Source organism: Rhinolophus sinicus, linkage group LG02 (assembly GCF_036562045.2).
Source record: "Rhinolophus sinicus isolate RSC01 linkage group LG02, ASM3656204v1, whole genome shotgun sequence".
Classification (NCBI taxonomy): domain Eukaryota; kingdom Metazoa; phylum Chordata; class Mammalia; order Chiroptera; family Rhinolophidae; genus Rhinolophus; species Rhinolophus sinicus.
This window is the reverse complement of record NC_133752.1, coordinates 114,507,976-114,651,125: the sequence shown is the minus strand read 5'-3', so window position 1 is coordinate 114,651,125 and position 143,150 is coordinate 114,507,976. Positions and strand designations below refer to the sequence as shown.

Below are 143,150 nucleotides of genomic sequence, written 5' to 3'. Positions count from 1 at the left end.
ATTGTCTTACCAGCTTCATACTGGGAAACATTTATAAATTAATGATATTCTAAAATAAAATTACTGGCTACCAGATGGTAGCCCTCTGAAAACAGAAGATAAGGGGAGAGAAGTCATAAAGAGGACTCTGAAGTTTATAGCTTTAGCAAATGAGTGCTTGGTAGTGCCCATAATCCAGGGAGAGAATAAAGAGGAAATAATTAGGTTAACTAAGGATATGTTTCATTTGAAAGGTCTCTGCAAGATCACATATGAGGTCTGACAATTATGTTCGCAAACTCATCCTAGGAAAAGTGCTACATACCTCATTACTGAATATCACTAGGGTCACCTTTGAAGTACTCCCCTTTGGAAGCTATACACCAACACCAGTGCCTAGTCCACACTTCAAAGCAATTTTGGAACTCTTTTTCTGAAATGGCCATCAGAGCTGTCATCGTATTACCCTTGATGTCCTGAATATCATCAAAATGTCTTCCTTTCAATATTTCCTTTATCTTTGGTAAGTAGGGAGGGTGTTCCAATACAGTTATTTGTTTACTGGCTAAAGACTCCCTCACAGACAGTGCCATGTGAGCTGGTGCATTGTCGTGATGCAAGAACCACGAATTGTTGGCGAAAAGTTCAGATAGTCTAACTTTTTCACGTAGTCTTGTCAGCATTTCCAAATAGTAAACTTGGTTAACTGTTTGTCCAGTTAGTACAAATTCATAATGAATAATCCCTCTGATATCAAAAAAGGTTAGAAACATGATTGAAACAAGTTCGTAAACTTAATTGTCAGACCTTGGTGTGTCCAGTAAGAAAAGTGGAAATTTGGCTCCGAAGCTTTGGGGAGAGATCAAGGGCAGAAAATTTTCTTGGAGGAAACGAGTAAAGTTTTTGAGAGTAAAAGCGTGTTGTAATTAAACATAGCAATGGAATATTCAAGTATGGACAATTTCCGTTTATAATGTCTTAAATCATATCGGTGGAAAATGGTGATTCAATCATTCACAATGTCTGTCTTTCCTTTCCCTTAGTATAAAACCTCCAGCCAGACAGTAAATATTTCATAATGGATTTCTTTTATTTATCATAATGCGGACCCTTTTGGAGGAAAACTTCTGCCTTTATATTTTATCACTAAAATTTCTGCTCATTCTATGCTCACTTGGAGGTAAAATATTCTCAAGAGATTAAACTAGCCTTACTAAATCAGTTATAAATATATGTGTAATTGCAAAAGATTCATTCATTTGACCAGAAATAGGGTTGATAGTAATGACTGAGAAAACATATTTGTAGATTATGAGCACGAGTTGGAGGGAAAAATGGAAATAAATATTTTGTAAGCACCTTCTATGAACCAGCCAGTGTTAGGCATTGTATATATGTGATTTCTTTGGTCTTCATAACCACCCTGTGATGCTTTTATCATCACCCCATTTCACAGATAAGGAAACTGAGGGTCAGAAGGTTAAGTGGTATTTACTCTGAATCAGGATGTAGTCTTTTCTTTTCAGTGTTTTAATCACAGTTCTTTATGCTATAGTTTTAGAGGTTAGTACAGATAACCTATAAATAGTTTTCTTATTGCATATATATATATATATATATATATATCACCTAGTGTCCTTTTTGATCTCCTGGATTGGTTGCCTCTATATTTATCATTGTTCTGAAGTTTATACATGACAAAGATACAAGTGTTCCAAGGCAGTAATGTTTCACTCTTGGTGCTCAGCCAGGAATGGGAATATAAAATGGGATGACCCAGAAAGAAATCATAACGTAAGATTGCTGAGTAAGAAAACTTTCAGGTATAACTCACTTTAAAGATTATTAGTCTTTCACATCAATAATCAAGAGACTTAAACCTCTCCCACCATAGGAACAGAAGAGAAAGAATTATACTGCAGAATTAGAAAGCATCATAAAACCTCATGCATAATTAAGAGTATAAATTAGGAAGAGCCAATGGTGTAGTCAATACAACAGATAAAGAGTTAACTTTGGGAAACACCAGAGTAATAAAATTATTTGCAATTTATCCATCAGCCCTAAGTACCTATAAAAGAAAGGAATTGGAAAATAGATGAATATAGATTGCAGAACAGGGCAACAAAAGAAGAGGAGAGCTGAGACCAGAACCAAAACACTGTTTGCTTGTTTTTTAACCACATCTGGTTATGAGTTTCATCAGTGACCTAGCAAGGAAGTCTTGGCCATTATCATCAGAACTAGAATAGACACAATTTTTATACAGCCCACACTTATCCATGTAACTGAATTTTATAAGACTTTAAACTCAATTCTTCAAGTATTATCTGACAGATGATGATTTAAAGCACTACCTTATTTACCATCTGTCACCTGCCAGCCAACAGGTCAGTTTCCATTTCATTTAAGCATTCCAGTGAGACTTTAAATAATTCAACGTGGAACTATCAGTTTGAAGGAAAATTGTAAAAAGCACTTAGGAAAAGATACTCTTCACTTGCAGGCAACTAAAGGTTAGTTTAATAGCTTTGAGAGAAGGATACTTGTCTTATATAAAATTTGTTGAAAAAAATCAGTTTATAACAGATGAAAAAGCACCACAATATTTTTAAATTTTTCTGGAATCAACTTCTGCTTCCAGCTATGATAGAACCAGGATTGGATTTGCTTTCCTACCAAAAACAGCTGTAAAACTGAAAAAAAATATGTGAGACAACTATTTTCAGGCAATGGGAAGCAAAAGACTGTGATCCCTGAGAGAAGAGAAACATAAAGTGAGTGCTACATGTATGCCATCACTTTACTGGGGGACAATTTCACAATCATGGCATAAGATGGTGAACCCCAAGCAGAGCATGATAGTCCCACTGTGCTGGGGAGTCAGAGAGCAGAGTTTGGGAGTTATTAAAGCACCTGGAAATTTCAGTGCAGGGCATCAAAGTTGAAGGAGCTTCATAGAAAGAAGGATCACAGAAGTTTTTCTGGGGATTCACTCCAGATTCTCAGACAAGGGATAGGATGAAAGGGCTCAGGGAGAAACTCCACGAAGTCTAGCTTAGAGCTACTGTTACAGGTTTGAGGACATAACAGAGACATTAGAGGTCACACAGTCTTGGGGGACACAGGAGTGCCAGTTGAATCATAATTCAGAAATTTACACTGAGCATTCAGAAATTTATTCTGCTAAGACACCAGGAAGATTACTACTTAAGAGTAACAAACATGCCCTAGGATAAGGGCCCCTTTAAAACTACTCTAGTGAAACCTCAAAGCAACTTTCAATAGCACCAAAATGAGTTGCCAGTATATTAACATCCAGAGCAAAACTCAGCACTCTTTAAAGACAACATAAGCCAGCTGTTTTACAAGGATTCATTCACAGTGTTAAGGATATAACCACAAATTACTGGACATGTGAAGAGGCAGAAAAATGTGACCCATAAACAAGAAAATTGGTCAATAGAAACTGACCAGAAAATGACCCACATGTGGTAATTAAAAAACAACAACCTTAAAGTGGCTGTTATAAAAATGTCCAAGCAGAAGGTCCAGTCAAGATGGTAAGGCAGGTAATTGCTGTGCTCATCTCCTCCCATGATCACATCAAAATTAAAGCTACATTACAGAGAAATCAACCTGGAGAACCATCTGAAGACTAGCTGAACAGAACTTCTATAACTAAGGATATAAAGAAGAAGCCATACCAAAACTGGCAGGAGGGGTGGAGACGCAAATAGACTACTGTCGCTCCCATGTATGATGGTTAAAAATCAAGAGGGAATATCTCAGTTGCAGAGGTCCCCACTGTGGAACAAGGAGCCCCAGACTCACACAGGGCTCTTGAGCCCAGGGATCCAGTACCAAGAAGAGTAGTTCCCACAACAGCTGGCTGTGAAAACCAGAGGCAATTCTATCCCTTCCGTATGAGACGGAGGGCTGCTGGAAATACAGACATCCTCTTAAAGGGCTTGTACACAGATTCACTCATTCACAGGCACTCACACTGAGTTTCAGCAAAGGGACAGAAGCTCAAAAGACACCAGAGACACACAGGGAAAAAACTGAATTGTGTGGCTCCAGGGTGAGGGCCGCCATTGTCCCTGTGTTGAACCCTCCCCCGCCAAGCTGGCAGAGGAAGGCGAGCACCAGAACTGAATATGCATTCACCTGGTGACTCCCAGAGAGCCCTCTTCACCCAACTCTTACAATGCCCTTGTGTCTTTCAGTGGTTATGCTTCACAGGCAGACTCAGCCCACACTGCAAGATTTTCTAAAACCCCTCCAAGGTCCGCAGGCCCCAGACAAGTGATGACTGGCCTCAGTGTGCCCTGTTCCTTCCACCAGGCCCAGTGCAGGTGGAAGCCAGGCTCAAGTGGCAATGTGGCCTCTACCAATGAGCCTCTGGGCCCAGCACAGACAGCTGCCAACTGCAGATTGCATAGCTCCTACCAGGTGACTCCAGGCTAGAGACAGACAGCAGTTGAACTGGGCCTGTACCTGAACCCCTTCCAAGAGACTTCAGAACCAACACACCAGTTGGCCAGTGCCAGACCACTACAGAGCCACACCCAACTAGCTCCATGAACTGCACACCCAAAGGATGGTCTTGGGAGATACCAGAGCCAACAGAGGCAAATACTGCTCCATGGGGTCAGCTCCCACTGTGGTTGTGGGCAATCCTCACAGCCAGTCAGCCTGAGGATCAACCCCAACAACTGACAAGCAAACAGCAATCAAGGCTTAACTACAACAGGAAGGTACACACAGTCCACACAAGGGACACTCCTGGAGCACCTGGCTCAGGTGACCATGGAGACTGTGCCACTGGGCTCCACAGAACACCAACTACTTAAGTCCACCCTGCCAAGACTAGGCGATGTAGCAGATCTATCTAATATGTAAAACAAACACAGAGAGGTAGCCAAAATGAGGAGACAAAGAAACATGTCCCAAATGAAAGAACAGGAGAAAACTCCAGAAAAAGAACTAAATGAAATGGAAGCAATCTACGAGATACAGAGTTCAAAACACTGGTTGTTAATATGCTCAATGAATTTAGCGGAAGAATAGATTAACTCAATAAGAACTTAAACAAAGAAATTGTAAACATTTTTAAAAGGACATAAAAACCATACCAAAAAAAGTCAGAAATTAAGAATACAATAGCTGAAATGAAGAATACATCAAATGAAATCACCAGCAGATTAAATGAAGCAGAGGATTGAATTAGTGATTTGGAAGAAAAAATAGCAGAAAACACCCAATTGGAACAGCAAAAACATCCAAAAAATGAGGATAGTTTAAGAGACCTCTGGGACAACATCAAGTATAACAACATTTGCATTGTAGGGGTACCAAAAGAGAAAAGAGAGAGCAAGGGATGGAAAATGTACCAGATGAAATAATGACTGAGAAGATTCTTAACTTGGTGAAAGAAATAGACACACGAGTTGAGAAAGCACAGAGAGTTCCAAACAAGAGGAACCCAAAGAGGCCCACACCAAGACATGTCATAATGAAAATGCCAAAGGTTAAAGACAAAGAGAGAATCTTAAAAGCAGCAAGAGAAAAGCAATTAGTTACCTACAAGGGAGCTCCCATAAGACTGTCAGCTGATTTCTCAACAGAAACTGTACAGGCCAAAAGGTATTAGCAGAAAACATTCAAAGTGATGAAAAGCAAGGACCTACAACCAAGACTACTCTACCCAGCAAGGCTATCCTTTAAAATTGAAGGCAAGATCAAGAGCTTCCCAGACAAGAAAGAGGTAAAGGAGTTCATCACCACCAAACCAACATTATAAGAAATGTTAAAGGGACTTCTTTAAGAAGAAGGGGGGAAAACAAGAATATAAATGTTTATAATAAAATGGCAGTAACTACAAACCTACTAATAATCACTTTAAATGTAAATGGGTTAAATGCTCCAATCAAAACATATAGGGTGGCTGAATGGATAAGAAAACAATAAAACAAGACCCACGCACATTGTGTCTACACAAGAATTATTTCAAATTGAAATACACATGCAGACTGAAAGTAAAGAGATAGAAAAAGATATTTCATGCAAAGGAAAATTAAAAAAAAAAAAAAAACTGGGGTAGTGACACTTATACCAGACCACATAGACTTTAAAATAAAGGCTATAACAAGAGACAAAGAAGGATACTATATAATGATAAAGGGATCAATACAGCAAGAGATTATAACCCTTGTAAACATTTACACTCTCAATGTAAGAGCATCTAAATTCATAGAGCAAATGTTGATGGACATAAAGGGAGAGATCGACAGTAATACAGTTACAGTAGGGGACTCTAACACCCCATTGACATCAATGGATAGATCATCCAGACAAAAATCAACAAGGAAACAGCATACTTAAATGACACATTAGACCAGATGGACTTAATTGATATTTTTAGAGCATTTCACCCCAAAGCAGCAGAATATATATATATTCTTCCCAAACAGACACAGAACATTTTCCAGGATAGAACACATGTTAGGTCACAAAATAAGTCTCCATAAATTTAAGATTGAAATCATATCAAGCATTTTTTTCCAATCACAATAGTGTGAAACTAGAAATCAATTCCAAGAAGAAAAGGAAAACACTCAAATACATGGAGGCTAAGTAACATGCTACTAAACAATGAATGGGTTAACAACAGATCAAGAAAGAAATCAAAAGATACCTTAAGACACATGAAAATGAAAACACTACTCAAAATCCATGGGACACAGCGAAGGCAGTTCTGAGAAGGAAATTCATAGCAATGCAGGCCTACCTCAAGAAGCAACAAAAATCTCTAAGACCAAGGTCAATAAGTTTAGTACCTCTGTTTTCTTCTGTGTATTTTATTGTTTTAAGTCTTGCATTTAGGTCTTTGATCCATTTTGAGTCAGTTTCTGTGTATGATGACAAATAGCAGTCTAGTTTCATTCCTTCATGTGGCTTTCCAATTTTCCCAGCACCATTTATCAAAGAGGCTTTCTTTTCTCCATTGTATGTTTTTGGTTCCTTTGTGGAAAATTATTTGGCCATGGCTATATGGGTTTATTTCTGGGCTCTCAATCCTTGTACAATTGGTCTGTGTGTCTGTTTTTTCTGCCAACACAATGCTGTGTTAATTATTGTTGCTTTGTAGCATAATTTGAAGTCAGGAAGTGTGATACCTCTGACTTTGTTCTTTTTTTCTCAGGATTTCTCAGGATCTGGGGTCTTTTGTTGTTCCATACAAATCTGATAATTTTGTTGTTGTTCTATTTGTTTTAAAAAATGCCATTGGGATTTTGATGGGGATTGCCTTAAATCTGCATATTTCTTTGAGTAATATGGCTATTTTTAATAATATTGATTCTTCCAGTCCATGAATATAGAATATCCATTTCTTTTTGTCTTCTTTAAATTCTTTTAATAATGTTTTGTAGTTTTCAGTATAAAGGTCCTTAGAGAGGATTTTATAAATTTGACCTCAAAGGCAAGATAGATAAAAGCAAATATAAATGAGTGGACTGTATCAAACTAAGAAGCTTTTGCACAGAAAAAAACAAAACAAAACAAAACAAAATATCAGCAAAATGGCAAACAATTGACTGGGAAAAGATATTTGCAAACAAAATGTCTTGTAAGGAGTTAATATCTAAAATATATAAAGTACTCATGCAACTCATCTAGGTAAATAAATAAATAAATAAATAAATAAACAAACAATCCAGTTTAAGTGTTGGAGAGTTTGTGGAGAAAAAGGAACCCTCATACACTGCTGATGGGAATGTATGTTGGTACAGCACTATGGAAAACAGTACAGAGGTCTCTCAAAAAATTAAGAATAGAAGTACTATATGACCAAGCAATCCTTCTTTTGGGTATCTACCCCAAAATTTTGAAGATATGTATTCATAAGATATATATAAACCCATATGTTCATTGCAGTATTATTCATGATGGCTGAGAAATGGAAACAACCTGAATCCTTCAACAGATGATTGGATAAAGAAAAGGTGGTACATATATACAGTGGAATGTTACTCAGCTCTAAGAAAAGATGGAATACTGTCCCTTGTGATAACATGGATAGATCTTGAGAATTTCATGCTAAGCAAAAAAAATTAGATAGAAAATTTCAAGAACCATATGGTTTCACTCATATGTGGGATATAAAACTGAAAGCAACAAATGAACAAACAAGACAAACAAACAAACAAAAACTCATAGACACAGACAACAGTATGGTGCTTACCAGAGGGAAAGAGGGATGGGGGAGGAAGAAATGGGTAAAGAAGGTCAAATATATGGAAACAGAAGTTAGATTTGATGTTGGGTGGTAAACACACAATGCAGTGTACAGATGGTGTATTATAGAATTGTACACATGTAGCCCATATAATTTTATTAACCAATGTTACACCACACCAATAAATTTAATAAAATTATTTTAAAAAAACAGAATAGTTTTATATAAACAATCTAACCTTACACCTAAAAGAACTAGAAAGACAACAAAATAAGCCCAAAGAGAGTAAAAAGATAATAAAGATCCAAGAGAAAATAAACAAAATAGAATCTTAAAAAAAATACAAAAATTATAGAAACCAAGAGCTGCTTATTTGAAAAGATACAGAAAATTGACAAACCTTTAACCAAACACATCGAGGAAAAAAGAGAGAGGACCCAAATAAATAAAATCAGAAATGGAAGAGAAGTGAAAACTAACACCATGGAAATACAAAGGATTTTAAGAAAATACTATGAACAAATATCATTAAAATGTCCATTCTACCCAAAACAGTCTATAGATTTAATGCAATTCCTATCAAAACACCAATGGCATTTTTTACAAAACTAGAAAAAATAACCCTAACATCTATATGGAACCACAAATGATCATGAGTAGCCAAAACAATCTTGAGAAAGAAGAACAAAGTTGGAGGTTTCACACTTCCTGATATCAAACTATGCTACAAAGCTATAATATTTAAAACAGCGTGGTGCTAGCATCAAAACAGACACCTAGATCAATGGAACAGGATAGAGACCAGAAATAAACCCATGCCTATGTGGGCAATTAATCTATCACAAATGAGGCAAGAATAATGGGGTACAGAGAGTCCATTCAATGAATAGTGTTGGGAAAACTGAACAGATACATAAAAAAAAAATAAAACTAGACCACCTTTTTGCACCATATACAAGAATAAACTCAAAATGTATTAAAGACTTTAATGTAAGACCCGAAACCATAAAACTCCTAGAAGAAAACATAGGCAATAAATTGTCTGACATTACCCTTAGTAATACTTTTGTTGATACACCTTTTCAGACAAGGGAAAATAACAAAGAAAATATAAACAAATGGGACTACATCAAGGTAAAAAGTTTTTGTACCACAAAGGAAACCATCAACAAAACAAAAAGACAACTGACCAGTTGGGAGAAGATATTTGCCAATGATATATCCAATTAAGGGTTAATATCCAAAAATTTATAGAGAAATCATACAACCCAACAAAAACAACAACAACAAAAACAAAATCCAATTAAAAAATGGGCAGAGGACCTGAATAGACATTTCTCCAAAGAGGACATGCAGATGGCCAATAGACACATGAAAAGATGGTCAACATCACTAGTCATCAGAGAAATGTAAATTAAAACCAAAATGACATATCACCTCACTCCTGTCAAAATGGCTATCATCAATAAATTAACAAACAAGTGTTGGCAAGAATGTGGAGAAACGGAAACTTTGATACATAGTTGGCTGGATTGCAAATTAGAATAGGCACCATGGAGAGCATTCCTCAAAAAATTAAAGATAGAACTACCTATAACTCAGTAATTCCACTCTGGGTATTTATGCAAAGAAATACAAAATACTAATTTGAAAAGATATATGCACCCCAATGTTCATCACATCAATATTTACAATAGCCAAGATATGGAAGCAACCTAAGTGCCCATCAATAAATGATTGGATAAAGAAGTGGTATATATATATATATATATATATATATATATATATATATATATATATATATGCCCACCAGTGGTATATAGTCTAATGCCCACCAGGTATTATATATGCCCACCAGGTATATATATGTCCACCAGTGGTATATATAGTCTAGTGCCTGGTGGGCATTAGACTTACTGGGGATCACTTTGTAAACTGTATAATTGTCTAACCACTATGCTGTACACCTGAAACATATAATAATCTTGAATGTCAAAAAATAAAAATGAAAAAATAAATAAATAAAATACAAAAATTAAGGTTTGCTATCCAAAAAAAAAGTCCAAGAATGGACATAATGAGTGCAGAGAGTGAGAAATCTCAAGGAAAAAGTAGAAACTCTAAAATTAAAGAACAAAATGGGAATTCTGGAACTGAAATTTACAGTGAAAGTAAAGATTCATTGGATAGACTTAGCAGTAGATTGGCAACTTTAGACAAAAAGGTCATAAATTTAAAGATATATCAATAGAAATTATTTAATATGAAGGAAAAAGAGGAGAAAAATGATATTTAGAAATAGGTTCATGAGGGAAGGAAATCCAAGATGGTTGAACAGATACTTGTAAACACTGTGCCTGCTTCCTTCTGTGAATAAATTAAAATTATAACTAAATTATAGAACAATCAGGCTGGAGAACCATCTGAAGTCTGGCTGAAGAGAAGTTGTATAAGGATATAAAGAAGAAATTATATTGAGGGAGACCCGGTGGCTCAGGTGGTTGGAGCACCATGCTCCTAATGCTGAAGGCTGCCGATTGGATTCCCACATGGGCCAGTGAGCTGTGCCCTCTACAGCTAAGATTGTGAACGACAGCTCTCCCTGGAGCTGGGCTGCCATGAGCAGCCAGAGGTCGGTGTGAGCTGCAATAGGCTGCCATGGACTGCTGTGAGCTGCCATGGCTGCTGTGTGCTACCATGAGAGGCTGGTGGCTGTGCTGGCCAGCAGCCAGCATGAGTGGCTGGCAGCCATCATGAGCAGTCGGCAGCCGATGAGAGCTGTCATGAGCTGCTGTGAGGGGCCGACCAACAAGTGGCGACCAACTACCTCAGCCAGATGGAGTACAAGGCTCATAATACCAGCATAGGCCAGGGAGCTGCACCCTACAACTAGACTGAGAAACAATGGCTTAAAAACCAGGGTAGGGGGGCAAAAGGAAAAAAAAAGAAAGAAACCATATTAAGACAGGTAGGAAGGGCAGAGACACAGAACTGGCTAATCCCAAACATTCATGTGGTGGTTGAGAACCAGGAGGGATATCTCAGCTGTGGATGTTGCCCCCAGAGGAGTGAGGGGCCCAGCTCCACACTGTCCTCCCCATCCCAGAGTACTGGTGCCAGGAAGAGGAGCCCCCACAACATCTGGCGGTGAAAAACGGTGGGGATTCTGACTATCTGAGTGGGATGGAAGGCCGTGGGAAACCTAGGCATCCTCTTACAGGACCCACGCACAGACTCTCTCACTCCCGGTCACTCACCTTGTACTCGAGCAGAGGGACAGTAATTTGGGGGGTGTTGAAGACATACAGGGGGCAGACTGAATCATGTGACTTCCAAACCAAGGCTGGAGAACAGTCGGCATTTTTCCTATGAGGGGTTCTGCTCCCGTGCAGCCAGCAGTTGGGCTTCATCTATCCTCTGTTGAGCGTGCCCCCTACACTTATGGCCAAATCTAAATCTGATTGGTCTGGTGAGCTCCACAGCTTTGACCTGCTGTCTCACTGGTACCCCACCCCACCCAACTCCCCCAATGCCAAAGGCACTTTCTCCGAGAGCAGCCATCCCCACCCACATTGCACTCTTTCTTGGAAAGCTATCAGAGTCCTACAGACCCCAGGTGGGCAGTGACTGACCATGGTGTGCTCTGAGACTTGTGCTGAGTAGTTTCAGGCTCAGCACTGGCACCAAACCAGAATTTACATTAACCTGGTGACTACAACTCTTCCCACTTTAGTGACTCCCTGAGACTCTTTCTCACTCAACTTGCACAAGAGGCTTTATAAGTGGCTGATCCGTAAGGAAGCTGTCAGGTGGCAGCAGGCCTCTGGGTGTCCTGGCTCTTTGCAGAGCTACCCCAGACCCAGTACTGGTGGCAGACATTCTCAATTTGCAGCCTCTCCCATGTGCCTCCAGGGTTAGCACAGGCAGCAAAAAACCATGAATCACTTTGTAGCTCTTACCAGGTAGTCCCTGGCAGGTCACAGGCAGTGAGGGGCCTGCAGCAGAGCCCCTCACAATGGGCGCCAGAATTAAAATACTTGGAGGTCGGTTCCAGACCACAGCAGAGCACAGTCCAATTAACCCCATAAGTGGCACACCCAAAGAGTGGTTTCAACAAGCACCAGAGCCTGCTGGGGCAAATCCCACTCAGTGGAGTAAGCCCCCCAACCCTGCCCTGCACAGCAGCCTGCAAACTGTAGGCATGCATGGCCAAACCCCACTTCCTAAGGGTCAATCCCACCCACTAATGTGTCAACAGCAGCCAAGGCTCAACTGTAACAGGAGGGCACACACAAGCCACACAAAGGACACTCTTGGAGCACCCGGTGCAGGTAACCAGGGAAAATGTGCCCCTGGGCCCCCTAGGACACCTACCTCATAAGGCCATCTGGTCAAGACTGGGGATGTAGCAGGTCTACCTAAAATACAGAAACAAATAGTGAGGCAGCCAAAATGAGGAAAGAAAGAAATACATCCCAAATGAAAGAACAGGAGAAAACCCCAGAAAAAGAACTAAGCAAAGTGGATACAAGCAACCTACCAGAGACAGAGTTCAAAACATGGTTATAAGTATGCTCAAGGAACTTAGTGAGAACTTCAACAGAGAGATACCAAGCATGAAAAAGGACATAGACACCATAAAAAATAATAATAACCAGACAAAAATGAAGAATACAATAGCTGAAATGAAGAATGCACAAGAAGGAATCACCAGCAGTCTACATAAAGCAGATGATTGAATCAACAATTTGGAAGACAAGATAGCATAAAACACCCAATCGGAACAGCGAAAAGAAAAAAGAATCCAAAAAAAATGAAGATAGTTTAAGAGACCTCTGGGACAACATCAAGCATAACAACAGTTGCATCATAGTGGGTACCAGAAGAAGATGAGAGAAAACAAGGGATTGAGAACATATTTGAATAAATAATGACTGAAAACCTTCCTAAACTGGTGAAGGAAAAAGACATACAAGTCCAGGAAGCCCAGAGAGTCCCAAACAAGATGAACCCAAACAGGCCCACACCAGCAACAAGTTATAATTAGAATGACAAAGGTTAAAGACAAAGAGAGAATCCTAAAAGCAGCAAGAGAAAGGCAACTAGTAACTTATAATGGAACTCCCAGAAGATTGTCAGCTAATTTCTCAACAAAAGCTTTGCAGGCCAGAAGGGATTGGCACAAAATTTTCAATGTGATGAAAAGCAGGGACCGGCAACCAAGATTATTCTACCCAGCAAAGCTATCGTTTAGAATCAAAGGACAGATAAAGAGCTTTCCAGACAAGAAAAAACCTAAAGGAATTCATCATCATCAAACCAGTATTACAAGGAATGTTAGAGGGACTTCTTTAAGATGGGAGGGAGGAGGGGGGAAAGGAGGAATCAAAATTATGAATAATAAAAAGGCAATAGCTACATATCTATCAATAATTACTTTCAATGTAAATGGATTAAATGTTCCACTCAAAACACATAGGAGGGCTGAATGGATAAGAAAAGACCCTTACATATGCTGCCTATAAGAGACTCACTTCAGATTCCAAGACACACAGAGACTGAAAGTAAAAGGATGGAAAAAAATATTTCATGAAAATGGAAATTTAAAAAAAAGAAAAGAAATCTGAGATAGCAATACTTATACCAGACAAAATAGACTTTAAAACAAAGGCTATAACAAGAGGTAATGAAGGACCCAGTAATCTCACTTTAGACTATTTATCTGAAGAAATCCAAACATTACTTCGAAGAGACATGGGCATCCATATGTTCATTGCAACATTGTTTACAATGGCCAAGATGTGGAGGCAGCCTGGGTGTCTGTTGATGGAAGAATGGATAAAGAAGAGGTGGTACGTCTATACAATGGAATATTGATCTATGTGTAATTTAGAACTGTGTTGTCTAATCTCTGTGTATTTTGAGATATTCTAGCTAGCTTTCTATTTTAACTCCATATGATACAAGAGCATATGTTATATGATTTCTAGTCTATTAAATTTGTGAAGGTGAATTTTATGGCCCAAAATGTGGTCTACCTGGTGAATGTTCCACGTGAGCTTGAAAAGAATATGTATTCTGCTGTTGTTGGATGAAGTATTGTGTAGATGTCAATTATATCCAGTTGATTGATGGTGCTGTTGAGTTCAACTATGTTTTGACTGATTGTCTCCTGTATCTGTTCAGTATACATAATGGAGAGCTGAAGTTTCCAAGTATAATAGTGGATTCATTTATTTCTACTTGCAGTTCTATCAGTATTTGCCTCATATGGTTCGACACTCTGTTTCAGGTATATACACCTTAAGCGTTGTTATGTCTCCTTGGAGTATTGACCCTTTTATCATTATGTAAAGCCTGTCATTATCCCTGATAATTTTTCTTGCTCTTAAGTCTGCTCTGTCTGAAATTAATATAGCTACTCCAGCTTTCTTTTCTTTAGTATTAGCATGGTATATTTTTCTCCAACCCTGTACTTTTAACCTATGTGTTTTTATAATTAAAGTGGATTCCTTGTAGACAACAAATGGTTGGGTCTAGTTTTTTATCCACACTGATATGTGTCTTTCCACTGGTATATTTAGACCACTGATTTTTAAGGTGATTATTTATATAGTTGGATTAATATCTCCCATATTTGCTAATATTTTCTGTTTCCCTTGTTCTTTGTTTTTGTTTTGTATTCCACTCTTTTTATGCCTTTTATGGCTTTAATTGAACATTTTCCATGCTTCCATTTTCTTTCTTTTCTTAACATATCAGTTGTACTGCTTTTTTTTCCTTCTTATTTCAGTGTTTGCAATCTACATTTGCAGTCCTAGAGTTTGCAATCTACATTTACAACTAATTGAAGTCCACTTTCAAATAATGCTTCACAGATCCTGCAAATACTTTATAATAACAAATTCCTGCCTCTTATCCTTTGTCATTCATTTAACGTGTACATCAAATGCCATTATATTTTACGAACTTTTATCTATTAGATGATTAACAATAAGAAAAATAAGTTTTTATTTTACCTTCACTTATGCTTTCTCTAATGCTCTTCCATTTTCATGTCAATCTCAGTTTCTAACCTCTATCATTTTCCTTCTCTCTGAAGAACCTCTTGTAAGGCAGATCTACTTGTTTCTTGTAAGGCAGATCTACTAGCAACAAATTCCTCAATTTTCATTTGTCTGAGAATGTCTGTATTTTCCCATTACTTTTGAAGGGTTGTTTTGCAAGATACTGAATTCTAGGTTGGCAGGGGATTTTTCTCAGCATTTAAAATATTTCACTCCCTTCTCTTCTTGCTTGCATGGTTTCTGAGGAAAAATTAGATGTAATCTTTGTTTTCTTCTATAGGTAAGGTGTTTCTTTTCTCTTGCTTCTTTGAATAATTTTTCTTTATGTTTGATTTTCTAAAGTTTAACTATAAGATACCTAAATGTAGTTTTGGATTTGTTGTTTGTTTGTTTTGGTTTGGTTTGTTTTTTTTGTTTGTTTTTGCATTTATTCTTCTTGTGTTCTGAATCAGTGGTTTGATGTTTAACATTAATTTGAGAAAGTTCTAAGTCATTGTTGTTTCAAATATTACATCTGTTCTTTTCTCTCTTCTTCTGGTATTCTCACTATGCATATATTACACCTTTTGTAGTGTCCGTTTTTTTAATATTCTTCTCCATTTTTTTTTTTTTTGCCTTTTTTCTTTTTGCTTTAGTTCTAAAAGTTTCTATTGACATATCTCAAGCTCAGAGCTTCTTTCCTTAGCTGAGTCCAGTCTACTAATTAACCCATCAAAGGCATTTTTCATTTATGTTATAGTGGTTTGATCTCTAGCATTTATTTTTTATTGTTTCTTAGAATGTCCATCTTTCTGCTAATACTACACAATCTGTTCTTGGTTTTGTGTGTGTGTGTGTGTGTGTGTGTGTGTGTGTGTATTTTGTCTATTTTGTCCATTATTGAACTTACCATATTACTCATAGTTATTCTAAATTCCTGGCTTAATGATTCCAACATCACTGACATATCTGAGTCTAGGTATCGTGTTTGCTCTGTCTCTTCAAACTGTATTTTTACCTTTTAGTATGCCTCGTAATTTTCTATTGAAAATTGCACATAATGTGTAAAAGGAAGCATGGTAAATAGGCCTTCAATGAAGTGGTGGTTAGGTGGTATGTGGAGAGTGAAAGTGTTACATGGTCCTAGGATTAGGTCTCAGTCTTTTGGTGAACCTGTAACCCTGGGTTCTGAACTTCACAATTGTTTCTCAGTTTCTTCCTCCTACTCAGGTGGGACAAGATGACCAGAGGGGGCTGGAGTTGGACATTTCTCTCTTCCCCCAGGTAAGTTAGGCTCTGATAAAGCCCCAGCAGGTTAGGCTGTAGTAAAATAGTTTCTCTTGAGGGCAGGTCTTGTTAAAAAGAACAGATGGCCCTTGCATATTTCATAATTATTACTTTTATCTCCCCCTGTCAAAAGCACAAAAATATTTTGCTCCAATGTTCACTATGAGAATTCGGTCAAGATCTGGAGATAAAACTCACAGAAGTGCGGACGCCCTCCTAAAACTAGACCCCTCCAGGAATTTTTAATCTCAGACTTGTTCACACTGAGCCTCCAGTAATTCATATATTACAGCTTAGGTTTTCCTACCCCAGTACTAGTTTTTAAGGCAGTTCCTGCCCCCTCAGTTTCTGCTCCAGTAAGTAGTGATTCTCTGTATCTGCCAGTCTGTTTCTTCAACTTGGGGGGCAGTGATTTGCTTTGTAACCTCAGTTCTCAGAAGGATCTAAGAAGAGCTGTTCATTCTCAGTTTATTTAGCTTTTTACTTGTTCTTAGGACAAAGTGACAACTTCCAAGTTCTTTACATGTTTGATAGGAAACCGGGAATCCCACCTATTTTTGTAAATAAAATTTTGGTGGAACACATAAATGGACTGTCAGTGTCTGTTTTTGTGTTACAACAGAACAATGAGTAGTGTGACAGAGACCATATGGCCTGCCAAGTCTAAAATTCTTACCACCTGGTCCCATACAGGAAAGTTTGCTGACCCCTGGACTATACTAGATAAAAAGGCAAGACTCGACTATATTCTGTCTCCAAGAGACACATTTTAAATATAAAGACACAAATGATTGACAGTAAAAGATTGGAAAAAGAAATGCCATGCAGCAAGAAGTATAAGAAAATTGGTGTGGCTATACTAACATCAGACAAGAAAGACTTTCAAACAAGTAGTATTACCAAAAATATAGAAGACATTTTTATAATAATAAAAGGGTCAATTTTATCTTAAATATATATGAATCTTATAACGGAGCATCAAAACATGCAGCAAAACTGACAGAAATAAAGATAAATAGGCAAATGTACAATCCTGGAGAGAATAAGTGATAAAACAATTAGAACAAAAAGTTAGTAAGTGTACTAGTTTTCTCTTGCTACATAACAAATTGTCACAAAGTTTGTGGCTTAAAACACCACAGTTTTGTAGGTCAGAATCCAGGGCGATCTTAAATGGGCCCAAATTAGAATATCAGCTAATCTGGGGTCTGGGGAAGAATTCACTTCTAGAGTCATTCAGGTTGTTGGCAGAATTGAGTTCCTTGCTGGTGTAGGCCTTAGGTCGTTTCCTTGCTGGCTGTTAGGCAGGGCCACTCAGCTCCCAGAAGCTACCTGCCTTCCTTGCCACCTGGTCCCCTCCATCTTCAAAGCCAGCAATAGTGCATCCATCTTCCTCATGTTTGAAACCTCTCTGACTTCCTCTTCTGCTACCAGCCAGAGAAAACTCTCTGCTTTTAAAGAATTTATATCAATGAAGAAAGTCTACTAGAATAACCTTCCTATCTTCATGTCAACTGACTCATAATTTTAATTGAGTAGGGAAGGAAAAAATATCTCCCCTCTACTCTTCTAAGTTCTGGAATTCCTATAATAAAATACAGATTAACAAAAGAAAACCAAACAGAAGTTTATTAACACCTACAGAGCTTGGGAAGATACTCAGGGAAATGAATAACACTCTAAGAGACGGCTTAAAATTCAGGCTTAAATATCATCTTCAGCTGAAAACAAAGAAAGAAGGGTATGGAAAGGCCAATTATTAGAGGGATCAGGAAAAGTATGATAAATAAAAGCAAGATTTGCTCTGTAGATTTAAGTTGGTGCTTTCTCCATTGATGAGTCTCTTGTGATATAGTCATCTTCTCTTCCAGAGAGGGAGATACCCTTAGAAATGCAGCTTTCCTTTATAAATGTAAATTTCACTTATAAAAGAAAGGGTAACTTCTACTCTATTTTCAGAGCTTCTTCCTGTGTCTGCTGTTTCTCAAAATAATCTTTACACCAAAGAGGCATATTTTTGGGTGAAGTATTCTGGTCTCCTGCAATTGCATCTGTAAACCCTCTTTTGCCATGTAACATAATTTAACGACAGCAGTAACATCAGGAAGTGGAGATCATAGGGCCCATCTTAGAATTCTCCTAATCATAACAATGACGCAGAAGATTTGAACAACACAATCAAAGTGGCCTAATTGGCATTTACAGAACTCTCACTGACAAACTTAAACATAGACCTATACTATGATCCAGCTATTCCATTTCTAGGAACTGAGCCAAGTGAAAACTTATGTCCATGAAAAGACTTTTATATGAATATTCATCATCTTGTATAATTACCAAAATAGAAGATTTTAATAATACAATTAAAGCATATGCCTCCTTGTAATTAAGAAAAAAAGCCATTAGAAACTCCAGGAAATTTGTCTTTTTCTGAAATCACTGAAGAAATGTGAGAGGCCAGAGAGGTTGTTAAATAAACATTTGAAATGATGTCCCAGTATTTTCTTTCTTTTCTTTCTTCCTTGGGAGCTCTTAGCTACAGACTGGTGTGGCAGGAGCCAGGCAGGTCTCCTGTTTCCTCCAAAGTTGGGATGGTGCACAACGTCCTCCAAGCAGGAAAGAGATGGTGCGAGAAGCATCCACAGGTGATGGAGGGACTCCACACATGAGTGGCGGTGGGGGCGGGGGCGTGTGTTTCTGTGTGATGGGGTGGGTGGGAATTGCTATATCCATAAGGGTTAGAGGCAGGCTGAATTATGGAATGCTTCTGGGACAGGTATTACGACTGCTGTGACTTCTCTTAGCCATTTTTAATGTCGCCACAGTGCGACCATTTAGGGAGTTGAGGGGAGGGAGGGTGGAAAACATTCGCAAAAACTTAATTAGGGATTTTGTCATATTTCTAGCTCTCTGGGAACAGACTTCTTCTCCATCCCTCTAGAACAAAAACATATGTATTTTCTCACACCTCTTTAAGGGGGCAGTGTGAACCAAAGCAGGAGACAGCCTATTATGTGTATGGTGTGTGTGTGTGTGTGTGTGTGTGTGTGTGTGTGTGTGTGCGCGCGCTTGGTGTCTCAGCTTGATTCTAAATCTAGCTGGTTGATTCAGGCAAGTAATGGCATAACTTTCAAACTGGTCCAGTGGCTCTGCTAAAGGCTTCAGGGCTGTGGTGCATCCTGGAAAAGAACCCAGCGTTCCTTCACTGTGTTCCTGCTCACACTCCCGCTGCTGGACAGGAAGCCTTTCTGGCCCATTCCTCCCTAGCCTGGTCTGTTTGCCATCAGAACACTCTCCTTTATAAATGATACTAAGGTTAAGCATCTTTCCAAGGAGCTGAGCTTTTCACCCCTACTGCTCTAAGCCAGGGGTTTTTCCAGCTGTCCTCTGAGAAGCTTAGGAACTCCAGACAGACACAGGTGGGCTGATATAAAGACAGAAGGTAGACAACAGGCTAGCAGAGCCCCAGACCTTCTGTCCTCTTCACTGCTTCCTGCTTCCACAGAGGACCTTGCTTCCATCTGTATCATATGCAAATTACCAGAGAAGGATGTTTTCAACTGAAGTATTAGGTTGCTCAAAAAAAAAAAAAAAAAAATGATAACAGTATTCTTCTAATGTTTGAAGATGGTCTACCTAGAAGCCTTGTGAAGAGAACTGTATTTCCAGAAGCTTCTGCACCACAGCTTATCGCTGAAACTATAGGTGTTTCTTTCCTTATTTAAATAATCTTCACCTACTCTTCGATAAAAATACTCAATTCTTATCTGAGTAGAGGTTTGTCACAGAAAATACATAAGTGCATATGCATGCATGTAAAACTGTTTATAGTGTCAGTGGATTGATGGACCCCTGTCCTTATATTTGAGGCTCGTCCTTCCTTCTCAACTTACCAGGCCCACACTGGCAATGGTGTTTTAACACCATCATACTCTGGCAACAATCTCTAAAAATCACTATTACTGTTCTGTAAATTTTAATTTATTTGTTATTATTTATTAGTTTTATTATTATAAAAGTAAAACATGTTCATTATAGAAAGTTTATAAAATAGAGAAACAAAACCAAACATTTAAAACAGCTAGGAAGAACCTGAGATGACATTTTGATTCTGTCCTTCCAGTCACCTCTTAAAACATTTTTTTTTTACAATAAAAATGGGATCATGTGAAGTTTTAACTTGCTTTTTAAAATTTAGTGATATATTTAAATATCTTTCCATGTCATTGAGTATTCTTCAAAAATGTTATTTTACCACAATCATTCATCCAAGCCTTAATTGTTGGCAGCTATTTCCAATCTATTACCAGTATGAGCAATGCAACAATAAATACCTTTGAATAAAAATTTAATTATTCACCTAAATTCAGATGATTTCCCTAAGGTAAATTCCTTGAAGTGTTATTTTTATACATATTCCCAAGTTGCTCTTCATTTCATTTTATATCCCACCATCCCTCTCTCCCAGCAGTATAGAGGATTACCCATATCACCAATCTTTGCAAACTCTGTATGATTATAGAAATATCTTATTGTCATTTACATTTGCATTTCTTTGGTTAATAATTGTATTGACCTTTTTTCATAGGTATATTAGTCAAAATCATTCTGCTTCTTGGACATTTCCACTTAGGTGTTCCACAGGCACTTCCGATTAGATATATACAAAAATTAACTCATCTTCTTCCCCTTGTAAACCTGCTCCTCTTCCAATGCTCCAGGCCTTGGCCAATGGTGCCACCCACCACTAGCTTCCCCAGCCAAAAAGCTTGGACGCATCCTTGATTCTTCACCTTCATCTTCCACACCCAGTTCATCACCAAGAGGTGCCGATTGAACTTCCTAAATATCTTTCAAACTGGTCGACTTCTGTTTCTCCAGGCTTTCCAGCTCTCATCATGTCTTGCTTAGATGACTTCCCCAGAGCCAGCTGATCTCCCTGCTTCCAGTTCTGTCCCCATCTGATCCCCTCTACACGGTATAGTCAGAGGGATCTTTCCAAAACAAAACCTGGTATTGCTGTTTTGCTTCAAGCCCTTCGGTGGCTCCTGTTTCTAGTCAGATGAGGTCCAAATGTCTGAACCTGCTGTGCAAGGTCTGCATGATGAGCTTTGCTGCTGGTCCAGCCCAGTTTCTTTGTAGCACTGTGTGTTTGTCTGCTTCCTCTGCCTGGCATGTCCTCTCCCGTTTCTCTCACTTCAGGTGTGGCAAACTTCTACTCATCCTGGGAAGTCCACCTGAAACACCCTCTTCCATGAGGATGTTTTTCCTAACTCCATTCAGCCACTGACGTGCTCCCGTGTTCCCATGGTGCTTTGCTTGTATCTCTGAAACAGCAATACCTGGTTGTATTTTAACTGGTCTGTTTATGTGTGTCTCTTCCCAACAAGACTTTAGTTCCCTAGAGACAGAAAACATCTCCTTTGTGTCTGATTTACATAGCCTAGCATAGAGTGGGGTCATAGCAGGGTCTCAATAACTGTCAAATAAGATAATTAATAAATAAATGAAACAATACAGTGAACTGATGAGTCTCCAAAATATTTTCTTAAAGAAAATGTGTTCTTCCTTCTTTTTTTCTTTCAACAAAGATTTATTGAGCTCTAATGCACCAAATAGAGGTGCCGGGCATACAATAAAAAATAAGACAAGTCCCTGCCTTTGAGGGGTTTAATTATGGACATTATTTTTCCTTCAAAAAAAAAAATCAAAGTGCAGAAAATGTGTCTATTTTTGACAGCAACAACAGAACTTCCCATTGTCGGCTCATGGAAAAAAACAAAAACCCAATTCACAGATTCTCATATTTGGACACCTGTGGCCATGTAAATAACATTTTACTGTCGATTTTACTACCACATAAAACAATATGGTTATTATAATGAAAACAAGAGAAGTTATTCTAATTATCTAATTTTCTTTTCAACTCTCAATTTTTAAGGCCCGAGAAGAGAGTGAAAGAGAAGAACATGAGGACTGAACTAGGAAGCGTATAATCTGGTCTAGGACCTTATCCTCTCCAGGACTTTCAGAAAGTGATGCACTCCCACGACTTCACTTTTACACACTCACAAATGGGGGACATGTACCACATCTGCATCAATAGCTTCGGACTCAGAAGACGACAATCAGTTTTATTCTTATTCAGCACCCATGTCCAATATGTTGTACAAATCACAAGAAAACATCATTTTCTCCCTAAGAGTTTACGTATAGTCTATGAAGATAAGAAATAATATAAGAAATCAGTACTCTTCATTTCTTTTAAACCTAGGTAGCTTAGAGAACAGTCATAGCTCATTTATGCTCAAGTTTGTGATGGGCTTCTCACACATTGGGAACCTATCTAAGAGAAAAAAACGGAATTTTGATAATAATTTATTACATCCCCATCACTCCACTAGTTCTTTGTTAGGTACCACCCCAATGTCCTCTGCTATTGATTGCCTTCTCTTTCCTGGTCTTTCAAATCCTTTGACCTTGCCCTGCGCAATGCCAAAACTGAAATTTAAAAGAAGTCAACAACCAGCTTTTTTAATGTAGTAATCACTTATCTTGTCAATTTGGGGTAAGCTCTCTCAAGGCAGATACTTAATCATGAAATATTTGTTGTGGCACTACTAGTTATAGCTGAAGATAGACCAATTGAGAAAATGAGTGCCTGCTCTAAATCTAAGAAGATACATAGTCAAAACTTCTAAAAACTGTTTTGCAATGAGATAATTTTCTAAGCATTTTCCCTCAGATATTGATTTTATCATATTTGTAGCACCCAGGATACCTGCTTCAGAAACACTAACTTATCTAGCAAATTATCCACATTTTATCCCCACAATAAATATTTATTGAATACTTATAGTATATGAAACATTGTCCAAAGATACTAAAAAGTTTGCTCAGTGGACCTAAATGACAAACCTAAATCAGGGAAGTAATCTCAGATGGAAAGAGATCATTGTGGTCCCCTCATTTTATTATGTTTTCTATCTGGGTTTTAATGGTTTTTCTAACTTAGATTTAAATCCCCACAATGAATATTTTGTTCTTTGCTAGTACCCAGTGTGTACTTAGTAATAAAAGTTATTAAAATTAACACCTGTATATTGAGCTTGTCATTTTCAATGTCCATTAACCAACCACAATCCAAAGTAAAAGCAAAAGGCATAAAGTAGGTACATTCCTTGATGTAATCTTCACAGGAACACCATTAAATCCTACGAGTCACAGTTTCTTCTTTGTTTAGGAGTGTTTTTACATAAAACGCAAGATTTTCTTAAAAGGTCCAAATTTTGGCTTTGCCATCTAACCTATCGAAAGCTGCATGCCTGTCCTGTATCCCTATATGCCTGCTGGATTTACGTTAATGATGACGTGGCTCTGCTCTCCTAACTGGTCAAAGGACGTAAATACTTACTGGCTCATCAATCACCTTTGGGACTGAATCCTGAGTCTTCCGGTTCTGTATGTCACCTATCCTAACAGTCACCACACAATGTCGTCGCTGACATTGACACTCCGTGGGGTTTTTAGTTGTGAATCTCTAAGAGTTCATCTGCTTCAAGGTCAGTCTCACAGCTCTAGCCTATTCTACCAGGAAGTATAGATCTGTGATTAGGATGAGTTAGGTGTAAGAGCAGCAGGTGGATTTATCCTTAAAGTCGTCAGTTACTTTCATAAGCAAAATGCTTCCCAACAACTATTAGGGCTTTACAACAGGTCTCCAAAGCCATCAATATGAGAAGTGAGTCCACGGTACCAGGCAGGGTGCAGGAGGATTGTCTTTACAGCAGATCTACTTCTCAGGAGCTGGGCAGAGGGAGGGACATTTGACCAGGGCCAATTCTTTGCCCAAGGGAATCGGTGTCCTCTCTGAGTTCTTAAGTTAATGTTAACCTAGCCCGAGAAGTTTCTTTGGCCAAGACACATATACAAGCCACTCTCCACATAGTTTTCTATTTGCCTCTAGTGTAACAATGACAATCACCAAAAACTAAGCACAAATATTATTCAGGATCTTCACGCAGTCTCAGTTTGGGAAGCACAGTGAGGCCGTGAATCAGGGTGTCAAGGGCCTTTCTCCCCCAATCTCCCTGTGGCGGGAAGCGGTGTCAAGTTCCCAGGTCCTCATTGGTCTCTCATAGGAACCCCCTGGTCGGCCCTGAGTCAGCTCTGCTGGGCTCCTTTTGCACCCCCTGCCCTGGGGAAAGCCGTTCCAGGCCCGCACCATGGGGGACTGAGGTCTAGGCCTACTCACGTCTCCTGGCAGTCCCATCTCTTTTTGAGTAGCAAGAACCCTGGACATGCATTCGAGATTGCCCCGAGAGCACCTGCTATGGCTTCAAAAGAGCTATGTCCTTTCTTTCTGAACTCAGTTCTGTTGCTTCTCATTTCATCCAAGGTCCTGGTCCACCGGATACCAAGGTGGATTTTAGGTGGACTTCATTGGATATTAAAAGTGCATTAAAAAGAAAGTCCATTCAGCTACAATAATTAAAACAGAATCCAATTTGGCATGAAATATGATATATCACCAAAACAGTAGAGCTCCAAAACAGACCCTTAATAGTGACAGAATTTGGTATATAAGAGCCAACATCTACATAGTATTTAATCATGTGTCAGGCACTCTTCTAATGGCTCTACATACGTTAGTTCATTTAATTCTCACAATCATCATATGAGTAGACATTATTATAACTATTTTTACAGATAAGCAAACTGAGACACAGAGGAGTTAAGAAATGTGCCTAAGATCACCAAGCTAGCAATTACTGCAGTTGGGATTTGAAAGTAGACTGGATGGTTCCAGAATCCATGCATTTAACTTCTAACCTATGACAAAGATGGTATCACAAATTATTGGCTAAGGAAAACATTATTTAGTAAACAGTAAAAAAGGGAAAGGAAATTATAGCTCTACTATATACTGGGCCCTGAAATAAATTCAGCTGTTTTAGAGTTAAACATTAAGCAAATAGAGTGAAATATTGACTTGATATTGGAAAAGGAAAGAACAATGGAAGAATCCACACATGAAAACATGCAATAGATTTGACCAAATAAAAATGTAGCTTTTGTATATTAAAAGTCAAGTAATCAGCTGGAAAAATATTTGCAACATATAATATATAGTTAACAGCTTTACTATATAAAATGTTGGTACATGTTGGCAAGAAAAAGAGATGTTTATCTCAATGACAAAAATATGTAAATTGCATTCGCAAAATGACCAACAAACGTATGGAAAATGATTGAAGAAATGCATATGAATACACGGTAAGATATCCTTGGTACCCTATCAAATATACAAAGGTTTTAAAAAAAAGGAACATGAGTATTCAGCATTAGCAATATATAAACCATTGGTGGGTTATATAAATTCTCTAGTCTTTTTTGAGGCCAATTTCTCAGTGGTTATCAAGAATCTTAAAAATGTTCACTCCCTTTAGCTCAGTAATTCCATTTCCTGAGGAAATCATCAGAAGTGTGGACAACGTGTATAAGAATGTTCTTTGCAGAATTACTTGTGTTGAGGCTATTTACGAGATAACATCTTTTGTGACACCATGCTGGACTTTCACCTCCAAACTGGGCACATGTAATTTGAAGATTTATATTATGATAAACTTCCTGCATTTGTAGAACAAATTTCCTAGAAGCAGGATAACTTACACCTCAACTTGTGTTCTGGAATTTGAATCCTGGGAAACTGATTATAATACATTTTCATCAAGAGCAAAGGAACCAAGTGGCTTCATGCAGAAAAGACTTGAAGTGGCCATGCCGAGACCTCAGTGCTCTGAAAATTTCTCTGTGGAGTAGTCTCCTTACCACATCTCCTCATTCTATCCTGTTTCAAGGGCTCTTGTCTCTCCCTTGGCTTTCCCTAGGCACTGATGTCTCCCAAATCTATACCTTCTAGTACTGACTTTAGCCAAAATGCCAGCAATGAGCTTTGAAAACCCTCCTGTCTGATAATCCGTAATCACAGCAGAGTCTACATACCGTACCTAAAAAGAATATCATTATCATTATCAAACTAGATTCCCTTTCTGACTCTCTCATCCTGGTCCAGGTCTTGCTCAGTTTTGTCTTTATTATGGGGCAACCATTTAGCATTTTTAAGCAAGGGAATAAAAATTAAAACTTCTATTTAAGGGGAAAACTCTGACAATGGTGAAATTTGGAATGAATAGAGAGGTAAAAAGACCAATAAGGTAAAAATTTAAATTAAAAAAAAAAGGTAAAAGACCAATCAGGAGATGTTCTTTAGTGTAGTGACAATTTCTTTCTTTTTTCTTTTTTCTTTTTTTTTAATTAAAGTTTATTGGGGTGACAACTGCTAATAAAGTTACATAGATTTCAGGTGTACAATTCTGTAATACATCATTTATGTATCACATTGTGTATTTACTACCCAGAGTCAGTTCTCCTTTCATCACCATATATTTGATCCCATTTATCCTCATCTACTACACCCCGCCCCTCCTTACCCTTTGGTCACCACTAAACTATTGTCTGTGTCTATGAGTCTTTGTTTATTTGTTTGTCTTATTCCTTTGTTACTTTCATTTATGCCACATATCACTGAAATCACATGGTTCTTGACTTTTTCTGCCTGACTTATTTCGCTCAGCATAATAATCTTAAGATCCATCCATGTTGTCACAGATCACACTATTTCATCTTTTCTTATGGCTGAATAGTATTCCATTGTGTATATATACCCCAACTTCTTTATCTAATCATCTATTGAAGGACACTTTGGTTGTTTCCATGTCTTGGCCACTGCAAATAAAGCTGCAAATGAACATCAAGGTACATATATATTTACGGATAAATGTTTTCAGATTTTTTTGAGTATATACCCAGGAGAGGGATTGCTGGGTCATATGGTAATTCTATTCGTAATTTTTTGAGGAACCTCCACACTGCCAACCATAGCAGCTGCACCAGTCTGCATTCCCACCAACAGTGTATGAGGGTTCCTTTTTCTCCACAGCCTCTCCAACACTTGTTATTATTTGTCTTGTGGATGATAGCCATTCTAACTGGTAATAAACCCACATAAATATGGACAGATAATTTTTGACAAAGGAGCTGAAAACATACAAAGGAGAAAAGACATCCTCTTCAATAAATGGTGCTGGAAGAATTGGAAAGCCACATGCAAAAGAATGAAACTAGACTCCTATCTGTCACCATGTACCAAAATTAACTCAAAATGGATCAAAGACAAAAGCATAAAACCTAAAACAATGAACTGCATAGAAGAAAACATAGGTACTAAACTTATGGACCTTGGGTTCAGAGAGGATTTTATGATTATGACCTCAAAGGCAACGGAAGTAAAAGCGAAAATAAATGAATGAGACTATATTAAACTAAAAGTCTTCTGCACAGCAAAAGAAACCATCGACAAAATAAACAGGCAACCAATCAAATGGGAGAAGATTTTTGCAAACAATGCCTGTGATAAGGGGCTAATGTCCAAAATATATAAGGAACTCATACAAGTCAACAACTAAAAAACAAATAATCCAATTAAAAAATGGGCAGAGGACCTGAATAGACATTTCTCCAAAGCGGACATACAAATGGCCAATAGACATATGAAAATATGCTCAATGTCACTAATCATCAGGGAAATGCAAACAATTTCTTATCTTTGAATCCCCAGTACCTAACAAAATGTCTAAACTATCATGAGAGTCCATGAATAGAAAATTTTGCAATATTCAATGAAGGCAATTGAAACAGGGTCATGGAAAGGTTTGTTATAGTCAGTGATTAGCAGTTAATAGATTCTTTTTAATTCTTTTTCAAAGTACCTGATTATAAGCCCCACAAAGCTGATGTAATCCAATACTCGAGCTCCGGACTTAGAATAAGATGTTTTGCCACTTACCAGCTGTGCAATTTTGGGTAAATCTACCTTCTTTCTCCTTATCTGTAAAATGGAGATATTTTCCCTCTCAGGGTTGTTTGAGCCTAAGTTAGTGTCTTGCTTGTCACATTTACATATGAATGAAATGAATAAGGACAGAGACAGCTTCACGTAATTGATATGCCAAGTAGACTCTGGTACAGTGATAGGCATATTGGTAGGAGGTCAGTAATTTTTTGAATGAATGAATGAATGTTTTATGTACTCTGGTTATAAAACTTATTAAAGCCACTCAAAAATGCAGAGGCTTTTTTTCTTTACCCTGTGATCTTTCTAGTTTTCCTAGTAACTCATCCATGGTTTTGCTTCCATTTTGATTTGCAATCATTAGATTGGGTGTGTCTTTGAGAAAAAGCTAAGTAGTGGGCTTAAAGAGTCTAGGAATATATCTTTAGTTGCCACTGGGGAGGAAAACAATCATTTGGAGAAGGTAGTGGGTTATGAAAGCTTCTTTGAAAATCCCCCCATCTCGTTCTGTTAAAGGAGCTCCCAGCTGATTTCTTGTGAACCTGATGATCTCGCATGACTTGCCCTGGCCCCAGGCAAACCTGTAAAGCCTGACCACCTTTCCTTACCTCCTCCAACTCCCAGTGTTCCCGGTTATAGGGAAAACAGCACTGGGCAGAAAAGCTGGGTCTGGTCCTGCTGCTGCCATGACTTTCTGACACCTGGCTTCTTTGCGGCCATCTCGTAAAATGGAGCGATGTCCACTTGACAGGTTTGTGGTGAGGATGAGAAAACAGGTCAGCATCTGGTCCTCTTGGATCCAGGTTTCCCCGCTTTCCTGACTGACAACATGACTGACTGATGGGCTGGATCAGTCCACCAATGAGTTTTCTTGAGCACAGACAAATTTTGTTTGCTTTTTAAAAAATTTAGTTGTCAATAATTAAAAATAAAAGGTTTTCACACATTTGTGAAAATTAGACTTTCAGCTTCCCTTGAAACATGGGGGTCCTGGCAACACTGACCAACATCCCTCAGTGGAAATAAATCATCTGGAGGGAGCAGGCACAGATGCCCCAGTCCACCACTCTCCCTTGTGTTAAAGGATTATCTTGAAACAAAGGTAACAGTCCTAACTCTCATACAGGTATAAAACGAATATGTGTGAAAGATTGTATTTAACTCATTAATGTGGAAAGTGATGAGGCGTCACAATCAGTCAAGAGAGAATCCAAAGAGCCAGTGACTCCAGTGAAATAAATGTGTCACTGGAGGCAAAACTTGGGGAGGAAGCTCAGCTGAACCTCCACGGACAGAACGGACATGTCTACGGACAAGAAATATTCTGCATTGCTGTCAGTTATCTCCAGCTTCCGTACGAGGTTGTAAAATAACTTCCATAGAATCAAATCAGAGAGCCCAAAAGGTTTGCTCTCATTTAGAGTCTAGACTCCGGACAATGCGTCATTTCCCCTGAAGTACAAATTTTCCCCTACACTTCTATTTCCGACCGTCCCACTTATGGGCTGCCTGGCCCCAGAAGCGTGTGTCCACCCAGATCTTACAGAGCTGTCATTTCTCGTTTTTATTCGTTTCTTCAATGATGAAATGTGGCGACTGGACCAGATAATCTCTAAATTCCCTTCCAACTCCTTAATTCGAATTTCTTAGTACTGCTTTCACCCACCATCCCCACCCCACCCCCAACACACACATCGCCTTCATAAATCATTTATCATTATTCAGCATCCAGGTCCTTATCAGTGAAGTGTAGCTACTTTAATTTGTGCTGAGGTGTGAATGGGTGATGTTTTATTAATATGATACTTTATCCTCTGCAACATCTCCTTCTACAGCTTCAATTACCGTCATCACTTTCATGAAAGCACCCCATAGGATTCTGCTTTAAGCATCCAATGCCAAGAAGGCCCAGACATCTACCTGTCATGGAAAAACCCTCCCTCTCCTCGTAAGACAGTTTTTTTCCCAAGTCCCTCCTCACACTTGGCCGAGTTCAGCAGACAGGACAACCTCTGTTGGTAAACTGGGGATAAAGCTAAGTGAAGGCTGAGGAAAGCAGCCCATCATTCGGTCTTCCTTGACCTCAGCTGGGGGACAAAGAAGAGGATTGTGATTATTACATGAGACTGGCATTCTAATAACCAAATTGAGCTGATTATAACTTGAGATTTTATTACAGAATGGAAACTGTTATTACCTGAACGAGACCAAAACGATTTGAAGTCAGATGGAGTTTTCACCTAAGAGTAAGGAAAAAAATCTCCCTATCTCATACATTCATTCATTCAGCAAATAGTTATCAAGTGCTGAGTAGGTTCCTAGCACTGTTTTAGGTGTTTGGGGATATAACAGTGACTATGACAAATAAAAAGTCCTCCCTTCATGGGCTTACATTCTAGTGTAGAGATTTTAAAGAAAAGTTGAGAGACAGAAATTGAAGTTGCGCTTTAAATACATAGTGAATAAGTGTTGTTTAATATATTAATATATAGTTTTATTAATTAATACAAACTATGATATATTACTATCAACCTACACTATCCTGGTGCTTGAGACTAATCCCCCATCTGTGCTCTGATTTCTGTCCCTTCCACTTCCCCCAGGACCAGGCACCACCGATTATGGCAGCATCACCCCAGCGCACACCAAGGTACTTAAATCTTTGCATCCCTGACCACGCGGGCCTTCCTGTTCCCTCAGCCTGACTGAACTTTAGAGGCTTCTTCCCGACTCTAGGACACTGACATCCCTAAGAGCATTTTCTTTAGAAAACTTATAATTGTTAAGTCTTTCTCTGCCCCTTGGAAATGTATATAAATCTTTTTAAAAGTCTCTTGCCAATTTTACAACCCAAGAGTGTCTTTCTCCAGGACCTGAAAGCCATCCCTTTGAAGTGTAATCTTCGGGGAAATAGCACCCCATCTCCCTCCGTCTGTGGGAAGGCAGGAGGCTAACTGCAGTGGGTGGTGGGGTCCTGCTCCAAGCTGTAGAGCTATCTCCCGTCATACACACACGAGCAGTTTGTTTTTCCTTTGAATAAAGCCACTTCACAAACACACATGGCCTCTGACCTCCCTTCATCCTCTTACCGAATCCAGATGGCCTCACGTCCTCCAGTGCTTTTCCACCAGCTCCCTCCAGCCCTGAGCACCCCTCACCCTCTGCCTCCGCAGAGCTGAGCTCAGACTTTGTTCTGTTTCTCTCTTTGGTTGTAATAGTCCCTTTCCCTCCCTTGCAATAATCTTCTCAAATAAAAGCCTCTCCTTACTGAGTCTGAATGCTTTTTATTTGACACTCCTGCTCTGGTTTCAGTCCTGCTCTGGCTCTCATTCGCTCAGGTCTTTCCTTCACTGGAAAGGTTTCTTCAAATACGTCTTCACTCCCTGCACCTCCCGTTCACTCCATAGCCTTCTGGAATGTAAATCTGATGTCTTTCTCCTGAGCATCCTTAGATCGCTTCTGGAACAAGGCGTCAGTTTTGTAGCCAGATAGACCCAGGTCAGAAAAGCAGCTCAGCTGCTTATTAATGGGGCCATTTACTTTCTTTAAGCCCGTTTCCATCATTTAGAAAATAGGAACCACCCCCTCCTTCAAGAAAGGCAGCTATTACTTCAGTCAGGAAGCAAACGCATGGATTCAGGCAGTGATGGTTTTCCCTAAAAGGTAACAGCTAACATCTGCTTACTAGGTGCCGGGCTCAGCACTTTGGATGCATTAGCTCACTTAATTCCTCACTGCAATCCTACGATATAAGTATTTGTGCATTTTATCATCATCAGCCTCTCCATTTTACAGACAAGGAAATCGATGCTGAGAAAGAGATGAGGTGATTTGTCCAAATCTCACAGCTAAGATGTGGTAGTGTTTATTATACTTGAACCCAAGTCTGTACAGAGCTTACCTGCTAAACCACTCTCCATCACCTCCAAGTTAAAGGTTAAACTTCTCGCTCCTCTCCCTCTCCCGAGACAGTGACTCTGTCTCCTACAGATCAACAGCTACTCTCTCATGCCCCAGTGCCTTTGTTCATGCTGTTCTCTTCACACTGCTTCCTCCTCTCTCACCTCTCTCTCTCCCTTTCCCCACCCCCTACACACACACACACACACACACACACACACACACTCATGCGCAGTCACACATTTCACCTGGTTATCCTCCAGACAGCTTTATAAACCCATTTTCCTACGGAGGTGTCCCAAAGCTTTTCAGAGCTGGCCTCTTCTTCATACTCTCAGAGCTCTTTGCATATATCTCCATATAAGCTTCCACGGCAGGACTTATATTTATCATTACAATGAAGTTGGAGTGACCTTATAGCCAAGTAAAGCTACGGGAGATATATATATATATATATATATATATATATATATATATATATATATATATATATATATATATATATATATATGAGGGCCCAGGAAGAAAAGAATTTAGAATTAAGAGTAGGATCAGGGAAGAGCCGATTGCAGCGGCTGGCAGCTAATGGGGCACAGCGGCAATGTTCCGTATCGAGGGCCTTGCGTCCAAGCTGGACCCCGAGGAGAAGAAACGGCAGATGCGCGAAGATGTGATCTCCTCCTTATCTACGTGGGCCTGCTGCGAGTCACTCCTTTTAGCTTAAAGAAATTGGACAGCATATAAACATTGGACATCACATGTGAATGCGTGATATGAAGAACCTGGTTTCAGCTTCTAGTTTGCACATGAACCTGCAGGTGAATAGGCCCAGAAAGATGTAAGAGACTCTTTGACTGAATGGACATAAAACTTCTACTTGTTAAGAACAAGTTTGGCTCTGGTAACTGACCTTCGTAGCTAAAATATAAACTATTTGGGAAGTATGAAAGATGTTTTATGGCCGTAGTATGCCCTTAATACCTGTGATATTCAGCCTCCATGAATGTTGGTGTAATTGTAAATAATGCCAAACTCCATTTTCTAGCAAATATTAATTATCCACGGGAATTATGTCGGCAAAAAAAAAAGAGTAGGATCAGAAGGTAAATAGATGTGTTGAATTATAGAGGGGTAATGATAAATGTAGGTAAATTATAAGTGACACTGCAATGATAAATGGGGTGGAGTTACAGTCTTGCAGGCCGAAGTCCGCTCTGTTGAACAGCTAAAGAGCAACTGGAATCCTGAGGACAGGGCGACAAGCACACCTCCCGCAGGGCATGATTTGACATCCCTCCCGGAAAAGCTGCTGTACATGGATGCTCAGCTCGTCCGTCTGTCATGAAAAGAATCAGCCTGGACGTGGGTGCCCAGATCTTGCACCCGGGCCACAGTCCCTGGTCACATGCAATCTCCACATACTCAGAAGAGAATTCCAAAATGCTTGGGATGGTACAATTGTTTCCTTAGTTGGTAAAGACAATATGCGGGTGCTAGAGACATGGATGGAAACCTCTAAAAGACAAAATTAAATATGTGGAATGAAGCAATTCAAACCTTGAAAATTTTTATGCTAAATTTGGGAATAATGTGCATATTTGGTATTAAAAATACTTGTAATATTGAAGAATTTAGCATTTTGGAGTCAATAGATTCATCTTATGATTCCAATTTCAAATGTGTACTTTACTGGTTCAGACTTGATTTTTAAGTTGACAATTTTGCTTAGTTTGTAAATAGAATCATGATTACCAGACAGGTTTAAAGAATAATATCTATATAATGATTAACTTTACTAGAATTGTTCAAGTATGTGGGAAGAGTTTGTGTATTAGACAGTTGCAAAACTTAGAAAAAAGAACTTATTACATTTAAAAATGTGTTTAATTATCTAAGGAAATTTAAGTAACTAAATTGTAAAAACCCCTTAAAACCAATCGCTACATTCACTAGATTTATAAATAATTAGAATTGTTGGTTGAATTTAAAAGCTTAAAAATTAGCTTTGTTACTTCAACAAATAATTTGAAAATTTCTGTACTAATAAACCGCCTTCTGGGAAACATAAAGATCCACATTGAGGCACAATAATCACTGTTTATGTGTCTGTTTCCCGCCACTAAACTAGGAATTTATTTAGGAAGTGTCTTTTCTTCCTTATATCCCCATCACCTAGCACAATGGCCAGAAGAGGCCATTCATAGTAAGAATACCAGCAGCTAATATTTATTACTTACCATATGCCAGGACTGTGTGTGATATGTGCTTTATCCATATAATAGATAGGAATCCTCACCACAACCTATTGACGTGGTTGATGGAGGGAACAGCAACAACCCAGAAAACTTAGATAACTCTCAAGTTCCACAGTGAGAGAAAGTTGGAACCCAGGTGAAATCCAGGCTCTCTGACTTCAGGGGCTGCATTTCCCTTAACTTTTATGTTAGTAGTTGAATGGATGAAATTCTTTAATGGTGAGACTTTCAAAAGTATTATTTGAGCTGAGGAGACAATGTGCATGTGCTAGAGACATGAATGTGAATTGTCCTACATGGACAAGTAAGCAGGACAGAGATATAGGATCCAAGTGGTGCTTTCTGGGAACAATTTGAGAAAAGTGAAAAGGCTGTATTCCTTAAAAGACAGAAAACATGAAGATTCTGAAGGGAAGGACGTAAGTGACGGTGAAGAAAGCCATTTGGCTTCATTTAGAAGGATCAGGGCAAGTGCTGGCTGGTTCATGATTCATTTGGTGGAGGCCCAGGGAACATTTCCTTCATGGTCGGGTTAGCTGTTGTGGCATTTTGATATGGAGCAGAGGTAACTGCTGGTAACTCAGATTAAGCAAAACAGGTTTCCTCAGGAGCCAAGAAAAATGAAAGAGAAACCTTTGGCATTGGTCTAAGGAAGAAGTATGAAACGACAAGAGGAATAGTATTACGGGGTTAACTAAACCACCCACTAATTTGTGGCAAACAATGAGTCTATACTTTTAATTTACAAACTAAAGTTAGCACCCAGAGATATACGTATTTTATAGTACCTTTTTGCATTTTCGTACTCAAATGTGTACTCTCCTAGAGAATATACTGTGGGGGAAGAGAATCAGAAGTAGGAAGGCTGGACCAGGGATGCCTTGGGCCTACTCAAAGGTGAAAATCTAAAGGCCTTTACTCAAGGATGCCTAGTCTCCCCACTTTTAATCAACATAGTATTGGAAGTCCAAGACACAGCAATTAGGTAAGAAAATGAAATAAAAGTCATCCAAATCAGAAAGGAAGAAGTAAAACTATCACTATTTGCAGATGACATGATACTATGTGTAAAAAAAAAAACCCTAAAGACTCAAAAAAACCCAAAACAACAACAACAAAAAAAACAAAGCAAAACAGAATAAATGAATTCAGTAAAGTTGTAGGATACAAAAATGGTCAGGCATGTAATTTCCCATAGTTGGTAGCATTCACGTGCTAGTACCTGTGAATATCCCCGTTCTACTCTGTATAGTTCTTTGGTGCATCCCAAGTGGTATAGGGATCCATTTGTCTTGCAGCTGCCCAAGACATGCCTCCTATGTAAGCTTCCCTTAATAAACTCTATTAATTACCAAAAAAAAAAAAAAAATCTGTTGTTTCTTTACACTAATAACAAACTATCAGAAAGAGAAGTCAAGAAAATAATCCCATTTACAATTGCATCAAAAAGAATAAAATACCTAGGAATAAATGTAACCAAGGAGGTGAAAGACCTATACACTGAAAACTATAAGCCACTGATGAAAGAAATTGAAGACACAAATAAATGGAAAGATATCCCATGCTCATGGATTGAAAGAATTTTGTTAAAATGTATATACTACTCAAAGCAAACTACAGATTCAATGCAATCCCTATCGAAATTCCAACGGCATTTTTCACAGAAAACAACTCTAAAATTTCTATGAAACAACAAAGGACCCCGAATAGCCAAAGCAATCTTGAGAAAGAAGAACAAAGCAGAGGTATCATGCTCCCTGATTTCAAACTATGCTGCATATGTAATCAAACCTGTATGATATTGGCGCACACACACACACACACACACACACAGAGATCAATGGAACAGAATAGAGAGCCCAGAAATAAACCCATGCTTATGCTGTCAATTAACTTACAACAGAGGAGGCAAGAATATACAGTAGGGTAAAGACACTCTTCAATAAAGTGTTGGGAAACTGGACAGCTGCATGCAAAAGAATGAAACTGGACAACCACATACAAAAATTAACTCAAAATGGATTAAAGATTTGAATGTAAGTCCTGAAACTATAAATCTCCTAACAGAAAACATAGGCAGTAAGCTCCCAGCAATGTTTTTGTCCTGATCTGACTCCAATGGCAAGGCAAATAAAAGCAAAAAATAAAATGGGATTACATCAAACTAAAACCTTCTACACAACAAAAGAAACCATCAACAAAACAAAAAGGCAACCTACTGAATGGGAGATATTAGTTGTAAATTGTTTATCCAATAAGGAATTACTATCTAAAATATATAAAGAACTCATATAATTTAATAACAATGATCTGATTGAAAAGTAGGCAGAGGACCTGAATAAGCATTTGTCCAAAGAGGACATACAGATGGCCAATAGACAGATGAAAATATGCTCAACATCACTAATCATCAGGGAAATGCAAATCAAACATCACTAATCATCAGGGAAATGCAAATCACACCTGTCAGAATGGCTATTATAAAAAAAAAAATAAATAATAAGCAAGGACGTGGAGAAAAGGGAACCCTTGTGCTTTGTTGATGGAAATGTAAATTGAGGCAGCTACTGTGGAAAACAATATGGAAGTTCCCCAAAAAATTTAAAAAGAAACCAACATACTCGTAGGATCCAGCAATTGCACTTGCTGGTTATCCATTCAAAGAAAATGAAAACACTAATCAGAAAAGATATACGAGCATGTACCCTTATGTTCAAAGCATTATTTACAATAACCAAGATATAGAAATAACCTAAGTGTCTATCGATGGATGAATGGATAAAGGAACTGTGGGATATATAAGCAACAGAAGACTACTCAGCCATAAAAAAGAATGAAATCTTCCCGTTTGCAACTTGGGTGGACCTTGAATGTATTATGCTAAGTAAAATAAGTCAGACAAAGACAAATACCATATGATTTCACTTAAACGTGGGATCTAAAAAACAAAACAAACAAAACAAAACACAACCCAGACTCATACAGAAAACAGATTGGTGATTACCAGAGGGAAGGGGTGGGTAGAGGTATGGAAATGGCAAAGAGGATCAAGAGGTCTAAACTTCCAATTATAAAAGAACTCGTGAGGATGTAATGTACAGCGTGGGGAATACGGTCAACAATATTGTACTAACTTTATATACGACAGATGGTACCTGAACTTATTGCAGTGATCACTTCGCAACGCATACAACCTTGAATCAGTATGTCTTACACAGGAAACTGAGTAATTATACTTCAATTATACTTCAATAGATAGAAGAGCTGTTTGCTAATTCAGAAGCTAGCATCTTGAATAGCAATGGCGCTCAGAGTATTTGCATGACCAGTGAAAGCCCTCCCTCCCTTATCAGGCCCATTTAAGTCGGTGTCCTTTGTGACTGTCAATATGGTTGCAGGCAGTTGGCGCCTTCCTTATGGCTTGTGTGGTTGTGCTCACACATCAATATACTGGAGTGTGTGCTATTTTATTATGTATTACTTTCCTTAATTTCTTGTTTTATAACGTTAGATAAGTTATATAGCAGCTACAACTTTCATTTCTGGATAATAAATGAGGTATTACTAAAAGGGTGTGTGACAAGGAAGAGAAACTATCCTGGTTGAATTATGGTTTCAGAGGAAGCAAGTATGCAGCGTCATGAGTTATGACGAGATGAGAAACCACATTGCCAGAACATACCGACACTGTAAGATGCTGCACATTATAGAATTATTATTTCAAGTCAAATCCACTCATCTGTGTGCCTACTGGCTGGCTTAGGACCAGCAGGAGTTATTATCTGAAATAACGAGAGATAACTGAAGAAAAAAAATGCAGCTTAAGTTGGGCTCCTTTCTCTAGAACACTGAATCTCACATTAGTGTGCACGAGAAGAAACTAGCATGTTTAACAAAAATAAAAGTCCTCGGCCCTTTCTCTAGAGACTGGGATTCCGTAGTTCAGGGACTCGGCCACCTGAATTAGCAACAGAAATTGCTCTCCTCTGACAGACACTTGTGTACATCGGTGCTTTTCACACCACAGTGCATACAAGTCTCTAGGGACCTATTTAAAATGCAGATCCTGGTTCCACAGGCCTGGGGCGGGGCCTGGTTTTCTGCATTCCCGACAAGCTCCCAGGTGCTGCTGCGGCTGGCCCCCACTTTTAATAGCACACTTTCATCCGTTTGGGGACCAAAGACTCCGGAGCACGCAGAAAAAGGAAGGTAGAGAACTCACCTCCTACGTCCGTGTTCCTTACTTACTCTGTCACAACAAGACGGGCATTACTGAATCTGAGCAGGGTTCTCACTGACATTCCCATCCTACAGATCAAGGGGCTGAATCACGGTGGAATGCAGTGACCAACCTTGGGTCACTAGGATGGTGCTGTGTTGGCCTTGCCTCAAATTATGGGAGTTTTTCCTCATACTATACTGAGGAATTTGCTGACATGAAACCAACTGTTCACCTGGATCTTGGCAACAATATTAACAACTTACACAGAAGTCCTAATTTCTAAGTACCGGCCATTACTGCAGAGAAGCTGGGGCACGTCCTCTGCATGGGAGAGAATCTTTCTACACTAGGTGTTGTCCTAACAGCGCATAGAGGCCTCAGGTAGTCCAGATCCAAGCAGAGGACCATGGAATTAATGCAAGTAGGCTGAGAATGCATGTCCATAGACCATGTCTTAGACGGATGTACTATTTCTTCTTTGTATGTAGATGTCATTAAGATACATTAAAAAAAATAAATTCATATTAGTTATGGAACATTGTATATTTTCTCAATTAACAGATAGTATAAAACAATGTATCTCTCTTGTGGTCATCACAATATTCTGACATTAAAAAGGGGTCCCTGTCTTCCGGAACATTAGCTACAAGTGGCTTGACAGAGGAAGTTCAAATGCTGCAGTATTTCAGAGGATCAATGATCTATATGTCACTATTAAACATACATATTTAAAGAAAATTATGCTCAAATTCTAAATGGCTGAATTTCTCATTTTATAAATTGAGAAGGAAAACACTGCTGCAGAATATAACCTCAGATGCTTTAATACAGAGATCTTATTTACTCTTTATAGGATACTCTGGTGAAAGTGGGCTGGTCGCTAGCCAGGTGACCCAAATGACACCCAAACCAGCAGCAGCTCAGGGTCCACTAAACATTAACAGTCTTGGCTGGCTTCACGTCTTCAATTTCGGAGGCCAGCCAGCGGTAAGTGCGATGACGCCGTAGCACCTCGATGGCCTTCAGCTCCAGGGGTACAGCCTGAATGCCAAGGTCTTCCAAGCCAGGCAGGTGAGGCAAGGTCATGTCTGTGATGTGAACCTTTGAATAAACAAAGAACCACAGAAAGTGCTGAAAACTGGCCGAGAACACCAAGTAAGCCCTTCACCACTCAAGCTGGCCTGAGTCCCATGAGTGAGACTACACTGCTTTCAAAGGATATATGTATGTGGCAGCATTTGATTCCTGGAACTCACTCGAAGTAGAGCACAGGAAAAGGGTTTTGGAAAAAAAAAGGCAGGTCTACAAAATATCAGCTCCAAGGTCCCCAGCACTACCCAGGAACACGGGACACTGGCTCTAAGTGAGTCGTCCTACAGATTTAAAGGGAAACAAACATAGAGTGGAGAAGCACAAGTCATCACATTTGTCAGCCGTGGCTTGGTAGGAGGGATGAAGAACAAAGTCGGGGCTACAGCAGAGCTACCCCATTCCTCAATTCCTGCCTCAGTTTTACTGTTGAATTAAGGGGATAATTAGCATTTGTCCTTGCTCATTAAAAGATAATCCATTAACCTGTGTGCCTCAGCTATACAAACCTACCCTGTTTTTAGGGAAGGAGAATGAACTGTAAGACTTCCACAGATCCCACGTCGAAAAGCACATGGAGATAATCGTTTGCACACAGAGCAGCGTCACTCCTTTAACCTCCCATCCTGCAAAGTCTGCAGTTTTATCACCAGAGTGCGGCAAAGCAGCCCCCAAATCAAATCTAAAACCCATTCAGCCTACTGTACCAACACTTTTCCAATTATAAATGTAAGAGGTCTCCCAACATTTAGAGATCGGGAAGAGGGTGAACCAGGAAGCAGACCGAAAGCAGGGTCTATAGGAGGAGGAAAAGCAAGGCAATGGCCATAAAGAGATTCAGGGTTGTAAAGCAGAGAGCACCTCATAGATGGAGGGAGATGAGGTCAGAGAACTGACTATTGGAATTGGCAGAATGGAGATCACAGGTGACCCTGAAAAGAGCAGTTTTAGGGGAGAAATGGAAATAAAAGCCAGAATGGAGTGAGTGTGGGGGCGGAGCCCCAGAAAGTAGTTTCCAGGCTCTCGGCCTCACATAGACAGGTGCTGGCTCAGGTAGTAAATGGCCAACTGTGATTGCATGGCCATCAGCTGTGGCTAGTTGGCCGTCAGCTGTAACCAGTGAGCCATTGGCCACTAATATAACTGCTGTGGCTACGAGGGAGAGAGGAGAAGAGGAGAAGAAAGATGGCGGTTTGAGGAAGAGAAAGAGAAGAAGGATGGGGCTAGCAAGGAGATGGCGGCTGGGCTGGCAAGCGTGGATGGTGGTTTGCGGACAGTGTGTATCCAGCCTCCAGTGAGAGTATAGTGCCGCCAGAGAGAATAAAGTGGTATGACTCCCCTACCTATGGCTCCTTGGGTGTTCCTTTTTGGCCTCACCATGTCCTGCGTTCTTGTATGGGGAGCGGGAGCAGAGACCCCGCAGGCCTCCCTGCACGACAAATGGCGCAGCGAGCAGGGTCCCCCGCACGACACATGGCGTAGTCGGCAGGATATGGTGCTGGCCAAAGCTCTCCGAAGTGCGGTGGAGCAGTTTCTGCGTGAGTCTGAGGAAGACCAGGAGGAGCAGCTGCCGGAGAGCTGGACCCCCGTGGAGGGGTGGGAGGACGTGGACGGTTCTCCCACCAGCACAGGAAAAGCCATGCAGCTGCTGCAGAGCTGGAGCCCCGTGGAGAGGTGGAAAGATGTGGACGGTTCCCCAACCAGCACAGGCCGGAGAAAACGAAGGTCATTGCAGCCATGTGGGCTGGGGAAGTTCCTGCTCAGGCAGCCCAGATGCAGGACTTATAGTCCCAGGAGGTAACGCTTGCTGAGTCCTCCGTGGGAGATGAGGGTGAGGTCAAGGTCATCCCTCACCCCCAGGACAGCCCTGGTGAATGACTATGGACTATGGGGAATTGCCTTCCATCCCTAATTTAATGGACCGCTTGACTGTTTGTTTGGGAACTGTTGTTAGTGGAACTGGGGGATATTTGCTTTTGTCTCTTGACTGGCCGCCATTGAGAATATGTAAGCACCTTGATTGTGAGTCGCTGTTGTTCCAGCAGGGTACCCCGAGAGGCACAGATAGAGTGGCAGTGCCCTGAGAGCCCTGGCTGAGTCCAGGAAGTCTGGCTGAGCCCTGAAGATACCCTGGCTGTGCCCAGGAAGTCGGGCTGTTCCCAGAGAGAGTAGTAGAGCCCTGAAGGTACCCTGGCTGTGCCCAGGAAGTCGGGCTGTTCCCAGAGAGAGTAGTAGAGCCCTGAAGGTACCCTGGCTGTGCCCAGGAAGTCGGGCTGTTCCCAGAGAGAGTGGCGGTGCCCTGAGAAGCCCTGGCTGTGTCCAGGAAGTGTGGCTGTTCCCAGAGAAAGTGGCAGTGCCCTGAGAAATCCTAGCTGTGCCCAGGGAAACTAGTGGTACCCTAAGAAGTCCAGGAAGTCTGGCTGTGCCCAGGAGTACTGGTGGTGCCCTGAGAAACCCTGGATGTGTCCGGGAAGACAGGTGGTACCCTAAGAAGTCCAGGAAGTCTGGCAGTGCCCAGGAGTACTGGTGGTGCCCTGAGAAACCCTAGCTGTGCCCGGGGAAACTAGTGGTACCCTAAGAAGTCCAGGAAGTCTGGCTGTGCCCAGGAGTACTGGTGGTGCCCTGAGAAACCCTGGCTGTGTCCGGGAAGACAGGTGGTACCCTAAGAAGTCCAGGAAGTCTGGCTGTGCCCAGGAGTACTGGTGGTGCCCTGAGAAACCCTGGCTGTGTCCGGGAAGACAGGTGGTACCCTAAGAAGTCCAGGAAGTCTGGCAGTGCCCAGGAGTACTGGTGGTGCCCTGAGAAACCCTGGCTGTGTCCGGGAAGACAGGTGGTACCCTAAGAAGTCCAGGAAGTCTGGCCGTGCCCAGAAGCACTGGTGGTGCCCTGAGAAACCCTGGCTGTGCCCAGAGAGCCTGGCTGTGTCCAGGATATTGCATTCACCCCCAGGCTCCTCGCACAGGTCCCCTCGCGGAAGACGCTTGTCGCGTAGATTGTGAGGCGAGAGCCTGTAGGGGTGGAGTGTGGGGGCGGAGCCCCAGAAAGTAGTTTCCAGGCTCTCGGCCTCACATAGACAGGTGCTGGCTCAGGTAGTAAATGGCCAACTGTGATTGCATGGCCATCAGCTGTGGCTAGTTGGCCGTCAGCTGTAACCAGTGAGCCATTGGCCACTAATATAACTGCTGTGGCTACGAGGGAGAGAGGAGAAGAGGAGAAGAAAGATGGCGGTTTGAGGAAGAGAAAGAGAAGAAGGATGGGGCTAGCAAGGAGATGGCGGCTGGGCTGGCAAGCGTGGATGGTGGTTTGCGGACAGTGTGTATCCAGCCTCCAGTGAGAGTATAGTGCCGCCAGAGAGAATAAAGTGGTATGACTCCCCTACCTATGGCTCCTTGGGTGTTCCTTTTTGGCCTCACCATGTCCTGCGTTCTTGTATGGGGAGCGGGAGCAGAGACCCCGCAGGCCTCCCTGCACGACAAATGGCGCAGCGAGCAGGGTCCCCCGCACGACAGTGAGTTAAAGAAAGAATGACATAAGAAACTGTCAAGAGCTCTTTTGAGGAGTTGTGATACAAAGGGACACAAACAGGGTGGGACCAGAGGACTTTGCCTTTAAAAAAAAGTGGAGCTCTGAAGGCACATTTGTCCACGATAAGAAATCTCTAACAGCTAAAGAAACATTGATAACGCCAGATAGAAGGTAATGGGGCTACCACACCCTGGGTAAGTTCACAAGGGGAGGGGCTGACCTGATGTAGATGAGAACAGACAAGCGCATGAAACTAACCAAGGAAGCAAGCAAACAAAAACGAAGTCTAACTTATCCGTCTCTACACTCTGGTTTCTCTTCAGACCGTACACATCTCTCGCCTTTCACTAACTCAACCGTCTCTGCAGCATCGGCCCGGCAGGGGTTCACCACACTCATACTCACCCGCTCCACTTTATCCCTCGTGGTCCAGGGCTCAAACGGACTTGTTTCAAAGAGTCGTGCTATCAATCTGGACAAAGGAAGAAACATGGCACATGTGGTAAGTGTCTCTATGCCCAATATGCAAGCTGGCCTATGAGAATCACAGGAAGAGAGGCTGCCGCAGAGGCGGGAATTCACTGAATTTGTTTTTAAAGGCAATAACCAACATCCTGGGACCGCAAAGTGTGGTTACCTTCCTTTCAAGCTAACCCAGCCTGACCACTGTTAACTACTGGCACTCCTTGACAACCCATCTTAAAAACTAAAATAAAGTAAAGCTACCGCCAGCAACAAAACAAACATAAAAGATCCAACATTCAATGAAGTCTGAAATTCAATCTAATTTAAGCTTCCGACATTCAAATACCCTCCTGGTAAGGATGCAGGGCAAGCCGAGTAGTGTGCAAGATACAAATTATAATCCTTAAAAGCAGGAGCCCCAAGGGAACCAAGACATCGAAAAGTAAGGAGAAGCCTAAGATCTACGATTCAAATCAGGAAGCCAATACAAAAACCAGGACAGGAGGGGCTACCACCGTGGCTGACGCCATCTTGACTCTAATAAAAACTGAGGGCTTTGCTTGTCTGTCATCGGTTCCGTCTGTAGTACCCTCGGGGCAGCGGGTGTTAAGCTAGCCTACAAGGTACCCTAGGAATTCCTTATGGTCCCCAAAGAGGACTGTGACAAGGGTTTAAGGGTATATGCTCTGAGTATCACTCATCACTACAGCCAGACCAGCTCTGCTTTTATCTGATTACCTAGTGGGCCTTTATGTAAAAAGTCATTGAACACAAGATTCCACAGCTTTTTAAAAACTTAAAAAATATCATTCCAACATGTGGCAGAAAAAAAATAAAAAAGGAGGGGCCAGCCCGGTGGCTCAGGCGGTTAGAGCTCCATGCTCCTAACTCTGAAGGCTGCCGGTTCAATTCCCACATGGGCCAGTGGGCTCTCAACCACAAGGTTGCTGGTTCAGTCCCACAAGGGATGATGGGCAGTACCCCCTGCAACTAAGATTGTACATGGCACCACGTGGCACCTTGAGCTGAGCTGCCTCCCGAATGGCTCAGTTGGTTGGAGCACGGGCTCTCAACCACAAGGTTGCCAGTTCAATTCCTCAAGTCCCACAAGGGATGGTGGGCAGTGCCCCCTGCAACTAAGATTAAACATAGCACCTTGAGCTGAGCTGCCGCTGAGCTCCCAGATGGCTCAGTTGGTTGGAGCACATCCTCTCAACCACAAGGTTGCCGGTTCGACTCCTGCAAGGGATGGTGGGCTGCACCCCCTACAACTAGTAACGGCGACTGGACCTGGAGCTGAGCTGCGCCCTCCACAACTAAGATTGAAAGGACAACAACTTGACTTGGACAAAAGGCCTGGAAGTACACACTGTTCCCCAATAAAGTCCTGTTCCCCTTCCCCAATTAAAAAAAAAAAAAGAAAGAAAAGAAAAAAGAAAAAGGAAGCTGAAGATTGGTCAGAATTTCTCCAGGAACACAGAAAGCCTCACATTCCAGACAAGCTGCTCCCATGGCAGGAAAAGCATGTGATTTGGGCTAACAGAGCTAAGTGAAAACACTCCTTACAAACCTTTAACTCTCTGTGCTCTGGTTCTACGCTAACAGGTCACCGGTGGTGTCTTTTTTTTAATGTCCACACTGGGCCCTGCCACGTGCACATGCCAACTCCATGAGAACCCTGTTTTATGCACAACCGAGAAAGTGGGTCCCAGCAATCCGGCTTTCACCCCCGTCCCCTGCAGTGAAGACAAACGACCTCACTACTAACTCCAGTGGACACTTTTCAGTCCTTTACCTTACTTGACTTTTCCGCAGCTTTTCATTCCACAAATATTAAGAGTGCCTACTGCGTGCCCAGTATTGCTCTAGGTCTTGGAGACACAGATGTGAACAACTAGCAATGCTCCCCTTCTTAAAACAGCCCCTTTCCTTTGGTGTCTAGGCTTCCAAACTTGCTTCATTTTTTCACTCAAACATTTGATTACTCATTTTCAGCCTCCCTGGTAAATTTCTTACTCTGCTGGTCCTTCAAATGGAGGGATTCCTTACTCTGACTTCAGCCTTCGTCTTTCACTCACACTATACCCTTTCCTACCTCCTTTAAAGTCACCATGAGTATAAATGAGGAGGCAGACAGCCTGAAAATAGAACACTCTCCGTAAACATCATCACCCTGCATTCTAATGGTCTGTTTTTATGATACCTGTTAGAGGGTTTACTGAAACATCTTGACTCCCTAGTGCACTGACACAGTAGGCATTCGAGAAATGTTTATTGAACGAATAAATGAACAAATGAATGAGGAGTGAACTGCCATGCTGGTTTACAAATTAATCTCTGGCAAACTGGACATGAAAGTATCCCTCATGAGACCACTAGCGTGTGACATAATTCTGAGACTGTCAACCTACACGGGGAGACGTGGACCAAGAAGCAGGAAAAGAAGGTAAGGCAACCACAGGCCACGTTGGAATCAACCTGGCTCCTTCCTCAGCCACATGACCAGACGAGTTACATAAAGAAGGGTCCCTTTGCCACTTCTAGGTGAGGGGTATAAAACAGAGGGAAACCTCATTGTTCCTTTGCCCAACCTGCCAAGCAAGATACTTCTCCAAATTAAAACTCACTAGTTTTGAACTGGAGAATTTGAAGAACTACAGATTTAACCTCTCAACACACAGTTTTCGCATCCACAACAATCTACATTTCCTTTCCTTAGATACCCTCTGCTTCCTTCCTAATGTCAAATCTCAGGAGCACATCCTAGAGACTCGGAGGCTTCACCAGCTGAGACATACTCTCTATCACCCAAGTGAGAGCATTACGAACAAATGTATTGAGTTAGCTCTATTGCAGGACGCACAGAAAGAAGCACTTCACTTACCTATAAGCAAAATGCGGCAAAGGGTACGGAAGGAAGGGTCTGTGAGCCACGGCAAAGACATACTGAACCAGGTCAAAGAGGAGGTATCGGCTGGGCCTGCAGAAGGAAGAGGCACCACCTGCAAATGAAGGATGCACTCCTACAAGGTTTTCTTTTACCTTAACAAAATAACACTCTTCTAATGAAAAAGGAACACATATGCACTGGAGTAAATACAGATGAGCACAAAGAAAAATCATCCTAATCTCACAAAAGATGAAGATAATATAATTAACACATACCCTTCTCATCCCCTTTCATAGACATTTTTGCTTTTATAAATGTAAGACTACACAGTTCATCCTATTCTGTGATGTCTTTTTCATATAACACTAAATCACAATCATCTCTCAACATCATCAGATATTCTAGTGTAGGTTTAATGGTTGCATACACTGCATTGCATGTGATCGTAACTATTTTACCAATTCCAAGTTTTTGGATATTTAAGCTACATAAATATTTTTCTTTTAAAAAATACTGCAATAATAAACAGTCTTGTAGCAAAAAACATGTTTCCCCCAAAATAAGACCTAACCGGAAAACAAGCCATAGCATGATTTTTCAGGATGACATCCCCTGAACATAAGCCCTAATGCGTCTTTTGGAGCAAAAATTAATATAAGACCCGGTCTTATTTTCGGGGAAACATGATATTTGTACTTATCCATAATTATGTATTTAAAACACATTCTATAAGTAGAACTGGCTCAAAGTATATTTTGCAATTTTAAGGCTTTTATTGAACCTTATTCCCTTTTATTGAACCTTGCTTTCCAAAATGCTAGTAGCCCCCTCACCAAAAATGAGTTTAGTCATACAAAATAAACAAACAAAATTTTGCCAATCTGCCAGGTAATAAGGTACCTCAATGTTTTACTGAGCATTACTTTAATACTAAAGATTAATCTTTTTCTTCATACATTTTTGGTCATTTGCGCTTCTTTCTTTCCTCGCTTTCCTCCTGGAATCCCTGTCTGTGAGAATGATTTGTAAGTGTTCTTTATATTTTAATGATATGTTGGAAACATCTTTTATTGTTTGTATTTCACCTTTTAATGTTTAGGTGTTTTGTGGCATACAAAAGTTTAAACATTTCACTTAATCAAAACCACTAATTTCTTTTACTTTATGGTTTGGTTTTATATTTAGAAAATCCCTCTACAGTCACCAATGACAAAACTTTCCACATATTTTTACTAATGCTTTTAAGCTGCTTTTTTTAATCCATAAGTTCCTGCTACAATATATCTTTGTATTGTTTTAAGATAAGGATGTAACACTGTTTACTGAATAATCTACCTTTTCCCCCTATTTTGAAATGTCACCCTTAATCATATACTATATTCTTACATATATATTTGAGACTGTTTCTGGACTTTCCATTCTATGCCATTGATCTGAATAATTTTGTACCTGAATAGCCTAGCTTTAATAATTATTACTGCTTATAATACATTTTAATATCTCTTCACCCACTTTCCTAATCCCTTTTGCCTCAGAAAGCCTGTAATAGCTGAGAACTAAACGAAAATAATTTAGTGAGAACCTCATCATGCTAACATTTTTGCAAAAAAAAATAGAAAGAAAGAAAGAAAGAAAGATGAAAATATCAGCTAGGGGAAATATCAGACAAAGCCCTCAAATAGCTTCCTTCAAGTTTCAGAAGGATGTGTAAAGGTCACTGCAGGGCATGTAATACATGCTCTGCCAAAGGACAACCTGCAATCTGTATGGTGACAAGTAATACTAGTAGCACGGGTAATCTCTGTAATTATATGTAGTACACTTGCTCTTCAGCTGTTCTAAAGCACTTTGTTTCATTAAGTGTGACTCAAAGACTGGTTTTAGGGCCCCTGCTCACCGAAGCCTGTGTCCTTCCCTGCTTAGATTTCATGGTCATTCCTTTGCAAGTATCCTCAGCAAAACCTCATCCCCCAGCTTTCTCTCCGCTATCCTAGCACAAAACCCCTTCTGTGGTTAATCCAAGTATCTACCTGAACCCCTAGCATGACAAAGTTGTAGAGAAAGTACAATTGGGCTAATTGGCTTCACCTTTTATTTCTGATCACTACCTTCAAATGGAGAATTCAGTCTTGCCTTGCAATCCTACTGTTCTCCCCGAGGAGGGCTCTTTTCCTGTTCTCTCAGAGAGTATTTCCTATCTTCTTCTTTGTCCTCGGATTTTCCATATACCTCTCTGATCCACCCTACCCTGCCTTTTAGCTGATGATCTCCTTACTTGTCTTTTTATCGTTTTCTTAAGGGCGTCTTTTGAAGCATAGAAGTCTTTACTTTTGATGAAGCCTAATTAATCCATTTTTTTTCTTTTATGGAGTATGTTTTTGTCATAGCTGAAAAATCTTTGCCTAACCCAAGGTCTAGAAGGTTTTTTATTTTTCTTTCAAAAGTTTTAGAGTTCTAACACTTACATTTAGGCCTCTGATTTATTTTGGGCTGATTATTTTTTTTCATGTATTGTATAAAGTAAGAATCAACGTTCATCTTTTTACACGTGGATATTCCAGTAGCATTTGTTGAAAAGACTGTATTTTCCCCTTTGAAGTGTTACGGCACCTTTGTCAAAAACCAACTGTCCATAAACATAAAGGTTTATTTCTGGATTATCAAGTCTCTTTCACTGATCTACATGTGTATTCTAGGACAGTACCACATTTGATCACTGTAGCTTTAGAGTAAGTTTTGAAGCTCTAAAGCTTAATTGCTACAACTTTATTCTTCTTTGTCAAAATGGTTTCAGTTATTGTGGGTCTTTTGCATATCTCTATAAGTTAAGAACCAATTTGTCAATTTCTGCAAAAAACCCTATTTATTGGATTAAGTTGAATAGATAGATCAATTTGTGGAAATTTGCCATTTTAACAATATTGACTCCATGAATGTGAGATGTCTTTACACTTATTTTGATCTTCCTTAATGTCCTTTGGCAATGTTTTATAATTTTCAGCGTACAGGTCTTGTACTCCTCTTGTTAAATTTATACCAAGTAATTTATTCTTTTTCAGCTTTGAATAAAATTATTTTCTTAAATTTATTTTCAGATTGTTCATTTGCTAACCTATAGAAATTGAGTTATACATGTTGGTCTTATACCTTGTGACCTTGCTGAACTTGTTTATTACTAGTTTTCATTTTGTGTGTGCATGAGTGTGTAAGAGTGTGTGTGTGTGCGTGAGTGTAAGTGTGACTGTGTGTGTGTGCGTGCGTGTCCAAGTGTGTGTGTGTGTGCATGAGTGTGTGAGAGTGTATGTGTGTGCTTGTGTGTGTGTATCAATAGGTATTTAATGAATGAGTGATAAACAGAATGGACCAACACCATATAATTAAACAACTACGAAAAAACTAGAAGGAAAATTAAGGTCTTATGCCTCTGCCTTAGCCTCCAAGTGTTGGGGAAACAAGCAAAGTTTTCCCCTGGAGCTGAAGAGACAAAAAGAGAAGTGTAGATGCATTTTTATAATTTCACTGGGAAAAATGCCTACACTGCCATGTCTGGCATTACTTGTCCCATCACCGTGCCAAACAAGTATGAGTCAGAGGAGCCTAGCAAAGAGACTGGAGTGGCTGGGCAAAATGAAAGAAGAAAATGGCTAACTCATCCCAGAGCCATTCCCATGGAGTACTAAGCAAACAACGTTCGTAAAGCCATTTCTGTTCATTTATTCCTTGGAATCCTGGTCTAACAACCTCTTGACTAAAGTCTGATGTCTTCTGAGTCTAGTGTTTTATGGAACTTGTGCTAAACACATTTTTTGGTGAATAAAATAGATTGCATGCTAATGTACCGAACTGGGAACTCAAAGAGAGACATACATCTTGTAGCAGCTAGTTGACATGGAAACACAATACAGTTATTTGCACCAAAAAATTGTTTGTTTGTTTGTTTTTTTACTAAACTAAATTTATAATAGTGAAATATAACAATGTATGGATTCATAATCCTGGAAATAAATTCTGTCCATCTGGCTTAGAGATAAAAATGTCTTTTCTCTAGAAGCAAATTATTTCCAGGAATTAGGCTATCCCTTAATTGTTGAATCAGATCCCCTCATCAGGTTTCACTTGTTTCCTTCATAGAATGACAGGGTTCTGGGCCAATTATTAGGCAGATTTGGTACTTCCGAATTTGGTAGGCTGAGTCTTAGTTCTTTAGTTTTAGTTACTTCAGTCAAAAGATCTTAAACCTAGATGCAACATAATATGACAATTTCAGGTAAGACACAGAGCTGAACTGTGTCCCATTTTTCTGGAAAGCATATTTCAATGAAGAGAGCATAAGACAAAAGATCAGTCTTGCATAACATAAGTAACTGTACTCTAAACTAGTCGTTTCCAAACTTTTGGGGCATTAAGATACTCTACCAAAATTAATTTGATTTTGCAACACTACTCACTCCCTAAAACTGTTTTGTGTTTTAGAATTTATAATAATATTCTTTTACATATTAAAAACATCACTGAAGTAGTACAAAATTATCGTTGGGGTCACTGGACTAAGTATACGTAATAGTCTAGGGTGGAGGCTCTCAGACTTTGGTGACAGAAAAACCATTTATTAGAGCAGATTCCTAGGTTCCCTCAAATTCTGATTTAAGATAAGCATTCAGTAGATTCTGATAATGGTGGTGGCCTTTGGACAGCTCTTTGAGACACACTGGCCTAAGGGCTAAGGGAGTACGGTTTCTGGAATGAATACAGTGGAAGAAAGACACCATAAAAATGCAATGAATAAATCTGTTAGTGATACGTTTAGAAATCACTATTATTGTAAAGCATCATGATTCCTTCATTTTAACAGGTAGCACAATTTTAAAGTCAAACTCTAGCCACCTACCCAACAAAGGCAAAAGTTTTCCCTGTGGCATCTGGCTCCTTAATTGCATTAACAATTCCTTTGGATACATCCACAACCTACAAGAAATTATAACACATGTTTAAGTAATTGTTGAGAGAGACAGAAACAAAGTCAGAGAAAGAAAGAAAGAAAGGGAAGGAGGGACAGAAGAAGGGAGGGAAGAAGGGAGGAAAGGAGGAAAAGATGGAAGGAGAGAGAGAAGAAAGGAAACCACACACACACACCATGATAAAACTGAAGGAACGGCATTGTCTGTTTTCAGAAAGCTTCGTAAAGAACCCACTTCTCAAGAGCTCAAAGAATCTCCACATTAGAAGGTTCACCTAAATACTTCCTCTAGTCAGGACGCACATCTGTTCAGACGGCTGTCAGGGCCTTTCTGATTCGCCTTTGCCCATCGCATCCCTCACCACTCCGAACTCTGTCACTATGCTATCACAACTATTAATATTAGGCTGAACCACATGGAGTTGCCGATATTCTACCACGTTGACTTTCAAAAATAATAATTTTATATGGTTGCAGACCCGATGGTTTTAAACTGGGGGTAATTTTGGCCCCCAGGGGACATTTGGCAAATGCCTCCAGACAGTTTTAATTGTCACAACTGGGGGGGTGCCACTGCCATCTAGTGGAAGAGGCCAAGAACAAAGCTAACCATTCTCCAAAAGCCCCCACAACAAGAATTATCTGGCCCAAAGTGTCAACAGTGCCACAGCTGAGAAACCCTAGTTCAACATAATATGGAATCCAACATGTTCTCTCACCTCTGGGCCCCTGTGCACACTGTTCCCTCTGCATGGACTACGTTTCCTAACCCCCTTCATCAGTTACTGTCAGTCATTTCTAAGCTGTCACCTTAGATGTCATCTCCTCTGAGAGGCCCTCCCTGACCCTCCTATATAGATTAGGTGTCCCTCCGATATAATTACCTAAACTCCTCTCCCCTTCAACTGCACTTATCACATTGCATGATAATTGCTTTGCTGACCTGCCTCTGAGTGAGACCAACTTGAGAACAGCAATTTGTGTCTGTCTAGTTAATCTTTCTATATCCCCAGTGACATGTAGTGTGCCTAGCACATTAAGGGTTCCACACATCACATTTTTCTTAAATGAATGAACAAGTAAAGACCCAGAGAACACGTGTACTTCTTAGTAAACTGAGAGGCAATCAGCTGAAGCAAACAAAGAAGAAAATGACAAAATTACAGTATTAGGATAAAAATTAGAACACTGATCATCTCAATCTGAATTCAGCTAACGCCCCTTCATCCAGGGTACTTACATATACTGGTTGTTTCACTGTCTTCTTGCCCAAGGAAACAAGAGGTACACCACCAAACCAGCGCATATCTGGCAGAAGAAAGAGAACTCTTCTTAGAAGGCCTGTGCTGCTATAAGACCCACCACCCTCCAGGTACTCCGGGTTAGCAGAATCTTTTGCGTAACAGAAATAATGAATTCAATGTAACGGACTCTCAGGAAGCTAATGAGCAGCCCTTGTTTTAAGACAACAAACATGGAAAGTAAAAAGGCCAAATATTTAAGGACGCACAGAGAAAGGCAAAGAGGTCAGATGGCTCGGCTACTTACCTTCTACTCTATAAGGCTAAATGTAAGGCCACTCCCAAGGCTGCAGTCTAATTGTACCTCATGTTTTTATTTTTCAGTTACAGTTCACATTCAATATTATTTCATAAAAGTTTCATGTGTACAGCATAGTGGTTAGACATTTACACAATTTACGAAGTGATCCCCCCGACTAGTCTAGTACCCACTTGGCATTGTACATAGTTATTACAAGGTTATTGACCATATTCCCTATGTTGTATTTTACATCCCTATGACTATTTTGTAACTACAATTTGTACTTCTTAATCCCTTTACCTTTTTCACCCAGCCTCCCAACACCACTCCCATCAGTTTGTTCTCTGTATCTATAAGTCTGTTTCTGTTTTGTTTAGTTTGTTCTTTAGATTCCACATATAAGTGAGATCATATGGTATTTGTCTTTCTCTGACTTATTTCACTTAGCATAATATCCTTTAGGTCCATCCATGCTGTCGCAAAGGGTAAGATTTCATTTTTTTTATGGCTGAGAAATACGCCATTGTATAAATGTACCACATCTTCTTTATCCAGTCATCGATCGATGGGCACCTAGGTTGCTTCCATATCATGGCTATTATAAATAGTGCAGCAGTGAACATAGGGGTAATTGCACCCCATTTTAAGGAGGAACATAGGAATCAACAGATCAGCGATAAAACATAGGTAACCCAGAAAAAGATGCTGGTAAAATGGGCATTTAGTATATGATAAATGCAGTATGACAAATATGTGGAAAATGGAAATATTATTTAAAATATGGTACTGAGACAACTGTTCTACTACTTGGGAAAAACAGAAAAATGGCTCAGATCTCACCATAAACTAAAACAAATCAAATCGCAAGTGGATTAAATGCAAAGGTAAAAAAACTTTTCAAAAAAATTTGTTCTAAAGTAGAAACTGTAAGAGCATCAAAAAGAATAAAATACTTAAGAATAAACTTAACCAAGTTGGCTAAAGATCTGCACACTGAAAACTATAAAACATTGCTAAAAGAAATTTTAAAAGACACAAATAAATGGAAAGACATCCTGTGTTCATAAACTGGAAGATGATACTGTTAAAATGTCAATGTCACCCAAAGCAATCTACAGATTTAATGCAATCCCTATCAAAACTCCATCCTAAAATTCATAAGGAATCTTAAAGAACCCTGAATAGCCAAAACAATCTTGAAAAAGAAAAACAAAGTTGGAGGTTTTGCACTTCCTGATTTCAAAACTTATTATAAAGCTACAGTAATCAAAACAGTGTACAGTGATTGAAACAGTGGTATAAAGACAGACATACAGATTAATGGAATAGAATAGAGAAAAATAATCCTTGCATATACGGCCAAATAATTTTTGACAAGGTGTCAAGACCAATTAATGGGGAAATGACAGTCTTTTCAACAAATAGTGCTGGGAAAACTAGATATTCACATATAAAAGAATGAAGTTGGACCCTTAGCTTACATCATATACAAATATTAACTCAAAATGGATCAAAGACCTAAACATAAGAGCTAAAACTATAAAATCCTTACAAAGAAACATAAGGGAAAAGTCTCATTACATTGGACTTAGCAATGATTTCTGAGATATGACAACAAAAGCACAGGCAACCAGAGTAAAACTAGGTAAATTGGACTACAAAATTAAAAGCTCTGTGCATCAAAGGACGCAATTAACGGAGTGAAAAGACAACCTATGTAACGAAAGAAAGTATCTGCAAATCCTGTATCTAATAGGGGGTTACTATCCAGAATATAGAGAGAGCTCCTACAATTCAACAATCATAAAAAACCCAATTAAAAAATAACTAAAGGACATGAATAGGCATTTTGGCAAATAAGACATACAAATGGCTAGCAAGCTCATGAAAAGACACTCAACATCACTAATCAACAGGGAAATGCAAATCAAAACCATGACAGATTACCTCACATTACTATAAAAGAAAATAACAAGTGCTGACGAGGACGTAGAAGTAAATGGAAACCTGTACACTTAATAGAAATGTGACCTGGTATAGACACTAGGGAAAACAGTATGGTAGGTCCTCAAAAAAATTAAAAGTAGAACTGTAATATAATCCAGCAACCCCACTCTGGACATAATACTCCAAAGAACTGAAAGCAGGATCTCAAAGAGAGATTTGCACACCCACGTTCATAAAAGCATTATTCACAACAGCCAAAAGGTGGAAGGAACCCAAGTGTCCACTGACAGATGAAGATAAACAAAGTGAAGTGTACACATACAGAGGATTATTATTCAGCCTTAAAAAGGAAGGAAATCCGGTCACATGCTACAACATGGATGAACTTTGAGGATATTATGCTCAGTGAACTAAGGCAGTCACAAAACAACAAATACTGTGTGATTCCACTTATATGAGGTAGCTAGAGTAGTCAAATTCAGAGACGAAAAGTAAAATGGTGATTGCCAGGGAGTGGAGGGAGAGGGAGTGGAAAGTTGCTTAATGCACATAGTTCCAGTTTGGCAAGATGAACAGAGTTCTGGAGCCTGGTCGCATTACGATGTGAATATACATAATAGTACTGAACTGCACTTAGAAACGGTTCAGATGGTGTCTCAGTCTGCCATAACAAACTGACTGAAAGGCTAATTTAAACCAGAGAAATTAATTTTCTCACAGATCTGGAGACTGGCAAGTCCAAGATCAAGGTGTCAGCTGTTTTGGTTCCTGGTGAGAGCTCTTCCTAGCTTGCAGGCAGCCAACTACGTTCTCACAGGGCCTTCCCTCAGTACTTCCGCACAGGGAAAGTGAGAGATCTCGTCCTCTTCTTATAAGGCCACCAATTCCACTGGGTTAGGGTCCCACCCTATGAGCTCACTTAACTTTAATTACCCCCTAAAAGCCCTGTCTCCAAACTCAGTCATATTAGGGGTTAGGCCTTCAAGGAATGAATTTGTGGGGGGACACAATTCAGTCCATACACAGATGATAAATTTGATATTATGTATTATATTTTCAGCACAGTTTTTAAAAATGAAATAGAGAATGTGAAAGGATACAAGCAATGGGGGGGAAAACACATGATAAAAACATGTAACTTGGATACATGAACTGTGGTACATCCATACAATGGAATATTATCCAGTACTAAAAAGAAATGGAAGAAATTTAAGTGCCATGGCTCAGTTAAAGAAGGCAATCTAAAAAGGCTACAAAGTGTATGATTCCTACTATATGATATTCTGGAAAACGCAAAACTGTGGAGACAGTAGAAAGATCCATGTTTGCCAGGTATTAGGGTGGGGATGGGAGGCAGGTGGGCAAACAGGGAGGGATGACTGGGTGGAGTACAGGGGAATTTAGGAGAGTGAAACTATTCTGTATGCTATTCTAATGGTAAGCATACATCATAACATATTAGTCAAAATACACAGAATGAACAATGAATCCTAATGTAAACTCTGAACTTGAGTTAAAAATGTATCAACTTCGGCTCATCAATTATAACAAATGAACACTAATGCAAGATGGTAATAACAAAGGAAACTTGTGGGAGGAGGATGAGGGTTAAAGGACATTAATTTTTCTATAAACCTAAAACTGCTCTAAAAAATACCACTCTTGAGGTAGACATTATTACCTCCATTTCAACAGATGAGGAAGCTGCCGATCAGAGACTTGCTAAAGTCACAGAGCTAGTTAGTCCCAGGGCCAAAACTTGAACTCAGGTCTCTGACTTGCAAGGACATGCTCTTTCCATGAATCTACATTGCTTCTTTTGATATACGGTAATGAAGATCCTGAGAAGGACCAGATTGACTAGGCAAATATAACGACCTTGGGGAGAAAAAGGCAACTGGGGGAAAAGGTATAACCTCTGTCTTAGAGAATATTGTCAGCTTGTGCTTAGCTTCGGCCTGGTTAGCCATTGTCCTGTCTTGTACCATTAAAAAAGAACACGCACTTGCAAAGTAATTGAGGAATCTATCCTCTCGTCCAAAGATGTCCGATGGCTTTATGATAATGGCTTCTGGAAATGCATTTCTCACTTCTTTCTCTCCAACAGCCTAAACAAACAACCAAACAAAACAGGTGTGAGATGAGTGAAGAAATCGTCCACTCTTTTTACTGTTAGGACATTACTTGTATTTTAAAGGTCATATGTTCCTCCAGATTAAGGTAATCATACTCTTCTTAAAACTCAGTTACACAGAATTTCTTTTTTTTTAAAATCACACATAAAAATGCCCAAGCTCTTGTTCAGTTGGTTCTCATATTTATTCTAGGGAAGCTTACATAAAAGGAGAAAAATCAGGGTAGAATTTTCCTAGCCTCCATTTTTCCTTCTAATTACAGACTGTGTGGTTTGTGTCAACTACCTAGCAGCCTGCCTGAGAAAGGAAGCCTAGCATGATGGAAGTTGCAGCAGGACATACCTACCCACAGGAGGCTGGGGGTAGAGCCCTTCACGTTCCTCCCCTCACTCGTTATCATCTACTCAGCGCCTAGGCAGGCCTCTGGTGGAACGCAGGTGTCGGCGCCTAGCTCAGCCTTCCTTTCCTCCTGCATCGCCCCTGGGGTGACATCTCGTCCAAGTGGCCTTGAACCTGCTTTCTGAGCTCCTCAACTCCAGGGACGCCCTCTTCACTCCACTCGGTGCTCTCAACTCGGTCAGGCCACAGACCATACTGACAACTGAAAGTGCCCTTCTTCTGAAACACTAAACGAGGACGGCCTACTCTCAAGCATCTCCTGTACTTCCAGCCTGCTTGTTCTTTGTTTCTGTTCCTGAGACATCTGCTCCTGAACCTTCTCAGGAACTCTAGTCCACTCCTTCTGCCTCCTCTACACCAGCTCCTCCTAACTTCCCTTGTTTCAGGTTAGATTTAGTGGTGGGAACTTGGTCCCACTTTTCAATCACTCTCTTACCAATACCGTAAACTACCTTGTCCCTTTGTCCCTTCCTCCACCCACCAGGCAAAAATCCCAATCCTGGAAGAACGTCATTACCCTCCTTCTTTGAGCCATGCCCCCTGCTGCCTTCAGAGATGAAGGAAATGAAATACATAAAAATCATTAATCAGTGCCTCCATACAGCCATGCTCCACATAATGTTTCGGTCAACGACAGACGCATATATCATGCTGGGCCCATGAGCTTATAGTGGAGCTGAGAAATTCCTGTCACCTGGTGACATCATAGCCATCCTAACGTCACAGCACAACGCATTCCTCACGTGTCTGTGGTGACGCTGGTGTAAACACACCCACTGTGCTGCCAGGTGTACAAAAGTACAGCACACAGCTATGCGCAGTCTATACTTGCTAATGATAATAAACAACTGTAACTGATTTATGCACTTACTATACCATACTTTTTATTGTTATATTAGAATGTACTCTTTCTACTTATAAAAAAGTTTGCTATAAAACAGTACGCCGCGTTATACTGGCAGCAGCCTTGTACAGCTCATGTTTAATGTGCCTCTTTCACCACTTCTCTTGTGCTCCGTTTAATCTCGCGTTGTTTTGTACAGGAACGTGCTGTACAGGTGTGTAGCACACAGCCTACGTATGAGCAGGCTACACCATCTGGGCGTGTGTACATGCCTCTGTGATGTCCACACAACGCTGACACCGCCTAAGGATGCATTTCTCACAACGTAACCCCTAAGTGGCCCAGAGCTGTAAATTCACGTCACCTGTTTTAGCTGGGCCCTCAACATTTCACCAAAATAGTGTTTTCTTATAATCACTTTACTCTCCCAAATGAAAATTTCAAACATTTTCTATCCTATTTAAATTTCTCCCTGATTTTCCTCTTCCTTCCAGTAAATGGCATTGCCTTCTAATTCAAAGATTTAGCAACAGAAAAAACCACCTCAAGTTCCCACCACTAAGTCCACAGACTCAGGAGCATGACCCAACGCTTCCTCCTCCCTTCTTACCACACAACAGGCGCAGTGCCGCCTCCAACGCTTCAGAGCTCACGTCCTTGAACTTTCTCAGGAACCTGCCCAATTGACTCTCTATCTTCAGTCTCACCCTCTTTACCAGCACATCCCTACCACTAGTTAAACATGCTTTTAAATAAAGATCTTCCACCTTAAGAGGAAAAGAATTTTCCAACTTCACACGACCCTCCAGCTGCCTGTCCATCTGTCCCCCCTCCATCTTTCCAAACCACTTTAAAAGGCTGTCTGCCCTACTGTCCCCACTGCCTCAGCTCCTGCTCACTCTTCACTCACCTGTAACTCTGGATTCTGCCCGGACACTTGCATTCAAACAATTCTAGATAAGATCACCGATGCCCTCCATGTCCTCGTCCAAGGGGACTTCAGAGCTCTCACTTGCTTCTCAGTGGCATTCTTAAGTCTACTCCCTCCTCCCAGCACCGTCTTCCCTTGGCTTCCATACCTCACACTCTCCTGGTTTCCCTCCTACCGCATCATGTCCACTCCCTCCCAGTCTTTGGGTTTGTGTTTTGCAGGTGCCTCCTGGCCTACCAGACCATACTAACCACTGGGATTCCGCTGGGCCCAGTACAAGGTTCTCTTCTCAGTCTACACGTCCTCACTAGGCCGTCTTACCCCCTCCCATTGCTTCAATTAACAACAAACACTGGTGACTCCCTGATTCACACCTCCAACCCAGACCTCTCTTCTAAACCGCAGGATCATGAAGTCCATTTACCACCAATACCTGCATGATTGACATGTATCTGAAATGCAACCCAAGTCCAAACCTGGATCACCCTCTTCCATTGTTCATAAATAAGTCTTTTTCAATCTTTGCTGCACACTGGAATGACCCAGGGAGCGTAAAATACCGATGCCCACGTTCTATCCCAGGAGATTCTTTTTTAATCGGTCTGGGTGCAGCCTGAGCTTCAGGATATTTCAAAGTTCCCTTGGTGATTCTAACATGCAGCTAAGGCTCAGAGCCACTGCCCTAAAGCCTAGTCCTTCCAAGTGTTTCTCACCTTACTCAACAGTACACCATCCAGCCAGTGGTGTAAGCCAAAGGGGTAGACATCACTGCCTCTTCCCTTTCTCACCACTGACTCCCCCACCCCGTCCCTTCCAAACAGTCATCACTCCAGACGCCTCTATGAATGCTAGGGCAGAGGCAGGCACAGCGTGCACCCTCTCTGTCCCCAGAGTAATATGAAAATGTGAAGCCTGGATGTGCTGTCAGGCAGTTTTGTGAGCATGAAAAACCAGGCTTACACAAAAAGCTGAAAGAATCACAGGACCAAAGCTGATGCCTGAACCTTAACATCAACGTGGCTACGTTTCCCTATTGCTGGGTTTTTCAGAGACGTGGGCTTATGAATTCCCTTTTGTGTAGGCCAGTTTACACCGGATTTTTTGATGTCAGTAACACAGTAACAAAATGCTCTTAATGGACAGACGTCCTCTGTCCCCCATTACAGGTTCCTATGGCACAGTTTGCTATTTTGCAACATCTGGTGCATCTGGAATTGTTTCTTCAATGGACTGGAAAGCAGATACGGGCTAAGACCATGTCTGCTGTATTCACTACTGTATCCCCTGTGCCTAATACAATACGCAGTACATAGTAGACACTTAATACATTTGCTCAATAAAAGAACACAGGGGCCCAAAAGCAGGAGCCACCGTCAAGGAACTCTGGTCGTTCTTGGCCATCACGTCACCGCTTCAGAAGTGGCTTAAGCCCGTGACTGTGCAGGGGTTTACAAAAAAAGATGGTCCTTTAGCTTTGGTAGGTGACACAGGTGTGACTCCTTTGGGCAGGAATCATACTCTACGTCCCATGATTTTACTGTGTAATTATTACGCCCCAAGAAGCTGTGCATTTGAGGGCAGGTAATAATATGGTCAATCCACCTTTGAAGCCCCTCAGCATAGTTCCCTGCAAACAGAAGGCACTGAACCAAACTGTCAGAACACAACACACACACACACACACACACACACACCTCCTTGCAAGTGAAAATCTCATTCTGGCACGGAGAATTAGAAACCCCTTTTAATCCTGGATACGGCAATGAGAAACCCTTCTCACTTAACTCAGGTTTCAAAGGGGCCAGGAAACTCCAGCTCTGTGAACCACTTCCCAAATCAGCTTGTTACTCACCTTGCTTCTCAGATATCTAGAAGAGCTTTTAATATCAGCATTCAGATGTGAGATGTGAATAAATTTTTCAACTCCAGCTTCCTTGGACACCTGAGCAATTGCTTGGGGAATACTCACAAAAACATCCTCAAAATCAAAGTTTCTGGAAGAAAAAAAAAAAGGGAGGGATCAGCTAAGAACACCTAATTAACAATATCAAAGCTTTCTGTGATAAGCTGTTTTTCACACTATTGCTGGAATTCATAATACCTAAACTTTTAAACAGCAATGACTTAACCCAAAAATCAAAATTAAGCTTTTTAGGTTAATGCGCACTGTTATTACTGTACGTAACTCAAGGCTTACAATAAGTTACAAATCAGCACACGTCATGTTCTGTGTCCTCAAGGAATCTCAAGGCTGAGGCCCTTGAAACGCATTTGGCTACACTGGCTGCACTGATGGGTAGGGATGAGGGAAGTGATGGGACTGGATGGGAAGTCACTTCCTATCCTGGCGGGGAATTGGAGAGTCAATCACCAGTTTAATCCAACAATATGAACTAAATGCTCACTTTGTTTAAGGCGCTGTTAGTCAATTCGGTGACTATAACGTTGATGAAGACCCTCCAATTCCTCACAGAACTTAAGACCATTTGATGAGGCAGATACATGTAAACAAATCTAAGTCAAACTTTCCTACATGCGACTAAAAAGGTGTGAACAAAGTGCTGTGAAACTACAGGATTCAAACATTTGTTGATAAACAGCTCACACAGAGGCTAAAAAGGACTATTCAAACCAGCACTCCTGCCACCTTACATTAACACCACGAAGAACAGATCGAGAACACTGTCCATCGAGAAAAAACAATGTTCATCTAGCTGCACAGCAGAACAGGCAGAATTCTCCCCCCTAACCCCATCCCAGCTGGACAGATGCAAGCACTGGGCCAATCCCGCTCATCCCGTCAGGGTGATAACCCCGACCACACAGACACAATCCATATGGGCTTTTTACGGGAAGCACATCACACTGCTTTACTTATATGTACCGAACTTATGCAACTAAATCCCCTAAGGGGAGGTCACTGGGTATGTAAATGGTTGGTATGTAAACGGTAGTTCAACTGATGCTTACTGATGGACTAGTTAACAATGTCACCACTACAATGCTTAACAAGTAGACGTTGCCCAGGAAATGTCTACTAACCCCGAAGATGGCTTATGCAAAGAAGAAATGAGTCGAACACTTACTTGGTTTCCCATTCTCGGCCCACGAGATTGATGACCACATTGCTATGCTCCACCGCTCTTCGGATAGAATCTTTGTTTCTCCCATTCCATTCCTGTAACAGCAACAGCCAATCAGATGAAAACCCAAGGGTGCACCCTAGCAGTAAACAATTCTGTTGGGCCCCACCCCGCCACTCCTGGGCAAATTTCAAAATGGGCCATCTGTCGTCGTCACAATGTGGTACCATTTCATTTAGGCTCCATTTATTACAACAGAAATGATTCTGAGGGTAACAATAAATTGGGAGCGTTCATAACTATTTTCTTATTCCTTTTTAACTCTTCCTCTTTATAATCCCAGATGTAGTCATTTCTACTCTAAAGACATGAAAACAACACTCAGATGTGACCTGCCTAAAACTTCAGGGTGAGCCAACGCAGACCGTGGTATAGAAATATACTTCTGAGTACCATTTAGGACTTAGGTCAGATTGATGATTCATATACAAAATAGGGGCTGGGGATTAAACAACCCGTCATACAGCTTCCTATGTTAAAACGAAATGGAATGTTTAAAGCATTTCAATGGGAGATAATAAGAATTTCATAGGGTCAAATACTAAGTGTGTACGTATGAGTGACAGGAGTGAGAGGGAGAGGGAGAGAGGAAGGGGGGAAGGGAGAAGAGCAAGGGGGGAAGAAAAGAGGGAGGAAGGGAGGCGAGAGAGGGAGGGGAGAGCACACATAAGCAAGCATGAGTGAGCCCACTGAACTCCCTGTGTAATTTAGAAAAGAGTGAAAGGGCTAGAGGAATCAGATTCAAAAGGATGAAGCCCTCAGCGGGAAACAGTTACAACTGATGGAGAGTAGGGTGCAAGGGACAGTACAGAATACCAGTCAGACAGGAATGCAAATTCCAGTTCGTTGCTTACTGTGCACGAGTAATCTCTCCAACCTCCATGTAAAATTTGAAAATACAGCTCACCTCATGGGGTTGCTATGAAGATGACATAAAACACACAAAATCGGCAGCACCGTGACCGACATACTCATCAAAGAAAGCAGCTCTACACATAAAGCGCTGAAAGAGGCTTTTTCAGCAAAGATGGCCAAAGAATCCAAAAACACTCAGGAGTGGAAGAGTTTGAGTACGAACTGTATAAATGGCCCAAGAGCGAGGCCTGGAGAGAAGGAATCAAAAGGATACCAAATTCCCAGGGATAAGGCCCAAGAGCCCCAGTCAGACCAAGTGGCCGACCACTCAGCCGTTTCAGAGACTGAAGCAGAGAAATCAGCACCGCACACCCAACATGGTCCATCCTTCTCAAAAGTGAACAATAGTAACGTGGCGTACTGCCCCTGGACTTGCCCCTCCATAAACATCATTATACTCAAAGGTATGTGTGTGGTGTCTGTACTGCCTGTTAAGACTGTGAGCGCCTGTGGACTTGTTCATCCAGACATGCTCAGAGCTTAGCCCAGTGCCAGGAGCAGTGGACACTCCATGAATACTATGGAAAGAATGGAATACATGTCATGTGACTTGATTTAGTGATTCCACATTTTCAAGCCTATAACAGCTGTCACCTGTCATTTGCGAAATATTTTAATTCTGAGGACTGGCAAGGTGACCAATAATCTTAAATTACAATGAACTAGGAAAAAGCTAAGCTCCTTGTGGTAATTGATATACCACAAGGATATTTGAGAATAAGATTTTGGAAAAGAAAACTCTTTAGAAACAAGAAATTACCAGTATAAATATACTTAACTTGTGAACATTCAATAAAGAACAAAAATTACATTAAAATAAGTCAAAATTTAAGGAGATCATAAATAATCTGTATGAAAATAATATCAGAGATATTAAGGATGTTTACCAATTACTTTTTAAAGGGGAAAGTGTGCAAACGGAAGAGCTCAGTTCCATACAGGATGATGAGCGTAAGAAAAGTCAGCTGAAAGAACAGCAGACCCAAGCCTCAAGGCGTAGGCCGTTTCTCGGTACGAACAATGCAGGCATTCTGGCAGCATCATTCTCTGTAGAAAGGGACTGTCCTGTGCACTGCAGGACATTTAGCATATCTGCCCCCTACCTAATAAACCAGTAAGGTCTCCAGTCACTGTGACAACCAACCAAAGAGCCCACACATTTTTAATCTATCCCTTGAAGGGTTTCCCCAACCCCATCTCCCGTCTCACCCCATTGGTAACCGTTGGTGTAAAGATAGAACCTGCAGATTAAAAAATAACAGGGAATGCTCAAGAAGAACTATTCTAGTCTATGCCAAGCAAACCAAGTTATAAAATGCCCTACTTATGATTTTCTCTGTCTACAGAGGCACTGTTCAATGGAACTACACCATGAGGTGCATATGTAATTCTGAATTAGCCACATTCATTTTTATTATTTTTTTTTTAAACTTTTATGTATTTATTTTAAGTGTGTTTCTCCGGGACCCATCAGTTCCAAGTCAAGTAGTTGTTTCAATCTAGTTGCGGAGGGTGCAGCTCAGTGGCCCATGTGGGGATTGAACCAGCAACCTTGTTGTTAAGAGCACCACGCTGTAACCAACTGAGCTAACTGGCCGCCCCCTATTGGCCACATTTAAATGAATAAAAACAAACAGGTGAAATTCATTTTAATAATATACTTTATTTAATCCAATATGCCCCAAATATTATTTCAGTATGTAATAAATATAAAAAATTATTAACGATACATTGAATATTATTTACGATATTGAATATTATTGTCTTCGTACTAAGTCTTTGAAATCTGGTGTGTATTTTACACTTGAAAGCACACCTCAATTCAGACAAGCCACATTTCAAGTACACAGTAGCCACACATGTGACCAGTGGCTACCATATTGCACAGCATAAGTCTAGAGCAGAGGCCGGCAAACTATGACCCACAGGCAAATCGAGCCTACAGTCTAGCTTTGTAAATAAAGTTCTATCGGAACACAGCCACTCCGATTCTTTTACACATTGTCTATGGCTGCTCTGGGGCTACAAGGGCAGAGCTGAGTAATCATGGCAAAGGCCCTATGACCCACCAAGCCCAACATTTACTATCTGGCCCTTCACAGAAAGTCTGCCAACTGCTGGACTAGAGTTTGCAAGAATGCCCTACGAACGGAGGACACCCTTGGCCCACTCTGTGATGAAACTGCTGCTTTATTATACTGCCCCTCTTTCTCAAAAATAACCTTAGTAATTCATGTTTTTTAGTCCAATAATCAGTAATATAGGCTGTTACCAGAAAGATAATCTGGCCCAGGTCACCCATGGGACGAAGGTGCATGACGTCATATGGCTCACACCGATAGGGCACGATCACCTGTGACCCCATACGTCCTAGAAAAGAAGGGATGGAGACAAGGATCAATGCTGACATAGTATGGACACATTATAGGACGGTGATTTGCTAAATAGTTAAATTCCAATATGTATGTGAATTGCTATTATATTTAACGGAGCATATTTTGCCATGTTAGAGATGCCGTAACTTCTCAGAGACTCCCCTTCACACTTTAATGTCCTATATAGAAAGTATGAGGAGGTATGTGAGTGCTCAAAATGCTCCACAGACCAAAACTACCCAAATCCAAGATAGGAGTTATTATACTTGGAACGATTAAAATGAAAAGAAACATAGCTCATGGCTTCTCGTTCGGTCACCCAAGTAAATGGCACTGGGGTTATGTTAAACTGAAGGAACTTTACTTACCAAGGTGGTTGACAACATAGCGGCCCAGGAATCCTGTCGCTCCAAACACAGTGGCCACGACCCCACTGACCGAGGAACGCCCACTTCTCCCATGAGGTATGACCGCGTGATGAAGCTGGCGCTGGACTGGGCGGTGAAACACAGAGGCAGCCACTGCAGTAACAGAAGAACCTTAAAAGCCCAGAATGGACAACAAAGGAAAATGTTCACATGAAAGTCACTATGGATACAAACAGCTTCTTTTCCTAGAAACGCGTTAACATTATTTTGCTATCAGTATTTTTCATTTACTTAGGTTAAAGTTTAAATTTAACTTTTAAATTAAAAGTTGTAATGTTAAGTGCCAACGGCAATAATAAACACAGACTATCGCAACAAAGACTCTGTAGGACATAAGGAAATATATAATAAAAAGTATAAACTCACTGTCTTATAGGACATAATTTGTCTAGGAAGATAAATCATTAAAAAAAAAAAATTAAACAGTTACTAATTAAGAGAGTATAAACCTCTACAGTGAAAGGAACTGAGAGAAAGCAAAGCAAAAGAGCAATGAGTTAGATAATCACGAGGAAAGATTCTTGGTTTGTTTTTCTTTTAATTGAAGTTTATTGGGGTGACAATTGTTAAAGTTAAATAGGTTTCAAGTGTACGATTCTGTAATACATCATCTATGTATCATAGTCTGTGTTCACCACCCAGAATCAGTTCTCCTTCCATCACGATATACTTGATCCCTTTTACCATCATCTACCACCCCCCTTCCCCTCTGGTAACCACTAAATTATTGTGTATTGTGTGTCTATGAGTTTTTGTTTCTTCATTTGTTTGTCTTGTTCCTTTGTTGTTTTCAGTTTTATATCCCACCTATCAGTGAAGTCATATGGTTCTCGACTTGTACTGTCTGACTTATTTTGCTTAGCATAATCATCTCAACATCCATGGAAACAACCAAAGTGTCCTTCGATCGATGATTGGGTAAAGAAGATGTGGCATATATACACAATGGAATACTATTCTGCCCTAAGAAAAGATGAAATAGTGCCATTTGCAACAACATGGATAAAGTGTTTTGAGAAAGGTTTTAAAGAGTAATAACAGAAAGATCAGATTTCCACGTGAAACACTTAACACATATAACAATGAAGAGGTGGGAATGAACACACCGAATGCCGGGAACAGCAAGACTCACCTTGAACAGACTTTGAAACTGATGATGAATGAAAAATAAAGTTGACGATATGGATGCATATTAAGGGAGGCAGAGGGCTGTTAGTAGAGGACATTGTTTTTCTGTTCTTTTTAATTAAATTTATTGGGGTGACATTCATTAAGATTATATAAATTTCAAGAGTACAATTCTATATACATCATCTGAATATCACATTGTGTGCTCACCACCCAGAGTCTAGTCTCCTTCTGTCACCATCTTTGACCCTTTACCCTCTTCAACCTCCCCTGACTTCCCTTCCCCTCTGGTAATCATCATACTGCTGTGTCTATACGGTTTTTGTTTGTTTGTTGCTTTTTGTTTTATATCCTACATGAGTGAAAAATCACAGGGCTTTTGTCCTTTTCTGTCTAACTTACTTCACTTAGCATGATACTCTCAAGATTCCTCCACGTTGTCGCAAATGGCAGTATTTCATTTCTTCTTTTGGCTGAGTAGTATTTCATTGTCTATATATACCACATCTTCTTTATCTATAAAAGTGTCCATCGAAGGATACTTAGGTTGTTTACATGCCTCAACATCGTGAATAATGTTGCAATGAACATAGGGGTACATCTATCTTTACAAATAAATGTTTTAAAATTTGGGGGGTAGATACCCAGAAGAGGGATTGCTGGGTCATACGGTAATTCTAGTCTTAATTTTTAGAGGAATCTCCACTCTGTTTTCCATAGTGGCTGTACCAATTTATATTCCCACCAGAACTGTATAAGGCTTCCTTTTACTCTACATTCTCTCCAACACTTGTTATTACTTGTCTTGTTAATAAAAGTTCTTCTAACAGTGTGAGGTGGTATCTCATCGTGGCTTTGATTTGCATTTCCCTAATACCTAGTGAAGTTGGCCATTTCTATGTCTTCTTGGGAGAAGTATCTGTCCAGGTCCCCTGCCCATTGTTTAATTGGATTGTTTATTTTTTGCTGTTGTTGAGTTTTATGAGTTCTTTAAATATTTTGGATACTAGCCCTTTATTGGAGGTACTGTTTGCAAATATCTTCTGCCATTCGGTTGGTTGCCTTTTTTGTCTTGTTGATGGTTTCTTTTTCTGTGAAGAAGCTTTTTAGTGTGATGCAGTCCATTTATTTATTTTTTGCTTTTACTTCCCTTGCCTTTGGGGTCAACTTCATAAAATCCTCTCTGAGACCTGGTCCAGAAGGTAAGTACCTATGTTTTCTTTTATGTGGTTTTTTTTTAAAAAAAGAGTACAATTCAGACTTAATATAAAAGTACTGAAAATAATCAAAAGTAGGTAGGTAAGTAAGTCTGTGTCTGTTTTCTAGGGATGACTTTCCAGTGACATTCTTCCCAGAAACCATTGTTTATCCCTATCCAGAAGTGTGGAATTGGAGAAACAGCCTAGCTTACTGATCAGTTACTGAAACCCCAGAGATTAAAAAACAAACATTGCACTTTACATGTTTTAGGTTGGAGCAAGAGTAATTTCGGTTTAAAAGGTTATAAATAATTGTAAAAACCGCGATTACTTTTGCACCAACCTAATAGTAACTAGGTGCAGTGTCAGATGGGTTTATCAGGGTGATCACTTCATCAGTTATATAAAGGTCTAATCACTATGTTGTACACCTGAAACTAATATTATACACCAGCTGTAATTTTAAAACTTGCAGATCAGATACATAACAACGAAACAGTAACATCATAATAACAGCTAAACTTAACCAAGCTCTTACCGGGTGCCTGGCATTGTTCTAAGTGCTTAATAGGTGTTATCTTACTTAATGTTATCTTCATTGCCACTTTAGAGATGAGGAAACTAAGGCTCAGACTGGTTAAGTGACTAATCCAAAAAGCCAGCAAAGACTGAAAAGCATCCCAATTAAAAAAGACAAGAAAAGAAAAAAAAAGAAAATGGCATCCAGAAACCAAATGAAAAAAGTGACTGATGGAGAATACAGCAGCCCCCACCTCATGCTCAGGGGATACATTCCAAGACCCCCAGTGGATGCCTGAAAGCATGGACAGTACCAAATCCTATGTATACTACTATGTTTTGTCCTATATGAACTTCCATACTTTTTCACTTAGAAGAGGCACTTTCTGGCTTCTCTTTGACATATCTGAATTGCCAGCACCACTACTCTTGCTTGTTGGGGCCATTATTAAGTAAAAGAAGGGTGACTTGAACATAAGCACTGCGATACGATGACAGTCGATCTGATACTAACTGAGACAGCTGCTAAGTGACTAACCAGTGCGTAGTGTATACAGCATGGATCCAGTGGACAAAAGAAAGATTAACATCCCAGGCAGGATAGAGCAGGAAGGCATGAGATTTCATCACACTACTCAGAATGGCATACAAATGTGCATTTAAAACTTATAAATTGTTTATTTCTGGAATTTTCCATTTAATATTTTTGGACTGCAGTTGACCACAGGTAACTGAAATCACAGAAAGCAAAACCACAGTTAAGGTGGGGACTAGGAGTGAACTCTGTCAAATGCTGCTGAAAGGTGAAGTAGGATGAGGACAGAGGACCATAGGATCTAGAAAATGTTGGTTGTAGACGGTCTTAACAAGAGCAATTTTATTGGAATAGTGGGAATGAAAGCTTTACTGGAGCAGGCAAAAGAGACAATGTAAGGCAAGAATGCGGTAAGAGGAATACTGACAATCTTTTGAGGAGATGGGACATAAAGGGACAAAGAAAAATGGGACCAGAGTAACAGGAAGACAAGGAGGGGATTTTTTAAATATGAGATATTATATTAATATGCTGATGGAACTGACCCAATAGAGGCAAAAATTAATGAGTTGGGAGAGGGAATGAATAGGTAAGAAAGGATGAGATCGAACGCTAAGTGAAGAAACTGGTCTTAGATCAGAAGGAGCTCATCCACTGTAACAGGAGGGAAGGAAGAGACTTATCACACATCAGCTATGAGATTTTTATGGTGGGAAAAAGAGATCATTCTCATCTGATTCCTTTGAATTCTCTGTGTAGCTGAGAATGAGACAGAAGCACATTAAAAGTGTTAGGAGATTGTGATGTCAAATAATCGTTATGGAGAAAGGGAAATTTCCTAGGAAAATGTAGGGCTGAAAATCTATTTTGTATTCTATAGAAAATCTACTTTGAGATTTGTATTCAGGAATTTAAAATAAGGCCAGTCAGATGGCGTTTTCCCTAGCTCAGTTCTTCACTGCTCAGGGGCAGGTAGGAAATACATGGAAAGTTTGTTTTAATCAGTACTTTTGTTTTGTTTTGTTTTGTTTTGTTTTTTTTATGACAAAAGGAGATGGGCTGGGGAGTTGAGAATGTATGAAAGGGAATGATTAAAATGATGAGTAAGGATGGAAGTGAGGGCATATGATAAAGGACAGAGTCAATAAAATGGGAACAATTATTGGAGTCAAAGAATTAATACCTCAAAGGATTGTTATGACGATTAGGGTAAATGTACATGAAGCGTTTAGCACATTACCTTGTACACATTAAGCACTCCAGGAATAATGATTGCTTTCCTTTAATACTACTGTAAAATTCCTCAGAAGGTAATGTTCTAGTAACCTCACAGTTACTTGTTTTTCCAACAACTATGGGCCAAACACTATTCTAGGTACTGTGACTAGCATAGTAAAAAAGACAAAGTCCCTGGTTTCATGGAGCTAACGCTTTAGAGGGTCGATACGAGAATTAGTAATATATAGGTAAGTACCTGTCACAGTGCCTTGCTCATAGTAGGTGCTCAATAAATATATTACCCTCTTTAACTCCAGCCTCTTACTTTCTTCCATTTATTATGAACATCATTAGGAAAATAACATTACTTATTCCTTATACTCCTCTGCTCAAAAACTTACACTGGTTTCCTACTATAATACCTTAACCAATAGTGTCCAAATATATTTGCTTGTACACTGACTTTTTTAGATATTTATTCATAAATTACATGTTCTATGTAGTACCAACATGTTATACACATTAGAAAACATAAAGCACTTAGAACAGTGTACACAGTTTGAATGATGTGTTAGCTATTGATGTTATTACAGAAAATCTTTAAGTTCTAATACTGTGTTTGTATCCCATTATTTTCTCTTGCAAAACCCACTTTGGAGATCACTCTAAACTCTGCTCGACTTTCAAAGTGCTCTGTTATTTGATCCCATGTAACGTATTCAACCTCCTTTCCAACTATTCCAGATCTACAGGTTGTCACTCACTGAGCATGTCATGATTCCATTTTCACCCCGTCCTTGCCAGTGACAGGAAACTGTGCACTCTCTGACTTTCCAGAGCATAACAAGCCTAAAAAAACATCAGTGGAAGAACTGCAATTCTTCAGTGGTCTTCCAATCTTCCCTTACTACTCCAAATAATACTAATCCTTCCCTTTTCTGGTTTCCCATGGTACTTAATAGTTTCTCCATATTTCACTATATATAATTGTTTTACATAGTACTGTTCTACAGTGTTTTGGTTATGTTACGCACTAGACTTGCCTCTCCAAAGTTTACTCAAAAGCTCACTTTACCAGAGACAATAAAGTGTCAGTTAAAAAAAAAAAAAGTTAAAGAAAAATATTTATAAAAATGTCTAGAACTGTGGTTAGCAGATAGCAGGTACTGAATAAACAGCAATGATTACCATTCACAATCAACATTATGTCAAACCAATGTAATAGTTTAACAAGAACCAGCAGCCTTTGCAAAGACGTCATGGCTACAAAACCATCCACTATAAATGATGTGCACCAAGAACCTTCCCAGGGGCATGCAGGACCCAGCTCTACCAAAGATGATAAATAAAAAAGATCCTCCAAACACTTTTGAGTCTCACCTCAAGCTGAACCTTAGAACTACCTGTGGAGCATTTTAAAATTTATGGTGCTAGGAGCCAATCTCAAAAATTCTGATTCAATAGCTCTGCAATGAATCCCCATTTCTACTTTTTATAATGCTCCAAGAATGAGTCTGACGTTCAGCTAATTTTGAGAACAAATGATATTCTGTAACGACTAAAACACACTGGAAAATACAATTTTTGGAAGTTGATTGGGGTGTGTTCGTGAAAGGATAGTGGGTGACAGTATGATGATGAAGTGTAACTATATTAAATTTTCTTGCTTTTCTAGCCTTAGTGATTGGAAGAGCAAATGTATGTTTTCAATTTGAAGACCATGATAGCAAATCAAGTAATGGGTTAAATCAACAACGCTTAGACGAATCCCAAGATATCCTTTACTCTTCTCCCTTTTCCTTCCCACCAAGCTCCTGATTCTTCTCTCTCCGAGCAGTCTTCGCTCCCCAAGGCCCCAGCGCCTCGACCTGACACACTCCACAGCTGCAAAAATGCTTTTGATTTAGAAAGTGCTTCTATATTACTTCATTTAATCGTTTCAGAAACCCCCTGACATTGTGTATTATCATTTCCATTGTGACACGAAAGATCGTAAGTTGAGGCCGATTAAGGGTTTGCACAAGGTCGTCAAGTCAATGCATGAAGAGCCTTGACTCCACTATCGTTGTTTTCCATCCCTTTCACGGGCCCCTGCCCCTTCCCCCAAATTCTTTTCATAACCCCAAACCTTTGCAACCCTGTAAGAAATGTGATTCTCTCGATCCCTTCCTTACACGTCCCCCATTTTCTCCTCTTCCCTTGTCGTTGCTCACGCTCTCTCAGCGCAGACCCCTTCCGAAAAGCGTATTTTAATATGTGAGCGAGGGAAGGGGGAAAGGAAAAGAGAAACTGTACAGAAGCAGCTCCGGACCTAGAAAAACCAAGGTTTCCCTGGAGTCAGCATGACGCTGCAGCACAGCGCCACTCCTCAAACTTTCGATCCCCGGCTCAGAATCCCAATCTAGGACCGGTGTTCCCGGTGACACTTACGTGACATTGGCAGGGCCCGGACAACCCGGGGGTGAACGGCGGCCGCCATCTTCTCCCAGAATCCCCCACGGCTGACGCGCCGCCTGACTACGGCTACGAAGCTGGGTCAAAAGCGAACTTCCACGCCTGTCTGCGCAGGCGCTGCCCGGGAAGGAAAGGGGCGGGTCAGAGATGCGTTGGAGTTTGACAGAGATGAGAACTGGGGAGAGAGAGGCAGACTGAAGGAAGGGAACGTGAGGAGACAGGGAAGAAGGGCAATAAAAAGAAAAGAATCCTGAGGTCGGAACCTCAGATTACAGCATGGACCGTAAAGATAATCTCATTGCCTTGAATCCCGAAATTCAGAGTCAACCAGTGACTGACTCAAGGGCATACAAACTGGCAGAACCCACACTCAGCTGTCCTGACTCTCGGTTCGCTGTTCCCTGAACATGTCACATAGCGATGCCCCGGTGAGACTGGGGGAAGGTGGAGGCGTGGCCTCTGGACTCCGGGAGTTCTTTAAGGAGAAAGCCAGGGTCCGGGGGGAGAGGTGGTACGAGAGAGGAGAAGGGCGGGGAGGCAGAGAGGAGAAATGAGACATAGAAATGGCGGTATGCACGTCGAACTCGCTAAAGCACATTCTCTCCAAGCCTTTGCCCTTGCTGTGCCCTTTGTCCTGGCATGCTCACTCCTGCAGGTCTGCACGGGCTCAAATCCCTGCTGGCAGGTGACCTGTTCAGAGACTTCTCTGACATCTTATCCAAGGTGGTCATTCTAGCTATCTTTTATTTTATTACTTATTTATCAAAGCAGTAGTCGCCACCTGACATGAATCTTAACCTGGAGTGTGATTCATAAAGTAGACTTTAGGAAGTCAATGGACCTCCTAAAATATGTAAAATTCAGTGGACATGTGTACCCTCTGCACATTTTTCTGGGAAGAAACTCAAGATGGCTCTCTCTAGAGCGATAGTTTGTAATTTGTTGTTGTTTTTATTGCAGACTCCTTTGAGAATCTGCATTGTTTCAGACAGAGGTATCTACAGCCTCAGGAGATTCCAGAAAGATTAGACTAAACATTTTTAAGTAGCTTATTCTGGTCAACCTCTCAAGATCCCTGAGTCGGAGACAGCAACCTGTCCTGAGACATCTACCTTGGGCTTATTAGAAAACCAACTAGGGGATCTTTCTAGACTTGGTAATTCTTTCATGCTTGGTTTTTTCAGGAAGAAAGGAATGCGAATTGCTGGGATGGAAGACAGACCTATAAGGAGTAGAGGTTGCCTATTATTAGCAACCTCTTGTAAGATTGGTTGTTTCCACGCCACCCCAACTCCACTATTCACTGAATGTCGCCAACCAAACTGAACTAGAAGAGGAAAGAGACTCTTGATTTTATCAGAAAAATTTACTAATGCTATTTACTAATGTCTTGTATTTCTTGGCCTCATCCTATGTTCCGTCAGCACTTAAAATATGGTAATATTTGATTCTGGGGTCAATATGAATATAAACATACTTTCCGGGTTCTAATAAATTGATAGACCCCTATTACCAGCAACCTCCTAACACCTGTATAACATTGCCAATTATGTTATTTTATATTTCCAAGTCAAACACTGCCCCATGTTCTAAATACTAGTTTCAAGGTGACATGATATAATTGAAACAGCACTGACTTAAAATTCAGAATATTAGATCCTAGTTTGTTTCTATCAGTTATTAGTTGTGACCTGGGCAAGCATCTACACTTGTCTCACAGGGAAAATAATACCTGCCCTCAAAAGGTTATTGTGAGGATCAGATTACATAATGGATGTGTAAGTGCTTTGTCAACGCAAAGTGCTATATGTGTGTACATGTGGTTTTATTCAAATACCTCTGAAGTATCAAAATCATAGAATGTTAGAGCCAGAAGGCATTATAGGAAATCAGCAAGCCTAATTTCTTTATTTTAAAAATGAAGAAACTAAGACCTAATATAAAAGATCATCAATACATAAATAACATTGGTGAAGGAAGCCTGTAATAAACCAGTCACTTGAATTTGTTAACTATTTTAATCCTTACCTTGTGGCCTTGATCAAAGATGTTTTTTTGTTTCATTGAGACTATGTATTAGTCTTATATTTAGTCATTGAAGTAAGAGTACCTAAGGTAACATTTCCAAAGAGAATGTACTACTAATGAAGTCCTCAAGCCTAGAAATTGCCAACCAAATGCCTTTTGGTCGGACTTATCCCACTACAATTCCTCAGGTGGAGGCCTTGTAGAGGACGGATTAGTGCTACAGTGTCGCTAACCATCTGAGTTTTAACCCAGAGATAGTCACTTTAGGCAAAATATCCCCGAATTTATTTTTTTACAAATGTATAATGAAAAAGAGTCCAGGCTGGATCCCACAAAATGAAGTGATTCCATGGGCTTTGCATAAAAAATGTACTAGACACCCCAATTCTTTTAATTCTTCGTCTCTGCATCCATCTGGATTTGTTAATACATAATACTCTGTTGTTTTTAAGTGGAATCCATTGGCAAAATTTCCCCCTCCCGTATTCCCTACCTACGTTAGACACTTACTGGAGAAAATTAATCAAGAGAAAAGTAAACCCAGTCCCTCCAAACTAAGTATCAGATCTTTGGAGTGTATCTTCACCCCCCCCCCCGTCCTTTCAGGGATCAATTTCTGGTAGCCTCACCACTGTTGCTATAGAGACAGTGATATCACTAGTTGTGATTCTGATGTCACTCACCAGTCCCAACAAGGTGGAGGTACATGGAAGGCTGGGGGAGGAAACAAGATCTTGAGCTGAGCAAGAACATCCCAGCATCTTTGTTGACTTTGAAAGTATATTCTGGAGTCTTCTGTGGTCACTACTCCAGTACTACAGAGGTAGGAAATCCCACTGGACTGATAAAGCAGCGTATTTTCTGATCCTCTGTGGTTAAAAGGGAGAATTCAGTGACAAGTGATGGGTCTCTGCCCAGTCAATTTTAATTTTACATCAGAGTCTTCTGAAAATATATGGGCCCCTCCTTCGGCAGCGTTACAGCTAAACCTACTATGTTTGCTGTTGAAGTTTTCATTTTGTTGCAGACCGACCAGATCTCTGACCGTCCTTTTGGGCGGCTGAAGGAGGTCTTAGTCTCAGCTTCTCAATTTGACAATGAGACTGGAAGCTTGACTTCCTCCTGACTTTTCCTCTTTATTGTATGGCTATTCCAAAAGTTCTTTTCTTTCCAGTGCTCTAATAGCAGAATCAGACTGATATAGCTCTGGGTCTTGATTCTTATCCGTTCTCATCCTCTCGCTATTATTTCTGAAGGCTTGGCTAGACAACAGAGAACTGGGAAAAGGCAGAATGTGTAGATAACTATGCTAAGAAAGGGTCTGTACTAATGGAGCACTCGAGGAAGAAAATACTACTAGCGGGAAAGTGAACATAGAGGAGTCCACAGGAAAGCTTAACAGTGAAGAGAAAGACACATTCACACACACACACACACACACACACACACACACACACACACACACTTCCAATCCCTATTTAAACAAAATCAGTAGAAACTGGTTTCATCAACAGCCAAATTTATTGGGTGCCTACAATGTGCCAAACACTTAGAGAAAGGGAGTAAGAAAAAGAGAATGGATGTAATAAAATGCATTCTTTTTTAAAAGTAGTAATGAAACCTGGTTCACTAAACTTTAAAACTTGATCAGATATGTATCAACCCTGCAAAAGCTTAATGTATGCCACCTGTAATTTGAGCTTCTCTAGGAGTTTAAGAACCTTGAATTAACAGGAACCTCTGGCTTCTGATGAATACAGGAGAAACCGTCTTGAGATGGAGCACAGCAACTATAAGCAAACTTCTGTGTCGTGTATGCCCTTCCTGACTGACAGTCATGATTTGCACCCCTCCTAAACTATCGCTAAAGTAATAACCACACTGGCATTTTTAAGGAACATTGTAAATCAATCCTTCTATTTGGAGGATCCCTGTATCGGCTACAGAAAAAGTTCACAGCTTCCAGGATGTTAACCTGCAGAGCTGTAATATTTAAAGGAACAAATTCACTGGTTTTGCTATTCCTTCTCTGGGCCTCAATTTCCTAATCTGTAAAATGAGGGTGTTAGAATAAATTATTTCTAAAGTCGATTTATCTTTACACTATATATAGCTTTCCTTCCTCATCAAATTTGATAACACAAAACATTCTTTTTCTCTACTTCCACCTTAACTCAAGGATATTATTCACCAACTTTGGAGTTAAGAAATTTATCAAGCCACTCATTGGCTCCATTGCACTCTCTAGATTTTCCTTCCCTCTTTTCTATTTCCTTATGAGAAATGCATACAGATTTTGGATATCATTATCATCAAAAGATATTTAAGTACCTCTTTTTATATACTATTATCCAGGACAACTTAGGGAGCTTAAAGTATAAAACAAGCTTCATGGATGCAGATAAACATGCAGAGGACAGAAAATAGAATAAAAACATTAGGACATATGTAAGTGGAAGTGTTTGCTACATATATATGACTAGTAAGTATACTTTCTGTTTATTAAACGATACAAGAACACTTCTGAGATGATGATTTATTGGTATTATTGAGATAGGAAGGTCTGTTAATAAATCATTGGGTAAGTATTTATACATTGGATAAGTCTCTCGGGTGAATTTATCCCCCAAAGGAGTCAAGCTTCAAGAAAGCCTGAATGTATGGCCTACCACTGTAGAAAACTTGAGCAAATCATTTCTTTTTGTTCTCAGATTCTTCCGTTTAACAAAGAAAGAAAAATTGAGCTATCTGGAATTAGAAATAGGCAGTATTCGTATATTCATTCTTTCAGCAGACAGTTATTAAGCACCAAGTTTAAGATACTTGCTACTATGAGAAATTCCAAAATGGGTAAGCAAATGTATCTGCCTGCATAAAATCATCTAATAAAGGAGATGAAGTGTATGTGAGCAATTAACATGCTAGAGAGGACATAAAGTTTGAAACAAAATATGATGGAAACTTTGATAATGGATCATTCAATTAGGTATTTGGAAAACATTCCATGGATGGGGTAAGGTGGCCTGGGCTATGAAGCAAGGTGGGATTTAGAGGACGTTGCTAGGGGGCTAGGTGGACATGCCAAGATGAGAGTGCAATGCCCTCATGTCTCCTATGGAAACGTCTTAGCAGTAGAGGTTAGTGTAGAATGAGGAAGAGAATTGACCTGAAAGCTGCTTCTGACATTAACCACCAGATCCCTTTTATAACATGAGGATGTATATTGCTCTCAAGTTATCACAGGAATACTTACAAAATGTTTTGAGAGCCAAGAATTCAGGGCACTTAGTCTCCATTCTAACTACTAATCTTCTGACTTCCTTTTCAAGCAAGTTTGAAATTAAGCTAAAACTGTTCCTTTTCTTCATTGTTAAATAAGCATATATATCAGTGATTTGAAAGTGGAGAATGTCATTTCAGAAATTATTGGCCAGAAGATGAAACCCTTTTTGTCGCCTGGAAACCCTCAGATCGTACCAAGAATGGGACCTGGACTTGAACTTTGAATGTGATTCTGTGCTCATCTCTTGTGTAGTACATGTGAAAAATAAGAAATAAATCAAAATCATTATTTGGAAATAAGAGCAAGAGGGTTCATATGTAAAATCAGTCACTTGTATTTGTGTCTTTCTATTGCAGATTCCTTATATTACATGGCAGGAGGGTTCGGTAAATTTAGGGATAGTGAAGACAATAACAGATTAATCGAGAACTTTCCTCAGATTTCAGAACCCATCCTCAGTAAGTGATCACATAATTTCCTTACTTTTGTGCTTAATTTTCATCCTTGCTTTTTAATTGTTATATAGCGTAAATCAGTCAGTGGATCCTATTGATTTTGCCATTTTATATTAGAAGTAATGCAGATAAATGGCAGTTAAGAAACTTGCACGGTCAACAGTCCAGGACAGCCCATTTCCAAGTCTTCTCATTCTTTGGCCAAGTAATAGTACCATCCATTCCTTTCTTCATGGTAATGATTCAAGCAAAAGAATACTTATATTTAATAGTGAGCTACTAAGAAACAATACAGGGTTTAACTTCACAGACAGTAACAGCTTCCTTCTCAGGGTTTTAAAAATCACGTTAAAATGAGATACGAAAGAAGGTTATGAAATCTCCGCGAAAATTTTTAAAGAAAAGAATAAATTATCTTTCTGGAGCTGGCCCGACTTTCTCAGGGAGGCTCTCGCCAGATAAGTCCAGGCCCGAGGATTCTCAATTCTAGATGTATGTTAGAATCCCCCATGGAGCTTTTTAGAAATCCAATGTCTAAGTTTCCCCACACTCAAAAAAACTGAAATGATTCTCCAGGGGATAGTATCTCTGATTTAGTATTTTTAAACAGTTTTCTGCATGATTCTAATCAGGGTGGTGAACCCATTGCTGACTCAAGGAATCAGTTATTACAGTGTCAAGAAGAGTAGAAGAAACTTGTTTCACTGACTCAGGTTACTGAGTCAGTGATTGGGGTGTTAAAATGGGTACAAATCCTGTGTCAGGAAGAGTAAAAGAAACTTGTTTTGTTGACTCAGTAATCTGAGTCAGTGATTGGGGTACAAATCCTGGAGGAGCAAAGAGCAAGTAGATCTTATAAGATATTGTATTTTATTTTTAATAATTATCTAAAATATTCTGTATAACAAGATTAATGAATCCACTTAAATCTGTAAAATCTGTTTGATTTGTGTTGGTTTTATTTTGAAGGACGATGCCTACCCCCAGCACAGCCTAAAGTCATTTAAAACAAATATTTACAATTAACCAGATATTCAACCCCTATTAATGCTTCACTTATTTCAAGTAATTCTTTGTAAAACATGTCACTATACAAAAAATAGGATAAACTTTTGGACTTTACTATAACGGAATTTTAAACATTGGGGAGGAAAAGTTGACCATCTTATTCTACCCTGTTCATTTAGAAGTATAGATCGAAGCAACATTTATAATGAAGGAAGGGAAACTGTTATAAAGTGTGGACGCCTGGTGATGGAAGTCTGGGTGGGAAAACAGGACAAAGAGAAGCGTCTCATACTTGTAGGTCATCAGTGGGCAAACATCATGATAATTAGCCATGTCCCCAAGGACTGTCACATAAGATGTTGTGGAAAGTGGATGAGACTAAGGCCAAAGGCCAAAGGCCAAGGGGTGCATGGAATAAGGGCTATGGTGCTTGTGTGTGAGGCGAGGCAATGAAAGCAGCAAGTATACACAATTCTTTCAAGAAAAAATGGCTACAAGTAAGGAGGAGTAGTAGCATCTAAAGAGACGCTTGGGGTGGAAGGAGACAACTGAAAGGAATATCCGCTTTCTGGCTTAGAAGAGTGGGTTGATGGCGGTACCATTACAGAGATTGGGGAATAGAGAAAAGTGTTGGGAGGGTTATGAAAGAATCAACGTCAGCAAGGGTGTTACTGCCTCCGTAAATATGACATCCGTCTTCTGGCATTCAGTGTGGCTGAATCATGGAGACTGAAAATTCCCCTGGGATTCTTGGCTAATTAGAAGAGGTATTGGTCTTAAAAGAAAAGCTACTAGAATAACTGCTAATATAAGTAAGTTAGTGCTCCAGAAATAATTTTAAAATAAACCATATATTACTTTAAAAAATAAGTTGGTGGGGTAAGAACAGGCAAGGGAGAAGTCAATAATTCTATTTTAATCACATTGAGTTTTGAGTGTCTACTGAAAGTCCAAGATGTGGGAGGGCTGTCAAGCAATGACACAAAGAGAAAGACGTAGCTGCTTAGGTACTTTGATAAATAAATCTGTATTAAGCACCTCTAGCATATAGCAGGCACTGGCCTTAGCACAAGAGATACATATGTCTAAGACATCTTCCTGCAGTTGAGAGCTGAGGATGAAGATATCCAGAGTTGAGTTGGTTTGAAGTAGCTCTTGGGACAGGTCTCTATGAAAGCATTGCTCCTATTTTCCACACGTAAGCCATGTACCTTATTTCTCCTTACTTTCATATAACTTGCCCTTTTGATGACCATTTCTTTCTTTCTTTCTTTTTTTTCCTACTTCCAGATGTCAGAAAGGGTTGACTGGCTACAAAGCCAAAATGGGGTATGCAAAGTTGATGTCTATTCACCCGGAGACACCCAACCCCAGGTCTGGAAAATGGTAAATGTCAACCTCCTTACAAAAACTGGGTTAGGAATATGTGGAGTGCCATTAAGAGTAGCCTAATTCTCTCCACCACCACCCACCTCTTATTTTTGAAGATTTAATTCTTGGGGGGGAAATGAACTCCTCTAGAACAACAAATCCCCATCTTTAATTTTTGGGAAAGTTCTTATAATAGAACTTAGAACAATACACTATCTAGTAGGAGAAATATGCTATAATTAATGAAAAAACTGTGTATTAGAGCTATAACATTTTGTTTAATTTTCAAACGGAAGGGGATTGGATTTCAAACAGAAGAAATGTCTCCAAAGGTCATAAAAAAATATTTTCTGAAATGTAAGCTGCCTCAAAATTCTCAGAATTATAAACTCTCATTCTGCCTTCATTGTTCAACGAATAATTTTTAAATGCTTGCTTAGTATCTGGCAGTGTAAGTCAGGGTCCAGTCAGAAGATGGAAAGCACACCAGTAATTTAATATTAAAATACTGTTTATTAAAGGTAGTTAACTAAGTTAACTACTAAAAGCTATAAAACAGAACTGTAAGAGTTCCAGAATTAGCAAACACAAAAAGCAGCTGCTACCCTTAGGCTGAGAGAGAGTGAACAAGGAAGAAACTAAGAAACTAAGCTCTCTCTTCCCCAACCAAGGCTGCTTCAGCTCTCTTTGGAGAAGTGTGGCTGCCACCGATAACACGCAGCCTGTTGGTGCCAGAGACACTTTCCAGAGGGTGCAGGTGGTCCAGAAGGGAAACCCTTTCCCTTCAGTGCTTCTATTAACAAAGCCAGCTGCCAAAAGAGAAATGTTCAACGGATCCAGTTCCAGTGTCATAAAGCAAGATAAAGGAGGCTGGATTGACAATTGAGAGACAATGATGGATAACTGATACAGACACTGTGCTGAGTCTCAGAGTTCTCTCCCTTTAAGGATCTCAATCACTATTGTAATCCTCATCCTTAGTATTAACATTTATCAAACACTTACTTGCATGTAATGTTACATGACCCATCTTCTGTTTGTCTAAATCGATCTGGTCTATCTAGCCTAAGAGATAAAACATTAATGAATCTATGTAAGACATTAAGACACATAATAATAAATATCCAATTACTGTAGAGTAAATGCCAACCAAAACAGCTTCTACTAGACCTTTTATGTACCTCTGCCCTTTCATTTAGAAAAACAAAAGACAGATGAGTTTCAATATTAAAGTACCAAAAATTTCTTCATTTTTCACTAAGTAAGAAGCACTCTGGGAAATTGAAAAAATAAAAATCTCTGCCCTCGTAGACCTTACCATTCATTTGGCAAAATAAAAACTATACCTGTGAAAATATAATTCAAAAGCTCTGAATAACTGATGGACACGAATTGTAAGAAATCTGTGATCATTTGTCAAAAGGCTTTTCTGGATAATAATTGCTATAGGTGTTTAAAGAACAGATCATTTCGAAGTGGGAGGGGGTCAGGGAAATTTTTATAAAGTATGTTTAATTGAGCTAGAGAGAGGTGAAGAAGAATAGGATGGGAGGTATATGTGTTGACTTAAAACTAAGCTACTGAAGGGGAAGATGACTGAGAAGAGAAAATTAAGCCCCTTAACCCTTTTCATATTCTCTGTCGTGACATGAAAATTTTCTCTGGCCTTAATTAAGATAGGCTCAGAAATAATTTGACATCCACCTTCCCCAACCGCTCAGGATCTTACTGTATAAGAAGAGAAAGAGTTAAAGTTTGCAAAGGGGTTTGGAAGAGATGGATGTTTGATTGTAGACTGCACTGATAGAAAAAAAAATGTGGTTAATCTTTCAGTCAGTCACTATGGCTCCACCATCCACTTTATTTTTACTTTTTGCAAAATTCTTCTGGATCGAATGGAATAAACCCGGCAAGCTAACACAACTCTTTAGACTCCATCACAAAGCTCTATGTTATGCTGTAGGTTTGTTGGGGTTTTTTAATGTTCTGTGAAAAGAATTGAAAATGATATAAGAATAAACCCCACATCTGCATGATACTAAGAAGACTTACCTGTACATGTTAGCCCAATTATGGAAACGCACCTATATGTAGACAGTGTGCTTATCTGTAAATAAGTAGGTACGATTAAGGGATAATGTTCAAAAAGGATCAAATAAAGATTCCCAATCAAATGCAAAATGAATACATGTTAGGGGATGCCCGGTGGCTCAGTTGGTTAGAGCACGAGCTCTGAACAATAGGGTTACCGGTTCGATTCCCACATGGGCCAGTGAGCTGGGCCCTCTACAACTAGATTGAAGACAACGAGCTGCCGCTGAGCATCTGGAGGAGGGGCGGCTGGATGGCTCAGTTGGTTACAGCGCGAGCTCTCAACAATAAGGTTGCTGGAACCCTCATGGGATGGTGGGCTGAGCCTCCTGCAACTAAAGATTGAAAATAGCAACTGGACTTGGAGCTGAGCTGCGCCCTCCACAACTTGATTGAAGGACAATGACCTGAAGCTGATGGGCCCTGGAGAAACACACTGTTCCCCAATATTCCCCAATAAAATTTATTTTAAAAAAATTATATACCCGTAGATTGAAAAAGCAATTATCAGGGTGGCTGTTAGCTCAGTTGGTTAGAACGCGGTGCTAATAACACCAAGGTTGCCGGTTCGATCCCCACATGGGCCACTGTGAGCTGCGCCCTCCTTAAAAAAAATAAATAATAATAATAATAAATAAATGAAAATAAATGCATACATGTTAAAGATTTTACTTAATTCATTAATGAGGAAATTGTTGAAATGTTACAACTAGTTCAAAGGAGAATTAAAAAAAAGAAGATATAGATCAGCAATATGGAAATGAATGTGCAAATAGAGGCAAAACTGCCCTCTTCCACATTAGAGAAGGGATGTCAGCTGACTCTCTACTGAACAAAATTTACATGTCTATAGACGTAGAATGATTTTGCATTGCTATCAACTATCTAAGCTCACAGAGAGGTAAAATAGCTCCCCTTGATCAGAAACAGTTTATGGGGAAGGCTATAGACAATGCTTTGTCTATAGACAATGCATAGTTTTCTATTGAAGCACTAATTTTCCTCTACAGTTGCCTTCATTTTGATTTAAAAAAAAAAAAAAAAGATAACTTTTGACACAAAGTAAGACTAGTGTATCATCAGACTTGGTCTGATTATTTACATAGGTGCAGCAACCAGATAGGACTTTAAGTTTACTTTACTGGAAGCTTTTATAAGGAATCTCAGGTTGGACTTGTAAAGACCCCCATTATTTGCTATCCTGAGACTAGGAAACTGTCTCCACCAGGTTTTACCTGCAGTCCCTAGAAAAACAATCAGGATTTCTCTGATGCTATTGTTCCTAAATATAGTCTCAACCACTTATAGTAATCATAACTTTTTTCAAAATATTTTCTATTCTTTATATTTCACAAAGAACACTGGGGAGGGAGAGGTATGTAATTGTTAACAAGTTAGCTAAAGTACAGACTAGCAGAGTTCATGAATACACATAAGACAACTTCTACAGCCACATCCCTCATACAACCTCAGTGACAAAAATGAACACATTCATTAACAGACCCAAAGATATAACATTTCTATAGTATAAAAAATGAGAAGCAAAATGTTTTTTACTTAGAAATTATCTAAGTATCCCGTGAGTATCCATTAATTTAATACCAGTCCACTATTTTAAGTTACATAAAGATGTTGGAAATTTATCATAAATCTGGCATACTATAAAACGTAACTTGAAATAGTCTGTCAGAATAACTATTCAATTTGAGTACACACAAATTTATATTTTTCATGATATCAAACATTAAGTAGAAGTAATACTACCTTATCGGATCTATATAACCTGTATAAGTTTGTGAAGAACATATCAAAGTAAAACAAAAATCCACACTTGTATCATACTTAACACTGATAAATCAGAATAGACATAGCTGTTTTTATTAAACTAAAATTATTAAACTAATCTTGTTTACCCAACTTAGACTTATCTAACTAATCTAACTTTACCTAACTTATGTGAATTTAAGTTCCTAAAATATTTCTGAGTTAGGTTCTATAAGAATACTATTATTCGAATGTTACTCATCCATAAAACAGGAGGAAATCTTGCCATTTACAACATGGGTGGACTTTGAGGGCATTATGCTAGGTGAGATAAGTCAGACAGAGAAAAACAAATACCATATGATTTCACTTATATGTCAAATCTAAAGAGAAAAAAGAACTCATAGATACAGAAAACAGATTGGTGTTTGCCAGTAGTGGGGGATGGGTGGAATGGGTGATGGTGGTCAAAAGGTGCAAATTTCCATTTGTAAAATAACTAAGTCATGGGGATGTAATGCACAGCATAGTGACTATAGTTAATAATACTATATTGTATATCTGAAAGTTGCTAAGAGAATAGATCTTGAAAGTTCTCATCAAAAGAAAAAATAATTTGAACTATGTGTGGTGATGGATGTTAACTAGACTTATTTTGGTGATAATTTCACAATATATACAAATATTGAATCATTATATTCTACACCTGAAACTAATACACTGTTATATGTCAATTATATCTCAATTAAAAATAATAATAATAATAAACTTTAAGCCATGTCAAAAGTTAAAACAGAAACACAAAACTTATCTGTCCAGAGATCAAAGGCTCTTCTCCTTCCAAGTGGGCACAAAATTATTGATTTGAGCTTATAATGGGCAAAAAATACTAGCCGAACAGATTTTCTGTTTTGTCTCACCCAACGGAGAATAGAGTTCTATAAACCAAAATTCACCAAAGAATCACAAAACGGTCAGACAGTAAAACGAAGTTCTCAATCATTGCTGTCACCAATGATTATCGACCATAAAAAACCAAAGTGAAAACCAAAAGCAAGTTTAGTAGAAAGGAAAAGTAAAACTAGAAACACAGAACACCTGCATAATTCTAGTGCCACTTTGGATTCACCTGTGGGGGCCAACATGCACCTGGTACCCTGCTCTCATGGTGACATTTACCTCTGTTAGGTGAATCTGTTGGACATCTTAGCAAAGACTTCCAAAACTGTTAAAAGACCATTTTCAGAGAAGAATGAAATAATGACTGTCATACTTATATATGTAAAAATAAACTCACATTAAAGTTTATATTTAACTCATTAACAAGGAAGTGTGGTTCAAAGGAGAATTAAAGAAAAAAAAAGACACGTATAGATCAGGAATATTGAAGTCAATATGCAAATGGAAGCACCTTTTCCACAGTGTGAGAGGAAGTCAGTCAAACCTTCCGTGGTCAGAATTAATGTGTGAAAAGACAAGTATTATATTGCATTGCTATCAGAGTTGTCAAATAGCTCCAAGAGAATGAGAATCAGAAAGTGTGGAAGGGTGTACTACAAATCATGCACAGTTTTCCACTGAAGCACAAAATTTCCCTATAGTGGCTATTGTTCAAATTAGAACCATTAAGAGGACTTTGAACCAAGCACGATGGCCAACAAGCAGTTGAAACCAGCCCTATAGAAGACTGGTACAGGACTGGTACAGCTGCTCTTCTCTTCTCTCCAAGTCATCAAGAGAGGCAGTGGTAGAGAGGACCAGATTGACAGTAGGAACTGGATTTGAATACTAACCCCCATCAAGTAGTAGCTGTGAGATGCTAGTGGATTTATTTAACTTCTCTAAGCCTCAGTTTTCCCACCTGTGAAACTGGAAGAGTAATACCTAGCTTACAGGGTGTGTATGAGGATTAAATGAAACAATGTGTGTAAACCACTTAGCATAGTACCTGGCTAACATAAGTATTTAACAAATAGTAGCTAGTAACTTTATGATGCTTGGTAATTAGAATACCAAATTATTCTTTAAAGATGGGCAATACTTCTGGTCATTTCCAGAAGACGTAGCTCCAATAAATACAATGATCCTTTGCATTTGATGGTAAATTGGATAATTTCACACACATTCTTATTTTGGCCTATGTTCAAGTGAAAATTACGGATTACAAATGTAAATATGTACGTATGTGCAAGGGCTTATCACAGCTAGTGTCCGTTAAAGAATCTGTATTCACTTAAAAAGACTAATAAAGTATTCAGATAGTAACTCCTCAGTTATAAATCAGATTGTTAGCTCAAGTGATGTTAAATAGTGCATTGGAAGCCATTTAGCATATGCAATTGCGCTTGTGCAGCCTGGCAAAGTAATTAATTATGCACAATTTTCCTTGACTTTTCTAATTTTTTCAAAACTTTTGTAATAAGAGACCTAACTAAAAACAGATAAACCATAGAAAATAGCAGTTAATACATAAAAAAATTGATTCAGTTCAAATGCTAACTCTTCTGTGTAGCTGATGACTGTCAGATCTCCAGGATACATGTTGTTAGAAGCAGTCTAGTGAAGTGGCGGAGAGCATGGGCTCTGGAGTCAGACTGCCTGGGGTGGAATTCCAGCTTCCTTAACGATTAGCTGTATAACTTCAGATAAGTAACTAAATCTCTCAGTTCTTCAATTTCCTCTTCTGTAAAATGTGGATAATAAGAGAGCTAACATTTAAGTTTACTGTGAGAGTAATATAAAATGAGATAATAGTCTTAAAATACTTGGAACAGTGCCTGATCCATAGTAAGCAAGTAAATGTTTCTGATTTTTATTGTGATGGTTTGAGCAAGTTCAGGCTTGAGCAGGGTGATCGTTTTTGTAAGTGATCTTTGAGTTGTCCTGAATATCCCATATGTTTATCTTGCTATAGTCGGATGAATCCTTGCCTATTTTTAAGGAAGCCTCAACTGATCCTGTCAGAGTGCTCAGCTGGCTCTGCAAAGACCTGGAAAGAAGTACAGCAGGGTTCCAAGATGTTAGGTTCAAGCCCGAAGAATCATCATTTGGTGGGGAAATGACCAACACAGGAGACCCATGCAAGTGTTTCTTTGTGGACTATTACAATACCATCAACAAGGACAGTCCAGGGAGATTGCATTTTGAGGCAACTCACAGAGAGAACCCTCTCCAGGGCCCCAGGGCCCAACTTGGCAATAGGAGTTCAGTAGATGAAATTTCCTTCTATGCTAACCGCCTCACAAATCTAGTCATAGCCATGGCCCGCAAAGAGATCAACGAGAGGATCAATGGCTCTGACAACAAATGTATCCATCAGTCATTGTACATAGGAGATGAACCCACGCCCAAGAAAAGCCTGAGTAAGGTGGCATCAGAGCTGGTGAACAAGACTGTCTCTGCATATTCCAAAGCCACTACCTTGGATAAGATTCCTGACTCTGGTGACAGACCCTTGGGATTGTTCCAGGCTCCCCCAAATTTGAGATACAAGACCACTTTGGACATCAAGGAGAACAGCAAGGAGAGCAAGGGTCCAGGTGACAAGCCTGCTTCTAAGAAATCTTTCTTCTATAAGGAAGAGTTTGAATCTCATAATGCAGTTGATGCCAAAGAGGGTGGAACGTTCCTACCTGGGGAGAGAAAGATATTCAGAGGGCAAGAAAGGCCTGATGACTTTACAGCTTCTGTTAGTCAAGCAATCATGACCTATGCCAACAATGTGGTATCTGATATGATGGTCTCCATCATGAACACACTAAGGATCCAAGTGAAGGATACAACCATTGCCACCATCCTGCTGAAGAAGGTGCTGATCAAGCATGCGAAAGACGTGGTCTCAGATCTCATTGACTCCTTCATGAAGAACCTTCACAATGTCACAGGGAGCCTCATGACTGATACAGACTTTGTCTCGGCTGTGAAAAGAAGTTTATTTTGTCATGGAAGCCAGAAGGCCACAGATATCATGGATGCCATGCTGAATAAGCTACACACTGTGATGTTTGCCAAGAAACCTTCTGAGAGTATCAGGAAAACCAAGGACAAGTCTGAGAGTTATTCCCTTTTGTCCATGAAAGGAATGGGTAACCCTAAAAACCAAAATGTAAACTTTGCAACAATGAAATCTGAAGGTAAATTGAGGGAAAAAGTATACTGTCCTCCGTGCAAACCAGAGAAGACTTGTGCCGAAACTTTGGGTGAACACATTATCAAAGAGGGACTGAGCTTGTGGCATAAAACTCAGAATAAAGAAGGAAAATCTCCAGATTTCCAACATGCAGCATTTGCAGATTCCAACAAACAGCATAATCCTACACCAGACATTCCCCTGGGATTTCCTTTGGATCCTTGCAACTTCAGCCTCCCTATGCCTCACCCAGAGAATCCTGAGAATTTTATGTGTGATTCCTGGGCCAAGGACCTGATTGTATCTGCCTTACTTTTGATTCAGTACCACCTGGCCCAGGGAGGAAGCATAGATGCACAGAGCTTCCTTGAAGCTGCGAGTGACACCAACTTTCCTGCCGAAAAGTTCCCTGTAGTTCCTGATGAGACCAGCCATAAGTCTACTCACATGGGAGATAACCAAGAAGAAGAAGAAAAGAAGGATCTAAAGAGCATTTTCTTCAACTTTATCCGGAATTTACTTGGTGAGACCATTTTCAAGAGTGACCGTAGCTCTGAATGCAAGGTGCCAGAACAGCCAGTTAAGGAAGAAGATGGCCACCTGTATGAAAGACCTGTTACCCCCACCCCCAACAAACTAAGTGATGGCGATGAGGCTGGTGGTGCCTTTGTTGGGCTGACCAAGATGGTTGCCAACCAGTTAGATGGCCACATGAATAAGGAGATGATAGAACATCTGACGGACTCAGTTATGAAGTTGTGTGTCATTATTGCCAAGTCCTGCGACTCTCCCTTGACAGAGCTGGGAGATGATAAGTCTGGGGAGTCCACCAGGACAACTTTCACCTTCCCGGAGCATTTATATGAGTGTTTACCAGTTAAGGGCACAGGGACAGCAGAGGCTCTTTTGCAGAGTGCCTATCAAGCTGTCCATAATGAATTGAGAGGTGTATCAGAACAGTTGCCTGAAGAGTGTACATCACCCCCAGTGATTGTCAGCAATCACAACCTAAGTGGTGTGGTTCAGGACAAGCAACTCCAGGCCGTACTGCAATGGGTAGCCGCCTCTGAGCTCAATGTCCCGATTTTGTACTTTGCTGGTGATGATGAAGGAATCCAGGAGAAGGTAAGGAAGCAGAGTCAGAGGAGTGTATTAACGGTTAATTAGGGTTTTAAGTTCTGTTTTCTTTGTGAATGGGAAGACAGCCACAAGAAGGGTAGAATTTGAAGATGGAGAGATATACTTTAAACAAATCTGATCTTTTTTAATGCATATATTGGTGGGATTGCACACATGAGGAACCTCCAAGAGACCTGGTGAAAGAACCAGATTAAGGCCTGGGCTTCAGGCTAAATTTTGGATAGGACAGCATTGTCCAAAGGATGAGTAGGGGCTTCTGGGAAGCATCCAGGGATAGGTTGAGGAGGGCAGGGGGGCGAAGGATCTACATGAATGACCTTTTCAAACCTGCCATTATTCTCTTAGCTGGTTGTCTAGGAGGTGTTGGGGATTTGAAGGGATTTCATAAATAGCACCCCTCTTCCCTCACCCTAAGATCTGAATCAATTGAGAAGTAAGACTAAAGAATAAGGCAGATGAGAATCCCTGTTATTACTGATAAAGGTAAGTGTGCCTTCTAAATCCTTGCTTCCCTCAGTGTAGGCCTTGGAACTGCTCACTGAGGGGATATTTTGAGTCTGGAAAGCGTGAACACTTATGCAAATTGCTGCTTCACACTATGGTAGAGGAATTAAGAAAGAGACTATACACCACACACACACACACACACACACACACACACACACACACACACACCTGCTTAGGACTTTGGATTATTTTGTCTTAATTGAGAAAAGTGGAACAATAGTGGTTACCAACTCAGGAGTAAGGGGTGGCACAAGAGGCTGGGATTATTTATAAAAATAATTCATAGTTATAGAAATGAGAGGGTGGAAGAAGGGGCTTTCTGTGTTTAAAGAGTGGCATTAGTACCCCTTGCAACTGGTTTACTTGGCTTGTGTGAGAACCGGGAAGACACAGGACTGTATAGCATCCAGATTAGACTAAGCCTAGACTTGCTACTCAAAATGTGGTCTATGAACTGAAAGCATTGGCATCAGCTGGCAGCTTGTTAGAAGCACAGACTCTCAGGCTCCATTCTGGCCTACTGAATCACAATCTTCATTTCAGCAAAATCCCCAGGTGATTTGTATGCACATTCAAGTTTGAGACAGAGGACAGACGTGGACTTCCATTCCTACATACATCCCTAAGACTCCTTGGCAAGTTCTGTCTCGTTACAGTTTTTCCAGTCTGCAAAACAGACAACTATTTTGGTACATAGCAATTAGCACAGGGGGCTGTATTCACAAAAGCTTTAGACTGATGGAAAAAATCTAAAAGGAAGCATAGCTTTGGTACAATGTGTAAAACAGGCTTTTGTTCCATAGCTATCTTTTAAGTCAAAGCCACTGTATATAAAATCTGTAATACATTCTGGTTTAAGATTATTTTGAATTAGAATTCTGATAATATACTTATCTAAAATGGGCCCAGTAGACTTGCAGTCCTCCTCCTATACACACACAAATAAACACACACAGGCCCATACATCTTCGCCCACTGTAAACATAAAGAGAGTCATCTATTTTATTAAAGGAAAAGAGTGGAAAGAAGGGGCAGCAGCAATCCAAACTTCAACTAATGAGTAGATTTGCATTGAACATCAGTGTATTTTTAAGAACAGTTAGTTGGATGAAGTGTACCTCATAGCAACTACCTAACACTGATTTGAGACTTTTTTGAAAAGGGATGTAATAAATGCATACAAATATTCTCATACTGATACATACAGGTGATTGAAGCCAGTAACACCGGGATGCCCATGAGCCCAATTCCTTTAAATAAATTTGCATCCATTTTTGAATAGGTAATGTGTGCATAGTTCAAAATCCAAGAGCACAAAAGTGAAAATTAAGGTTTTTTTCTCATCTTTATCTCCCATCCTGTTGCTCTGTCTAGAGAAAATAATTCTGATCAAGTACTTGCTTATCCTTCTAGAAATACATATACATGCACTTATGTGTACGTATCTTATTTTTTAAGTCTCAAATGGTAGTAAACTATATAAATTCTCGCCTGCAACATATAGAGCTGCCACATCTTTTTAATGGCTGCATATTACTTTATTGTATGAAGGTGCTGTATTTACTCTCCAATGTATGGACATTTCAGTTGGCAATATTTTGCTACTACAAGCAATGCTGTATGCACAGAATCAATGTATCTGTATATGCTAAATACTTAGGAAAGCAATTTCAAGATCACCACTAATGTGTGTTGTGTATTTAGTATAAATTCCCAAATTGCCTTTCATAGAACTTGCACCAATTTGCACATCTACAACAACGATTTCCCATACTTTTTGATCAACGGTGAATTGCCAAACTTGCGATCTTTTCAAATGTTGCTTTACTTTGCACTTGTCTTATTAGGTATGAGGGTGACTATCTTTTCATATGTTTAAGAGCTATTTGAATTTTCTTTCTCGTGGATGAATTGTTTGTTTATAATCTCTGCACATTTTTCTATTAGGTTTTTCTCTTTTTCTTATTGATCTGTAGGAGTTTTATGTACAAGATGTACACAATATACACAAGCCTTTGTGATATTAAGTACATTTTTAAATCATTTGTCTCTTGGTGTTTTTTGTTTTGTTTTTGCCATGTAGAATTTTTTAAATGTTTATATAGTCAAATCTAAGACATTTTTTTCTTTTTTTTTTTTTCATATTTTGGAAGACATTCTTCACTCTAAGATATTAACAAAAGTTTCCTGTGTTTTCTTCTAATACTTTTTAAAAAATTATTCAAACTTTGATCCATTTTTAATTCATTTTTATATAAAATATGAGGTAGGTAAGAACGTAATCTCTTATTATTTCCAGACGGCTATCTATCTTTGGTTCTTTTTCTGAACTTTCGGTTCTGTTTCATTGAATTGTTAGACTATTCTTACATTTTCATACTGTTTGAATAGCACACAGTTTAATTACTGTCATTCTCTAATATATTTTAATATCTGATTGGGCTAGAGGCTCGTATTTCTCTATCTCAGAATTTTCTAGACTATCTTACCCAATTTCCACCTCCAGCCTCAGGCAACCATAAACCTGATTTCTATCATAGATTTATCTTTTGGACATTTTATACAATGGAGCAATAAAATATATAGTCTTTTACATCTGGCTGTTCACACTAGCATGTTTTTGAAGTTTATCCATGCTGTAGTATGCGTGAGTAGTTCATTCCCTGTTATTGCTGAGCAGCGTGTCATTATGTGGATGGGCTATGCTTTGTTTATGCATTCACCAGTTAAAGAACGTTTGGATTGTTTTCACTTTTTCACTCTCATGAATAATACTACTATGAACATTCACATGCAAGGCTTTGTGTGCACATACGTTTTTATTTCTCTTGGGTAACAAGGAGTGGAATTGCTGCACTTATGGTAAGAATATTTTTAAAAATTGCCAAACTGTTTACCAAAATATTTGTACCATTTATATTTCCATCAACAATTTATGTAGGTTTCAGTTTCTCCACATCCTCATCAGCATTGTTTTTTGTTTTGTTTTGTTTTTCTTTTTTTTTTTTAATAGCTGTTATTGTGGTATCTGATTGTGGATTTAATTTGACATGTATACATTAGAATGACTAAAGATGTTAAACATCTTTTTATGTGTTAATTAGCTATTCACATATATTCTTTGTTGAATCTATGCAAAACTTTTGCTCATACTTTGGTTTGTTTTGTTGTTATAAAGTGGCAAGAATTCTGTATATGTTCTGGATACAAGTCCTTCATCAAATATGTGATTTGCAAATATTTTCTCTTTGTCTGTGGCTTGTCTTTTATTTAATGGAGTCTTTTGAAGAGCAAAATTTTTAATGATGAAATCTAATTTATTGTTTTTTTCTTTTATTGTTTGTGCTTGATGTTATGTCTAATCTGTGCCTAAATAACCCAGTGGTTCTCAACTGGAGGCAGTTTTGCCCCCAAGGGCCGTTTGTAATGTCTGCAGACGTTTACTGTTGTCACAACTGGGAGAAGGGTTGCTACTGGCGTGTAATGGGTAGAGCACAAGGAGGCTGCTAAACATCCTACAATACACAGGACAGTCCCACAACAAAGAACGATCTGGCCATAAGGTCAGTACCGCCAGAATGAGAAACACTGACCTAACCCAAGGTTAGGAAGATTTTCTTCTTTGTTTTCTTCAAAATGTTTGATAATTTCAGCTCTTACAGTTAGGTCTGTGATCCATTTTGAGTTCATTTTTGTGTGTGAGATGAGGTAGGGGTCTAATTCATTCTTTTGCATGTGGATGTGCAGTTGTCTCAACACCATTTGTTGAAAAGATAAATGGACATCTGGCCCTTTTAAGTTGTTTTTCCCTGTATAAAGCCCCTTTATAAAAAAATCAATTGACCATAAATGTTGAGGTTCAAGCTTTCTTTTGATTGGTGTTTTCATGGTACATTTTTTTCCATAATTTTACTTTTAACCTACCTATATTATTTGAAGTGGTTTTTTGAAGGCAGCATGTAGTTGGATCATGTTTTGTTTTTTGGTGTTATTTTTATATCCATTCTGACAGTTGGTATTTTTAGACCATTTACATTTGGTCTAATTATTGATATGTTGGGATTTAGGTCTACTATTTTAATATTAGTGCTGTGTTTTCTATTTTTCCTTCCTGTTTTTCTCTTGCCATCTTTTGGATTAAATACTTTTTAGTATTCCATTTTAATTTATCTGTCGTGTTTTTTACTATATCTCTTCGCATAGTTTATTTTAGTGATTTCTCTATGGATTACAATATGCATACTTAACTTTGAAGAGAGTCTATGTAGAATAAATAGTTGCCATTTAAACTAGAACATAGAAATCTTATTACCATGTAGGCCCCTTTACACCTCCCTCTTATGTTGTCGTTATTTCATATATTTAATCTACATACGTTGAAAAAAATTCTTAGACAATGTTATTTTTGGTTTCAATAATAAAACATTTTAAAGAACTGAGAAGAACAGTTTATTCCTTATAATGAGGTTTTTTACTGTTTTTGTGGGTTTTCATTTATTCCTAATGTTCCCAGTTTCCTTCTGATATTATTTTCCTTTTGTCTGAACAACTAGAACACATTTTCCAGCAATAAATTCCTAGTTTTTTTTTAATCTGAAATTTTCTTTATCTGATCTTTATTCCTGAAGTGTATTTTTGCTGGATATAGAATTCTGGTTTGACAATTATTTTCTTTTTGTGCTTGCAAAATATTGTGCCATTTCTTTCTGGCCTCTATGTTTTCTGATGAGAAATCTCTTGTCATTCAAATTGTTGTTCCCCTAAAAATAATAATTTTTCTCTGGCTGGCTTTGATATTTTTTTATTTTTCTTTAGTTTTAAGCAGTTTGATTATGCCATGTCTTAAAGTAAATTTCTTTGGGTTTTTCTTATTTTATGTTCACTGAGCTTCTTAAATTTGTCAGTTATATCTTTTGGGAAATTGGAGAAGCTTTCTTCCATTATTTCTTCAAGTATTTTTTTTCTGCACAACCCTTTTTTCCTCTCCTTCTAGGATTCTAATGACATAAATGTAAAACCTTTTAGTATTGTCCCACAGGCCCTGAACTCTGTTTATTTTTTCAATCTTTTTTGAAAGAAGTTTAATCAAACCTATATTGTACAGAGTGCCTAATTTCTATTGATCTATCTTCAAGTTTACTGGCTTACTTTTATATCTCCGTTCTGTCCCTTCAGTAAGTTTTCATTTTGGGTTTGTTTGTTTTTTTTCAGTTCTAAAATTTCCAATTGGTTTTTCTTTATAGCTTCTTTTTGCCAAGGCTTTCAGTCTTTCCATTTGTTTCAACAGTATTTGTATGTACTTCAGTTTCTCACATGAAAATTTCCCCTTCTGAAAAAGCTCCTGATATTTGGCCTGTTTATTTGCCCTTTGACTTTTTATCATAGAGTTAGGAGCAGGATGCACAAAATAAAAATTGGGTTATTTCAGTCTGTTGCTGCTAGGATTCCAGATGAATGGCAATGTACTGTGTTCATATTATTACTGACAAGTCTCTTTACCTCTCTGGGAAACATTTTCATGAGTGTTGAATGAATCTTTGAACTGCATTCCCGTTTTAACATTCTAGGGGTTTCTGGTCTATGGGGCATGGGACAGCATCCACATTTGTTCTTTGACACAATGATGGGGGACTGTTCTGTGATATTACAGTGAACTTAAGAACATTAGCATTCTTAGAGAGCAAGAACACCATTGACCAAACACCTACTAGAAACAGGAAGAATTTTACTCTTAGTGGGAAATTATATTTTCCATGTCATGGACAGATGGATCTTAACATGTCTTCTTTAAACTAAGGGTGATATAATCAACTTTCTTCTGTCAAACAGGCCAGCAAACTTTACAATAAGGAAGTCTTCTTAACATCTAATTTGAGTCCCTTCTGCAAAAGTTTCTCAAAGTCTAACTGTGCTCTTTGTTCTAGCCTGGGCAGCTGTGGGTGCTATGGGATGTTCTGCCCCTCTACTACTGCTTTCTTTCCTTTCCACAGCTACTCCAGCTCTCAGCTGCTGCCGTGGACAAAGGATGCAGCGTAGGTGAGGTTCTCCAGTCAGTGCTGCGCTATGAGAAGGAGCGACAGCTGGATGAGGCGGTGGGAAATGTTACACGGCTGCAGCTGCTGGACTGGCTGATGGAGAACCTGTGATCCACGCCCCCCCCCCCCCCCCCGCTGCTTTCCCGGTTCCAGCAGTGGACCCAGCCCTGGTGCCCCTCCCTGTTTTCTCACTTCCACAGCCGCCCTCTCCATACCGTCACAGAGCCCTAACTTTATCTTCATCCCACTCACATCAAAAACGTCATCTTATGCTGGTCACTGGATTTTTCAGATTTTCTTCTCCATGCGAGCAAGGACATAAAATAAAAAAAAACATGCTATTAAAGGGCTCCAGGTGTGTGGTTTCCTTGAGCTCTAATAGGGTAATAAGGGAAAGAAATCTCAGGAATGAAAAAATTAATCAGATAGCAGAAGAAAAATAATGCTAGGCTAAGGGGTCCTGCAAAAGTCACTCGGCCTGTTCACTGTGTATCCCTCATCTGTGCCATGACTTGCAGCTCCTCTGCTTTAAAGTGTTCCCTAAATATAAGAAGCCATAATTTATCAACTCATGTTAGCCTCTCATATCCATGTGAATTGGGAAATATTTTCTAACATCCAACCCAAGTCATTCTGATTATGATATTAAGGATTTGGCTTCGAGGACAAAACTGTTCGCCTCAACTTTATCCAGGGTTGAAGAGAGCTGGTATAAAAAAAGGTCCAGAAGACCTGAGTTCTATTGCCATTTCTGTACCTCTCTGGCTATAGGACCTGGGACAAATTAGCTGTGATGACACTTCTCCGACTTAATATGTCCATTTCACCCCATTTAAGAAGGATTTTCTGTTCTTTTCCTGACCTTTCTATGGAATTGTATGTTCTTGATCCTTCTTTCTAGAAAGTTTCTCCTCCTCTGGTTTCTAATTTTCCTATTTTCCTATGGGGACTCAACTTTGTCAATCCCTTACATCTATGTATTTTTCCTAGAACTTTCTCTTGACCCTCTGCTGTTCTTACTCTGTATCATCTTCCCTGGGTGATCTCATCTAAACCCATAGCTTCAATTACCTGGTGTCTCTTTCCATAGAATATTACACAGTGATTAAAATGAAAACTATGAAGCCAGGTATATTTTCCACGTTGTTTATGATGTTATGATCTAAAGATTTTTGTAACATCTTATCTGTACTATAATTACAACCACAGAGGTTATGTACGTATTAGATAAGGACTAGAAAGGTAACAAAGTAAATGGACTTGATTAGACTTTGGGACTGGTGGATGAATGAACACGTCCTGTTGTGGGGTCCTAGAGAAGCATCAGTCATGGTGCTACCACCACCATCTCAGAATAGGCATGTGACCCAGGCTAGCCAATCAGAGGATCCGAATATTTCAGACATAGTGATTGGCTTAAGTCCAGTCATTTCTGAGACTTTCCTGCCAGCAAGGAAGACTACATGTTTTGACTGAATGAGGGTGGTCATCTTAACTTCTGGGCACAGCCTGTCTTCAGAATGAAGTTAACCATAAAAAGAAGCAAGGCTGAGGTGGAGAGGAAGTTTGAGTCCTAAGACCTTGTTTGAATTCCTCGATCCTGCTGTACCCGAAACTACACTTATCCTTCCCGATCCCCAATTATATAAACCAACAAACGTCCTCTGTTGTTTAAACTAGTTTGAATTCAGCTTCTGTCATTTTCAAACAATAATCCTGACTAATATAGATTAGCTGTTTGGGCAAAAAGAAAAATGTATTTAGTGTTCTATTAGTGATGATATAACAAAGAGTATTTAATACCCCCATACACACACCCACCTCCATTGTTATATCTGGTTGAGGGCATCGGAGGGAATGTGGATGTAAGAACATCCTTTCCTATCCCTCAAGTTGGAAATCATGCCAACTGGCCATGTATATAGAGTTATTGTTTTTTTAAACAAACCCTTTATGCATTGAAAACAACAATAGGAAGAAGTATTGTACAATATAAGTGCAGTCTCTAATACAAATCGTTGGTGAAAAGGAACAGGACACACCCTCAGCTGAGGTCACACAATAGGTGGTAAAAGGCTTGGGTTCTTGGGGGAAGAGTTTTTGCTTTGTTGTCCTGTGGAGGTCTTGGACTCCTCTTGCCCAACAACAGTCTCTGGTGTTCCGGAAGCTTCTGCTAGATGAGGCAGCTGGACTACTTCAGCTACTTGCTGGAGGGAGCCTTGCTGATCATCTGAATTCTGACCCTGCTTCGTGGAGCCATCTTTTATTTTGTCTATAGTCTCTTCTTTGATGACTACATCGGCTGAAGGAGATAGAAGACAAAGGAACAAGTGTTCAAATGTGAATTACATTCTAACTGTCCATTACCTGTCCATTACTTGTCCATTAGCAGGGAAATCCTGGTCATACTGATATAAAAACAACTCATTGGTAAAGTACATTCTACGTGCCCGGCATTATTCTAAGTACTTTCCATATACTAATTCATTTGGTCCTTTCTCTGCAACCATAGAGAATAGGCATTATTCTCATTTTCATAAACGGAGAAACTGAGACACACAGAGGTAACTAAATTGCCCAAGGGCCCGCGCCTGGTAAACAATAGGGCCTGAATTTAATTCCAGACGACCTGACACCTGTGACCATGTACATAATCACGAGGCTATTTTCATATAAAATATATTACATAATTCCATTGTCTAATAAAAGTTCAAAAGGTAATTACGGGGCTGCAGAAAAGGACACAACGAAAGAAAAAGAAGAGAAAGGGAATTGAAGATAAAATTAAAAAACGGGAAAATCCCAATGATAAGGGGCAAAAAAAAGAGGAGAAACCAGCTATAAACAATTTTCCTGAAAAACGAAAATCCCAAAAGTGAGAAATGGCACGCCAGTAATGGTGTACCCACAATTATGATCCACGGTTGAGTTCAGAGAAACGGATGTGCAATCTTCCAGGGATGTCCCCCCTCCACCCCCCCGAACTATGAGAAAAGGACTGGCTATTGGAAGGGCTGTACCTTTTTTACCCACAAGATGATACCCTTGAACCTTGTCCTTCCTCGTCTCAGAGGGGAAACACAAATTGGGTTTTCTCAGGATCTGGGGCCTGAGCTGTGGTTTGAGATTCCGTGCCTCGTGAATCCACGCATGCTTGAGGGCCTGGTCAGGGGTCATGCGCAGAGAAGGTTCCCACCTACATACCAACAAAGCCCAGCACGTTAGTGTTTTACTTTTTAATGCAGAAACGTTTTCAAAAACTCCAATAAAGAACCTAAATAAGTCATTATAAAAGTGGTTAATTTTTAAAGAGACCATTTAAGCTATGCTATAAATCAAAGATATCATAGAACAAAGATTATGACATATAATTTTAAAGTACTTGGAAATAACTATTGGAAATAATCTTTTTAGTAAATTTGTATGACATGCCAAGGGATACATTAGAGCCCGAGTCTTCTAGAGTTCCTCAAAATTCCCTTACAAGAAATATTATAGAAAATCTTAACCAATGGGGTTTGGAATTCAGTAAACTAAGATCAAAATGAACAGATGCTTAATTTCAATTCCCAAACTACAGAATTTGGGCTTCCCAATATGTGACAAAGAATATTATAGAATGCTAGGATATTAAGATCATAAGGGGATTTGGCTATAATCCAGCCAAACTTCTAATGCAGTGGCAAAATACATCTGACCAAACCCCCAACATGGAATCCTCCTGCCATTCTTGAGCAATTTTAGTGACAAGGCACTGACTCACAGAACCACTTATTCCAATTTTTAAAAACTCCAGTTCTTTAAAAGTTCTTCATTTTTATTAAGCCAAAATTCACTTTCCAGGAACTTTTACCCCAGTAACTTTGACCCAGGTCCTAATTCTACCCAGTAGCATCATACAGATTGAGATAACCAACCCGTCTTTTATGTCTTAATCCTGCAACTATCTGAAAACATTTACGTTATTACTAACTATTGATCATGTGACACGGTTGCCACCTTCCTAGATAGGAAATTTCAGCTGTGGTCTTACTGGTGCCATCATGTTGGGAGTAGGGTCTAACTGAAGGTAGGTGGCATTAGTATTTTAGACTCATCAAGGTCGTAAACAACTCAAGCTCCCTGCTCTTTGTCAAATGAACTGCTGTTAAGCCCCATCTGCCCTCTCTTGAACTTCTAGGGTTAGTCTATAAAACCTAGACTAGGACTTGACATTTACCCCTGTTAAATTTGACTTAAAACTTTAGTCTCTCATTCCCAGATTTGCTAATTAGCAGAATACGGAGTGATGAAGTAACAGGCCCCATTAGCTGGACTGCTGCTTGCAAGTTGTGGGCAATCAGCCCTTTGCACTAAATAAGAAAATAATTTCTTTCTTGGTTCTGAGCTGTGTTCTGGATGGTTGGGGTTTCTGGATAAATCACTTTTGTCTCAGTAGTTAGTTTCGATTACTTGTTAATGCACATTCATTCTGTAGCCTCAGCAAGAGGTTGGGTGGGGGTCATGGGGCTACAGGATCCTTCTCTAATTCTGTTTCTCAGATGAGTAGCATGACCCCCAAGATGAGAAAACTTCCAGCAGCACCTGATGGCTTATCCTCTGGGTTAGTACCTAAATTCCAGAGTGCACAATTGCCAGAAGAGTGTTTTGCTAAAACGACTCCAACACTCTGGGGGATGACAGTACATAAAGATATGGTGTTCTAAAATACTGAACAATTATGGGACGGATATCACTGGAAGGGACCTTAGGAATACCCCCATTTATAGAAAGAAAACTGCGGCCAAGAGAGAGACAATGACTTGCCAAATATCACGCAGCTAATCCATTTACCACTTGGTGGAGAGAGACTGGCAAAACCTCTTTCAAAAGTGACAATAGATTACATTTTCCAAACACCTTCTAAATTAGGGACTGTTCCTGGTGTGTTATGTGCTGTCCCATTGTTTTTACTATGACTTGACTGAAGTACAGAACCTAATTTCTAAGATTTAAAATATGCATGTAGATTCTAAAAAGTTGTACATAATACATGGTTTATAGGTCACCCTTTCCCTTCCCTAATACAACAGGATTTAGGCTCTAAACCACAGAGGAATTGGGAGGGGCCCTGAAACCATGCACTGGGTGTGTGTGCAAACAGTTACAACTGGCATGTGGCAGAGATTGGCTTCAGTTTATGAAGCAGAAGACATTAAAGACTTGCCTACAACCTCACTGCCAGGCAGCTGGAGGCCACGGAGAAGGCACTCTACCCACACACTGTAATCCAGGGCAAGTCACTCAATCTCTTTGAGCCTCAGCCTTCATATCTCAAAATAGATCAAATCATCTGCCCTGATAATCACACAGGAAGGGAGAGAGCGGACTGATCAGGCAACAGATGGGGAAGCGTTTTGTAGACTCTAAAGCTCTATGGTCAGGATTTATTATTGTTTTTATAACTGTCTCCCGGCCCCAGACTTTCACCAGCAAACGTGTGGGAAAGTACAGTATGTACAGGAAAATCAGAGACAAAGACACCCCGACAAACTCACACCAAACACCTTCTGAGAAAGTCCAGGAAGCTAGAGTCGTAGGTTTTCAGCACCATCGTGAGATCCTTGGAATCCGGGTATCTTTTTTTTCCCCTGTTGCTGGTTATATTTTTAGGAAAACCTTTGGAATCTTTAGAGATACAACATTCTGTGTTTAGTTCCAGGTGTAATATTCACTGGGCCTATCACAGCTGTCATTCAACCATGCTGCATCTTGAAGCGGTCACTGCTCTCTCACTCACAGCACTGCACTGCCCCCTCCATACAAACACACCCCACAGTCTCAGGCAGTTTGCAATAAGCACACGTAGGTTATCCAATAAGTGCAACTAACGTTTACAAGCAATTTTCCCTGCTGTTCAGTGTGTTTTGAGACTCCTCCCCACTGCCTCCACCCCGAATCAATCGAATGGCTTAAATGGTGTAACACCAAGGTAAAATGATAATGATAACGATTAATACTACTACTACTACTACTACTAATAATAATAATAATAAATAGGAAGTGACGAAAACATTCAGCTCTGAACAAAACGGATATTGTCCATTCTTGGATTACCTATGCCCTTGCTCCTTCCCCACTAACCCAATAAGTGAGAATTTGGGCCATCCTAAAATTCATTTTAGGAGAATGATTAGTTTTCAGAGACCATTTACAAGCCACATAAGCTAATTAATCTCATTACTTCTTTAGAATCATGTCAAAATTTTGTCCAAAATTGGAAATTAAACTTGATTGGTTCCTTAAGACACAGCTTAAAGTGACTTTCTTCAGCCACTTCCACAATTAAAGCCCTCACCAAAGGTTGATTTGTTATGCCTGAAAAGAAGCCCTGAAGACAGCTCCAAAGGCTTTCCAAGGATGCTTCCTGTAATGCTGTGAAGGTGAGACCACACATTTGGACACCGAGATCCTGGTGTTGTGTTCAGAAAAGTTGGCCACTCATGCTCACACCTTGTAAATCTGCATGTAAATTGGGTGGCTATGTACACACACACACACACACACACACACACACACACACAATTTACACATCCAACTGAATTCTCACAAAAACTCAGTGGGGTTCATGGAACAGACCTTCTGGAAGGTGCATAAGGAAGTGCTTCCTTTACTTTTGTAATTAATGCAATTTGCAGGGCCTCTGAAAGAACATCTGCTCTTACTGAATCCCCAGAAGAGACCAGTAATGTGCATATGTGTACGTGTGTATATACACACATGTGTATCTATGTATTTATATGGATAAGGGTTAGAGGCATGACATAAGGTATAGGTCCTGTGAACTCATGCAAATCTCCATTTGGATGCCCCCACCTTATCCTATATGTTGCTCTTTTTACAAATGACCAAAGAAGAATCCAGCTCACAGGCTTATACATAACATGGCTCCTAAAGTCATCATTATATAATTAATTTTCTGACACAAGTTTTTCTCACCCCTCTGATGCTCCCCAACTATTGTCCCCACCTCCCTCTTGCTGCATGGTGCACCTAAGTATCTCACTACTACCTTTGAGGCAACATCGTTTTGCTGCTGATTAGGGGTATTTTTGAGGAGTGGCTGAGAGTTGAGGAGTTGTTGGCAACTCAAACCTGGGGAAGGGAGGGCCCAGAACTGAAATGAACACAGTGTTTCCCAAACTCACTTTATCATAAGAATCACAAGGAGCTATTGTTACAAACAGAGATTCCTGAGTCCCACCTCAAACCTACTATGTCATAGGTTATACAGGAGGAGCATGAGAATTATCATGATTGCCAAGTAGCCAAGTGCTCCTTAGAGTCGGATAAAGGTAGGGAAACACTGAAGAGGCTGCAGCTCCCAATATGGTCCTTTCTTATGCAGGAAGTGACGACATGTCAATGTTGCTACCAAAACTACATCACCATTCTAAAGCCTAGTGCTGATGGTGAAAATTGGATGCTCTATAAAATGGACATGTGTATGTCTTTCACGTGCATATGTCTTTGGGACCCTTTCACCAAGATGCCCTCTAGTCCCTTCCTTTCAGTCTCCACCCACCAACCTTAGTGTCCACTCCACTGAGTTCAATGTCATAGGCTTATGATGTGGCTCCTCCCACAATGTCTTTGACGAGCAGGAGGGAACACCAGTATCGCTACTCTCTTTCCCTAATCCTTCGAAATCCAAAAGACCAATTTGGGTCAAAAGACGAATTCCATTGCTCCATGGATAAGCAATAGAGCGAGTCAGCCAGGTCTTTTGCCTGCCATCCGACAGCTCTGGAAGAAGGGCTAGCTAATGTGTGGGCACCATTCTAAGGCTACCAGGACACTGACAGTCCTCAGAGGCAAGGTCTTCGAAGCTTCAGCCATGACTACAAGGTGACGTTTAAAAGATTTTACCATTGGAATGGCATGGGATTGACCTATTAGAACGGATGACAACCTTGGCAATAAAGTAGGATCATGGAGGTATTCTACTTGCCAGACCTCAAACTTTTAGTTTCTGGATGGTGGGGAGTCCATGGAGTCCTGGGAGAGGGGCCAGGGAGCTGTGGCTGTGGCAAGGGCTTAGGGCTTTGGCATTTTACCAAATGGTACAGAAATAGTCTACATTTTAACCCCCACAGGGCTGAGCCAGTACATACTGACTGAGCACCAATATGCCCGAAACCCTTTTGACCAGGATGCCACCCCACGAGGGTGGTTTTGATTCTCCTATTGATGGGGCAACTTGTAGAGAGAAATTACATGATTTGCCTTCCCATTTTGAGGCCATTCTCAGGTGAAAATAAGAGGTGGGAGGGTTAGGAATGACTGAGATTCCACAGCCTGTATGACTGTATGAATTAATCTGATGACAATGGCTGGTCAGAAATGTCGTTCCAGGTGTCATGGAGCTCCTGTCTGTGGAGTCCCCTTTCCCTCATGTCTGGCTTCACTCCACTTGACTGACCTTTGAGCCACTATGGCTTTTTTCTACATGGGAATCCCTTAGTTTCTTGTGGTTTTCAAGGGGATTTTAGATTTGGGACTGACTTCATCTTTTTGGTGCATAGTGCCCTTAGAAGCTTACCCTTTGGGATGGGGCCGGGGAAGAGCACTAAGTGGGGCTGAGGTACGGGAGATGTCTTCAAGGCCTATGACAGCTCATCAGCCACAACAGAAAAAAGAGAACTAGCCTTGGGAACTTACCAAAGAATGTCTGTCTCCTGGAGGACGTCTGAATGAACTGGGTCGGTGGCAGACCCAGCACCTGCAACAAGTAAAATGCAGTTGGTTCCCTCTTGTGGAGTCACACATTCAAAGACCATTAGAGCTGAGTGGGACTTTGGCTAAACTCTGCCTTATACAAATAAAGACCAAGGGATATTCAGAGATGACATCAAGTCAGTGGCAGAGCAGGCCCAGAGCCCAGGTCTTCCAACTCCTAATCCGAGGCTGTCAACACCAGTCATGTAACTCTCACTAAGCATCAGCACCCATGAGAGACAGGTACTCTTGAGGGCAGCCAGATCTCACTGCCAGCATGAATAAACCAGTGTCCATGCTGACGACCCCTGAATTAAGGAATGTGATATCCTGGCTCAGAGCATGGGGAAAGGAGGAAAGTACAAGATGGAAATCACCATATGGGTATCAGACCACCTGTATGATGACAAAATACCTACTTGAAAAGTGTAGCACCTACTCGTTTACCCTTCCCCATTGTGATCTATAGGGTGCACAGAGATAGAGAAATTACAGGTGTCACCCTTAGCCCTGGATCACCTAAACTATCAGCTGGGTTCCCAGCCGTATCTGGATCATGGGGAGTCCAAGGAATCCTGGGAGAGCCAGCCCCCAGGGAGACTGCAGCCGTGGTGAGGGCTTAGGGCTGTGGCATGAAAAACTCTGCCCTCTGGCTCCTCAGCCCCAGTGACACTGAGGTCAGGAGGAAGCTGAATCTGGGGCAGTAGGCACCTCAATCCAGATCCCATTCTCCTCATTCTCATTCTTGGTATTGGAAGCAGGAATAACTCAGGGTTGCTTTATTAAATCATCCATCATCAACCTAGGAGCCATCTATGCTGATCCACTCAATTCATAGAAGTCCAGAGCAGGAAGTTGCCAACGAGAAAGAGCCAAGACTAGACTCCAAGTTCACTGATTCTCAGGCCAGTGTTCATTCCACTATAGCTATCACTTATAGTTACTATTACCTAACTTATTTTAACAGTTTATTATTAGTTTCAACCTATAATAATGAAATGAAACGATCTATATTTAATAAGTCTCAAGGGTGTGTGTGTCTCTCTGACCATGTGTAACTTTGAGACATCTAGAAAATAGAGATTTGCTATAGAGGTAGACAGACAGATAATGGATGGATGGATGGATGGATGGATGGATGGATGGATGGATGGATGGAGTACATCTTTGTTCACAGTCAAATATCTTTGTTCACTGGAAAATTCCTTAAATGTGAAATTTCCAATTTTTTTAGGGTTATTTTCTCCTGTTTTGTCTAATTTAGCTCTGTAACAAGATCGCTTCAAGGTAAAAGAATAATAGGTAAAACTCAACTCCACTCCAAAAACACAAACAATCCGATTAAAAAATGGGCAGAGGACATGAAGAGATATTTTTCTAAAAAGGACATACAGATGGTGAACAGACATATGAAAAAATGCTCAACCTCATTAACCATCAGAGAAATGCAAATAAAAACCACAATGAGATATCACCTCACTGCAGTCAAAACGGCTATCATCAATAAATCAACAAACAACAAATGCTGGCAAGGATGTGGAGAAAAGGGAACCCTTGTGCACTGTTGGTAGGATTGCAGATTGGTGCAGCCACTATGGAAAACAGTATGGAGGTATCTCAAAAATCTGAAAATGGAACTACCTTATGATCCAGCAATTCCACTCCTAGGTATCTATCTGGAGAAATCCAAAACTCTAATTCAAAAAAATTTATGCAGTCCTACGTTTATTACAGCACTATATACAATAGCCAAGACATGGAAACAACAAAAATGCCCACCGGTAGATGACTGGATTAAGAAACTGTGGTATATGTATACAATGGAGTATTATGCAGCCATAAAGAAGAAAGAAATCCTACCATTTGCAAAAACATGGATGGACCTAGAGAACATTATGTTAAGTGAAATAAGTCAGACAGAGAAAGACAAATACCATATGATCTCACTTATATGCGGAATCTAAAGAAAAGAATAAGTGAATGAACTAATCAGAGACAGTTTTGGAGACATAGAGGAAAACCTGAGGGTTGCTAGATAGGAGGGGGGGTGGGGATAAGGGGGAAGGTGAGGGGATTAGAAAACAGTCAGTAACCACAAGATTGCCACGGGGTTATGAAAGTTAATTTGGGGAATATAATCACTAATGTTGTAAAGATTTTGTAGGGTATCCGATGATGGACACTTGTCTCATTAGGGAGACCACCTCAAGGAAGATGTAGATGCCTGATCACTGCACTGTACACCTGAAGCTGAAGCTGAACAATAATGAATGTCAACTACAAAATATATATATATATATATATATATATATATATATATATATATATATATACTTACAAGAAGCGGAGTACAGCATTAGGAATAGAGACAGTGGAAATGTATTGGCTCTATGCGATGTCAGAGGGGTAGTGGATGGGGAGAGGGGAGTTGTCACTGTGTGAGGGATATAAATGATAAATGTCTATTACTTTGTTTTGTGCACCTGAAACTAATAAAAATTAAAAAAAGACAAAAAAAATATTGTCTACCCTTTTGTAGCACTGACAATTTGAATTAGATTTAAAATAAAATCTGAACAGAAAACAAAAACAAACAAACAAAAAGAATAATAGGTATAATAAATGACCATATGATGAGTCTTAGTAAATCCTTTTTATTGGGAGACACTCTTCCCAGAAAGCTAAGATAAAGAATGACTAATGACAACAATATGTAGGTTTTGATGGGTGTCATGTCACTCTGGTTTTAGATTATTTTGAATATATTTTTAAAACTGGTATAATCGTTTTATTTAAAAATGTGACTATTCACAACATGCTGATAATTACATTTTTTGCAGTTATTTATGATAAAAATGTTAGACGTCAACTTAAAAGTGTACAAAGGGATCCATAACTTCAAAAACACTCTTAGGGAACATCCACGCCCAAACAAAAAGTACGCAGCCCCCTGCGGAGCAGTGTCTGACACACGCTGCTTTGGAGAGTGAAAGCTGGTTGCCCTGCAGCGTGCGGGCCTGCGGGTGCGGCCAGGCCCGCGCTCACCTCCATGATGCAGGCCAGCTGCTCCGCTTCGTTCTCCCCGGGGAACAGCGGGGAGCCCGTGTACAACTCCGCCATGATGCAGCCCAGGCTCCACATGTCGATGGCCATGCTGTAAGGGCGGCCCAGAATCACCTCTGGGGATCGGTAGAAACGGCTTTGGATGTAGCTGTACACTGAGAGGAAAAGGAAGAGAAACCTCACGTGGCAAAACCTTCTCTCCAGAGCATCCTTCTTCAGGGTACCGTCATCTCGGATGAGGTTGAATAATAATGACGACTCCCCACACCTCCTCACGCGGAGCCAGAAGTCCAGCTGAGCAGCACCTGGGAGTCACGTCACTACCTAATCTCATCAGATCCTCACAGCACCCCGATTAGCATGGTGGTGTTATTATCCTCACTTTTATGCCAAAGAGCTCATAGATACCGAGAACATTTTGATGGTTGCCAGCTGGGAGGGGTGTTGTGTGGGAGTGGGTGAAAAAGGTGAAGGGATTAAACTGGTAGTTACAACATAGTCACGGGGATGTAAAGTACAGCACAGGGAACACAGTCAATAATGTGGTAATAACTATGTATGGTGTCAGGTGGGTACTAGACTTACTGGGGTGATCACTTGGTAAGTTATATAAATGCCTAATCACTATGTTGTACACCTGAAACTAATATAATATTGTATGTCAACTGTAATTGAACAATAAAACAATTATTTAAAAAAGAACTCTAAAGTAGTCATTGTTCTAGGGAAATACATTTTAGTCAGCTAAGCTTTAAGAGGGAAGAGACATAAGACTAAAATAAAGCTAAGTTTCCAAACTGTCAGGTTAATTTTAGGTAGGCATCTTCTGCAAGTATTGTGATTTGGCAGAGAGGAAGCATATCAGGACTGGAAAAGAAGCATACAAAGTGCGTAGCTTAAAAACGTATGTTCTATATATTATGTGCTTGTGTTGTATAACGTAAAGTATAAAAAGAAAAGCTCAATGAAATCTCAGCAGATGAGGCTGTATAGAAGATAGTATCGTAAGGAGCCTAGATTTTATAGCTGAGGAGACAGGTCAGGGAAAGGGGACAGTTTAATTGTCTCCCTGGATGGGGTGAGACAGGATTCTGTAATTCCTTCTCTGCTGTTTGACTTGGTTATAGTAAGGATGTAATAATTTTGTGATTAAAGACAAAATGAAGATTTAATAAAAGTGACTTTTATATCTTGCCTGCTTCCCAAATGGATTTGTGATCAAAGCACATACGTACAGGGTAGTTCCAACAACTGGACTTAACAAATACTTACATAATACTTCACATGTACCAGGCACTATTCCAAGTGCTTAACCCAGAAGAACTCTTCCAATTCTTACAACAACCTTATGAAGTAGCCACCATTATTGTCTCCATTTTTAAATGAGGAAACTGAGGCATACAGATTGTAAAAGTCACTTATCCATAAGTGGCAAAGCTGGGGTTTGAAAACCCAGGCAGTTTGAATCTAGTATTCATACGCTATACGATCTCACAGTTAAAGATAAAGAGGAGTCAGAAAAACAATATGTAAAGGGGGAAATGGCTATCAGAAACCAAGGATAAAATAATTACAAATTCAGTTTTGAGCATCCTGCCAGCCACGATAAAAGGTAACTAACAGGTTACACAGCTTTCCTATCTGAGAAGAGTAAGCACACGGGTTCTTTGTGAGAGGCATACTGCTTTCCAGCCGGCATTTCTTATGGGATCCATACACAAATGACAAAGGACATACGCCTTCAAAAGTGCTGCTGCAGAATATTCAAACACATCCACCTAGTAGTCATTTCTTCAACCTCAGGAGGCTTCCTCTGACACCCCTGCCACCATGAAGCCACCCAAAGCCCCTCCTTTGTATGCCCTTAACACAATCTGTATATGTCTCTGATGACTGCACCTGTCGTGCTACCTTTTTATCTTTACGTCTCTGGCATTGGACTGTAAGCAACCTGAGGACAGGCAATGTTCTTTTTTTTTCTCTTGTTCCTGTACCCAGGAGAGTGACTGACACACAGCAGATACTCAATAAATGTTTGTTGAGTGGTACATACTCTTAATTAACATCAAATTTGATAAAAGCCAAAAGAAGAGACTAATAAATCAAATACAGAAAAAGTTGTACAAATGTACTCTAGGTCTGCTTTATGGATTCTAGCTGGAAGAAAGTAAAAACGTAGAGAAACCCAAACTTTAGAATACCTATATTTTCTAAACTGCAGACTCCTGGGTACTCCCCCAGAAATTTAGATTTGATCTATTTGGGGTGAGGCCCTGGAAGCTATAATTTTTCAGAGGCCACAAGTGATTCTGATCTACGTAGTTTTATTAGATTTGGGACCCAATGCTCTGGGGTAGCTCCAAATCCACAGAAATGAGAACTGCAAAGGATCCTTGCAGTATTTGAGTCCAACTGTCTCATTGACAGATGAGGAAAGTTAGGCCCACAGAAGTGAAGCACCTTGTTCAAAATCTATACGAGCAATTATTATGGCTGAGCCCAGCCTAGAACCCAGGTGACCTCATGTGTGAAGGATTTGTTTCAGCAAGGGAAAGAAATCACAATAGGGAAACTCAGACAAAGAGACAGGAATGGGGCCTACCTTTCTGATGTTCATAACAGCTTGATCCGAAGTCAATAACTTTAACAGAGACCTGGCCCTTCTGGTATAACACGATATTCTCCTAGAGAGAAGAAGGAGGACATACGATCCGTTTTAATAAGGCTGTGCTAGGCTCTCTATTGACCTAAATGTCTGCCATCCTCCATGACCCAGTCCAAAATTCAACTACCTCATGGAGGACTCCACCTACATCTTCTCTAGATCCCACTCTTCTTCCCCTCCTCTGACTTCCCATTTGACTTGTGGTCTGTACTTCTTATTTGGATCCAGTATTTGCTGATTTGCAGTATATATATTTTTTTTTTTTGCATATATTTTGTCTCTTTTCCCATATAGATTGTGGGTTTACTTTGTCTCCTTGGCATCTTGTCTTATGCCTTCCTTACATACGGCCTTAAACATATCACTGACAGTGATATGTGATAAGCGCCCACCAACATACTGCTATGACAGTAGAGAACAAAAAAAAGGGCCACGATTTGATTGGAATTTGTGGTTTTCACACTGAATTTGGGGAACTATGAAAACAGAAGTTCCAGTAGTCATGGAGAAGGAGGCAGAGGTCCTGGGCTCTCCTCCCAAGATGAGAGTATATTACTGTGTTTCCCTGAAAATAAGACCTAGCTGGACCATCAGCTCTAATGCATCTTTTGGAGCAAAAATTAATATAAGACCCAGTCTTATTTTAATATAATAGAAGACCAGGTCTTTATAATATAATTATGATATGATATGATATGATATAATTAATATAATATAATTAATATAATGTAATATAATACCGGGTCTTATATTAATTTTTGCTCCAAAAGACGTATTAGAGCTGATGGTCCAGCTAGGTCTTATTTTCGGGCAAATGTGGTACCTGGGTCTGGAAGATTAGTCCTAATCGTGTTTTCAAGGATCTGAATATAAGATGAACTGATTATCGTGAATATCAGGTGAATTGATTGCTTTACGAATTCCCTTAACATTCTAGATATGGCATAGCAGGCCTGGTCCAAAACCTCTGACACCAAAACTAAAAAAGTACAAATTTAGTCCACAGTACCTTTTCTAAAGAGTATTTGCGTTAACTGAAACAGTACGATCAGCAAGTCTTTCTTAAAAGACAAGACTTTCTAGTGTGTCTCTAGCCCAGTGGAAAGGCTCCTTAACTAGGTGAGACTGGCCTTCCCATCTATTGGTAGAACTCAATCTATAGAGGTGACGGATGTACCAGGCCATCACAGCTCATTGATACTAACCATTAAGTCCATAAGAATAAGTCCAATTCTTGACTCCACACTCATTAAACATTCTCCTGGTTATAGGGAAGTGTAGACGTCCCTGTTGGGCACATATATTCCAATCTACCTGAGCTATTTCTCAAGGAATCTATTATCTGATATATTGGCTACTAAGTGTCTTGTGAGTTTCCTGGGTAACAGTGAGTCTCCTAAGCCCAAAGACACTAGTCACTGTGACCTTTTGGAGCTGCAAAGCTGATTAGGAAGTTGGATGTGGCGGAGAATAAATCAATGCCACCATCCTGACAAGGCTCCACCAGGCAGCCCTGAGGAAACGTCTCTATCTTAACAATCTTTAATTGTAAAAACATCACAAATTTACCCAATGAGTGACAGTTTTTTCGTTTTGTTTTGTTTTGTTTTAATAGCCATTTTGGGTGTGAGGAGAAAGGAACGAGGAAAAGGGATATTTACGTATCTGTGAGAGTCAGGTTGTTTTGGGAAGCAGCCCCTGATCCTGTATCTTCACATTTACATACCTCTTCTCTAGCTCCCTCTCTGTATTCCTCACACTTGCATCTAACAAGCATTTACGCACCGGTGGCCTACCATTACTGTTGTGCAGTATGATATTGGGTCCTGGGAATCAAATGGTGAGAAGGCACGGTTGCAGATCTTTGGGGTGCTTGCAGTTCAGGGGTGTTACCAATAAAGAAACAATTCCTACAGAAAGCAATCGGTGCCAAGATAGAGCTGACCGTAGACTAGCAGGAGGACGTGAGGAAAGGGCACTCCATTTGGAGTAGAAGTAGTCCGAGATTTGTTGCCCCCTAGGACCAACGCAGAGTAGAGTGGACACAGTGAGGACGTAGTACAGCAGTGATCCAGCTCCCTGCAGGGCACCGGGCTCTGCACACCCTAAACTACACCTTCCATAGGAAAGCCGCACACCTTCCTGTCCCTGTGTGCCTCGGTGACACCACATCGCTCTCCCTTGTCTCAATACCCCTTCCTGGGTCTTCATGGCATCTCACTTCCTTTACACAGCCTCCGGCTGACTGGCTCCTACCCTGGAGCCCTGGCTGCGATGCTGCTTAGTTACCACTGGGCAGTGGAATGGGACACACAGCTTCTGGGGGTGGGAACCAGCGCCCCTGGCAGGACACAGGTTGTACTCACAGGCTTGAGATCGCAGTGAATGATCTTCTCTACATAGAGCATTTGCAAACATTTCAACACAGACAGGGTGAAGCGCCGAATGATTGACAGACTGAAGCCTTGAAACCTATTATTTTTCATTAACTCATACAAGTTGATTCTGGGGAAGAGAGAAAGGGACATGTATCAGTGCGAAAAGTATAATGCTGAGTTTGAACCTGCAAACAATCCCACACCAGCTGGTCTCCCTCTGGTAGCAGGCGAGCGTCAGACCAGCAGGCAGGCTTTCTTGTCCTATAAACTCAACTTTCCCAGGATCCATGGTGGCTCCAGGATGACACTCAACTGTGCTGGCCTCTTAGATGTCCCCTCATTTCTTAAGTGATAAGGTCATTTAACCACTTGGTTACACTCTGGGTGTTAAGAGGTTAGAACAAACTTCTAAAACATTCATAGTTCTTCAGGCCCGTGGGAGGGATCCAGAAAGCCCACCAGTCACTCAACCCAGCAGCCACTCTGGCCCAAGCCTCATAAGGCTGTCTAAAGATGACAGGTTCCTGACAGGTAAGGGAACAAGAGAGTGGGCACATGGGGGCTGAGGCAAACCAGAGACATCCTGCCCTATCTATAGCAAGCCTGACTGCTTGTTCCCGATCTGTCGCTTTGCAGGAAGAGGGCACACTTTTGCCAGGTTATTCTAAATTTTCTAGACAAGCAGAAGCCTGCAATATTGTATAAAAACCTGCCACGTTACATGAAACCCGCTGACTTACAAATGTTGGAAACTAATGCCAAAGCATTTTAACAAGAAAAACTTATTTGTGGGCTGCCAGCTTATAACCTCTGTACAAACGGTAAGATGAGGAGAGGAGGGAGAGGACACAGACCCAGAAACTACTCTGCATCAGCATCTTCCTTATTTCTCCCAATCTTCTATCTCTAAGCTTTACCTAACGCTGCCTTATTTAGAAGCCATTCATTCTTGAGGGGCACAGTGGAGATATGAGACTTGGCACTGGCCTCATCCTGACCAGCTGTGTGTCTCTGGGAAACTGCCCAACCTCTCTGGGCTTTGGCTTCCCCCTCCACACACCTGCTCCTCTTGACCTCTCAGAGCTCTGTTAGGTACAGCGACATGCCAGCTGTTCACTTGATTAATGGCCAATAATGGCAACCTGGGGTCCATTTTGCCACAAGGAAGATAATTCACCTCTGCATATTGGGAAGTAGACATTTTGTAATCATCAGAGATGGTGACGACAGTGCCAACTTTACTCCTTATTCAAATGCAGCCAGGTCTGTGCTCACTTCAGCAGCACATATACAAATGTAGCCAGTTCCTAGAATTTCACCATCAGTGATGGTGTCCTGGGAACACCAAGCCACCCGCTCAGTGCAGCCAGTAACACAGGGCCTCTGAGAGATCACCTCTAATTATTCTCCCTTGCTAAATGCATTCTGGGTTTCTGGTTTTATTTAAATTGCATCAAGTGGTCTTCTCAGAGAGAAGAGTAATCAAATTAGCATTTCTTCCCAATTAGCACACTCTTTCATCTCCAATCTTCAATCAGGCGATTGAATCAGGTGCCAATCTATTTCAGTCACTGTTCTGTTTTCTTACTAAAAAATCTGTTCCTGTCCTTATTTGCACAAAATTAAACCTCGTTCCCCACTCTGAGCAGTCAGCTGCCTGCTCCCCTGGGTTCCAACCTCGGCCACAGGAGGTAAAGCCAGTGAGTATGACCGTGGTAGTAAATTTTTCAAAATATTTTAGTTTTGTTCTTGAGGGCAGAGAGCTTGTTTGGGTTATGTCACCCAGTCTAGCACCCAGAACCTGGGCATGCTGTGTATGCTGGCAGGTGACAGGCATGACTGAGGGATAGGGTGAGATGGGCAGCTTTTGGCCCAGCTTCCTCACTCCTGGGCTTTCTAGAGAACTGAGTGGACATTCTAATCATTAAGTGTTCACATCCAGAGAAATATCTAGTGTTCTGACCTCAAAGTATTTTTCTGTTACCTTAACCAACTTTTAAAAAGAAAATGAATTAAAAAGAAAGAGCAACTGACCCCAGGAGTTCAAAGGTGATGCAGAGGTGATTGCGGAAGTAGAAAAAGTCCTTCATGTGGACCACATTGTAGGTGTTGTCTTTGTCCTTCCTTCTGAGAGCGTCCAGGATCTTCAGCTCCACCAGGGCCTGGAGGTGAAATCTGAATGATTGGAGGGTGAGGAAGGGACAGAAGACATGGTGTCATATCATGCTGCGGCAGCAGCCCATTTTATCAGCCCCTCCCCTTGACCTCAACAAGGCAGAGAGCACTAAACACTCCATAGTCTTGCTTCCTCTTCACTCCCCCCCCCCCATGGAGTCAGATAGATAGAGAAGGAGGAAAGACAGAGGCAGAGGCAGAGTCAGGAAGGGTTGGCATTACGAAGGGGCCAGGGTTGTCAGTCCCTCCTGTACAGCCGATGCCATCCACCACACCTCTTCTTGTTCCTGATGATTTTCAAGGCCACCAACTCATTGTTTTTGTGATCCAAGCACTTGGCCACCTGTCCAAAGGACCCTTTCCCGATCATCTCCAGAACCTCGTAGCGGTAGGCAATGTGGTCATGCAGGACCTGCAGAAGCCAGGCAAAGGGTGAGGAGCAGGCCATGGCCCTGCGGCTTCCCTGACACCGGGGCCCCTGGATACTCATCCTCAGTTCATGGCTCGTTCTTGGGGAGAACTTTCACTAGGTGCTGGTGCAACTCCCAACCTCCTCTCATTGCTACTACAATGGTCATGGTGTTGCCCGGATCCCAGGCCTGCCATGTGGTGCCAGGAAAGTCCCACTGGCTCTGTCCATGTCGGGCCGTGCAAACCACATGGCAGACTCTTCGGGAAGAGCAGCAGCTTCAGTTTGGAGAAAGTTCTGTTTCTGACCCCTCAAGTGTCTCTATCAATCAGAGAAGGCTTTAAGTCTGTTCTTCCTCTTCCTGGCCAGATCTGGTTCTCCTTTTGACTTTTCCAGATTTAGTTCTATCTTGGAGTTAGAAGTACACAACTTGGACCTTTCTTCAACTAAGAAAAGAAGTGTTTTCCAAGAGCCAGAATCATCCATGTCTCTCCATGTGCTGAAAACTAGGGAGGAGGTGTTTAGCCCAAGCAACAGGAAATTACCAATAAAAAAAGACTTTTCTGGGTGGCTTCAGACAAGCCACTTACCCACTCTGAACTGTAGTGCTCTCGTCTGTAACTGACGGTTCTAGATAGGATTATCTCTAAGGTCCTCGAGCTCAGAGTATCTGTGATTCCTAGCGTTACACTCCTGAATTCGGGAGAGGTGTTTGTGTTCAGGTCCTCACGACGTGTTTGTGGTTGTGTGGTGGGGATCTGTTCATATAGCAGGAATCAAGACCATGAATATGAACATGTGCAACTTGACTGATATGTGGAAGTAGAGGACTCTGCTTGTGAGGTCTGTCATGAGAATGTATGCGGAACGAATGTTGGTGTAAAGGCACATGTGTTTCCCTGATATTTGTGCATATCGTCTACATGCCACCAGTTTGGGGGTGTCAGAATTACTCACTCACATGTCAACTTGAACGCTGGTTGTGGTTACTTGAGCCCAAGGACCAGGTCCTACTCATTTTTGATAGTTCCCTTTATATTTCAGAGTCTAGCAGATGCCCAAGCATATGATAGGTTCTCAACAAATAGGTATTCAATGAACATTTGCTGACAGGATAAATGTGAGAATGTAGTTGTGTTTCTTGTTTAGGAATTTGCTATATACATTGTGTATCTGTGTGTGCACTGGATGTAGTGAGGCTAGAGATTCCAAGCATACAGGAAGCACACATATCCTTTCCCCCCAACCAAAACATAGCTTTCTAAGATTTGAGACTGAAGAACTGAGTTCCAGTGAATTAGCTTAAAGGTAGTGTGACATCCCTGGGAAATTTCCCAGAGACCCTAGGCCCAGGTTGGGGGTGGGGGATTTGAGGATGGCTGGCTGAATTGGAGGTAAGGTTTATATTAATGATTCTTAACCAAGGACCCATTAACAACCCCCCCTTCCCTGCCCACCTGCTGAAATTTTGAGTATGGGTGTCTTTTCTGGGGTGAGAATTTATAGCTTTTATCAGATTCCCAAAGGGATCCTTGACCTAAAAAATGTTGAGAACTAGGGCTCTAGATAGAGGGTGTGTGCCAGAAACTCTAAATCCTTTCTTCTCAAAGTGGGTCCAAGGACCAGCAGCATGGGTACCACCTGGCAGCTTTTTAGAAAGGCAAAAAGTCAGGCTCCACCTTAGACCGCTGGATAAGAATCTACATTTTTAACAAGACCCCCAGGTGATTTCTGCACACAGTAGCTTCAGAAACACAGCCCTCAATGCTGTTGAAATAATCTGCCTCTTCTGTGAAGCCATCAAAGACCAATACTATCTCCTAAGCCTAACCAAATTAGGAAAAAATATGTCCAGAGGAGGAAATGCCCACCAGCCCCACCAGCCTGGGGGCCAAGCATCACTCATCTGGACTTTCTCAGAAGTGGAAATTGCTTCCTGAAGTGAAAGGGGCACCTTCCACTGTCCAGATTTCATCTTCAGGCTGGGAAGAGACCCTGTCCTGGGAAGCCCCAGAGATACAGTCAGAAGAAGGAAAGAAGAGGCCACTGGGATCCATTTTTGGAAAAATGAAGGAAGTCAAACACCAGAGACTATAGTGGCAAAAGCTTTTTTCCCCCGCCTGTGGGGTAAATGATATTCATTATAAAATAGAAAAAAGGTCTGTTCATGGGCTTCTACGGAGGAAACAGAAACAGGGAATGCTGGGGAGATTGCATCTTATTCCATAGTCTGGCTTTTTCCAAGAGGTCCAAGCTGTGAAGCCTCTGAGAGTTCACCCAGGATACCTGTTACCCCAAATGCTCTTGGAGAAAATCAGTGTTCTGTTATCAGAATAGTTTGTATATTAACTGCATGTGTTCCCGTTTTTAAACATGGCATTTCTTTGGGTTACCACCTACTAGAATCCTTCAGTATGCCTGGTCCCAGACATATCAGCACCAAATGCTATAAAATACCCCATACGTTTTTCCTTTCCAGACTATCTCTTGTCCCCAAGCCCCACACCCAGCATTTTCACGACCTATTCTCCCATCACCTTCATATAGGAGCCGTGTTCATCATCAAAACTTGTCTTGCTGAATTTCTCAGGAGCCATGTGGAGCTTCTCAGCTTCGAGCCCCAGGAACCACAGCTCTGCATAGCCCAGGATTTCATTTTGCTCATAAGAAGACAGCTGGTTCTTAAAAAACCTTAAGGCCTCTGTGTGAAAAACACTGTAGTTGTCAGTTAACTTGAGGCAACTTGGGGATCTGCCCAGGGTGCAGGTGATGGCAGCCCTTCAAGTTCGTGAGCCAGTCAGCCCTTTCCTCAACTAGATGGCTCACTAAGTAAGGACGATGTATCGTGAGTCTCACAGGGTGGAACTGTCGCACAGATAAATGTCAAGGTGTTGTATGATCCCAGTACAGGTGTTGCACTGATTCCAAAGGAAGGGAAAGGGAGAAGTCAGTATCCAAAGAGCTGTGGGTTGCAGTAGCATGGGTAAGAAATCCAGGAGTAAACTTAGTGTCAACAATTGTACCGTGTTTCCCCAAAAGTAAGACCTAGCCGGACCATCAGCTTTAATGCGTCTTTTGGAGCAAAAATTATTGTAAGACCCAATCTTATATTATATTACATTATGTATGACCGGGTCTTATATTAAAATAAAACCAGGTCTTATATTATATTATATAAGACCCGGTCTTATATTAAAATAAAACCGGGTCTTATATTAATTTTTGCTACAAAACACGCATTAGAGCTGATGGTCCAGCTAGGTCTTATTTTCGGGGAAACACGGTATGTAGAAAAGGAAGCAATTGCCCAAGTTAATATGGTCTCGGGCTACACAAACAGTCTATCCTGAGAGGGTCTACAAACTACAATGCCTTCAGGGGCCAAGCAGATGGCAAACGTGACTCTCAAGGACCAGGCGGTTTTCCCAGCTGCGCCAGTGCATCCCTCCAACTCCAAGGAAGGAAGTGTGTTCACTCTTTTCTACTCTACACTGGACCGGTCACATCAGGGGTCTGGGGTTTGCTCTCGGGATGGGTGGGGTGGGATTCAAACTTTAAGAGAGAGCTAGATAAACTGCAGAGTGCTGGGAGGAAGGAAACCAAGATTGGGGAGTAGAACGGACACCATGTTATTTGACAAAATGCTGAAGAGTTGGAGAAGGAACTGCCAGGAGGAAAGAAAGACTTATGGGGGACAAGACCTGTGTGTGTGACTTCATATATATGACGGGCAGTCATGTGTCATATATGTGAAGGGCGGTCATGTGTCATATATGTGAAGGGCGGTCATGTGTCATATATGTGAAGGGCGGTCATGTGTCATATATATGAAGGGCGGTCATGTGTCATATATGTGAAGGGCGGTCATGTGTCATATATATGAAGGGCGGTCATGTGTCATATATATGAAGGGCGGTCATGTGTCATATATATGAAGGGCGGTCATGTGTCATATATATGAAGGGCGGTCATGTGTCATATATGTGAAGGGCGGTCATGTGTCATATATGTGAAGGGCGGTCATGTGTCATATATGTGAAGGGCGGTCATGTGTCATATATATGAAGGGCGGTCATGTGTCATATATATGAAGGGCGGTCATGTGTCATATATATGACGGGCAGTCATGTGTCATATATGTGAAGGGCGGTCATGTGTCATATATATGACGGGCAGTCATGTGTCATATATGTGACGGGCAGTCATGTGTCATATATATGAAGGGCGGTCATGTGTCATATATATGAAGGGCAGTCGTGTCATATATATGAAGGGCAGTCATGTGTCATATATATGAAGGGTGGTCATGTGTCATATATGTGAAGGGCGGTCATGTGTCATATATATGAAGGGCAGTCGTGTCATACATATGAAGGGCGGTCATGTGTCATATATATGAAGGGCGGTCATGTGTCATATATGTGAAGGGCAGTCATGTGTCATATATATGAAGGGTGGTCATGTGTCATATATATGAAGGGCGGTTATGTGTCATATATATGAAGAGTGATTGTGTGTCATATATATGAAGGAGAGTCATATATATGAAGGGCAGTCATGTGTCATATATGTGAAGGGCTGTTATGTGTGAGCTGAATAAGGCTGGTTCTTTGCCCAGAAGACAGAACCAAGGCCTGAGAGCAAGGAGGCAGACAACAGCTCTGTAAAGGCAGAACTAGCTCAGAACTGAAATGATCTCCTAGTGGGCAGTTCCTAAGATTAAGGACAACCAATTTCAAAGCTATGAGAGAAGAGCTCCAAGCATCAGATAGTGTTGGAACCTGGTACATGCTCAGTGGATTTTGTTTTTTTTCCCTTTGAACCCTAGTAGGTTATGAATCTCTGAGCCTTGTGAGGAGTTGGGCTCCTGGCCAAAACCTATGTGTGATCTTCCAGGCCTGACCATAGGCAGTTACGAAGGTTTTACCTTGGCAGGCCTCACGGAGGAAGCTGCCCTCCCCACAGCAGCCTGGGCACGGCCAGGGCACTGACGTCTTGGAAGAGCTGCAGTCAAGGACTCAGGTTCCCCTGGCTGGCCATGCGCTCTTACACACCTAACCCAGGAGCCTCCATTCAGAGTTCTCCTCTGGTACTTCTGCTAAGATCTCTTTATCAAGAGGAAAGAAACTTCAAGACTTTTTCCCCAACTCTGATTCAGTATTCAGTACTGTTTCGCTCCTAGCCCTTCCCCCTCCCTTTCTCCCCTTCTCCCTAAAAGACAACAGGGGCTCCCAGATGGCGAGATAGTCTGAGTGCTGATACATCTGACCCTGGTCTAGTGCCAGTCCACGGCAGGAAATGGAACAGTGGGGAGTCAGTGCTTTCCCCTAGTTAGTTTCCTGTTTATACTATCATAGGAAGTGATGAAAGGCTGGACTGGTGCTTTCACTTTGGCTTGTTGCCTTAATTGACTCCTCCAGCCTCTGGCACCTTAGCCCTCTTCAGCTCAGCTCAGCTCTTGACACCTGACCATCTCTAACCACCCTCACCACACCTTGCTGGGGCTCTGAAGGCATACCTTTTGCTGTCAGAGGCATCTTGTGCTTCCTCGGTGCTTTCTCCTTGGGCTTGGAATCTTGGGTATTAGTGTTTGAAAGGAAAGGCATCTCTGAAGTCTTGAGCTCAGAGGTCGACATCTGATTGTGAACTTGATTCTCCTGTCCAGGGAAAGAGACTTGCGATAAAGGACTCCTTAGCCTTCTCCTGGGTGTCCTAAACCATTTATCTGACCAAGAACACCCACACCCAGCCAGACTCTACTCCTTCCTCTCCAGGGAGAAATGGTAATTATGAGACAGTGGGTTTTCTCATATTTATCTCAAAGAAAGTATCTGTCTGATTCTCATTATTCTCTGTAAGACCCATGTACCTTACAGGATGCATTTGACAATTCTAGTGACATCTTATTACAGGAGAAGATGGGAACAGTATTTTCCTGTTTCTCTTGAGAAGGCTAATTCCTAACTGGATCATGACTTGCCCAAGGACACAAATACTTAAACTTATGTGTGTACAATGTCTCTTTAATTTGGCACTTTCTCACATTATCTCATTTGGTCTTTACACCAAAAAAATAAGGGGGCATTGGAGGCAAAAAAAAAAAAAAAAAGAAAAGAAAAAAGTCCTCCAATGGGGTGGCAAAAACCTCCAAAGCAACGTTGTATGCTTTTACCATTTACACAACAGATACTTCATTTTTCCTTTCCTCAATGAATCCTCATGACAACCCTATAGAGAGCCTGTTTTGTAGATAAAAGAAAGTCAATGACATTTGCTGAAGTTTACATTCATTGTAAAGAGTGAGAACAGGACTAGAGCCCAACTCTTCAGCTCACTTTGTGCTTTTCCCACCTTCCTGGGACTTTCTAAACTTGACTCTATACTGAAATCAGGTCTTTCACCTGCCTGCCGAAGGCCATGTCCACTGCCCTGCACTCACCTGATACAGCAGGGATGGCATTAGTAGGATTTTGTGGCTGATCTGTGGGAAGTAATCATATTTATCTCAAAGAAAGTATCTGTCTGATTCTCATTATTCTCTGTAAGACCCATGTACCTTACAGGATGCATTTGACAATTCTAGTGACATCTTATTACAGGAGAAGATGGGAACAGTATTTTCCTGTTTCTCTTGAGAAGGCTAATTCCTAACTGGATAACGACTTGCCCAAGGACACAAATACTTAAACTTATGTGTGTATAATGTCTCTTTAATTTGGCACTTTCTCACATTATCTCATTTGGTCTTTACACCAAAAAAAATGAGGAGGCATTGGAGGCAAAAAAAAAAAAAAAAAAAAAAAAAATCCTCCAATGGGGTGGCAAAAACCTCCAAAGCAATGTTGTATGCTTTTACCATTTACACAACAGATACTTCATTTTTCCTTTCCTCAATGAATCCTCATGACGACCCTATAGAGAGCCTGTTTTGTAGATAAAAGAAAGTCAATGACATTTGCTGAAGTTTACATTCATTGTAAAGAGTGAGAACAGGACTAGAGCCCAACTCTTCAGCTCACTTTGTGCTTTTCCCACCTTCCTGGGACTTTCTAAACTTGACTCTATACTGAAATCAGGTCTTTCACCTGCCTGCCGAAGGCCATGTCCACTGCCCTGCACTCACCTGATACAGCAGGGATGGCTTTAGTAGGATTTTGTGGCTGATCTGTGGGAAGCTAACCATGTTTTTCTTCCCCGTGGTATCCACAAAAGAGAGTGAAGTAATGTCAGTGTTTGTACTCTATGGAAGGAGAAAGTGGAAAAGTTACAGAAGCCTCAGGCAAGAAAATGTCTTGGAGAGTCATTTCTTCCAGCACCTTCCCCGCAGCAAGGATGCCAGACCTAAATCTGTATTTAAAGTTCTTGCAGAGAAAAGCAGAGTGGTCAGACAGATGGCCTCTGGGCTTGAATTCCTACTCCACTTATCAGCTGTAGACCTTACACAGATCATACCCTTTGTCTAAGCTTCAATCTTCTCATCAGTATCATGGGAACAACAATGGCACCTACCTCACACTTTCTGTGAGGTAAATGAGGCAATCTATGTAGAATATTCCACAAGTGTTAGCCATTATTATCATCATTCCAATATCATACCACCCTAACATGGGGAAGTTCTTCCTGCAAAATTTCCTTAGTGCAATATAAGTTCCCATTTTCTCTACATTATTGACATGACCTACTCACTTGGATGCCTCCCACCACCCTGCATTGATTAATTGATTGATTGATCAATTGATCGATTGATTAGGGAAGAGGTAATTTGACTATCAATAAATAGCAACATTGAGCATCGTGTGGAGAGGAGGCATGGTGATGTGGATAAAATGTGCTTATCTTGTCATGCTGAATTGACCAAAAATTCCTGTTCAAAACTACCCTGGCCACCTATGTGCCCTCATCCTCTCCTCGGGAAAAGATACTAAGCATCACTTCCTACCTTATGTAATAAGCGGGTCATTCTGATGTTCTTGACAGTGGAAGATGGCTTCTCGGCTTGAACCAAAGGTTTACTCTCAACCTGGATCAAGTGGAAGAGAATTGGAAATTAGTGCTTGGCATGGTTTCACCCCAAGCCACCCACACATGTATTAATATATTGCTTCATTACAATAAACAAGATACACTTGAAGCCACCTCTGCTCACCCCCTAAAGCTAGGAAGAGCCAAGAGAGACTCAAGGCACTGGGTGAATGACTGCTTGAATAAATACCCAAACAAATGATCTTTCTAGCAGTGTCTATCCTGGACTGACTTGTTCTGTGGTTTTCACACATTTAAAAAAAATATATCCACTGAACCCTTCCCTCCAATAAAATCTTAACTAGAGCCCTGGACATGAGAAGAGATCAAAGCTGAGCTGCTCTTGCTGAAGAGAAGAAAATGCCCGTTGTCTAGCCCAGGAATGCTTTCACCCTCAGAGGAGCTCCAAAGGTGCCTGAGGAGAACCTACTAGAATATAGGTGCCCAGCCTGAACACCATTGACCTGATCAGAAGAGACTTAACATCTGGAAAGAGGTGGAGGGAGGAAACCAAAGCAGCAGCACAGTGTGTCCTAGAGTAGCATGCACGCAATGAAGGCATGTGACATAATTGTGCATAGTACACAGATAATAGTTATTGAATGGTTAGGCATTTATTTTTATATCCAATTGAGAAACTATAACTAGTATGTTAAACCTACAATTCTGTTGTTGTTGTTGTTGTTGTTATTTGTCATGAGGCTAAAATTTAAGTAAAAACAATGTGAGTACACAAAAGTCATGATGGTGGCACTGAAATGACTAAAGTTCAGCAAAAACAGGCTACCGCTTGAATCTCGGTTCTACTCTTTGAAGCACAACCCAGGGGTCTCCTTCTTCCAGCCGTCTCTGAGGGAAGCAAATGACATTTGTCCAAAGCTGAGACACAGCTGGGGCCAGACTCACCTCTGTGAAACTTGGTATACCGGCTGCATTGAACTAGGAATGGGGTACAGTGCTTCAACTTATTATCACCTAGCACGGCTAAGCCCTCCACAGAACTGTACTGATGTGGACTATTTAGAAGAGTCCATCCTGACCTTCTAGAATCAGGACTTGATCTGAGGGAGAGGGGACTGCCTAGAGCATGGGCCAGAGCCTCAGACCAAACTAATTTGATTAGCTAACGTGTACTGCGTACAGGATTTGGTTGTTTATTGGATAGACGACGATGATACCTGAGCAAATACTGTAATGGTGAATCTCATTAAGTGCCAACTTCTCATCAAATAAATCTGTGGGGATTAAAACTTACAACCACCAACAATGACAAGTCGGCACTGAGGATGAGTTGGGAGACTGGACAGATAAATGAAAAGTACATTAACAAAACTCACCCCAGACTAAATACCAAACACAGCGCGTGGACAATGAGAGTCAACAAAGAAGGAAGAGATCACTGTGAATGCATCTGCCTCAGAGAATATGGACAGGCTTTTTGGAACGGGTGTGGCCTGCTCTGGGCTATATTTGGGAGGAAGAGTAGAGAGTGTGTTCACTAGGTGAAACAAAAACAACAGCACCTGGGCATATTCCAGGCGTCTTCACAGCTCATGCTGGTTAACCTGGGGCATAGGTATGCTGAGGTTCTCAGTGCGAAGGTTCTCAGTGCTGAGGTTCTCAGTGCTAAGCTAAGGTACTTGGTCTTTATCTTATGGGCAATAGTAAAGCACTGACACTTTGCAAGGCTGGGAGTTACATATACAAATATTTCAGAAAGATCCCTCCAGCAGCAATGTGGCATAAAATAATGCTCACAAATATGGACTCTGAAGCAGACTCTGGTTTTGAATCCCAGCTCCACTACTCATTAGTTGCTTGACCTTTGGCAAGTTATTAACCTCTCCTCCTGTAACACGGGGATAATAACAGTACCACCTCACGGGGTTGTTGTGAGGATGAGTTGAATCCATACATGAAAAGCACGTAAACCGGTGCCTTGTATATGCTAAGGGTACGTGTTTGAGAGAGCTCATTTTCCTCATTTGTAAGATGGAAAGAGAGATCTTTGCTCATTTCTCATGAGACAGGAAAACCATGGACTCAGAAATGATGGAGAATATGCAAAATGATGTGGAGCCTAAAATGATTACAGGAACTGAGGATGTTTAAGCTGAGAGAAGATGAAACAACACTTCTGAGAGGGTAACAATTCTGATACTGCCATACATGTATACTGGAATCAAACAATTAAATAAGTGGGTGAGACGGTAGGAACCAGGTTTTTCACTGTCAGAGTGGAAACTTATAGATAATCAAGGTCAACATTAACATTTCCACCATGTGATAATGGATTAGAGTTGGAGACATTAGTAAGAACTTAAGCTTAACTTAATATAGATACAGATGACTACATATAGAAATATTTATAGATATGTGTATACATAAGGGTTAGCGTGCACACACACACACAGACTTCTTTGCTTTGTCATCTGAGAGGTCCTACAAGAAATAACATCCCAGTAGAAATAAACACTTAGCACTCAGATCGTGGTTTCTAATTCCATTCTCCAATAGGAGGAACCAAGGCTCCTAGGAAAAATAATTGACTCTAGGACTGGAGCAGGAAATGTGCAAGATGAGCCTGGAGCATCTTGTAGTGACAGAAAGTAAAGCACTGATGAAAAGAACAAAAAACAAACAACAACAAAAACATTGATAAGAATATGTCAAAAGGGCGAAAGAGCCACACTGGCTAAAGCTGGAACAATTTCAGCAACAAAATACTGTAGCATTGGATTATAACTCTAAGCATAAAATTAATATCCATGAGCCCATGCTCATGTAGCTAAAATATTTAATGAAGAAATAAATAAGGGAGAAGAGACAAATCTCCCATGCAGAAGAATCCCTAATAAATTATAGATACTTCCACCCTCAAAGAGGAGCAGCACAACTCCACTCCCTCAGCATGGGCTGTGCATAGTGACTCGTTTCCACAAAGCACCGCATGGAAAGAGAAAGAACCACTTCACCGTGGCAGAACCAGGGAGACACTACCTCCGACGCGATCCAGGTCAGCATCAACAGTCGTAAACCGTGCTGATAGCAGGCACCTTTGACAGAGTTTGATGAAAATGGCACTTCCCTTCCGTGGCCTTTGTCCCCAAATCTATAGCCCTAACCTCATCATGAGAAAAACGGCAAATTCCAATAAAAAGCATCCTACAAGATATCTGACCAGTACTCCTCAAAACTGTCAAGATCATCCCAAAAAAAGGAAAGTCTAAGAAACTGTTAGAACCAAAAGGAAGGAGCTTAAGGAGACATGAAAACTAGGTGTAATGTGGTGTCTTGGATGTAACCCTGGGACACAGAGGACATTAGGTTAAAATTAAGGAAATCTGCCTAAAGTATGGAGTCTCCTTAATAATAATGTATCAATATGTGTTCGTTAATTGTAACTAATGCCCCATACGAATGTAAGATAGAAACAGGGGAAACTGGTGCGGGGTATGGAGAGGTATGTGGGAATTCTGTACTATCTGCTCCATTTTTCTGTAAATCTAAAACTGTTCTAAAAAACATTAAGGTTATTAATAAAACAAACTCCTGAGAAGAGGGGCAATATCAGAAGGGCTGTTGCTTGACACAGTACAAACTTGTTCTACGGGGTCCAAAGAACAGAATCAGGTCAAAGTGTAGAATTTTTAGGGAGGTAGCTTCTGGTTCAGTAAAAAGAAGGCTTTTCTTAAGTTTAGAGCCTTCGTGAGGTCTTGCGAGGCAGTGAGCTCTCCACCACTGGAAGTGCCGATTCCACCCCATGAGCACCTGTGAGAAATGTGCATGGAACTGTGGGCTGGGCAAGATGTAATCTCCAAAGTCCCATCTGTCTGTAAGATTCATTCAGGGGACTCCTGACAGTGTTCAACCTTCATCCTCTTACGGAACCAAGACTGAAAACCATTGCATGTAGAACAGTGCTTCCCAACCTTTGTCACATCATGCCACACATAAAAAATTAAGTTTGGATGACAACCTGGAGTAAAGAGAGGCAGCTCACGACCAAGTGCTACCAGCCCAGGGTTCCCGGTGCCCCAGGCTTGGCCAGGCCACCGTGAGGGCTGGCAGCCTCCACAGCTCTGCACCCATAGCCCGTGCACTGGTACCGATGTATGGCCCACGCTGATGAACCTGCTGGCTGTTTTTTGTCTCCAGCAGCTTCCTCAGAGACACACAGGACCCATAACAACACTGCATTCTACCATAGCAACCCCGGGAGGCAGGAAGAAGGTGTGAGCCCGCATTCATGGTGGCCAAACAGAACGTTTCCTGTAAGACACTGGGCTTCATGACATTGTTCTGTGGTCCCTCACTGACCTCTGACCCAAGAGAACAGGAATCTCCTTAATGGTCTTGAGCTCTGTGTCCAAATGTCGAATCCTCAGCATAGAAAAGATTCTATCCACAGGGGCACCAGCATAGGTGGTGAGTCCTGTGCTGTCCGAGGCCTGGGCACTGGACGGGCTGGAGGAAGCCTGTGGAGCGGCGAGGGGCTAAGGGGCGAGGGGCTAAGGGCGGGGCTAAGGGCTAAGGGCGGGGCTAAGGGCGGGGCTAAGGGCGGGGCATCGGAGGAAGTGACCAGGCGGCTGCAGAACCCCTTTCTGTGCCTGTCACAGCGCTCAGAGAGGCCTCTTCAAGCCAGAACCCGACTGTGACTGACGCTCCTTTATTTTCCAGACTTTTTATATGAACATGTAGTGCTTATCATTTGAAAATACCGTTATTTAAAAACAAAAAACATTACAACAGAGAAAGCTACATGGTTCCATGCAATGCTGGGGAGGGAGGGAACAGTAACAATGGCAGGGAACTCAGTCCCCGAGAGCCTGATGGAGGGGGTTACACTTCAGGAGACGCTGTGGAGGGAGCTGGGCTCAGAGCCTCAGAGCACGGGCACAGCAACGACACCGCAATGCGCGGATATGAAGAAGAGAGGGAGACGTGAGTTTACAAGCAGGCGCAGGTTGCTAAGATTCTCCCATACTGAGGCCCACGTCCAAACCAGGGGATGGCCCTGGGGTCTCCAACTATGCTTACATCGCCGGGTGACAGACCCAGAGGGCCTGGGCCCTGCACGACTGCACTTGGCTGCCTGATGAGACGCCTCCAGCCTGGAGCCCTGACCCTGGGTCCCTCCTCCACCTCTCTTGTGCCTGTGTCTACTGAGCTGGAGACCCCTGGGTTCCCACACTTCTTTTGTTTTCTCAGGGGGAAAAAAAGGCAAATTCCATCTCACTGCTTTGCAAAAGCCAGCTCACCTTTCTCAAACAGAAACTGAGTTCAGTGTGAAAGCTGATTCCAGGGAAAGTGAGAAAGCAGAACCCCAGATGCTCCGCCCTCACCCACATCTCTAGCCCTCATGCAAAATAGTTCAAAGTTGCCAAATTATTACAGTTACTGATTCCTGGGACTCAAGGATTCTTCCAGGAACACGTCCTTCCTGCCTCCCCCTCCGGGAGGATACATGGGATGGGCCCTGAGGATGCAGTCTTTCCTGAGCACATCTGTGTGTCAGCACAGAGCATATGCTCCAGTGGCTTTCACATTTGTCTGAAGGGCTTTCAACATACAGAATCTCAGATCTGACCCGATTCCCTAGCGGTGGCCCAGAAACCTGTATTTTTTAAAAAGCTCCCCAGGTGAGTTGTGTGCAGCCGGATTTGGGAGTCACGATATAATGCAATCCCCTCTTTGGAATCTGTCTCTCCCAACTCTGAACTTGGGTTTCCTTTATGCCATTGATGTTGACGTGCCCACCCTAATTTTTTATGAATTCTCATCTCCCCACAACGAGACTCTGTGGCAGCAAAAGTTAGGCCCTCTGTGACATGCCAGCCCTCGACAGCAGTCCCTCTGGCTGGTTCATCTCGGGGTCCCCACAGTGCCCAGCCTGTGTGTGTCAGTGTCCATGCCACAAGAGTCTACACTGACGGGGGCCACCTGCAGAGCCAGCCTTGGATTTGCTGAGTGTCTCGGGATGGGGATGGATCTTCATTAAGTATCACCTTCCTTGCTGGGATGGCAGGATAAGCTATAGGCTGCTTTTAAACAAGGCTGCTTCCTTTGTACGATGTTACAGGGAAATGCCTTTACTGCAAATCTAGATTAATCAACATAAGCTGACTGCAGTAAGCATGACCTTCTCACTTGCAGTAGTGAGAGTGAGAATGTTTTTACAAATTGGCCAATTGTCACTTATGATTTCTTACCATGAGTAGCACAAATGTGTGAGAAGGAAGCTAGCCCTGCACGCCTCTGCCCACACATGCCTGGTTCAGGCACCTATTGCAATGGTCTCCTGAGCGGTTTCCCCGCCCCTCCCCCAACCCATCCTCTTCTGCCCCAGTGACCTCCAAAATTAACATGAACATCTGATCTTGTTGCTTAAATCTCCTCAGTGATGCCCTCCCAGTGCGTAGAAGTCCTGGCCTACAAAGCCCTCCCAGCCTCATGCCTCGCCATGACCCTGGCCCTGCCCTTGTAGCTCCAGCAATTAGGAATGACTTGCAGTTTTCAAACACCACACTATTTCACATCTCAACACTTTTACTACTGCTGGTCCTGGGAATCTTCTCCTGTCACCCACCCTATCATCACTTCCTCCTCTCCACACCCCTGTCATTCACCTGGTGAATTCGCCCACGTTCAAGCCTCAGCCAAGGTACCACTTCCCTCCATGAAGCCTTTGTAACCATCCCTCTTGCATTTGGAACCCTCCTGCTACCCCACGCTTTGTACTTGTCCTGATCACAGCACCTGCGAAGATTTGCTGCACAGCATCTGTCTTCCTCCCAGACTGTAAGACGCTTTAACAAAAGATCTGGGTCTCATCTCAGAATCCCGAAGCCCAATGTGGTATCTCACCCATAGTAGGTACCTAAATATTTGCAAAAGGAAGGAGGGAAAAAAGGAAAGGAGGGAGAGACTGAGAGAACAGGAAGCCCTATTAGCTGTCCTCAAAGATTTGAGACGACTCTAAGCCACCCTGGGAGACCGTTGAGCTGTGACTCCAGCATCCCCATTCGGTTGGTAGTCCACACTTTCGACAGTGTAGCCACATTCCCACTCCACGTGGCTTCCACTCCCACCAGGTGCGAGTGCTCTCTTGCTGCCTGGCGCTTCCTTTTGGAAGGAAAGCCTTCTAATCAGCTCCTTCACCCTAGAGAAAACCCTTCTCCCTCTCAAAGAAATTGCGTTTTCAAAGAATTCTCAGAAAAGGAAGTGCTTTGTCTCAAATAAATATCTGCTCAAAGAAGACTTTCCAGTACTGGGGAACTAGATGAAAGAAATGGTTCATTTTAGGAAAGAAGTGCTTTGCAAACCCTATCAGGCAGGAGCCCATCCCATGGGTCACACTGACACGTGACTTCTGTCAGAACGGAGGAAGAAGACACATAGAAAGGTGAAATCTCCAGTCCTACATCCTGCATCAGTATCTTCTCCCAGTGCCACTCCACCTTCCCCTTCTCTATTTTGCGTTCTCATCATGCCAAGCCCCCACCCTTAACATTCAAAGTTAACCCACGAGTCACAGGAGAGTACATTTCCTGCCCCTTCACTCTGATCCCTATGTAGGGCTAGTTAGAGCAGAACCCCAAGACGCATGGCCTCATCTTATTACCTTGGACAGAAGCTTGGATGTTCTCATCTGTAAAGTTTAGGGAAGAAAGCAAGTGGGCTCTCAGCAGGCATCAGGGCCACCTGGCCCCCTGCCCCTAAGACATCTAGCCTTTTCAGAAAGACACACCTCCATGAAACAACAACCCTCACAGGGTTGTTGGTTTTTTTTCCCTCAGTTGGCTCCGCCTTGTCTCTTCCTCCTCTCCGTTAAAAAAAAAAAAAAAAAAAAATCCCCAAGTGCCTGATCAGTGGCAAGTAAAGCTCAAGTTCTGTGATATCAAATCACAGCTTCCTCCTTACAGGCTCCATAATTCTTTCCCAGAGGCTAGAACAACTGAGAGTTCAAAACAAATGCGTTAAAGCAGGGAGAGGGGATAATGAGAGAGAAGAGAAACCTGAGGGGATTCTCTAAAGAATACAAGTTCAATAATTAAGCCCAGCAGAGCACCTCAGAGATCTGGGACAAACAGGGATGTACCCAGGTTCCTCACATCCGCAGCCGAGCATTAAGCTCCTATCGCTCCACAGACCTTCGGCAAATTACGGCATTTCTCCCGCTGCCTCTTATAGCTAAGACTCTGCCCCTAAAGCCCCTTGACTGTGTGTGAGGAAGCCCGTGATGCCTTGCCAGGTGGGAGCAGCCTCCCGATGACACCCACAGCTAAGGCTGGACTCTGGAGGCCAGCCCCTTGGGGGACCAGGTTTTCATCTCACCGATGCATGCCCTCCCTGGGGTCCTGCCCACCGGGTTACGCCCTGGTGAAGGTGGAGGAGAGAGACCCTGGTGGTCCTTCGGACCTGAGGGAAGGGCAAAGCATAAGCCTGTACACCCAGATGCTTGGAGCCGCTTTCTAATGCACTCAGTGACTGGCCTTGGGGGAGATACTCCCCCTTCTGGACCTCTGGACATGGAGCTTGGAAAATCGTGGTGCTAGAAGCCACCTCAGGGAACCTGTAGTTAAAAGCTCTCATTTTACACATGGAGAAAGAGAAGCTAAGAAGGGATCCAAGTGACTTGTTGAAGATAACAACACAACAGCAGCAAGCCGGGGTCTCGAATCTATGCTCCCTGGTGCCCTCTACGGTATCGCGTTGACGTGAGGTGATATCCTCTGACCTCTTGTGTTCTCCCATGAAACTGGGTGTGAAGGGCTTATAAAGCACTTCCCCTCCAAAGGTCTCTAATTAGATGTAAGATCATGCTTCTATTATGATGACACGTGGATACAGTTGACAATAGATAGAAACACTCAGAAAGCAGGTGTTTATTCTAAAGTAATTAAATAAATTAGACACTAATTTCCCTATAATAGAAAGTGGATTTATGCATCATGTAGAAGGACTAGAGGAGATGATTTGTAAGCCTTTGTTCCCACTGATTTAGATTTATTCTATGCGTTTGCATATGTTATTCCTTCTGCCTGAAATGCCCTTCCTTTAGTTCACCCTGCAGTATCCCTGTTTAACTCCAGGGGGCATCATTCCCTTTGAGAGAATGTGAATCATGAGCCCTGTAACTATGCCACTTGATGGACTGTAGCTGACTGGCACATCAGTGAAGCGTGGCATTGTGCCTCGGCATTAGCCAATGGCTTAGGAAATTTTCTCTAGGCTCCCAGAGAACTTTGTTTCTACCTTAGTGAGTGTCCTTACCATGCCTTATTGTCCCTTGTCTATTTACATGTTTATGTCCCCCACTAGGCTATGCATACTAAGCAAGGAGCTGTATATTGTTTATTTTTGTATCCCAGCACCAAGGACAATGCTCGACTCAAAGCAGGCTCTCAGTAAACACTTGTGGAATGATTTATGAAAGAATTCATCAGTCAAGGGTCTTTAAAACTTCATAGGCTAGAAAAAAAGTACATGGAGTTTGGAGTTAGACAAACAGCTAGAATTCTGGCTCTGCTACTTGCTAGTTGTGTGACTTTGGCAAACCATTTACCCTTTCTCAGGCTTAGTTTCCTTTTCTGAAAACAAGATTAGTAACCTCACAGTAGTTAAAAAAAAAAAAAAAAAAAAGATTTACAAAATACACAAGGAAACAAGGTACTATGAGTAAGAACTAGCACAAACTATAGACACCAGAATAAATAACCCCCTCAAAAAATCCAAGTATTGGAATTATCAGGTAAAAATTACAAAGTAGTGATGCATAATATGCTTAAAGAAATAAAAGAGACTAAAAAATAAGTGTAAGACACTATGCAAATGACCAGATTTTAAAATGAACAAGTTAGAACTTTGAAAAATAAAAAATACATAAAAATTGAAACTTTAAAGTCAATGAATAGGCTTAATGAAAAATTATACATAGCCAAAGAAAGAATTAGTGAACTGGAGGAGAAAAGTTTGAAGAAATTATCCAGCCAGCAGCACAGAGAGGTAAAGAGATGAAAAATACGTTCAGAGATTACAAACATGGAGGCAAAGTGGGCTCTAACATACATCTTATTAGAGCTTCAGAAGGAGAGCAAGAATATGGCAGACATAAAGACAAAATGGCTGAGACTTTTTCAGGACTGATGAAAGACAGAATTACAAAACTTTTAGCAGACATATCTATAGAGTTAAGAACCACTTAATGACAGGGCTATGCTCTGAGAAATGTGTGGCTAGGTGATTTCACTGTTGTGTGAACATTGTAGAGTGCACTTCCCCAAACCTAGATGGTGTAGCCTACCACACACCTGAGCTATATGGGATGGCCTATTGCTGCTCCTAGGCTACAAGCCTGTACAGGATGTTACTGTCAAAATAACACTAGATTAAATCAAGCATTAAAAAAAAAAGATGCAATCAAGAGATTTGGGAAACAGAAGATGTATGAGGTTGCTGCTGGCATAACATGGCATACTCAAACTTTTTTTATAATTAGAAACAGTATACTCTAAAATAATTATAAAAAGCATAGTAAATACATAAACCTATAGCATAGTCATTTATTATCCTTATCAATATTATGTAATATACATAATTGCATTGCTATATTTTTATACGACTGTCAGCACAGCAGGTTTGTTTATACCAGAATCACCACAAACACGTGAGTAATGTGTTATGCTGTGACATTCCAATAGCTATGATGTCACTAGGCAATAGGAATTTTTCAGCTTCATTACAATCTTATGGGACCACCAATATACCTGTATATACAGTCTGTGGTTGACTGAAATATTGTTATGTGGCATATGACTGTATCTTTATGATTTTAGAGGAGAGAATGATTTCTTAAACAAGACAAAAAGTACATATCATAAATTTATCTACTTTTAATTAAGTACTTCTGTTTATCTAACGACAATATACAGCCACAATTATAGGAAGATTATAAGATACAAAATTGCTATACAAAGCCAATTGCTTTCCTACATATCAGCAATGAACAACTAGAATTTGAAATTAAAAATGCACTGCTTACATCAGCATCCCCCACCAATCAGAATACTTAGGTGTAAGTCTAAGAAAATATGTACAAAATATATATAAGAAAAATTAGGACACTTTAATGAAAGAAATCAAAGAAGATCGAAATAAATAAAGAGATTTTCCACGTTCATGGATAGGAAGACTAACTATCATTAAGACGTTAGTTCTCACTGAAAACTCTTAAGACATTGATGAAAGAAATTGAAGAAAACAAAAAACAAATGGAAGGATATTCTATACTCATGGATTAGAAGAATTAATATTGTTTAAATGTCCATTCTGGAGCATTTGAGATCTTGCTCCCCAGCCTATGTCATCAGTTTGGCTCAAATAAACTCTTATAAAAATTCTCTAAAACAAAAAAAAAATATAAGTCCATACTACCTAAAGCAATCTACAGATTCAGTGCAGCCCCTATCACAACCCCAATGGCATTTTTCACATAAATAAAACAATCCTAAAATTTGTATGGAATCACAAAAGACTCCGAATAACCAAAGCACTCTTGAGAAAGAACAAAGCTGGAGCTCAGAAAGTTAGGGACACAGGAGACTTTTCTTGTACTGTGTGTTGGATACACACAGGGTGTTCATTGTGTTATTATTCCTTATGCTTTACACATAAACTTAAATATTCTTTTATATATTCTCAACATTTAATAATAAAAACAATTTTTTAAAAAGCATTAATAAATTAGAGAATAAAATCAGAATCCTGATTTCAGCTTTTATTAGCAGAATTAGCTAATTTGCTTACTCTCCTAGAGTCTCAATTTCCTCCTCTAAAATGGGGCTGATGACTACCTTAATATTGTTGAAAGGAGCAAATGTAAAAAGCTAAACACATATGGGGTGGGGGTTGTATGTCTAACATCTCCTCCTCTCCACTTCCAATGTCAAACAGATTCCATTTGTCATGGCCTGAGGAAGCTTTCGAGAGAAGTTATCTATTCTCTGGTTAATTCTGGGACGCAGAGATGCTCCCCCATGCTTCTTGCTTCACATGCTGGTCATAGCAATTGAAGGTAAACTCAACTCTTTGTTCTCCTCTCTCTCCAAATTGAGAGCACCAGTGGGAATACAGAACAAAGGAAATGGCACTTCCTATGTAGGTCTCAGAAGGAAGAGTGGGGTCCTAGGAGAGAATGGGAAAAAGTATGTAAGCGGTCTCCCTCAAACCCCGAAAGTACCCTAATGTAGATATATTGTATTATACGCCCATTTTTTCATTGAGCCACCAACTCTAGAATGGCTGCTTGTGATTATAGTTTAAATGTTTAGTTAGGTGACCATTTAAGTTCTTCTAGTCTGAGCCTGCAATTTGCATTTAAAAGGTGAATTCATTACCATAAATAATAGCGTACCACACTAAAAACCTAGGCAAAATGGCAATTGGAATCTCTGTTCTTTGTTCTCTCTTCAGTTATAATTGGCTATGAATTCGATTCCTTTGCAATACCAAATGGTCGGATTGTTTGTTTGTTTTTCTGATGGAGTAACGATGAGATCCAAAATGCGACAGAATGAATGGCTCTCAGATACCCTCTTCTACTCTGGGAGACATAAATAAGCCTGTCACCTACAGGAATCCCCTTTCTGTTAAATGGACAGAAGGGGGGAAGGTAAAAGCAGTCAATATTTACTGGGCTTCCAACAGCTGCCAGGCAGTATCTCATTTAATCCCACTGGATTCTGGGAATGTAGGAATAACTTTTCAAGTTTCACAACCAGCCAACAGTTAGAGAGATTTAGTCATCTAACCAGGGTCTCAGACTGGTGTTTAAATGGACATCTGTCCCCGCATGATAGGAAGGAACTCTTTTTGGAATTCTTATAAGAGTTTATTTGAGCCAAACTGACAACATATGCCACGGAGCAAGATCTCAAATGCTCCGGAGAATAACAGGCTTTTTTTGCAGCTTCTTTTATGCATTTGAAATTAAGGAGGGAATGTAGGAACTTTACATGGAGGTGGGAGAAAGCATGGCAGAGACCGGATTACAAAATAGGTAATAAGAAATAAACTTTTAAAAATATGTCCGTGACCCTCAGAAATTCTGATTTCAGTGGTCTTTAAAACCTCCCCCAGGTGATTGTAAATATCCAACAACCAAGGCTGAGAACCACTAGTCTAGTTCAATCTGAACTCTTGACAGCTGAGGAAAATGGGAGCTGGTCATTACCCTTTTCAGCATGTAACTGCTCTATCCGGTCTTTTGACAAATAATCCCAATTTTAAGCGTCATGAGTTTTGTTTTGTTTTCCTTTCTTTTCTTTTGGTCTTGGTCTGTTCTGCTCTCCACTATATCCCCAGCACCTAGAACAATACTTGAATGAAATGAGTAGGCACTCAATAAATATTTGTAGGGGGAACAAATGAATATACACTTTCCTGATTTTTATTCCACAAATAAGCATCAAGTGCTAATCTGTGCTGGGTACTGTCCTGGGTTCTGGGGAATTCAGCACTGAAGCAGACCAAAAATATCTTTGCTGTTATGCAGCTTCCATTCGAGAGCAGCACTCTCCTGTAGAAATATAAAGTGAGCCACACGTGTAATTTAAATGTTTCTGGTAGATACATTAAAAAAAGTAAAAAGAAACAGATGAAATTAATTTTAACAATATATTTAACGCAATATAGTCAAAATACTATATTAACATGTAATCAATATAAAACGATTTTTATGTTATTGAGGTATTAATTAACATACTACAAAGTTGACCAAATTATAAAAAATTAACAAGGTACTTTTTTGTTTTGTTTTTTTTGCACCGAGTATTTGAAATCTGGTGTGTATTTTTCACTTACAGCACACCTCCGTTTGGACTAGCCCCATGTAGGGGGTTCGTAGCCTCATGTCGCCAGTGGCTGCCATATTGGACATTGCAGTTCTAGAGGGGGAGGCAGACAGCAAACAAGCAAACAAGCAAACAAGCACAGATATAGTATAGTTAGAAAGGGTGGCGAGGGAAGGCCTGTCTAAAGGGGGCGATATTCAGCAACTGAATGACTTAAAGGACAGAAGAGAAATAACAGAACAAGTACTTAATCTTCCAGTATCCCGAAAATAGAAAATGTGTCTTAAGCAAGCTTTTGGATATACTTTGTAGTACCTGCTCATCAACTGCCAGGGAAATTGTAAAGTAACATCCTAAGTTAACAGAGCCCCCTCCCCAGGCCTCTTCCAGATCGCCCTCCGGGAGGGCTGAACCTGAGACCCTGCAGTGAGCTCCTCCAGTCCCAGAAGCGGGCTGCGAGGCAACACTGTTTTCTTTCAATAGACTTGCAGAAGAGCCAGACATCCTCCAACTTACTAGCGGACATAGTTAGGTCCAGAAGACAGTATGTTCCTTCTGACAGCAGTTAGGATAAACTATAACACGAAAGCATTTTCCTGAAGGGCAGAGAGATCCAGTGTAATTGAGAGCCACTATAAGAGTTCTACCACCCTTGCCAGCTAAGCTGAAAGGCTGAGGACTCTCCATAGATGCCAAAGATAAAGGTCTCTCTATGGTACATGGATCTCTAATATTTTACCATGTTTTAGTCAAACAAATGTGGGCATTTTAATAGGAATCATATATTACTATATACTATATATTATTATATTAATATAACCATGCATTACTGTTACAAATACTACTAATCATATATTACTTAATACTATATTAAGACCTGTTTTTTATTTAAATTGAAGTTTATTGGGGTGACAATGGTTAGTAAAATTACATAGGTTTCAGGTGTACAATTCTGTAATAATACATCATCTATATATCACATTGTGTGTTCACCACCCAGAATCAGTTCTCCTTCCATATATTAGACCCCGTTTACCCTCTTCTACCACCCCCCTACCCCTTTACCCTCTGGTAACCACTAAACTATTATCTATAAGACCTGTTGTCTTAAAGCCAGGTGAAATGGATTATTAAAAATGACATTTTAAACCCCCCCCAGCTGAAATACTACCAAGATCCATATAGAAAATATTTACTTATCATTATAAACACTATATAACATATTAAATATCCTGAAATAATATACATTTTTATTAATTTATTTAAATATCTAAAATAATTTTTTCAACACCTGCTTGGGGAAGTTGGTATGCTGAGATCCATAGCTTTCTCATCTTCAATGGTTTTTTATGTGAAGGGATTATAATTCATTCTTTTCATCCTCCAATTAATACAACTATCAACTGAAACCCAAGGTTTCATGTACTGAGGACAGTTACTGATTTGTTTGCCTCTCCTTAGTTAAGCCTATTCAATTCAATTAAATGGGAAGTTCATTGGGAGAAAATATTAATAAACAGGTGGTGAAAAGACATTTATTTAGGGCCCATCAGAATAACTACCAGTGTAAAGACAATAGTTATAAGTTTAAGTAATATTTTAAAATGATATTGTCAATTTGCCAGCAGTTAACATCAAATAAAACATAAATGAATTTATCTTCAGTGTGCTTTTTAATTTTATTTTTGATCATTCCTGTCACTGTAATTGCAGCAGAATTTGCTTCTTAAGATTAATATAATTAAGGAATTGTATATGACAACAGAGTTGACATTGCTCAGCAAAGAGACATGGAATAGAGTGGTTAACAATATGGGTTTGCCTCATACACAGTTAGTGGGAATGTTAATTAGTGCAGCCACTATGGAAAACAGTATGGAGGTTCCTCAAAAAGTTAAGAATAGAACTACCATATGATCTAGCAATACCTCTTCTGAACATTTACCTGAAAAATATGAAAACACTTATTTGTGTAAAAAAAATATATATATATACATATATTTGTTTATATATATATAATATAAATATATAAATATAAATATATAAAAATACAAATATATAAATATATTTATTTATATATAAAATAGATATCTCTCTCTCTCTCTTTATATATATATATATATATATCTCTCTCTCTCTCTCTCTCTCTCTCTCTCTCTCTCTCTATATATATATATATATATATATATATATATATATATATATATATATATCCCTATGTTTATTGCTGCATTATTTATATCTAATCGCCAAGGCATGGAAACAACCTAAGTGTTCATTGATGGATGACTGGATATAGAAGATGTGGTAAATATATACAGTGGAATACTACTCTGGCATAAAAAGATAAAATATTGCCATTTGTGACAATATGGATGGATCTTGAAATTATTATGCTAAGTGAAATAGCCAGACAGAAAAGGACAAGAACCATATGATTTCACTTATGTGCACTATAAAACAAAAAGTAACAAACAAGTGAAACAAACAAGAACAAATTCATAGATATAGACAACAGAATGGTGGTTACTAGAAGGAATTAAAGGACAGAGGGAGTGCAAAGCAGGTAAAGGGGGTCAAACACGTGGAAACGAAAGGAAACTAGATTTCAGGTGGTCAGTATGCAATAGAGTACATATATGTCAAATTATAGTCTTGTGCACCTGAAAATTATATAATGTTATTAACCGATGTTACCCTAATAAACTTAATATTAACTAAAGAAAAAAAGAATATGGGTTTGAATTCTGTCCTTCACTCACTGGTTTATGGCCATGAATAATTAACTTCACTTGAATCTCAGTTTCCTCATCTGTAAAATGGTGGTAATGATAGTACTTGCCTCTAAGGTTTATCTAAGCACTCAATAAATATGAGCTCAAGCAGCTAAAAAAAAAATGAAAGTTGCAAAACTTGTGATGATTTTGCTAAGTAAAATCATGACCAAGACCACTCTGTAGCCACAGTATTTAAAAATTTGAATGAACAGAATATTGTCTTTATTATATTATCATGTTTTGCTGTAGGATTTCCTATTACAAATATTTTATATTAATTTTGTTTTATTGAAATAAATATTTTAGGTATTAGTAAATTTTTGTACCTATGAGTTGCAAAATAAATGTTTTTGTTGTATATGGCAATGGCAGAAGTAGGGGTGGGGAACAATGGACTTTGCATTAGGGTCCATTTTAAGAGTTATAACCCCGAGGGGAAGAATGCTAGAGTTAAATCAGGAAGACCGCTTGGAGGAGGTGACCCAAGAGTTATAATTTTAAGAAGGTGGTATGTGATCCACAGTAAGGAGAATTTTCACCAGGCCTTTGGTAGGCGGCTAACCTCTGGCTCTCCCAATCAATGATGCACGCAGAATTCAGAAAGCCCCACCTGAATGCTCTGGCTAAAGTTTGCTGCAAAATTTTCACAACAAAGAGCTCAAAAACTATGATCCTTTGAGTAAGTTGTGTAATTCAAACTTAGGGCATTAGATTAACAAGTACACCTGATTTAGAAGTTGATCTTATAGATGGTGATCACAAAGTTACCACATCACAATATTATCTTTAGTGCTGTGGTAATTCAGTAGTTTTTATGACAGAGTAAAAAGAAAGACACCATGCCTGTGTTAGAAATAAAACAGACCTTTTCGGGAAATGTTTTGCATACTTGTTCAGAACCATTCCAGGACACCTCTGGTACCAGGAATACAGAGTGGAATAAAAGATACTGTGGAACAGATACTAGCCCAGGGTCCCCGAAAATACAAGTCACCTATTTAAGGCCTGGCAGTTCTGAAGTTCATAAAACTACATTCTGGCCCTCCAGTCGATTTCCCCTCCAAGCTCTCCCAGCCCTGGCTCTGCCAATTAGCCTGGTCCTCTCACACCTTCCTTGCTCTCATCCTGTTGTCGAAGGTACCTGGGGCACAATAATCGCCACTGGGTCCCCAAGTCTTCAAGATGACACCATTCTCTTCCACAAATGAAATTCTAGGATCCTTACCTTCAAAAAGGTGAGATTTTGTTTCTCTTCTGTTTTCAAATTTGGAAAGGATGTCAAACTGCATTTCCTTGGCTTTTTAGCATCCATTTTAGTCCTGCAGGAGAGAGAGTAAAAACTAAATTGGCAGGAGGAGAAAAATATAAGTAATGACCCCACACTCAGGGATGCAAACAACATAGGGCAGGCTTGGAGGAGAAAATGTGGCAGGCTTCAAAACAGTGGCTGAATCGCTGCTGTTCCTTTTTTCCTTTCTGGTGGCCAATGAAGTGAGGAGAGGGGCTATCTTGGTATTAGGCCTCATGTGCTGAGGGCAGAGTGAGACAGGAGGCAAAGAAGAAAGATGGGCTAATGTGGTGGTGAGCAGTTTAGGATACCAAGTGAAAAGACCCATTTCCCCAAGCTGACTGCAAAGATAAACCATTCTCTTGCCACAAACACCTTTGGCCCTAAAATATAGATCTATTAGTGGTTACTCAGTAGCTTAATGCCTATAGAAAAAGAAAAGGGGGACAACTGATAGAAATGCTGCCGT

At 40.5% G+C, this 143,150-nt stretch overlaps 3 protein-coding genes and 1 pseudogene across 8 annotated transcripts; 2 read left to right on the top strand and 2 right to left on the bottom strand.

The window, feature by feature from the left end:
* The first annotated feature begins 32,969 nt into the window (after positions 1-32,969).
* LOC141570060 (mitochondrial import receptor subunit TOM5 homolog) lies at positions 32,970-33,112 on the top strand (annotated as a pseudogene).
* Positions 33,113-39,644: 6,532 nt separating this feature from the next.
* NDUFA9 (NADH:ubiquinone oxidoreductase subunit A9) lies at positions 39,645-73,615 on the bottom strand. Of its 2 annotated transcripts, none has more exons than XM_074325259.1 (11): positions 73,460-73,615; positions 66,371-66,541; positions 65,900-65,997; positions 62,656-62,747; positions 61,422-61,563; positions 57,266-57,368; positions 53,012-53,079; positions 51,703-51,779; positions 46,809-46,904; positions 43,865-43,931; positions 39,645-39,946 (listed from the first exon to the last, which is right to left on the bottom strand). In XM_074325259.1, exons 1-11 carry the CDS (start codon positions 73,506-73,508, stop codon positions 39,776-39,778), a joined length of 1,134 nt encoding a protein of 377 aa, XP_074181360.1. In that variant the 5' UTR covers positions 73,509-73,615; the 3' UTR covers positions 39,645-39,775. The 2 variants fall into 2 exon arrangements, with proteins under 2 accessions (XP_074181360.1, XP_074181361.1); XM_074325260.1 differs by having other exon boundaries at positions 66,371-66,523; positions 73,460-73,612.
* Positions 73,616-73,620: 5 nt separating this feature from the next.
* On the top strand, positions 73,621-97,621 carry AKAP3 (A-kinase anchoring protein 3). Of its 2 annotated transcripts, XM_074325261.1 has the most exons (5): positions 73,621-73,911; positions 79,151-79,252; positions 81,548-81,643; positions 88,398-90,737; positions 97,250-97,621. In XM_074325261.1, exons 3-5 carry the CDS (start codon positions 81,548-81,550, stop codon positions 97,403-97,405), a joined length of 2,592 nt encoding a protein of 863 aa, XP_074181362.1. In that variant the 5' UTR covers positions 73,621-73,911; positions 79,151-79,252; the 3' UTR covers positions 97,406-97,621. The 2 variants fall into 2 exon arrangements, 1 of the variants encoding a protein (XP_074181362.1); XR_012493826.1 differs by lacking the exons at positions 79,151-79,252; positions 81,548-81,643; positions 88,398-90,737; positions 97,250-97,621 and adding an exon at positions 74,668-75,504.
* Positions 97,622-98,426: 805 nt separating this feature from the next.
* Positions 98,427-140,603, bottom strand: DYRK4 (dual specificity tyrosine phosphorylation regulated kinase 4). Of its 4 annotated transcripts, none has more exons than XM_074325256.1 (14): positions 138,627-140,603; positions 124,681-124,761; positions 123,865-123,981; positions 122,260-122,398; positions 119,279-119,442; positions 116,608-116,744; positions 116,192-116,332; positions 114,146-114,284; positions 111,717-111,798; positions 109,097-109,269; positions 105,995-106,055; positions 102,832-102,961; positions 100,315-100,490; positions 98,427-99,596 (listed from the first exon to the last, which is right to left on the bottom strand). In XM_074325256.1, the coding sequence occupies exons 2-14, from the start codon at positions 124,699-124,701 to the stop codon at positions 99,349-99,351; spliced, it is 1,728 nt and encodes a 575-aa protein (XP_074181357.1). In that variant the 5' UTR covers positions 124,702-124,761; positions 138,627-140,603; the 3' UTR covers positions 98,427-99,348. The 4 variants fall into 4 exon arrangements, with proteins under 4 accessions (XP_074181357.1, XP_074181358.1, XP_074181356.1 ...); XM_074325257.1 differs by lacking the exon at positions 138,627-140,603 and adding an exon at positions 129,084-129,245 and having other exon boundaries at positions 102,841-102,961; XM_074325255.1 differs by lacking the exon at positions 138,627-140,603 and adding an exon at positions 129,084-129,243.
* Between the last annotated feature and the right edge of the window lie 2,547 nt (positions 140,604-143,150).

Bases quoted from the DNA above. Each gene is read 5' to 3' on its own strand.
- NDUFA9 (XM_074325259.1), bottom strand. From the start codon at position 73,508: ATGGCGGCCGCCGTTCACCCCCGGGTTGTCCGGGCCCTGCCAATGTCA. The intron at 62,748-65,899 runs GTAACAGCCTAT...TTGCTGTTACAG, and splicing joins TGGGCCAGATTATCTTTCTG to GAATGGAATGGGAGAAACAA. The intron at 51,780-53,011 runs GTAAGTACCCTG...AATTTCTTGTAG, and splicing joins CAGTGAAACAACCAGTATAT to GTTGTGGATGTATCCAAAGG.
- AKAP3 (XM_074325261.1), top strand. From the start codon at position 81,548: ATGTCAGAAAGGGTTGACTGGCTACAAAGCCAAAATGGGGTATGCAAA. The intron at 81,644-88,397 runs GTAAATGTCAAC...ATCTTGCTATAG, and splicing joins AACCCCAGGTCTGGAAAATG to TCGGATGAATCCTTGCCTAT. The intron at 90,738-97,249 runs GTAAGGAAGCAG...TCCTTTCCACAG, and splicing joins ATGAAGGAATCCAGGAGAAG to CTACTCCAGCTCTCAGCTGC.
- DYRK4 (XM_074325256.1), bottom strand. From the start codon at position 124,701: ATGACCCGCTTATTACATAAG. The intron at 119,443-122,259 runs GTATGCCTTCAG...TTTTTCACACAG, and splicing joins GATGCCTCTGACAGCAAAAG to AGGCCTTAAGGTTTTTTAAG. The intron at 114,285-116,191 runs GTCAGTTGCTCT...TCTCTTCCCCAG, and splicing joins ATCACCTTTGAACTCCTGGG to AATCAACTTGTATGAGTTAA.